Below are 136269 nucleotides of genomic sequence, written 5' to 3'. Positions count from 1 at the left end.
CATAATAGAAAACAGAATTGCTTCTGTTTTGTAGAGGTGCATCTTTCTGCTTAACAAACAGGTTTGGAGAAGGAGGATGGAATTCTTCCTGTGGTCTTCCTGAGCTGGGGATCTTAGACAGAAACATCAAAACAATAGTGAAGCATTAGTGGACCATTGGTTTAGTATCCTAAGTATTATATCATCTACATAGGATATAATATAGTATTACAGCACTGCATTATAGTATTATACAGTCGCTCTGTGCTGCCGACATGCAGGTTTCATGCAAAGACATATGTACCATATGAATTCACAAAGGTTATAGTTTTAGTTCTTTTGTTTACTTAGAGAAATTGAGATAAAGCTGGACAGGGAAAATAGCTGGATGAGGAAACAGGACACTCCAAATCTAGGACCTTTCTGTAGGGCAGCAGCAGGTGCGATGGAAACTCTGGTCAATGAGGACATATGAGGGAGGGAAGATCTGGGCACAGACTTGTTTGGACAAGATTTTTATTGCATATTGTCATAAACATAGTAGATGGAAGGAGGGAAGAAAAATGTATATAGTTCTGGGGAGCCCAAAGAGTTCAGGAAAGAAAGCGAATCACTTCTATGGGCAAGAGAAAATGGATGGAACATATGTGTCAACTGGTCAGCACTCAGATGTTGTTTGGACAAAAACTAAGTAGTCCTTCCCCATACATCCCATCAACAGAGCCACAAAACTAAAGTTGGAAGAATGAACTTTTGAGCATGTTAAATAAAGACAGAAGAAAGAAGGAATTCAAAAGGTGAATGAGGATTAGAAGATGGATAGAGAAATTTAAGAGATTGATGAAGGGAGGGGCTGTGGAACTGCAAAGGTACAAAAAGGAGAAAGGAGGTGATGGAGAGATAAGCTGTATAAATGGAGAGGGTTTCTCAAGGTTTTTGGACTCATAAATAAAGCTTTTACATGTCTTGTGTCCTTAGTCTGCTGACACAGATAAAATTTTATGAGCAGAGTTTATTTGACAGTCAACAGAGAGAGAATATGATTAAATCTCAATAAATAAGAAAGACCTCAAGAGCTGAGAGATCTATAGGTTTGTGTTTGTTGTGGGGTTTTTTTCATTGTTTTTTTTTATTCTGACTGCAGTATTTGGGGAGATCTCAAAGATATTTCAAGAGTTACTAGGTTTATGATAATAAATTTTAAAATAAAGAACTCTCAAGAAAAATAATGACAGGAAGTACTTTTAAAGTTTTCTAATTTGAGCCACATAAATTTAACTCAATAATTTCCTAACCTTTTAATTCATTTTTATTAGCTCCTTTTAATTAGTTTTATTTTCTTTATCATTTATGTAATGTCATAAAATCTCTTTTTCAGCATAATATTAAATTAAATTAGATCTTAGGTAATATAATCTTATGATAACAAGAAAGGTTAGGGGCAAACATTCAGTAAGAGAGTCTTCCCCATACCGAATCTGGAGTCATCATCTATTGTATGCTGATTACAGTGGAAGTTTAGTAGGTTATGTCTATTGTCTTTCCTTTTTTTCTTGTGAACTAGCTTTTGCTTTTGTTTACATTTATTTCCTAGCTTTAGCATCTCCAGTTTAATTGTCACAGAGCTACTCAAGAAAAGCTGTGCGTATTCTCACAGCTAGTTTCTTTGCAAAGTGCCTAAGTCTCCTGTTGCAGTATGAATTGACAGTACAGAGTTGTTTCAGTTTATTCTTCTCTCCTCTCTTCCAAAGGCAGAAGCCATGTTAATCACGTTCTTTTGTTTCCAAGAAAATTTTATTGACTACTGGAAAAATGCTGGAGCTTCTACATATCGTTATTCACCCTCTACCTAACTATATGGGATGTACCAAAGGGCAAGTTTGTGGTACCAGCTGGAATTAGTGGGAATGAGAGTAGTAGCCGACTGCTGTTAGTGTGATTCTTGCATGTCTCCTTTAGGGAAAGGAGAGAGAATAAGGGAGAGAGACTTGCAAGTTGGAAACTAAACTATACAGCTTTGATGCAACAATACTGATTCAAAGAAAAATAATGAAATATATACAAATATTTACAAAAGCAGTATCACACCCCCAATAACATTCATGTCACCACTGAGGCTGCAGGGCAGGTTCTGGAATAGTCCCAGACTCAACTCCTGGAGTCAGCAGCAGACAGAAGCTGGATGCAGGAATGCAATGATTCAGGAGCACATGGGTTGGGATCAATGGTAGATGAACAGATGAAGTCCTCCCAGGATGCTGGCCAAGGACAAAATGAGCTTGACCTATATGATCCCTCAAATTTATACCAAGTATGACACACATGGAGTAGAATATTGGTTTGGTCAATTTTGTTCACCTGTTCTGCTCCTCCCCAAAGGAGAGTCACAGGTGTGACCCCTTTACTTGCTTTTGTTTCTGGATCATAAGTTTTTCAGAACCCAGCAGTGACCTTGATTCTGCATACTATTCTGCAGCAGTAACTATAAACATTAAATGTTATCAGTCCTAGCAGCAAACACAGACTGAAAAATAATGCTGTTAATTTCAGCAAGAGACTTAACTGAAAAGTTAAATTACTAGAAAGAAAATTATTTCTTTCCTGGCTCAAACCAGGACAGGTGCTCAGTACGCATCCATCTACTGACAGTATTACAAATACTGAATTTCTGACCTTCAGATTTTCTCTGATGTCTGGTTAAATGATATATTTGCCAATTTGACATGGCTGACCTTCTATCTTCCCGCTTCAAGATTATTATACCATGATTCCTTGCAATCCCATTGTCATGAGAATGATATATCTCAAATGACAAATATACTTTGAAGCAACATGGGAAATAAACACATTGGCTAAACTTCATTTACAAGACACTTTGTTGAAAACTGCCTTCTCTAGTGCCCTGTATAATTGATTTCTCTTTTGTTGATTTATTTAAGAATACTGCTATTTTATGAGATAATGTAAAGAAAGATGAGCTACCATTCAACTGGATACTGAGAGTCTCAGTTATGGTTTAATTCACATTTTCCCTTGCTCTTTATTTCCCATGCACTGCATTACTGGGCTTGGCAGGACAAACTGAACAGTAGTGGAAATAGAAGATTTCTGTTTTCATTCAGTGGTGAATACTTCTCAAGAAATGTACTCTTCTCTAGAACAGGTGAAAGTTAACTTCCCTTCCCTTCTAGAGAAGTGAACCATAAACCATATTAGGTGAGAAAGAAGTGAACACAAATTTTGCACTCTGCTATAATTTTTTTTCATATGCTTTTTTTATGCTTTTGAGAACACCTCAAAAGCATTGCTACCTTAGAATTCCGTGTCTGTTTTCAGAAGTTGATTGGATGTATGATGTGAATGAGACCTTGATAACGTTACCTACATTCCTCATAAATTGAAGTCTATTTTGATTCAAGTATTTTATGAAAAGTCAATGGGAGCTGTTTATGCATAACCTTCATGTCCTCATTCCTTTGTTATTAAAAAAAAATGAAATGAGATCTTAAACTTAAAAAAAAAATAATTGTTAATAATAAATGTCAGGCTGATAAAAACCTCACGACTGACCTTCAGAACAGTGAGATTTGACTATGATGTGATTATGCACTGAGGTCAGAAGTTACAAATCACATGAAGTAGTGATAACTTTAGTCCTCTGTAACCCACACATTCTGCATAACATTCCATGCCTCATTTGCCACATCTTTTCTGCTGTCCAGAGCAAGATCTATTGCATCTGTTTGCAATTTTTGCGTTTCTCTATTATTGACAGACTACAGCAGACAGTTTAATTCTCTGGGAAGTCTCACCTCTTGGCCAGCTATGCCCCAGTTAATAACCAAAGCACTTCATGTGCTATATATGTGACTGACACACGTGAATGCAAAAGCTATGGAAACATAAGCTGGCACTGATACACTTATATCAGCAAAATGTAATGGGATGGCCCATACCTTATAACTGATTACAGATTATTTAATGTAATTGTAAAATTGCTCTTAACTGTAGTTTGTGCCTACTCCTTCCTGTTGACTTGGGTAGCTGACCTTAGCTTAGTTTGATTTACAGGCACATAAATCAGAGAATCATCCTGGTGGGAAGGGATGACTCTATAATTTAGAAAGAACCCTCTGTCACAGTGTGTGTGGGAGGCATTCTGATCCAATGTCACTATCACATCACTGAGATGATGCCATCAAAGTTACTGCCAGCCAGCTTTTGTAATTTCTACAGACAGTTTGCAAAGTACTTACATTAGCTTCTAGAGCTGTGTTTTTGTTTCTTGTTTTAAAGGAAGCTCAATAACATGTAAGGGAAAATAACTACCAAGCAGTTATGAGATTGTCTGGAAAGCCACACAATCACTTACTCATGAAATATTTTATTTCCTTACTGGGGATCTAACTTTTTTTCCCGATAACTTATCTAGCAGGACTTGATAAATAAATGTAGATCCAAGCAATGCTTAAATTGAGGTATTGGAAGACTTAAGTGCTGAAAATTACTTTGCATCGAGGAATCCGTAGTAGAGGTTCTGCTCTGGTTGGACCGAACTGAGGAAGCTTATGATACTATAAATATTTTTCATTTTCCTTCTCATTCTTACAATAGATTAATTGCAACTCAGCTCTCTTACCTTTTGCTGCCTCTCTCACAACACACAAAACTGTTTGAGTCAACGCTCTCTGTCAGAGCAAGAGAGCAGGAAATGTTGACAGGAATAACCCTCCCTGCTTCAGAAGGTAGCCACCTTCTTTAAGACCTAGTTGTAAAATTTTTACCTAATAGAAGAATTTATTTTGTGTGTATGACTTTGTTTGGAAACAAAACCAAAATCAAACGAGCTCCTTAAATGGAACTGAGCCTCTTCTGTTCAATTTTTGTGCATCCTTTAGTACACTTGTAGAAAATGGATCTTTAGATTCTCTCCTGTGCTCTAAGAGAAGACTAAAATAGTACTGAGTACTATTTATCAAATGTTAGATGGGAATATCAGTATTGAGGCTTAACTTTTGGTGTCACACACTTTGAGTGTTCTAAAAAATGTTGCAAACATTTTTTATTTTTCACTCTCACAAAATACACCATAGAAAATGTTTAATCTGATTATTTTATTTAGATATCTAAACTGCAAATCAGTTACACATAAACCTGCTCATTTTTCATAAACTGAGTAAGCAAAGACAAAATTGCTATCAGAAAGGATGCCTTTTAGCAAGCTGTCTTATCAGATGACCCCAGAACCACTCAATTAAATTTAAGGGAGAGGAACGTAAATCAAATGAAGTGCTGTTTATTCCAGATAGGATTTTAATCCTCAGTGTGCTGTGCTTAAGTTACAGGATCTTCTGGGAGAAATTACTGTTTACCTTTCTTTCAAGTTACCAACTGGATTCTGTAGACTCTAAGAGAGCAGAGCACTTTGCTGGACTGACACAGCAAAAAGATTGTGAAATTTTATCAGTGTTAATGTTTTTCAAGCACGTTTTGAGAAGATGAGTTGGAGCTAAAAAAAAGTGAAGGGGACCGATGAGAAATATGCATTTCATTGTTTGATGAGGATATTGAGGATATCAACATACTTTGCCCCACCCCTCCCACTGAAGCATGATGAGGATGTAGTAGAACAGGGAATGGGCAGTAGCACAAACTGCACTGAGGAATAAGACACGAGAGTTGGTCATAGCAGTGAGATACCTTGTGTGTTTTCAGTCAGCACTAGGGCAAGAATAGGGACAGCAAAAGACTTTTAGAATGGTAAAAAAAATTGTGTTGAATAAATTTGAATCTAATTCAGCTGATCTTATATAATATCTGTCTAGTAAAAATTTCCTCTAAAATAGTGGCACAATGAAGTTGCAAATCCATTATTTGCATTATTAAATGAGTATTTTGAAGTAGACTGCTTGATTCGAAGAAAGAGTAGTGAACTCAGAGATGGAAATTGTTTTCAACAAATACACTCATGCAGCAGAGTGAAGGTGGCAGTGGCTACATACACATACAGGACAGTTCTTTCCACTTCTTCAGTAAAATATATTGAATGCCATTTTAATGTTTCATTTCACTGTGTTATATTTGTTTCTTGCAGGTTTAACAAATGCGATTTCAAATTGCATGATAGCAAATTTCTCAAGAAGAACAAGACCTTAGTCATCCAACACTGATTTAATACATGATTTTTCTATATATTTGTTCTTTATTATGAAATTTAGTAATGGTGATCAAAACCACATTTCAATGCAAAACAATGAATGATCATCTGCAGTTGCAGACAATCGGCAGTTGCAAGTATCTGTTATAACAGATTTATTCAACAGAATAGTTTCTAGGATGAGTTGCACTGCTATAGGCCTAGCTTAGCTTTGGTGGTATTTATACAGTGTGTATATGAGATGCTAGCATTTAATCAAGAGAAATATAAAGCATTATAATGCCATGTTGTAACAGTCCATGAGGGGGAGTACTTAACGACTGTATTAAATCATTATAACTCAGGAACAGAGCAGGAACTTTAATGCAAGGCAGATGCACTTATTTAATGTCTTCACCTCTTGTTCACAGTGAAAATCAGTTTCCGGAAAGAAGACTTTGTCAAACCTTTAGAATAAAAATTTCAGTCACCCTGTGTGTCTATAAAATCAAGTAGTAAATGCCTTACTGAACCAGAGCCATTATAATTGGTTTTCAAAAATGGAATAGTATTTTTGTCACTTGGAAAGGAATGTGATGGTTTCTTCTTGTTTGACTGGATGGTTAATTTATTAAGTGTAAAATTTGGAATATTTACACATACAAACTTACTGTTTCATTTTCCCATATTTATGCACTAAACACAGGTTCTGTCTGCAAGTTTATCAGAGATAGTTGATGCACTTCTTTCATGTTGTTGCTTAGTAGGAGACCTTTTATTGTTACTGCTGCAACTGATAGGAATCTAGCCCACAGTACACATTCATGCAGGAGACATTTGCAACTGTCAGTTGGCACCTCACTGACTTGTTTTGAGATCTGTGGATAAAACAGTGCAGATTAATGATGAGATATAGGATTGTACTTTTTTTGCTAACTGGTACTTTGGTGTCAAGGGGGCTTAACGTGATGGTTAATTGTTAATTTACTCTGCTAGATTCTTTGTGGAAGACAACAGTAGAGTTGCCTACTATTTCAAAAGCCCACGTTTTTGAAAGAAAATGTTATACTTTGCTTTTTTTTTTTTTTTAAAACTTCATCTTCTTAAATGCTAGTCACATTTAAACAAGTCATAGTTACCAAAGTTAGACAGAATTCTTAATGTTCCCCTGTTTGTCAGCAGTGGAAGTACAACAAATACGATGTCAGCTTTGCTACGTGGAGTGTAACAGCCTCTCATTGTACCTTATAAGCAAAATATTGTGTTCATTATAGAAGATACTTTTAAAATCTGCTCTTTACTGCAACCAGCATATGAAAAGGAGAGAAGTGTTTAAGTGCATAGTTTCAACCTTGCATTTGTCTGCCAGGGCTGATACTCCCAATGTGCTACATCACCTTGTAAATAGAAATTGTATTATGATATGCCAACTTCTGGCTTTGATATACTTTCTGATGAATAGATATTTGCTGATGATATCATTTCAGGACCTAATATTTGTTCAGTTTGAAATGAGGGCTTAAATAAGGCTTTATTTGAAGATGTTATATGGCCATTGATTGTAAGCCCTAATGGATTCTCTCTCTGCTTCTGGATTGATTAAACAGTGATTTCTGACTGAGAGAATTGGGAATAAGTGGTATCGAACACTGATATTCCATGTTCATTTTCATGCTTCAGTAAGTCAGATACAAAGAAGTGTGTCAATAGTCTATTGGAAATGATACCTCAATCTCCGTCAAACCATCTTTGAAAACTGCCAAAACCTGGAAAGAAATTTCAGTCTTAACAATGAGCTGAAGACCACTGTTGCATTTTTTGAAAGGATTACTTTTTCTTGTCAGTGAATTTGTCTCTAGAGGAAACAGGGAGTGTTCTCAGAAAGGGGCAGTAGTTCACATTCCTTTCTCAGGTGAACTATTTAAGTATTTGACTTCCCTTCACTTTCCTGCCAAAACCAGTGACCATAAAAATGTGGTAACTTAGCTGAGCTGTTTCTAGCACAGAGTTGTCCTCATGTGGGAACATCATCCCTTTATGTTGAAGTATTTGTGTTGAAGTGACTGATCCAAATAATTCACTGGACAATTCCTCCTCTGTTTCAATTTACTATTTGAATGTTTCCTGACAAATGGCAAATAATTGCTAGATCTAACACTGGAATCTGGCTTAAAAAAAAAAACAACAAACAAAACACTCTTGATTTATTTCCATTTTATGGACAGAATGACTTGAGTAATAAGCTTCAGTTAAAAATGATGGTATTAGTTCCAGAAGAATGTACGTCTAGAACAAATCCCATGAAGAAAGAAATGAAACATATGGGTAGTACCAGGATCTCTGTGATGCACTTAAGGGTCATACGAGTTATCAGACTGGAAGTTCATGAAGTGACATGCCTTTAAAAACTGTGGAACATGTTCAGCCATTATGCAAGATATTATGGTATAATAGTATAATATTCTTGCCTGCGTAGTATAGTAATAGTTTGATAGAAATAAGGGTGCCCTAAATTAGCATACATCCTCAACCTCTGAACACCTCAAGAAAAAGTTGACATCCTGAGTCTTTGGTGATACAGGACTGCTGCCCCCAGTAAAGTAGTACCAACTGAATCATAAATGTTTTCAACTTCAGACATCTGACCCACCCAGTACAAAGTGGTTTTAACATTTGCAGAAGTGAAATATGTGTACATGTGTGTACACACCAGTAGGCAGGTACAAAGCACATTTTTTCTGCAGCAGTTGCAGGGGAACTACTCTAGCTCTTACTTACTACTTACTAGCTCCTCTACTTATTTAGACTTCTGAAAATCTTGAATCAATTTTTGAAATAAGGAGCTTTTTTTGTCATCTCTTTGAATTACAACTATACTAGCTGAAGGAGAAATAATCTAGAAGCTGTTCTTAAACCAGGAGAGAAAAGGGAAACAATTCAGTGTAGAAACCATGGTACTTATTTTAATATTTTATTTAGCAAATTCTTCAAGTATAGATTAATAAATTCATAGTTGTTAAGTTTGAAAATGACTAGTCATTACAGTGAGCTTTTGCTTAACAGAAATTATAATTTATGTAAATAAATTCTTGCTTTATATCCTATCAATATGCTTGTACTAAAACACGTTGTTCATAAAAATATCCAGCTTTGATAAAACAAGTTACCAGTGTTTTAAAATTTGCCACAATCTAGCTGCACAGACATTGATGAAGATGAATGGATCACATCTATCATGTATTTCTGCTAAGAGTTTGAATTTATCAAGATAGCTACGTATTACACAGCATTGTTATAAGTACATTTAAGTGTAAGTATATCTCATTATGGCTAGTCTTGATATGCCAAAATATGACTATTAAAAGTCAAAACCGTAGTTAAAGAAATGGTTGCAACTTCTTAAAACAATAACATATGTTTAAAAACAAACCACAAGCAACCCTCACCCCAAACACTGTTCAGTGCAAAAGCCAGAGATCCAACATATAATATATGGAACTGGTTGTTCTGAAGTTCATGTTGCTTATGCCCATTTAGGACATAGTGTTTGCAAAACTCAGGTGAACTAGTTCAGCAGTAAAATAAGGTGAAATAAAGTGGTGGGGTCATATCCTTATTGGCATTGCATCTAACTCTTCTGCTAGGTCAGCATTGTTACCTCTGAGATGTTTAATTAAGGCAGGGACTTGTACGTTTGCCTATCTTTTAATTGCCTTTTAGAGAATGAAAGCATTTCTTTTTAGTGAATTCTAACTACAAAATAACATCAGCTTCTGCAGATTAGAGCAATTAATGCTCTTTTAGAGAAAAATCTGGAGAAAAGTTGTAGGAGGCGAAAAACTGTAAACAGATTAAATTATTTGTTTTATGATTGCTCTTTGTTCTGTTGTAAAAAATGTATTTTAAAATATAAATATCCCCAATTAAAAAAATAAAATAAAGAATTAGGAAAATGAATATTCTGAAAGTGCTTTATGTTGCCTGGCTTCACATCAAATTGTTCAACGCAGACTGAATGTGGATATTTTTGGATAATCAATTCAAGGCATTTCATTTTTGGTTGAATTAACACTTTCAATTACAGATAAACTCAGTTTCATTTCATGGAAAACATGCTACCTTTTCCAATGGAACACATATTTCTTTCAACAATTGTTCAGCAAATGAAGTGAAAACACTTTATCTGCTTGCATTCCTACACCTTGTGTGTTCCTTTTCATTCAGTGTTAAGCACTTGTCAACATGAATGCACTAATTTGCCCAAGAAAACTTTATTTAATTTGGGGCCTAATAGGGACCAGATGATGAAAAAAGGTTAGAATGAGTTTAAACAGAAGAGCTGCAAAAGCTCATCTGACAGTTCTGTGGAGGGAAATTACTGCTTGTATGACCACAAAACCAAGCCAGGAGTCATCATCTGAGTCAGGTCTGATTCCAGTCTGTCAGACACTGTTAGCACAAATATAGCTGTTACCTTCTCACACCTAACACACTTACACAAATGGGAAAGTTTCTTTCTTTTCACAGGAATTAATTAGCTATAAACCCATTTGGCAATGTGGATAAATGATCCCAGCAATCCTGACCCCTGGTACCCTAGTATTGTCCACATGCCCAGAATTACAAGCCCAATTGTCCTTTTAGACATGACTCATGGGATACTATTGAGTTAAACTCTTTACTGAACTCTGGACTCTAAGGATTTAACCTGTTCATCAATGTTGGAAAAAATACTGCTTTTAGCTAAAATCCAAGCACAGATTTCAGACACTTGCTTGCATCAATATTCAATCAATTTTCTGATTTCTAAACTTAGTCTAAACCACAAGCAAATTAGGTCCGTTTTCCCGAAACCTAGTAATCATCCTAAACTGATTGTTGATATGGATATGTTGCATCATCCATAATAAATGGAGCCTGCTGGCCCAGATGAATTTAGGTTTTATTATCTTAGTTACCCTAAGGTCCAGAGTTATTCTTACTACCCTTGTTTGTAGCCATATTGAACACATCTTCTGGGTAAGTACAACTGAAACTTAAACCCCAACATGTATTTCTGAACCTACCTCAACCTACCTAGCCATAATCTTTATCTAAAACATCATCCTAATCTGTTAACATGCAAATACAATATTTATTATCCAAAATATCATGGCCCAGAAAGTTAAATCATGTTAAGAGCACTACATTTGTCCGAAGTACAGTCCTAACCTTGCCTTATCAGATCCTGTAGAAGCCTTTGCCCTTGATTTCAGATTGACACTTTGTCCATTCCCATATATTTAGAGTGGGAGTAAAAGTGGTTTCTCAGTTTAAGGTTTGTATACAGACAGGCTGAGGTTTATGTTGCAGGCACAGAGTTAAGTGGGTATCTCAAAAGGTTGTGAGCCCAGATACTTTTATCTGGGGGTAATGGGATTGCTGCAACATAGTTAAAAATTTGCAACATAAGCTTTTTTAGATGTTTGGGGTGTAAACTTGCTGAATTTGAGTCCTGGGACTGCACTGGAAAACTACGTGTTCTTACAGCTGAAAAAGATTGAAAAACAGTGATCTAAATGGAAGGTGAAGGAGTTTGAAGCCTCTAGTCACCTGTGAAAATAAAAAAACCTGAATAGCACTCAGTATGCTACTTAAATGTACCTATGTGCCTATTTTGAAATGTGAGGAACGGGGAGAGTATTGGCTACTTTTCAGGCATGTTCAGCATGAATTAGTGTGAAAAGTGGTATATAACTGTACAGGTGCATCTGATTTATTTATAGTACTGGAGCAATCTTAACAAGTTTGAGGGTTCTTGATGTAACCATTTAAATGAAAACCTGCAAAATGTGGCTTCTTAGGAGAGAAGCAAGGGGACAGACCTTCAATCATTGCTGTAATGAGAAAATATTATCAAATTTAACAAAAAAGTCCTAGGCAGGAACTTTTAATGTGTTGCTAAAATCTTACTTGCTTGCTCTGGTGATGATTGAGGAGGCTGTATAGCCTTTTCTAAAGTGGAAGTCAAAGAAGCTGGCTCTACCATCATACTAATTAAGCGCCTTCTCAGCTGGTTCTTCTAACCTTAGATTGTTCTGTCTTTGAAAGAGAAAGGTTTTTCAAGATTTTCTTTGTGGTTTTTGAGTCAGGTGCTGCAGTTGACTCCTTTTGACTCAGATACTTTACAGAGGTAGATGTACAGGTGAACTTATAAGAGAACTTACAACTGACTTGTAAGCTTTTATGTTAAATGTACAGTATTGGGTTGTGAGTGTCGAGGTGGTAACTAATTGTAACTCCATCTGTTATATGTATTATATATTTAAAATAGTTTAATTTTATGAGTGTGAGGCTCTGTTATCGTTCTGAATCTGCTTAATTGCTGTGCCAAGTGATGTAAAATAGCCTCAGGACATCTTATGAATAACAAACACATACAGTAGGACCAAGTATGCCTGAAGAAGTACTATCAGTTAGGTTTTTTTTCTTCCTTAGTCTTTAAAATAGTTATCCTCGATTTCTGTCCCTCATACTCACTCCCCTGGGTTGCAGGGCGGTTTGTTTACGCTGGTGTTTGTGCTGTAGCACACTTGTGGGTAGTGCAGCTGTGGAGGTAGCATGAGGTGATCCTGCAGTGGTTTGCTGCAGAGTGGCAGGGAGGGTGTGCCAGGGCTCTGTATCTCACCACAAAGGCTGCTGGGGCTTGTGTGTTGTTGTCTGTTGGTTTTGGCCAGTGAGTAGTGAAGAGAACGTGTAAATGGTTGCTTAACAGTGTTTGCCCCAGCAGTTATTACATCCAACTTTTAGAACTGTAAGTTTAATACTTTGGCAAAATAATTTTGTGTGGTACTAAAGAGAGAAGAAATTATGTGCAAATATATATGTACTGTATGCGTATACATACATAATTTACAGTTACATGCAAATTATCTAAAAATATTTTTGATACCTTTCAACTTTTATTTGACAACATCTACCAGAGAATAGCTATTTAGGGTATTTGTTAAGGGCTTGTATCATATGCCCTTGATACATGCCTACATAGAATTAGAATATTGTTCTGGTTGAAAAAGACCTTTTAGATCAACAAGTCCAACCAAACTCTACAAAGTCCAGTGCCAAACCACATTCCGAAGCACCACATCTACACATCTTTTAAACATCTGCAAGGATTGTGATTCAACTACCACCCTGGGTAGCCTGTTCCAGCATTTAATAACCCTTTCAGTAAAGAAGTTTCATCTAACTTCTAATCTAAACCTCCCTGGCACAACTTGAGGCCATTTCCTCTTGTCCTGTTGCTTGTTATTAGGGAGAAGAGACTCCTTCCAGGTTTTTGTAGAGAGCAGTAAGGTCTTCCTTCCTTGCCATCAACAGATCCTTTCTACTCAGAAACCATTCTCCTGGCCAAAGCCATCTTTTTCCACTCACTGCAGCGAAGTAATCTTAGTATTGAATTATCTTCCTCTGTAGACCTTTTCTTCTCAAAGTAATTTTGATGTGCATTCACTCACAACTGTCAAAGCTGTAGCCTGTGTATGTTGTTACAGCCATGGCTTCCTCATTCTTTGAAGGCTGTTGTGCAATTGCTGATATTCACAAGTTCTGTACAGCACAGACTGGTGGGTAAGAGAAAAAGCAGTACTTTCCTGATTGCATCATGTAAGTAAATCAGCAGTCTGGCCCAAGTACTGAATCTGCAGGAGACTTTCTCCAGATCCTTCTACTTCTCTTGTTTGCTTGGACAGTGAAAGCTGGATGATAGACTGATATAACTTCTGTGGTGCTTGAATCAAACTTGTAGAGTGGCTTAGAATAGCTGGAAATGAGCTGGCTGAGTTTTGAAAACATACATTTAGTAATATTGTCAAAATAATGTTCAAAATTGCCAATATTGTAAAAATGTATTACAAGTTTGATGTGTACCTGCTCTCCATAACTGTTAGCACAGACTCAGTATTTAGGCCTTTCTCTCCTCTAACTTGGCCAGATTTTGCATGTTTTTAATTCCACACATTTCAACAGTTAAAACAGAGGATAGATTTGTCTGTGGATCTTGCTTGTATTAATGACATGTAGAATTATAGTGTATTGTAAACCTTATAATCTGCCAACAGCAAAAGAAAACTATAATATTGAATTGTGTCCATAATAATATCTCAAAGTGCAAACTAAGTTATAAGTCTTCTCGTTAGTCAATTAACTATTGAATTACTAGCTGCAGTCAGTTATGCAATAGTATGTTGACACTGCCTTTTCAAATCGCAGAAAAATTGCTGTCATTATTTAAAATTCAATTCTCTCTGCAGCTACAAACAGCAAAGGAGGAGTAAAGCTCATAATACAAGTACTTCAATTAGGTGGAATTATACTGTCTCTTTCAATAGTATAAAATGTGTCAAGACTTGTGATGGAATTTCCTAATAAGATATGCATCATAAAATAATGGCATGAGACTTAGATTTGTGATTTAAGGAGTGAGAAAAATAGCTCTAAAGGCTGAATTGTCAAAAATGTCCAGGGACAGTGTTGCTTTCTTAAAAAAGATCAGTCAACATATGTTCACAGTAAATATGCAATGCTACACTGGGGCAGGGATTGTGTGGGTTATTGCAACTTTGAATTGATTTAGTAATATTGAGCTTTTTACAAGACAAAATGAGGGAGCAAATGTTGAGATTCCCTGGAAAAGGAATTGCCAGTGATTTTGAGAACTAAATTTTTATTCCTTTGGAAAAAAAAAATAGATTTTGTTATAGTGAAAGGTAAAGTTATCAAGTGCACACTGCAAAAGAAAAATGTTTATTTTGCAATATACTAGGCAGCTGCTGAATTATAGGTTAAGTCAGGAAGAAATGGAAAGACTGCTTTTGTGGAAACTTTCAAGAGAGGTTTGGGGTTAAAAAAATCCAGCTGAATAAAACAAATTCTTTCCTGCTATGAATTAATTTCCCAGCTAAGTTACTTCTGTTGTAATTAGTTCTGTATTAATGGAGCTCAGAACCTCAATAAATCAAAAAGATGAGAATTCTGCCCTACTCCACCCTGCTTTCTAACTTCTTTCAGCTCAAATTTCTAGAAAAAAAAACAAGGCTTCTAACTGATTTTTCATTCGCCTGCAAAATTCACAACATGTCACTGAGATGAACATCTGTTGTGTTTTCTCTCTGGAAATAACACGAAGATATCTGATCCTCATCAGCAATTCTTTCATCTTCTCTGATGCTGTCTCTGACTTTTTTCTACAGCTTATTTCAGTGGAGTGTGCAGAAAGAGCTCTGTCAGGACTGGCCCTGCTGTTAGCCATTACCTGTTGCTTTTGCTCAATAGCCAGAAAGTGAGATAAACTTCCTTATCTTGGTGTGATTTGTATTAACTTCTGAGAGGACAAAGGGACACAGTGCATAATATTATTCATAAGTTTTCCTTTCTTCTGCAATAACATTGTCTATAATGCTTACTCTCATTTGTATTACCTGGTCTGGTATCTTCAGAGCTGAGATCTTCAGCTTGATGATGTGGGAGCAGCAAGCCAGAGTTTTCCTGTACTACTGAAAATTGAGTGTGTAGTTTGAAGCCTTATGTGAATCATTGCAATAACCTTTTCCCATTTTTCATTGTTTGCTTAAGTACACTTATCTTTATGAAATGCATCATGTTTTACTATCTGTAAGAGTAGAAGGCATGAATTTCACACATCCTGCTCTTTGTATATTCTGTCATGTAAAAAGGTCTAGAACTGCTTTTGCAGTGTTACTGCAAGATGTGTCAATTCTACCATCCAGTAACTATCATATTGTCTAATTGTAAGAAGACACATGGTCAATTTAGTTACTATATTAGCAGTGTCCTACTAGAGAAGTAGGGGAGGAAATAAGACAATTAAGGTGGCAAGATAAGAATTTTTATAGAACATTTTATGTCTAATATTTTTATACAATAAGTTTCTGAAATGTCCACAGGAATGTTATTTGTTCATCACTGGGAGAAATATTCCTTTCAGCTGCCTAAATATAGGCCATGCAAGACCATTTTGTAGCTCCTCATCTTTGAAAGGTTGATATTTGTTAATTAATGGAAATATCCTTAGTATTGGCAATGAGATGAAAGTGAGAATCTAAATAACTGGTACTCAACAACACATGACCTTTACCCTTTACAAACTGTGTTTGGAAGAGATGCATAACTGTCAAAGGACCTGCCTGACCATGTGTATTGATGGGATTATGCAGATATGTTTGCTTGTTGCTGAGAGGTTCATGAGGCTCTCATGAGACTACAGTATAAAGAAAACCTTTGATGCACTAGCACAAAAAAATCAAAGAATAGTTCAATAACAATCACAACAAGGAGCAGCAGCTACCATTAGTGGCACAACTAAAGAGAGCAATTGTAAGGCTTGTAACTGAACAGAGAGACTGAAGAAAGACTGAAAATAATAGTTTCCAAGGGAATACAGGCATATTGATGTTGGTAGGAAGTAGCTCCTGCCAGGATTTGTCACCAATTACTTTTCCCCATGCTGTAAGGGGGAACCCTATTGCTCTATTCAGCACTGTGATATCTCCCCTGATTTCCTCAGAAAGGGCTTAGAAGAACAAGCTCTTTCTGTAATAGCTGTGTATACAATTAGTCAAAGAAGCTGTCAGCTCTGGGCATGATTTCTAGATGGGCATTTTTTTAGAGATGTTGCTAAGTACATTCTTCTTTTTCAGATTTTCATCTCCAGTTTGAGGGGGGGAGGGGAGGAAAGAAAAAGATAAGCATCTATTCTGACCACACACATCAGAAGTGTATGTTTGATCACAGAAACTACATGATTTTGTGTCCTTACTAAGCCTGCTTTATCTTACGTGCGAAACACGTGATACAGCCAAGTTAACATACTTAAAGCATGCTATCAGTGTATCAGTTTTTCAAAAATCTTGGTCATCTGGGTATTTTATGGAGTTTATAATCTTTTATGGGAATAACTCAAACATATACTTCCAAGTTTCCCCCTGAAAATGTTCTTGTAGTTGAAAGAGTGTAAACACCAAAGGGGATGAGTAAGAATTGATTTTTAAATGTATCTGAACATTTCCAGCATATACACTCAACAGTTTCTTATCTTTAATAATAGGGCATTTACTCAAAACACTGGAATAAAATGTAACAGCATGATGTTCTGTTTCTTTATTTTTTAGGCTAGCCAAATAAGTTTACCATGCTAGTTTTGTAAGTATTTATATATTGGGGAAAAAAAAAGTGGGACTAAAGAAATAGATTCATGCAGCATATGTTCAAATCAGGTTTGCTGGTGCAGGTAGCAGTGTCCAGGAATTCCAAGTACTGACCCCTTTTGTCTGATTGAATTGTAAGATATTGCTAAGCTTGTTGTTTTTCTACTAAATAGTAATGAAAACTTCCCTCATAAAGTGGAATTAAGGACAGAAACTCAAGGCCTTCATGAGTCTGTATAACTCCCTGGTGACAAGTGAGGCAGAAGACTGAGGTAAAACAAATAAATAAAAAGATAAAACAAAGCTCACGTGTGTAAGTGATAAAATTCGACAAAAAAGTTGTTAAACATTTTATATATATATATATACATCCTTCAAGTTTGTGCGATGGCTAAGTGTAAGTGGTAGAAATATATAGAAAAGTTCTATGTAATAACGTAATTTCAAAATATAATTTGATTCTATTTTGAAAACTAGGAAAAACACCTGCTATATTATTTTTAGGCATTGAGAGACTGGTAGAACAGGTATCAACAGTTATCAATCCTTAGCAGCCAAGGAAGCCAGAATTTGAAATCTAAGTCATGGCAATATCTGAACAAATATAAAGAGGATTTTAGAATTTCCATGAAATTGTTCATTAGAAAATACTGAATTACACAAGACTTTAAAATGAAAAGCTAAGAAATGTTGATCCTTGTGATATAAAAGAGCATGAAATGCTGTTAAGCCTATGTGAAATAAAAAAGGTATCCAAAGAATCATTTATCTAGTTTTTATTGATGGTGCTCTGAAGGTTGGCATAGTGTAGCTCTGTATTAGAAGCATCCTTGCACCACTCTTCATAGGAAAGCTATATAAAGTGGGCGATTAACTTTTTATAAAATATTTAAAATGCAGTTTGTATGACAGCAGGGCACTAAAGGACTCTGCCAATAATCAGGAAGGCAGTGAAAGAATTTGTGAATGCTGAAAGTCAGAGGAACTGAACTAAGCTATCCAGAAATTGTGTGTTCCTGCACTTTTCCTCATGAAGAAACCCCCTCTGAAGCCAGATCAGTAGAATCACAGAGTCATAGAATTATTAAGGTTGGAAGGGACCTCAAAGATCATCAAGTTCCAACCCCCCTGCCAGGAGCAGAGAACCCTACCACTAGACCAGGTTGCACAAAACCTCGTCCAACCTGGCCTTATAAACCTCCAGGGATGGGGCATCAACAACCTCCCTGGGCAACCCACTCCAGCTCCTCACCACCCTTACAGTGAAGAATTTCTTCCCAATATCTAATCTAAATCTTCCCTCTCTCAGTTTAAAACCATTACCCCTTGTCCTATCACTGTCTTCTCTGATGAAAAGCCCCTCCCCAGCTTTCCTGTAGGCCCCTTTCAAGTACTGGAAGGTGCTATAAGGTCTCTCCAGAGCCTTCTCTTCTCTAGGCTGAACAGCCCCAATCCTCTTAGCCTGTCTTCACAGTAGAGGTGCTCCAGGCCTTTGATCATCTAGTAGTTTGGGCTTAAGGGTGAACTCTGAATTAATGACTGCTTGGGATACTGTTGGCAGAGACATCATAAGTCATGAAAGCCTTTTACGTGAACTCCCATCAACATCCGTGTACATCACTTTCTGAATTCATGCCTTTGATACTGGCAGAACTAATCCACAGCAAGAGCACTAGAACATGGAAATGTGTTCTAGGTTTCCATATGGCAACGTGAACTACCCTGAACTCCAGGAGGCTGTACTGAGATGGAAAAATTTATGCAACATTCTGTGGCTTTAGGCCACTAATCATATGTGGTGGAGAGTAAGGGATTATATGTACTGCCATCGCTCAGGAAGCAAGATACTTTTCCTTTGTTGCTTTTTCTCTGCTGTATTTGCTCTCTCCCTACTGCATATTCTACTTCCTGTGTTACTGGAAAGAATATTATAATGTAATGTTGTAGCATAGCAAGCTTTTCACTCACCTGGGATACGGAAATCTTGTTAATTTTAGAAGGTATGTTTAATAAAATTGCATCTTTGGCAGAGACCTTTTCATGATATTATGCTGTGTTTACTAGACAGAAAAAACCTCTTTGCATTAGGTTCAAAGCCAGAAATTGATTTTCAAGGAATTGGGTGCCTGGACTGCTTAGATATTTTGAAAATCCCACTAGGCCTCTGTTTGCAGCTTTTTTGCACCTAAATACCCTAAAAAATCTGGCTCAAGAGTTATTGCAGTAACATGAAGGAATAATAAATTATGTTTTCCATGCCAGAAGGATTTTCCTGGCACCAAACATCTTGATGTTACACTGGGGGAAATTATATTTACATGTTTGAGAGCACTGAATTATTTCCAACATAAAATAAGATTTTGTTTAACATCTGTAAAGAATCTGTTCTCAAATACATTATTCCTTGTAGAGCTGGAGATAAAGTAAAATGTTTTACCAAGCTTAGGAAGACTGTAAACAGGGAGATGGCCAGTGTTCAATGGTTGATTAGCAGTCTGGAAAACAGACATGGAGCAACCAAAACAGATTGCTCAGCCTTAATGCCAGACCCATCACTATTAGTTATTTTTTTCTTCCTTGCTGTAATTCTTTTGCTTAAGCCTGTTAAAGTCTGCTTGTTCATTTTCCAGTTCATATGAAAATACTTCTTATAATTTCAAAATAACCTTGAAAATGTTTATTTTGACAATTTCAATGTTATGAATCAGAAAGAAAAATAGATATTTTGGCTTCTGGGTTATCCTTAGACAAGGGAAGGTATGAATGGAGTCTAGTCTCTGTACTGAACTATGCATATATTTCCTTCATGGTCTCAAGAACACCCCAGAGTTGAAAGCTCTATATTAATATTTGATGGTTAGTTTCTATTCTGATGAAAAATACTTCTTTGTATCTGTGATAATACAGTTGAAGCAGCAAGAGCTTTAGGGCTGCGACAATGTCAGTAATACTTACATAATTTAATTTTAAACTCATGGCCATAATTGCTGAAAACAGGTTTTGACTCATTTTTCCATAACTCAGGTTGTATATCCATCTGTGATAAAATGACTGAAAATAAAATTGATATAACTGACTTAGGCAGGATTTTCCCACCTTGCTTCCACTCCTAAACATGAGCTATGAGAATTGCAGGATATAACATTTCTGACACATTTTGAAGGACTGGTAATATCCAAATTCTCTGCTACACTAAAAATAAAAATCCAAGTTGACATGGAAATGGGCATATTTAGCTCTGAGGTAGATTTCTGCTGAAATAGATATCCAGTGATACATAACTGGATCCAACACAATGTCTGCAACAAATTTTAGCTGATGACCAATACCTGATCCTCTGGGAAAGATGGTACATAGCATCCATAATCTCTGCAGTTGTTTGTAGGTCACTAGATGCTTAAAAGCAGGAAGGTAGATCCCTTTTCCTTACTGTACCTGCCACAGATTTTGCAGTACGTTCTAGGGCAAATAGTAAAAAGCAATGTTGGCAATGCATGTCATAGGCTTATTTAAACACATTTCTAATGCTTTCTCTTTGTCTTTCATTCCCTAATTATCAAAACAGCAAAGGGATTTTTAATATTCTAAATTTAATTTCAAAAGCTACTATTTTGTTTGCTCAAAAAAGCCTATTCCTTTTAAATAAAATTAATTACATAGAAGTAGCAAGTGTGCAGGCTACAACGTGTTTGTATACCTTCTAAGACATAGCCTCTAGTTAACAGTAGGAAGATTTTTTTAATTAATCAAAAATTAATGTGCCCTGCAATTTGGAAAAGTAAGATTTCAAAAAGATTTGAAAGCAGAAATTGACGTAACTTGTCCATTAAACCAGTTGACGGCATGGTTGGTATTTAGAGATAATTCTGCTATTATAATATTCTTTGGATAAAGCATAGGTGGTGGTTGTTTTAAGGAATGAAAGCATATTTGCACCTGTCTGGAGTGCTTCTGTGCAAGAAGTCCCAGCTGGTAGAAAACAAGTGATGTTACTGCTTGTGTAGCACCTGTTTTTGATTTCAGAGGGGAAACAGAAGAAAATTGCTTCAATGGGTGGTGACATAAAATACAGCTGCTGCCTGGCACAAGGCATGTTATCTCCCTTTGCCCAAGGGAAAACACTTCTACCTTGCATCATGGATAGGATCAGAGCTCCAGCTGTATTTTTCCAAAGGAAGAAGCAGAAAGGGATGAATTCCCCAAGCCTTTCCTGCAATTATGAAGTAAAGTTCAAGACGATTGTAATTTTTATAATGCAGAGGAAGATGGGGATGACCAGAAGGACATTTTTGATGGAGCTGGCAAGAAGAAAAGGTTTCAGGGTAGAAAATGAGCTAAGGTAGGAAAATATGTAGAAATAAAATATAATAATAATGCTTGAAGCATACTAATTTAATAAATGCAGTCATACAAGTGACTGTGGTTGAAATTTCTGTATGTATATGATGGATATGCTTTACTCCTTCAGTAGTTCAGTGGATGTTCCTAAGGTGCCAGTAATTCCCTCTGTATTCTGAACAGAGAGCAGGCAGAACACAAACATTAGCAAAATTTCTGTTTTTTTAATCTCTAAAAATCTGTGGTTCTAATTTATCTTAAGTCTGTAAATTTTAATGTGTCTGTATTTTTTATTGTGTTGCGTCTCACATGGAAACTAAAAATAAATAAGGTGTGAACTCCCAATTGTTTTTCATGGGAGATGTTTCTGTGAATTTGTATGGTCTCACTGGAATCAATGAATCATGTCTTCAGCTGATCTAAATCAGCCTTTTTTCATTTCCCCCTCAAAGATTGATCTAAACTTATTGGCTGCTTCTTGAAATGAAGTTAAATATATGGCAAATGTGATGGGTTGAGGAGGGCATTTCTCTAGAACATCTCTGGTATTCTAATATTTAATCATCTAGCAAGTAATACACTGATTTGAGTCTCAAAGTTACTGGCTTGTCCTTTGGTACAATCTGGAAGTGCACAGGAGAAAAAACCTAGGAATAAAATACTCTAGATGTGGCAGTTGAGGGTGAAAATACACTCCAACTGTAGATTTGTCTGGTGGTTTCAATACATCAACTGATTTTGAAGGAAGCCTTCCTCCAAATAATGCTTTTCGTGAGTGCTCGTTATATCATTATGCAGCTTTCAGAAAGCTGCATTATTATGCAGGTCCTCTGAAAAGCTGGAAGAAAACCAAGTATTGATCATTTATTTGTGTCAGTATGCAGATAGTATACGACTTGGTTCTTCCTATAAAAGCCCATTTCCACAGATTTTTCAATCCCATCGACTTTGAAAACCTGAGGAAAAAGGGAGAATGAAATAATTTGTAAAGCAAGATTCAAGCCGGTATTGAACTGAAGTAGGCAATTAGCATTTGATACAAAACTAATTAAATTCTCAGGGAAAAGGAATATCAACTGGGCTGTTCTGCAATCCATTGAGGACTAAGTAGAGGCTTTATCTGGGCTGCTTTGACACTTGCGTGTTTATTACCAATATTTCAGTTTCTGTAACTTGTTTGCGAGGTAGGTGTTATGTTTAATTTCAGTTTAGCTGTTATTGGGTAAAACAGAACTATTTAACTGTTGATTTTGGTTTTGAAAATGCCAGGGGAAATACTAAATCTTATGTTCTGTGCCAGGAAGAAAGCACAGCTGTACAGGTACCAGAGGAAACTGGTGCACAGCAGCTAAACTGCTGCTGTGAGCATAACAATGGCAAAGTTCCCAGATCTACAGCTTGATACAAATACATTACATGTGAATATTTTATATAAAGTGAAATAAACCACAGGAAACAGAAGTTTTATGTCTCCAACTGAATTATTTTTTTTTTAACTCAAGTAAATATGTGACAGTTTAATTAAAGTAGACTCTAGCAGGGTTAAATAATAATAAAAAGCAATACTATTTTGTGGAGATTCACCTAACCTAGACTTGTAATCTTTTAAATTAAAATTATTTGGCATTTTTATTGCCAATGGACTCTGATCTACAAGCTGCACAATGTGAAGAACAGGAAATTGTGCTATACCATGACAGTTTTCATCTTTCTAAACTATAGTGCATTCAAAGCGTTCTTATATTTTTAAAACATAGCACATTTAATGCATTGGAGAGTTATGTGATAATAGTTTTCTATAGGATAGCTCCAGTATTTAGGACACCATATAATCTATAGAACAATAGTTCAATTTTACATGTTAATCACTAAACTAAGATACCAGTTTTATAAGAGACTGGCCTCTTAGTAGCAAGCAAGTGGTCCTTAGATGGAGTGCACAGTTCTTAAGATTTAAGTCATGAACATTTGACAATGCCATATGTAAAGTGCTTAATGTAAGTACAGAAAAACTAAATTTACTAAAAGATATTACTAGCTCCAAATAATTTCTGTTAACAGACTTTTTAATACTGTAAAGCTTTCATTCATGGATCAGGAATATTGGAAAGCAGCTGTCGCGTATTGTAAATCAGCCTTTTTGTTATGGTGCTGCTTGTACAAGCCAAGTATTTTCAGAGTTGCCAAGAAATGTGTAATAGGTTAGTATCTTATAGAAGGCAAGTGATGCTGAAAGAAAGACAATGCTGTGCTTACAGGAGCTGTCAGGCTGAAGTCTTTTCTCAAAACAGATTCAGTGACTGGAATAGATATATTGTGATGTGAAAACACAACCGCTTCCCACATCCTAATGTAAGATATACACTACAATTTTTAGGAAGTGCATGGTAAGTAGATGTGGAAATAGAAGCTCTGTATCTGTGAACAGTTAGGTTCAGGTAGAAAAAACCCCTTCTTTTTATTTACTTCTTGACAGTGACTCTGTCACTCATATTGTGGCTGAGAACAACTCTTACCTGGAGGTGCTGGACTGGCTGAGAGGACAGGCTGTGAGTGACAGCTCCAGGTTTGAAGTTCTGGATATCTCCTGGTTCACAGCCTGCATGGAAGCAGGAAGACCAGTTGATTCAGAAACGTACCATCTCATGGTAAGGCAGATCTTTCAGTGTGAATACAGTGACATTCAGCATGGATGATGGTGATTTTTAAATTTTTTTTTTAAGTAAACCAAATTATACTTGTGATATAATTTTTGAATTTAAAAACGCTTTCCCCTTAAGTTTACATGAGTAATCCACACAGTTTTAGTAGATTAAAAAGACCTTCCATACCTTTTATGTCAGTGTCTGGTAATGTTAAATTAGTATGCTGGCACATCTTACAAACTGGTAATATACATAATTTATGTAAAATAAAGAAAAAGGTGCAGTTGAAGGGGAAATATCTATCGATGAAGGACTTGCTGTTGTTGTGGTACTTGTGGTATTTCCACAAATACTTCAACATCACAGTGAATTTCCCACTGAGAGCAGTGGGCTGTTATGGGCTCTTGATGGAATGCCTTGCCTGTTCAAAACAACACCAAAAATATTAAAACCTTTGCTGTTTGGAAGCGATTAGCTAACTGCTGGGCCTTTAAAGGACCTGTGAAGTGAAGGCTGAGACAGTCTGTGGACATGCGTTTGCAAACTTGTCACTATAAAATTGTCTTAAGGAAAGAGGGGGTTTTTTATACTGTATTATCTCTCAATGGGAGCTGTAAGTCAGAGAAGATTATGAATGGCAGGCTGATAATTTGGTGAATGATATTTGACCTTGAAGCAATGGATGATGACAGATTTTCCTCTGATCTGTATCTGACAAAATTATGTGCCAATTTCTCAAGTTGGAGTCTGATGTGAAGTGGTGGTGTTCAACACTCCCAGCAAAGATTGCAGAAGCTGAGGGTGTGGTAGGGATGCCTGGGTGTGATGCCAGCACCTGCTGCTGGGCCACGAAACAGACCCTGTGCTGTGGCAGGTGAATCTGTTTACTTGTTCTGCATGCACTTGAGCCTCATGGTGAGGGGTTTAATGTGCACTGGTGAAGATACAAATTCATACATCAAGACAATTACAAGCCTGATCTGAAGTGCTCTGAAGTGAGGGATTCCTGCTGATTTCTGAGGGTCTGGATTAGACTCCTTGTGAACTGTGACCCACCCTGCCAAATGGTAAGTAGAAAACCTGTAAACAGCGGGACCATGACAGAATCCTCAGTGTGTGTCTTCCTGTGGGGCAGAGGATGCCTGAATATTTAACAGCAATATTGTTTGCTGCTTCTTCATCCTGATGTTTAGATTATGAAGAATGATTCATAAATACCACTCTTCCTCAAGAAAAACTGTAGCTTCTTATTAATTTTTTCACTCATCTTTCATTGCCAGAAACTATTTTCCAGGTTTTTACATATATTAGAATTACTGTTTAATAACACTTCTGGGGAGGGGAGAGGAATGAATACACCAGATGGAGCTGTCGCTCTCAGTCAACATAATTATATGACAGAATATGTGTTTATATTTGCAAACATTTCAATAAAGTATTTTTGCACTATATTTGTAATATTTTCAGTGAACCTGCTGGAGGGAGAATAGACCAAAGAAATTAATGCAAAACAGAAAAAACCTGAAAATCTTCTAACTACTGCATTATAATCTCACAGGCAAACAGGTAAAAAAAAATATGTAAATACTGGGAACACACAGTAGTTCCCTAAACAAGAAATCAATCTAAAGCATGAGCAAAATCCCGTGAACTTTGCAGAGAGTTTCACATCAGGATTGAAAGTAAGCCAAATTACTGTTTGTGTACATTCTTAATTTTTAGAATGCATGAAGATCTACAGATGCAGATATGTCTGAAAATATCTTTTCACAGTTATTTTTTTTCTCTTCAAAACAAGGATTTCTTCGTCTTTCTCCAAAATTTTTCCAATGATGCTGAAGCTCACTTAAGAAAAAAACAAACAAACAAACCAAACAGTGAAAAGGCTACTGCAAGTTGAGCTACCTTACTTTTCTTTTGTGCATAAAAGTCCTTTTGGAATACTGCTGGAACAAAAACTTCTGACAAAGCAGCACTGTCAGGAGACTGTTGCTATAGTTAGAGACTGGCTCTGCAAGTAAAAACTTCTCTTTTTATTGAAACAAAGATTTTGTACTAATGTAGAGGGTGATAAGCAAGCCAGTGACAGCTGTAACCTTAACTTTAAAGCTTATAATTAAGACCAGTTTTGTGAAGCAAACATGGAAGGGAGGATTATTGAAGTTCAGCAAATTAAAAAATAATTTTGTTTCAGTGTCACCATGATTATTATTTTTTTTTCATGTCTTAAAAAATGAGGATGGACTGAAGTAAAGGTTCATTTTCTTTTTAAGTACCAGATTGAATTAATATATAATGTAATGTAATTGGAGTTTCATTGAAGACAGATTTGGTCCATTGTATCAGTCTTGAGAAATCAAGGTAAATTAACAAACCTTTAACTCAAGATACATTATGAAGGCTTTGAGGAAAATCAATGGATTGCAGTGGAGGAATGTTTTGGGTGAAATTTTTTCTACATGTAGATTAATGGTAAATTTCCAATTAATATAAATAGCAGTAAGATTTCATATTTCAGATCTTAACTGTAGCTTATTTGAAAGGTTGTCTTCATTCAGGACATTTGTTTTAATACATTACTAAAGAAGTGTCCTTCTCCATGCAAAACAAAGGGAATAAAGGCAGAGTTACAGACTATTAGCTAACATATTAATTACAATTTTCAGTAAAGTACATATTTCTGTGGTTGCGAATTATCTGAGAGACATTAGTGATTTATAAATTATAAAAGCCTGGGTGATGAGATCTAAGATGATCTGAATTCTTGTGGATTCAGTGGTAACAGTTGACTTCTATAGTTAATAGCTATCATTTAGTTTAATAGGCTATGGAAACATGGTAGCCAAACATCTGCTTTAAAGGGATGCTAGAAAGGCAGTGCTGTTTCCTGGGTAATAGGCAAGAAAGGGGCAGAGGGGAAGTGTTCAGGAGTATGAAAAGAAAAGAAGAGAACCATTAATGGGTTGGCATCCTCAGAAGCCTTAGGACCCATGCTGTGTCTGCACCTCTTCTGCCTTTTTCTCAGTCTGAACACAAAATTGTTAGTTATTTTTTTAGAAAGAAGATTTATTTCCTTGAACAAAAGATTTCCCTCCACGTTGGGGAATGGAACTACTGCATCTTTTTAACCTGTGCAATATCATGTGACAGGCAACTAATATTTAACATTTTCTGAGTGTCTCAATGTGTTGCCTCGTGAAAAGAGAGAGGCTCTAGCTAATGGAAGAAATCCTTCATACTGACAGAGTTTCCCAGAAAATAAAATGAAACTTATAAACTGGCTGCCTTCGCTTCATAAAATGCAGGATATCAGCAGACTTGATTATTTTATCAATTCTGTCTGGACTTTACAAAGCTGCTGGCTGTTGAGTAATGTGACCTGACACAGTCTCTAGTATCTGCACACCTTATTCACTGCTGCTCCATTTTCTCTCTCTTGATTATTTCCCTATGTTATTATATTTATTTGTTTTGATTTTTTTAAAAAAATAGTTTGGCAAATAGCAAAGTAGTCCCCTACAAAATTAAATCTGCAACTAAGAAGCTCTGCTGTACAAACTGGTGCTAGTGCTTATGCCATGTGGAAGATGTTCCCATGAAAGAGTGGTAATGACATTCACTGTTGCTGCAGTCTGCATGCAGGGTACAAACTGACTAGCTCTAGTATTTAATTAACCTACACTTTTGGATATTTCTTAGTGGTTGCCTCTATGCAGTGTACCATAATTCCATTTTAATATAGAAGAATTATCTGCAAAAAAAAAAAGAGTTTTAATGCTTATGTTTTCCTCTTATCTGCAGTTGCTTCTTCCCAGTCCTACAAATTATTTTGAGGTAGTGTGAGTTTTCCATTCTACACTGAGATTGCTACTGAATGAAACTTTACATTTGTCCCATAATCTGTAGAAATTATTTTATCCCATCTGGCCTTCCCACCAAAAAGCAGTATAAATCCTGTTCTCATCTTCTGTTGATGATAGGAGATCATCTCTATAGTTCTCGCGCAGACATCATAATATTGCCTATAAATTGGACTATAGTAATTTTTGTTAGATGTGTTTTGCTGTATGTTTCTAGCAGAAGTTTCTTTTGTTATAGTCAAGTGCTGTTAATTAAAATCATAACAATTGCTGATTAAGAAAAGTGTTCAAATATCTTTGCGAAGGCAGGAACAAGATGCTTATGTGCCAGTCTATTGTCCTCTTAAACACATAGATTTTCTGTGTTAATTTTTCTGTCATCCACAATACCAGGTAATGCTACATGTAGGGCTCTTTTTGTGTTTATGTCCTAGTGAAGATAATTGCTTATTTTTTGTTCTATTCAGTAACATTGTTTATTCAGTCTTTGCAGCTGGCACTATCATTTCAAGCAGTGTAGTAGCTGTAATAAATCATAGTTTATATGATTTAAAATCAATTTTGAATTATAATTCATGAATGTGTGCAACAGTGGATGAGTAGTGCTGTTGATCCTGGCTGAAACCTATTTTTGTTATTCCCAAGAATGGTCTTATACATAAAAAAGCTTCCTTCCTTTCAGTGTATACCAGGAAAACTGCTATATGTCACTGCTCCTTCAGCTGTACAAGAACAGTCTTTTTTTTTTTGGTGTGTGAATACTGTTTTTTGACTACTCCATATCAAATACAAAGGCAATTTAGCATGAACTTTTATGTGGGGGTCTGTATGAAGGCACATTCAGATATTTATAGTTTTGCCTAGTACAGATGCTAGTTTTGTGTCTGCGTGGAGGGGACAAATGGCTTATTGTTCCATTATCAGGGTCAAAATTTTCTCTGTGTATCTTTGTGATATTTCTTGTTGAACCACTTCCTTGTGGCTTTTGAGTAGTGCAATGCAATACATTTTTGACAGATCTGCCAAAAGTTTTAGACTAAATGACAAATAGCAAAACAATTCACAGAAATACTGAAAACTCTTTGGATGGTTCCAAAGTATTTCTGATTTGGGCACTTTGAATGAAAACAAAGGAATTAAAGGGCTGGTTGTATAAAATGGCAGAAAAGCTGGTGTTGGGTTGTCTTTTTCCAGTTGTTCACTGGTCAGGACACTCACAGGTTGAGGACTTAGGCTAACGAGGACATGACTTTGCTTGTCCTACCTTTCAGGAGAATTCCGTTTTGACCCTACTACAGAGGCTGCCCACAGACTTTTTCATTGATCCTTATTGATTTTGCATGGAACAAATTTAGACTATGAGCATGTTGGGTGGTTGGGAAACTAGATTTGGCATCTGGCTCCTTTTCTTTGCTCCAGTTAACACCTGAAAATGTCAGAATTGGATCAGCTTGTATGGAAGGGGATCAGTGAAAAACCACTTATAAGGTGAACACTGGGCTGGTGGATGAAGGGCTGGAGATGACCCTTCTATAGCTGTTTCTGCTTGTTTCTTTTGCTTTATGGTGACCCCAAAATAGACATTTAGCTTAATTAATTAACTTTAACTAAAAATTGTTTTTCATTTTACCTGGAAGAGGAGGAAAATTTTATTTTAAATTTAAAGGAATGATTTTTTTCTCCACCACTGACCGAGATATGGATCAAAAAAGCCAGTTATTTGAGCATCTCTGGTTTGGTGTGGTGGTTTGGTGTTTTTTGTTTCTTTTTTTATTTTGTTTTTTACTCTCTACTCTCGGTCTAACATCCCTGACCACCTACTGAGTCATCTAGTGTTTTCTGGGAAAACTCTCTGTTCTTTCAAGCTTGTCCACCCTTAAAGCTTTGTAGTTTTTCAATCTTACCACAATAACAAGAGCGGTAGTAAAGAGACTTGCCATATAGAGACACTTTTTTAAAAAATGTAAGTACCATTGAAAACTCCCTGCAAGAACTTAGTGCAGAAAATTAAAAATCCAAGTAATCACCACATAAACTGGTATTGTCAGTTCAGCCAACGTGAAGTGTTTTTCCTAGGAAGATGGTAAGAACATTATTGTTATTTTACCACATTTAAAGGTACATATTTTGGGGTTATTTGTATTTTAAGCTATTTGATAGGTGTGTCACCAAACCTTCTTGCCTTTTTGATTTTTTAGGAACAAGATCGGTCTGCTCCTTTGAATACACTTGAATCAGAAGTGCCATCATTTATTGCAAGCAATGTATCTCAGTATTCATGTCAAAGAAAGACAACTTTAAATAACCTCAACAAGAAATTCACGGTAATATTTATTCTATCCATGAAATAGAAACTACCATAACTAAAATACTTAATACAGTACTCGTATCAAGATTTCTATGGCATCCTCAGCAAATTAATGAGTTAAACAGGCAGCACAACTGTAAGAATTTTAAAATACAGATCTACCATTTATTTAAATTAAAACTGAGTGCAAGCTTAATTGCATCCTTTCTGTGTTGCTGAAAGCTTAACACAATGGATCTTTAAATAGTCTAGTAGCTTGTAAACACAATTTTTAAAAACAAATGATAGAAAAGCATTCTTAAAATGTGCTTTAGCCTTTCACAACAGTCTTATTTGACAAGTTGGAAGTAATGGTAAGCAAAAGTTTGGTTTAGATCAGGCCAAGGTGCTTCACAATAGCTGTGCTGCCTTCTCGTTTGCCCAGGTGTTCAGTCCTTCAAAGTGTGGTTGTAAGCTTTAGATTTTCATAATTGTTTAGTTATGAAAACAGATGGCATGATCAATGTAATTAGTTTAACATGATGAAAAAGATCCTCAAATTATCTAGCTAAATAGAAATCTTAGAGACTGTCATATATCCTATTTAATATACCCACTGTTCCATGGGTATGAAGAGCCTGACTAATTTGGTCTAAATTCCTCTTAAGTTATTGTGCCTGATGGCACCTCTTGGCTGGCTCTGAATACCCAGTGATAATTATTCGTTTGACTCGGAGACTCTAGAGTAGTATAGTCTGAAAAAATCTGGCATCATTAGTTGCATTTCAACTATAATATGAAACACCTCCTCATCTTCCTAAAGTTTTGTTATATTTTTTTTATTATTTGTGATTTTTATGCTTTTCTTTTGTGAGAACGCCTATAAACACACACAAGTATTCAGTGTAAATATTATTTGTAAGTTCCATATAAATAGAATAGCAATAGATAACAGTAATTTAAGAATAAAAAATATTTACGAGGTAAGTACTAAGACCTCTGGGAATTTAGAACTAAAGATAAACCTAAGAGCAACTAAAAAATGTCTTGATCTAGGTAGCAGTTTAAATGTAAACAACCTAAATTCTGCCTTGTAATGATGTTTTGAAAAAATCAATTATGCCAATCATAGAATAGTGTTTATGGTACTGAAGTAAGTTAAACTATTTGCTTATTAAAAGAAAGAAGAAAAAAAAAAATCCCTCTTTTAAGCAAGTATCTGGGAATTGAGTTTTGACCCTACTTTGAGCCTGAGGTTAAACTAGAGACCTCCTGAGGTCCATTCCAGCCCCAATTATTCCAGCATTCCCAAACCTGCTTCTTTTGAAATGGCTACCTCATCCTGCCTTCTGCTAGGAAAAAAAAGGCTGTGAATGTTATTTAATCTCTTGAAAGCAGTTGTTCTTTTTCACAGTTTACAAATACCAAATGCATGCTGCTGTAGGGGGAGAAGTCAGGCCAATATAGAATGACCTGAATATTCAGTAAAATCCAACCTTTTTGGAGAAATAGGAAGTGCCTGAGTTTTGCACTTCCTAAAAGCAGTGGGATGTGGGGGTCTGGACTTGAATTTTCTGTAGAAGAACACTATGTCAGTCATTCTGAAGGTAAAAAATTAAAAGTAATTATGATGGTTATTGGCAAAATACAATGGCTACTTCTAGAATGCACAAAGTTATTATTTTTTAACTATAATTAACGTTTTGAAGCCCAAAAAAGGTCTAGAGTAAGGTAGTTCCTGTTTTAATGACACCTTTTTAATTACTTTTAATTTTTGAAACACCTATAATATTTTTTTAAAATTTGCACAGTATTTTTCCATTTTCAAAGACTGACTACTATAAGTTTAGTGAATATATAGTTCATCTTCTAGCTGTTGATTTCTTGAATTTAGCCCAAGATTCAGTTCAAATTAAGAATATGAAAGCAGCAACTGTGACAGCAACATAATAATTGAGTGCTTTTTTTATACCTGTGTTGCACAGAGAGGCATTCTCTAAATTACTTCCAGGTTTGTTGTTGCAGCAGTCTTAATGTCAGAGTACAACTTATATTTGATAAATGGATTTAGCTGAACACATTAGAGGCAGGGTGGCTGAATGTCTGAAACACTGAAACTCCCTTCTGTCATCCTATATATCAAACATTTCTGAGCCTGGATAGAAATTAGGCTTTGTAGTGACAAAGGTGACAGTTTTTCATCCTCATACTTTTGAGAATAACTGTTCTAAGTTCATGCTGTATTTTATTTCTGGAGGTGGTACTGGACAAGTTGATAATGTGTATGAGTCTGTCTAGCATCTGCATCTGGCTAGTTACATTATCACTCCTTAGGGTTGTTGCTCTTTTTCCTCACAACCAAAGCCTGTAATGACAGCTGAAGGCTTGTTTTTTTATGGACTGCAAGAGCTGGCCCATTACATGAAGGCCTGCCAGTTAGTCTGCCTGATGTTACAGGAGCCTGATTTTCAGTTTTGCAGTTGTTTTGTTGGTCTTGTGTTAAACCTGTAATTCACGTTCTCAAATAAGTGTTATTCCAGCAGATTTTTCAGTGCAAGCACTTAGTGAAAGCAGAGGCGTTGGTATAATTCACTTGTGCTTGCTGCGGTCAGCCAACAATTACATGACAGATTTTCCCTGGCTCAGTGCTGTACCTCCTGAACATTAGGTCCAAACCATCTTGAATTATGTGTTGATGATAGTGTTTTGTTATAACAATTTTATTCTGAGAGTCAGGGTTCTTCCTTTTTGCTTACAGATTTTCTGTTTCCTTTGGTTAGCTTGAAAACCATGTTTTCTGATCTTCCATAAAGCAGAGGCACAAAGCTATTATTTGCTTATGCATTTTTGGATGAACTTATGGATTCTTCCTTTTACTGGACTGTGCTTTAATACCCTGTATCAAATTCCTCTTTCAAATGAGTAGCAGTTATGTTTGAGAAAGTGTAGTAGTATGACATCTTCCGGTCTCGTAGAACAGTAGAAAACCAGTCACTAACAGGCAGTGACATGCATGAAAGAACGCTTTGAGTGTGCTGATTTCTTGGCAGACACGCTTTTGGAGAACTTCATTTCTGGAGAAACTGGTAATTAATGATCAGTTTTAGTCTTGAGTCTTGTTCTATATATATTTTACCATGTTACTAAAGTCCAATACCAGAGATATTGGATGAGAGCTCATGAGGACAATAATAGCATCATAGAATCATCAAGGTTAGAAAAGACATCCAAGATCACCAAGTCCAACCATCAACCCTACACCTCCAAGACCACTAAACCATCTCCTGAAGCACCATGTCTACCTGTTTTTTTTAACACCCCATTCAATCAAGCCTATCTAGATCCCTCTACAGAGCCTCCCTACCCTCAAGCAGTTTGACACTCCCACCCAGCTTTGTGTCATCTGCAAACTTAATAAGGGTGCACTCTATCCCCTCATGTGGGGATACTACAGTGTGGTGGTTTAACACACTAGATGCAATTCTGAAGTTCAGCTGTTCCATATTTCCTTTCTATTGTAATAACTAGAAAATAACTGACAAAAAGGTGCAACAAACGAGTTTTACATCATGGAAGAAGCTACAGAAGGATTGGCAAAGACTCTGCAGATGTGAAGGTTTCGTGACTATGTTCAGTATGGAGCAAATCCTAGCCAAATAAGTTTTTTATGAGCTCTTGAGTAGTATCCAGTTCTGTTGTGTGAAGAATAGAAAAAGCATGTCAAATTGCATGCCAAGGAGGAGGCAGTGGCATTGTGTGGCAGTTCATGGAGGAGAAATGCAGCCAGTTCAGACTGGTAGGTCCTCATGCAGTCTTTGAGTCACTGTGTCCCGCACTGTATCCTTATATGCATATGTAAGGAATCACCATCACAGGCTTTACTGATTTGGATAATTCAGGAATGCAACTGAACGCATAGTCCAGTCTCCACTGGTGAACTGTAGTATTTCAGATGGGTAAAAATGCAAAAGAAAGGGCATATTGTTTCACCAGAGGCTGTACCTTATCATGTTTCCTTTATATTTGTCTTAAACATTAATGTTATGATGGAATGTAATACAACAATATTGCTCTCTTGCTCATTTGTAGATGGCTAGCCATCCCCCAGTTCCTCCCACTGAAAAGACACACTTGGGGGCTGCATTGTGTTTTATGGGGTAAAATAAATGGAGTAATTCAGCTGTGCCTTAGAGAGGTTGTTGGATTCGAATATTAATACCAGACTGTAATAAAATTCAGAAAAACATTCTTCTGTGAGGAAAATGCAATTTAATTCTTACAGAAGAAACTAATTAAGTCAGAGGCAAATGCTTCTGTGATTCTGAGGCTTATTGCTAATGCTACTGAATGTTACTACTCTGTTTTGGCTGTTACTCATGGTAATGAGAAAGTGGAAGTTTAGCATAGAAAAGATGCCTGGTTTCGTTTCCACTCCGTTAGAGGGGAAAACAAAAACTAAACAAACCCCCTTTTTTATTTTCTCTTCTTTTTTACTAGAGAAACATGTATGAATTATGCCAGAGACTCAAGCATTTATTATTATTCCATTTTAGAACAGACCTCAGGAGAAGCTCAAATTTGATTTTATAATTAATGTGGGGGCTGTATAGGTAGAAAAGCACTAACTGAATATGGATCCTTTACAATATGCACTGTCTTACTGGTGTAGTGTAATTCAGTAAAAATTTTCCAGACAGTACATCAAATTTGCAAATTTTGTAACTGTATGTGAAGTGTATACCTATTCAAACTGAACTGGTGTTTTGGTCTGAGGAGGAAATGTGTCTCCTCATTTTAAGTGGCAGGTGTTCCCTATAATACAGACAGTATATAAGTACACATACACTTTTTGGCAACCCATATTTCTATTATACATCAGGTTTATGTTGCTTTCTTTGACCATATTAATGTGTATTTTACATTTAGCTTTTTGTTTCTTACTGCACTGTGTGTTTTTATCTGGGGCAGTGTTCTGTGATTGGCACTCTAACTGCATTTTTGTGCTCTGTCAGCAAATCTTTTCTAACAATTGTCTTGGTTTCTTTCACATTACATGTAAAAATATGGAAATGTCTCAAGAGTCTCACTCTTTTCTTTTGTAAGAAATGAACCTGTTGTTACTGGTTAATATGAGGAGCAGCTGGAGCTAACAGATATTTATTTCTAATAACAGCATCTGTACACTGTGAGATCATGCACATTTATGCTGTTATTCTCTCAGCTTTTTTTCTCCAGCTGATGTAAGATGATGAGATAAAATCTTTGGACCTGGGCAAGTACTGGGCTTTTCAGTTCAGATACCAAAAAAAAACCAACAAAAAAAAAATCAGGTTGAACAAAATTGGATCATTTTATTTATTTGGAAATCACTTCAGTCAACACTCTAGGTTGGCTCAAAGTGCTTAATTCTCCTTGATGTAGGCATCTGACAGTATTTATTTTCTCTCTCTCTGTATACAAAACATATTCACATGCCCTGTGTCTCTTGACATTGACACACGAAATTAGGATATACACTATCAAAAGTGAGAAGAAAATTATTTGAATGGATGATTTGTTCTAAATCTCTTTAAAATCACTCTGGTCAGTTTTGAATGGACACCAAATACTGACAACAGCAACATGATGAGAACCAGGAACCACCTTTTGGACTTTACACAATAAACCTCAAGTAGAAAACAGTGATTGAGAGGAAAAACAATTTAACTCAAATTGCTATTCTGAGTATAATGGTCCTTCAATCAGGTATCATGTAGGATATTTTTGTTTGTTTGTTTTGCACACTTTGCTATTTAGGTCTTCAGTGGATTAAGTTCACCTGTAAGATTATTTTTTTTTTTATGCTTTTGGGTTTTTTTTAATTTGTGCTGCAGAAGCATTTTCAGGCTCAAGCAAGACCGGGCCTTTTTTGTAACGTGGTGTGTAAACACATTGTAAAAGACTATTGAAGCCCTGGAGAGATCGTAGCCCTAATAGGGAAATAATGACAGGGAGATCTGAAGCAGCAGCTTTCCAAGGTCACACAGCAGAGGAGCAGTGGGTGTGGGCGTGGGAATAGGCCAATGCCTTGTTCATGAAACTGCAATGCTTTCTTTCCAAAAAGAATAGCTTTAAAATATGCTCTTGGTAGTATAATACTGGTGATGTCTGTTCTTGCAGAGTCTTAAACTGAGGTCTGTAAAGACTATTTTGTAAGTAGCAATGGAACTACTCTGAAAATCTTGTTGAAACAGGGCAGGACAGTATGAAGCGTAGTGTGGGACTCTTAGGTTCTTTTGTTTTTCTGAATGTGAGTGGACTCCTGTACTCTGATATTCATGTTGAAAGTTATTGTGTTAGCTGTTCAGCAGCCATAAACCAGCATAGCATTATGGTTTTATTAATTTGTTTTCTGATAAATGTTCTTGTGTATTAGTTGAGAATGGTGCTCTTCGTGTCGATTCCACTGTTGTGATTTTTAGGACTTACAATATTCAGTGTGCGCTTTTACACGTGCAAGATGCTTACTGGTGACTGGTTTGTTAGCCATGTTTTATCTTATTGTCTTAAATATCAGCATTAAATGATCTTAAAAATTTCTGTTGTTCCTTATTTTTAACATAGTTCAACAAAATCTTTGTGTACTTCTGTATCTGACTGCAGGGATCTGGAATACCATTCCATGCCTAGATTTTTCCATAGCCCAGTTCTCACCAACATACATTCCACAATGTCAGACACATGGAAAATTTGCAGTAACTGAAGAATTGAAATGTAGCCCATCTATCTTTAACACTCAGTTAGAGCAGGCCCTGCAGAATATACTGAAGATTATTAAAATCCCACATTTTTAAAATCTCTAGAAATTTAGTTTCCTGTTAAACTAGCATCATTTAAACAGGCCAATCTGATTATTGATTTGATTGATAAGAAGCTGTTGAGTTGTTTAATATAAGAAATACAAAGGTTTAGAATAAATGGTCAGTAAATTTCCTTCTTATATCACCATAGATAGATTTAACCAGAGACCTAACAGATTAAAAACTTTTCTCGGTTTATATAGAAGTTTCATGTGCTTTTCCCCTCTAGAATATGATTCAATACAGACTATAATATTCAACAGGCAGCAACTCCACTCGGAGATCAGTTCTTTCTCTTTTTAAAGAAGAAAGATTTTATCAAAGAGAATGTCAAAAGCAGTTTTATATAAAAAGACAGATCTGTAATTAATTGCAGCACTTGCGAGCAATGTTTTGTACAGGGAATAATGAATATTCAATGCTGTCATTGTTTATTTAAAACAGCTTAATGAGCTTTGCAAAGGCAGGAAAACACTGAAAAATGCAAACTAGAATGATAGAAATGCTTCAATTATATTTTCTCATTGACTGTTAATAGTCTCTTAATAAAATGCTACAAGTGATTGCCTTTTTCACTAATGGTGGTGACACAGCTTTTCTGAAAACTGCCCTCCTGCTGGTAGAAAGAGGCTAATACCTATCTAAAGCAGCAATAGTGCTGGTATATGCAAACACATTTATCGTGATGGCTGATTATTCTATGTAGAATACAGCTATTTAAATGTGCATTTGAGAGGCTGCCTGTTGGGAGTGAGAAAAAACATCCTTAGACTTTCTGAGCTTCCTAATCAAGAAAATGACTTTGTCAGTCTCTGTCATTACTACTTACTGCTGAGCAGGTACTTTTGAGAAGTTTTCTGTCACTGTATTTGTCTGTATAGACTGTCTGTATTTTATCAAGAGGGGAGCAGCTATATGCTTTTGCTTCTGTCCTGCATTAATTTTGCTGGTGTTCAGCTGTTAGAAATTTCTTGCCAAACACTGCTTTCTTGAGTATTCACATACACAGTTTGTAAAGAGAGAAAAAGAAAGCAGAAGTAATCATAATTTTGTGACTGGAAATATAAGCCTCACTTAAAGCAAGAAGCAACCTTTTGTTGCATAGTAAGAAAGAATCTTTGAGCTCACAAAGCATGAAAAGAACAAAAACTTGGGAGAACATAAGAAACCCCAAACCAACTCACAAAAACCCTACAGCAGAACAAATATCTGACTCCTATCACCCCACTTATAAAATACGTATTCCCCATTTGCTTTGCAATACTGTGTATGCTGTATTTGGTATTCCATATACAAATTGGGATGAATCCATGCTGCTTGTGACCTCAGATTGGCAGATTCCTTTTTCTGTATTTGTTTTTCTAAATGGGAACTATAATGTGCACCTGTCTTTAACCCAAAAGTATGTAATTAAATACAACACAGTCTATCAAGCAAATAAAGATTTTAAATGTGGAGAAAAAAAGGCAAATATTTGAATAAATCCAACAATTAGCAGCTAAAAAAGCTTTAAAGACATCTCTAAGGAAGCTAAGGTGGTGTGCACTATTTTTATAATACAATGTCTTTCTGGTGTTTGGGGTTGTTGTTGTTGTTGGTTTTTTGTTTGTTTGTTTTTTCCCCCTCAGAGGAGCATTTTCCCACACCTCCTTCATTCCTTATACCCAAAGGCTAGTTGAATGTAAATACTGGTAGAAACTTTCAGATCAAGCATCTTGTTAAAGTACTCTCTTGTCTCAAGAGGTCTTCCATGAAATGATATGAAAATCAAATTGCACAGCAATTACTAGTCAGGGTAGCTGATAAAGAAAAGTGCAGGAGAATTCTTCTAGTGAGATTCTTACAAGGATCAAGTAGTGAAGCTATACTGGTTACACAAAACAAAGCAAATTCTCTGTAGCAAGCTCTAATTAATGTTTTTTATACGCTTTAACATGGTAGCAGACACACAAAGGCAAGCAAAGTGGTTTTGTTCAGCTAAGGTACCTATTTCTTCTAAAAACATACTGTCAAACCAGAGGAAAGTTTTGCAAATCTTAGAGTCAGTAGAGGCAGTTTTCTTGGAAGTTTAAAACTTTAATTTCACTTCAGTGAGACAATGTTTATAATCTGGACACATGACGTGGTCTATTTTTCTAGAACTGATGAAACACTGAAACATTATGTAATCATTGTGAAGGGTACATTTATTTTAAGAAGTTGTTCCATTTTTATGATCTAAGTGATTATAGCTCAAGTAAAATATTTTGTTGTTTTTAGTGTTTACATCAAGCTGTATTTCTTCAATGTAGGGTGACAGTTGCTGTGCTCAGTTCCACAGGTGTAATACTTGAACGACTTCACTGGGTTTGCTGTCATACCATGAGTGGGCTTAGAACTGATTCCAGTTCACCTGGAGATATTATGCATGGAACATTTTGAATGTGCAAGGCCTGCTGGGTTTTACTTGGTTTTATCTTCCAGTGTAAAACACATTAATGCTAAGATAAAAATAAAATTAAAAAAAAAATTATTTTCTTTAAACTGTATAGCGATACATTTAATTACACATGAAAAGAAATTTAAGCCTAAATGTGAATAGTGATCCCATAAACACAAAGGGCAGGAAAAAGCTGTTTTAATCTTATTCCTTCCTCCTAGCCACTGCAGCCATTGTTGTGGTAAGCAATTTGCTGTCTCTTGGTATTTGCATCACAGAGCGTTACTCATCCTTATTCGGAAACCATTTCTGAACACACATTTGGACTACAGTGAGGTGACAATTGCAGGCAGATGCACACTGACAGCTACTTCTTTGTTATTTTGTAATGCCTCTTTGGTCAAAGAAGAAACAGGAGGAAGTTGGAAAACAGGAAAGATATGGTGCAACTGATATAGTGGGACATTTGGTACTTTCAGGGCTGGGACCTGCTAGCTGCCCTTGAGAGACTGCCTGGAAAGTAAGAAATGGGGTCTGTGGCAGGAGTGCAGGACACTGTGCCATGCAGAGAGATTATTTCTGTGCTGTACCAAGCCTGCCCTGTGCTGTTTGAATGGGGCACAAATGCATCCTGAGCAGCTAGGTGTGGGATGCATTTTAGAGAAATACTTTTAACAGTGGAAGTCTCTTTAAAATCTCGGAAAAAACACTTAAGTTTTCACTCTTGAAAATTTTTGGTGTTTTGTAGCAGGTTTCATTAAAAACACTGATTTCCAGCTGCTAATTAGCTGTGAGCCTTCCTAAATTCTTTTCTTAGTTTATTCACAAACTTTTTTGCAGCATTTTTTCTCTCTCAAACATAGTATTTTACAATGGGAAACTAAAAAAGACCTATTTCTCTTGTCCACCAGTACGTGATAGTTTCTTGCATTTAATTTCTGAAAATTGCTGCTATTAAGAAATATATATCTATCTCCTGGGAGGGAGAATCCAAAGCTGCATAAATGACATACGGGTAGTTAAAAAAAATAAATAATTCTACTGGCAATCTCCAGGTAATTTTGAGTGCAACATCAAGTAAACCAAGACGTGAATAGCTAAAGAACCATAAAGAAAATGTGGTTTTATGTGTGTAGGTCATATATCTGGAAAATGAGGAAAAAGCAAGTTTGTTTCCTAAATTGCTAAATAGAAGTAGGGCTACAAGTTCAGAAAGAACAAGGTGGTTTCCAGTATTGCCAAAGACTCCTATTTTGTTGTGTCTGAAAATGAAGGTGTCACCCAGTGGCCTGCTGGATTACTTATGCTTTGGCACAATTCTAAAAATCATGGTGCTCTTTCACATTGATTTATTAGATCTGCACAGAACATGAAAAGTCTGTCTCACAAAAGATTTTGAAGTTTGGCTTTGTTACAGATCAGAATGTTGTCCTACATTTGCCTTTAAAATACTTTCTTACGATACCTGAAAACTTTCAACGGGTTAGAAAATTATGCTGATTTTTTTTTTTTTTTTTTTTTTTAAATGAGCCATAGCATTAAGAATTGTTCTGGAATTTGCACACAAACTGACCTGTCTAAGGAGTATACTGAACAGTTGAAGCTTTTATTAACCTTGAACTTTTTTCTACCCCTCTCCCCTCCCCAGGATGCCTTTGAGATAATGGCTGAAAATTATGAGTTCAAAGAAAATGAAATATTCTGCCTGGAATTTCTGAGAGCAGCTTCTGTGCTGAAATTTCTTCCATTTCCAGTAACCAGAATGAAAGATATACAAGGGTTGCCCTGCATGGGAGACCGAGTCAGAGATGTCATTGAGGTAACATAGCTCTAAATTATCTGCCAATTGATTCTTTTACAGATCTACTTTTAGAGGTCACAGAGTGTAGCACTGATATCTGTGTGTATTTACACAACCTTTTGTATTTTCTGTAATAACATCATATTAGCCTTGTTGCTAAGAACACAATGATTTCTGGAAACCTTTTGCAGTAACATAAGGTTCTCTCATGGAACACTCGTCCTCAGGAATGAAGGTATCTAATGAAAAAATACAAAGTAATAAATAAAGCAGTATAATTTTCCATGTAATTTTTAAAGGCTCACTCTGATTCAAATGTGACAGGCTAACTGTTAATAGTTTTGTTCATGTTACTTCTACCCTTTGCAACATCACTTTGCTCACCTGAATGCTTTATTAGAAATACTATTTTTGCAAAACTAGTAAATATTTTAGTACTTTAATGTTAAGTCCTACCTTACTATGAGCTCTTGTAGAGCCTTTTATCTAGGTGGTGGATGAACTTTGCATTCCCACTGGAGCTTTGAGTATTCCCTGCATTTTTTTTTTTAATTCTTAGCCTTTTCAGGACTTCATATCTGAGGTGCTGTTATTCCAGCAGGCAGCTGATCTGGGGGTCTCAGCTGTCTGGAGATGTCATTGCCGAGTGTTGTGATGCACCGTGGCACCTCATTTACCTCACTCCACCAGTTAAGAATGTAGCCTCTAAAGTGCTCTTTGCATCTACTACCTGGTGACTGGAAATTCAATTAGGATCCCACAGAAAGTAGGATGATTTGGGGGGGTTTATTGGTGGAGTTGTTTTGTTTGTTAGCTTTTTATCAGAAGGACTGGAGGAGCTGTACACTCAAGAAAACTTGTCTGCTTTTACAATGCTCTTCTAAGAGAAGTAAACTCAACCAAATAATGAAATCTAATTTTCAGGACAACTCATTGATAGCTTACGATAAATAACTGCTTTCTGGCTGTAAATTTATGTGTACTGTGAAATATATTCCATGGCCCCAGCTCCTATTTCATTCTAGAGTAAATTTACAAGTAAATAAGCACTGTGAAATTTATTCTGTGGTTCCAGTTTCTCCTTCATCCTTCAGTAATTTTCTGTCTCAAAAAGGATTGAAGGATTTCATCCTATTTGAATAAAACAATATGCTTGCAAAGAATACTCTTAATTTTTTTACAGCCTAATAAGACTTTAGATTATTTTACTAAATCTTACCATAATCTTGATTTTGTTTTCAAGTAATGTTTTTATTTGTTTAGGAGATTATTGAAGAAGGAGAGAGTTCTAGAGCTAAAGAAGTGTTAAATGATGAACGATATAAATCATTTAAGGTAAATATTTTGAGATTTGTTATGGTTGTTCTAAATTGCATATATTTTCCTCTGTTTAGTAGATTTTTGACATAACCATCAACTTTATTATAAAGAAACATCCAGTATTAAGTATAAGAAAGGTCTTGAATAAAGAGAATGGGAGAGAATCTGTGATGGAGGAAGGAATAATAGCAAAATCAGTCACCTTACTAATTAATGCAATATATATAGAGTTGCTCTGAAGCTTGAACTAAACAAGCTCTTTTCCCTGAAAACTATTGTAACTTTGTGGTAAGTTTAACAGAGTCTTTGGTTTATTTTTTCCTCAGTTGATTACCATTATAACACTACGCCATGTTATTCTGCCATTAAGAAAATAAAAAGTGAAGATGACTACTCAGATTTATTTTAATTCTCTTCTGTGTGAGGCAGAAGGAAGAGAGGCTGGAGATATTTATTTGTTAGGCAGATGGAAGGTTCAGGGTCGTGCTCACACTTCATAATTACAGGGAGTCTAGAACACATAAATACTGCAGTTCCCATTTCTTAAATATTCAGTGAATTCTCCATTAGATAAAATAAATACATACTGGAAAAATATTTTTTCAAGTTTACCTGCAGTTTTAATCTCTATAAATATCCTAAATGTGTCTTCATAAAAATTCAAATCAAAGAGTAAAATGAATGGGACTGTTTAATTCTCCCCTGCGTTATTCAATTTTACTTCAGCTACTGAAAGGCTGCTTCCATTCTCTCTGACCAGCAATGTAAGTGTGAAAGGATGCTCCATGACAGTGGTTGCTGCCATCTGCAGCAACATTCATAGAAGAGGTGTAGATTGACATGTACAGCAGGATTCAGGTACCAACTTGCCTATAATAAAGATTGAGAATCAGCCATTAAATCTTTTGTTTCAAGGTTTAAAAAAAAATATTGGAGATGAGAATAAAACCTATCAGGGGACAGATTGTCTTAAATATGCTTTATGGCTTGTTTTATATGCTAAATTGCAAGAAGACTATGTGGCTCTCTTGTTAGCTGAGCACAGTGTCAAAATTTTGGTTAAATTGGTTGTAGTCGGTTTTTCCGAACAACTTTTTGCATTTCTCAAAAAGCCAGGAAGAATCTCATAATATTAGCGAGCTCCTAAATTTTACTGTTTAGCATGGTTTTAGTATCTGCTGCAAATCAGTCATTATGACTTAAAAGATCACTGCTGGTCCCAGTACCACAGTTATCAAACGACTGCAATAATTTATACAGCCTGTTTTACATGTAGGGTACAAGAATGGTATAGTCAGTTTGCCTCCTGATGGAGGTGGATGCTGCAGAGAATAAGTTCATATAATCCACTTTCAGCAGCTGAAAAAGAGCAATGCTTGCACACACAATTGAATAAATGGGCTACCTGCTGCTCACACTGCACTCTTGACAGTGCCTATAAATTGACATAAATGATTATACTGAATAATAATGGATCTTAGTATGGAAAGAACAAAATGTGGGGGTTTTTTTGCCTAAAAATTTGGACAGCGGCATAGAATCAATTTTCTTTAGTTCTCTATCCCAACATTAATTAAGTCTCTTGGGAGTATTCTAAACCCAGTAATAGATTCTTTTGAAAATCTTTTAGCAATAACAAAAACGTTAAAAGATAACAATCTAAGTATTTTTAAAAATCATGTTCTTTCATAAACACCCATGATTCAGACAAAGAATAGGTAATTTCATCCATTATATTTAAAGTGTAGGATGATTCCTATTTAGTATTATCCCAGGTTTTAGTTCTTCCTTTTCTTTATCTTAATTATTTCCAATTAATTAATCTCATTTAAAACCTCACAAAATAAAGCTAGCATGGTTGGAATTCAGAGGTTGTAGATTCAATAGAAAACAGCAGTTATTCATGTCTGACATAGTTACTCATTGAATTCTATAAAAGTACAAAGAAGCTATTGAGAGCTTCAGTATTGACAAACTGAACATAAAGAATGTGCTTTTGGGCAGGCATGAAAGTTTTCCTTCTTGCTTTCATATCACTGCTCATCTAGGATATTGATCCACAGAATAATGCTTACAACTGTGACATTTTTGCTTTACATTCTTTCTTGGGGAGTAAGCTAGTGTACAAAATTACTTCAGAATAAATGGAAACTTTTTTTTTTTTTTTCAATGGGTGAAACAGTGAAATCTGTACTCCAGTTAGGATATATAGGAATTTAGTTTGGCTCATGTGAAGACTGAAGAATTGTAAGGCTGTTCATAATATGCAAGCAAACAAAATTTACCTTTTGTACCTGTGGTTGAATATCGTTTTGGAAAAGAATATTTGGCATAATCTCCAAACATACACGTTTTAGAATGCAGTATAAGAGTAGATTAGTTGTCCTTACGTACTTACCATTTGTTTCTATGCACCACTGAGACTCATTGCCCTTGGTGCAGGATTTCAGGAGCCACAGGATTCCCACTGATGCCGTCTCTCAGAAGTGCTACAACACCAACATCATGTGTATAGCTGAGAGCTGGTAGTGCATGTAATGCTAAATTACAATGTCAGTCAAATTAGGAAGATGACTTGAGACATCTCTTATTCTATGAAGTCAGTGTAAGGGAATTCAGCTACTTAACTTTGTTGTTTCTATTTCTAGCAAGAAATGCAGTGAAAATAAAAAACCCCTATTATTTCAACCCTTAATTGGAAGTGTACATTAGGTAAATTACATAAAGATACTGGGGCTACTAATGTATTAATGTTTAGATTTCACTTTAATGAGAAAGCCCATGTATAAAATCAACTGTCTGTTCGATGTATCTATGCAGAGAAAGGACTGAATCTGTATGTTTGTATTACACTTTTGTCTCCAATGTAGTATAAACCCTGCCTGGTATTTTTCCTGTGAAACTTTGTTACCTAGTTATTGTTAATTCATTGCTCCTTCACAACACTGAGATGTGTTTTATTCTACTGACTGTAGCAATTTACTTCAGTATTTGGAGTGGGAGTGAAGACCTCTGAGAAATGGTACAGGATGGGCTTAAGAACTCTGGAAGAGATAAAGGCTGACAAGACCCTGAAGCTGTCAAAAATGCAAAAAGCAGGTAAGGTGGAACTCTCATAAAAATCTATGACTCAGTCCTCTAAGTGCTTGTTAACAGAATCAGAGGAAGAGGCAAAGTTCATTTATACATCCATTTTCTTGCTGCAATGTCTTGTGAGTATTAAATTATTAGGTTAAAATTTTGGACTAACAGAGCTCCTAATGTAACATTGTGCCAGTCAAAACATACAAATGTATGTATTTATTTGCTTATGCAGATACCCAATAAAATCTGATCTTATGCACAAAACTATTAATGGTTCATTATTGCACAGCCCATGAAAAAATTACAAGACTGGGGAAGCCCAGAACTACTTTTCTGGGGAAACCCAGAACCCTATCTCATTTGAGGCAGATTGTAATAAAGTACAATTACTTCCCTAATCCTAGCACATCTTAACTTTAAAGTGTTACATTTCTTTGAATGAATAATGTTGCTTCCCCATAAATGGTTTTTCACGGATGTGCCATTTGCCTAAATAAAGGAATTAAAGGAATAATGAAATTAAAATAGTGTAACTTTATTTTTAGATTGTAATAATTTAACTTTGTTTTTGTATTAAATCCATGTGGTTTGCATCTCTTCAAAACCCCTAGAATCAGCTTACCCACACTCATACTGTGTGGTCCTTATTTCTCTTACATATCATATTAAAATACAAAGCAAGCTGCAGGACTGGGCTCTTTTGATACAAGCTCTGTGATCAGACATTCAGAGAGCAGAAATATTTCACATACCTCTGAGCCCTGTACTTGGGCAGAGCTCCACCATTTCTAGAGAAGCGCCTTTCGTAGAATATCCAGAAATGTCATTGATGGGAGCTGGTAGAGAAGTTAGAATAACTTATAAGTATTCAGATTGTCTGTAAGTGGGATATTATCCTGAGTGCTATGTTGTTATAAATTGTAACTACTGTTGCAATTAATAAAAAATTATAATTACAAAAGTACATATAAACTATGTGGACAAGTATGATGGAAGGCAGAGGCTCTCTCTTACCTGCAATCCCCCCACACCTGAGGCAGGAGGCTGACTGCAGGAATGGTGGGGGGAAGGAAGAGGCTAGATCTAAGTGTGTTTTTCCATCAGATGTCCTGAAATAAACCTATCGTTTCAAGTTCAAGATGGAGCATTTCTTAATTTGATATGATTCCCTTGTCCAAGGCATGAGTTGTGTGGCTTAAATCCTTGGTGAGAGATGGCTGTTTCATACGGGGCTTACATAATGCTATGTAGATTTTGAGAATTACACACTTTTTCACCTTTGATTTCCAGGTTTTCTCTACTATGAGGACCTTGTTAGCTGTGTATCTAAGGCAGAAGCGGATGCAGTAACTCTGTTAGTGAAGAATACTGTGTGTACGTTTCTACCAGATGCTTTAGTTACTATAACTGGTGGTTTCAGGAGGTGAGTGAAAACAAATGAGGTCATTTGGCTGTTTTATTCAGATACATAAAATATGATGTTTTTGTCTTAGAAAAAAAAACCTAACACAAATGAAAAAAGAAACTTAATGGGAAAGTATCAGTTTGTTTTCAATGGCTGTTTCATTGTTGTGGTTTTTTTGTTATTGTTCTTCAAATAGGAGAGCAATCCTATGACGTTCTCAGGTTCCTGTGTTTTATTGCTGTAGGTGGCTGGTTTGTCAGAACAAAATCTGTCTAAGAATGGCTCGCTGGAAAAATGATGTCTAGATCACATACCTTACTTGAGTGAATTTTTTTTTTCTTTTTTAATGGATATGAATTCCCAAAGCTGAAACTATACCCAAAGCCATACTTGAAAAAAAGATACAAAAACTTTAAGGCAATCTTGGCATTTGAGATTTTTTTAAAGAGAAATTTGTCACAGGAGAGGAGATTCCCAGTTTCTTCTGGTACAATGCATTCGTGAACTTTGGCAGCATAATTGTTTGCAAAGTTCTCATCTAACACATCAAATTTAAGCCCATTGTTTTGCTTAATATTTCAGGGGGATATGATAGTTAGCCATTATCTTTTTTTTTTTCTTAATAATAAGCTTTCATCTGCTTGAATGGGTATGCCAAACCAGAAGATAAATTAAGTATCTAATATGCCTTCAGTGAGTAATCCCATGTATTAAATATGTCCCTGTGAGGATATAGAGAATATATTTAAAAGCTCAGTTTCAAAATGGTAGTCCTACATAACATTTTACAAGCCCATGGAAAACAAATATAGCAGGGTGGGATTTATAGAAAATGTGATTCAATGGATTGAGGTACCTTCTTTGTGCTTCTATATTTTAATTACTGAGCTGCAATAGAGTTGATTACTTATGCTCTTTTTTGCCTGTCTCGTAAAGTGGTCATATTCATCAGCATGAAGTAAGAGCAAAAAAGCTTGGAGAAAGCATATAGTATATGTATTTTATGCCTTCATTCTGCACTTGTTTGTGTCTCAATATACAGATTCACGAACACCACATTTAACTGGAGAAGTTCAGAAAAGGATCTGGAACAAGAATTAAATAAAATTATAAGAATAAATCATAATGTTCATTAACTGAAGTTTCAGTATGGCTTTCTGTCAGCCTTTCTGTGTGCTTTGTCCATGTGATTCACAAATTACTTACAAATTAGATTTTGGTTTTCTTTTGTTGCATGTAACACCCTCAAATAATTGTGGTTATCTCTGCAGTGGCGGGATTGTACAGCTGTGATATGAGCACATAGGGCTTATTGATGATGTAGGCACTTATACTTTAGAGATTACCTAGACATCTATTGGTATGATGATTTCAGTTCTGACCTTCTTAAATGAGATTGACTTGACACGCTTTTTTTAGCTAGTTTTTGCCTTAAGGTAGAGTGAAGAGGACTAGGAACTGACTTAGTTTTAGACAAGTTTTTATATTGTACTTCTTAACAAAATGTTCAAGTGTCCTGGACAATGCACTAAGCAGAATAACTAGGGCCTATAATATAGTATCTGTAAGAGTGGGAGGCTAATTCCTCCATTCCACATCAGTCTTCAGGGAATTTTTATATCAGACTCTCCTATTATTGAATTGTGTTCTAACATGAGCCTAATTGTAGATCACTATCTCCTTGTTTGAATTTTATATCATCTTTAGAAATCAAATTTGAGGCTCCAACATTTGAAGATGAGTTGCTAATAGAAAAGCAATGAAGAGAGCAAGAGACAGAGACAGTGTGTTTGCCAGGTAGCAGTGCCATGCTCTTATATTTTACAATGCAAAAGTTTCTTTCCTGTGTGCAGTGACATTTCCTACAAGGCAAAGGAATGGATCAAGCAGTGGCATGGCACAGGACTCTGATCTTTCCTGTTGTGTATCAAGAAAATAATGTAAAGATATTCCTCCTTTCAGTCTCAGAAATAAAACAAAATAGATGGGGCAAAGATACTCTTTCAGAGAGAATTTTACAGGCTTGCACACTAATTAATAACAAATGTTATTGTAGCACCTTTGTTTTGGAAGTAAGGCTTCTATAATGCATCTGGAATCACAATTATCTGACTATATTGACATATGCGCATAAATGAGAGAATGTGAGGTAGAATGTATAAAGAGTATTATGCTTCCGAAGATCTTTGTATATACTTGAGATGTTGATTATTTAACTGAGATAGTCATGTAGCCGCTGAGTAAATTTCTTGACCCTTATAAAATGTTCTATTTAACCTTTTTGTAGTAGGTACTCCTGATAAAATATTCCTTAGCAGGCTATAGATGTTCTACAATGAGGCTTGAACACCTGACATGACTCCAAATCTTTGTTAGTAGTTGAGAGATAAATGTGTTTGAAGTTCTATTACCAAATTTCTTTTTTGCTCAGATCTAGGATTAAAATAGTGCCAGACTTCAAACAAATATAATTAATTAAGCAAATGTTGCTTTCACTAAGTTTTTAGGCAAACTTATAAGGAGGGGTTCCTTATTCTCCTCACACCTTGTCATTACAGTTTATCTTTGCATTTATGCTATTTTTAGATATGGTTATTTCTATGCCTTTAATTCCAAAACACAAACTATAATACAGTATAAGCTGTACACAGCTGCTCAAGTCCAAATACTGTAATTTCCATTCACTTTCTTCCACTGATGTTATAAGAATTACAATTTTTATCTGCTGTTGTTTCAGTTTGTCTGGGAGAAATCTGCTATAAAGGAGCTGTGAGGCAGCTGCTCACTGAACGTTTGAGCTGATACGGTTGTTTGCACACACTCTAATTTAGAGCAGTTCCTAGAAGAATCCGGCAATTCTTCCAGAAACACACTGGGTTTGGGTATCATTTATGAGCAAAGCTTTGCCTCTGATAAACTGTAGTCCACTTTGGATGAGGCTTTTAACCCAGAGATGTTCTTATCTAATCTGTTTGGTCTTATATCTTAGTAAACCAGCTTCATGTTACTGACCTCTCAAAGTTTAGATGTGTTTGACATTGAGATATTGGGATACACTAAATAAAAATATATCTGTGGCAGGAGTCAGAGTTGCTACAACTAGGGGAGAATAGAGGTAATCAGTAGTTTCTGCTTCTAATTTTCCATAACCCATCGAAAATAAGTTGCAAAAGGAGAAAATATTGCTTATCCAAATTAATGGCTAGGAAGATAATATATTGGAATAATATTCAGACACTTATTTTTTTCATTAGAGCTTTGATTAGTTTTCCTCTCATTTCATCTATTATTAGCCATGATGAATCATGGAGTAGAAATTGATGAATAAGGTGTTTGGGAGTCATGGACAAGAACAATTCTTTAAGAATCCGTGAGGCTGTTGAGAACTCAGCACAGTGTATTCTTTCAAAGCCTTTCAAAAAATGTGTTCTTGATCCAAGATTTTTCTACATTCACTACTCAAACCTTTACCACTTTCACAGGTTTATCAGCTCATAAGAAGGATGCTGTTTAGTTATATACTTCTCCCTAAAGCTACTTCAGGTGCTGGGTCCAGAGTGGAGGTGGCAATGTCACTGATTTCTGTGAACCTAAAGGTTTTGCTCTGTACATGCAGAGCCAGAAACTCCCTTGAATAGCCTTACAGTTTCCATGATACCCCACCCTCCTGCAATGCACTTGTAACAACCTTAGCAGTGTTAGCACTTTCTGTTTCCTATCATCACTGATGATGACTGGCTAGAGAGTAAACCAGAGCAATGCAAACAATGTGCATGCAGCAAGATAGGAAACTCCAGATATTATTTTAGGGCTATGGAAACAAAACCTTCTGTATTAACTTTTTTTTTTTTCCTGACTTTGAGAAAATTAGAATGACAGTCAAATCTAGGGGTCATGCATTTCCTTGTCAGGCAGTCAATCTGAAATTTTACTTATGAACTGATACATGATCTGATTTGTTACTATTTTGTTCCTAGACAGAGTTTCTATATGCATCTGGCTAAAATCTTCAAAATTACTGCATTGCTAACTGCTTTGTGCTATTTAGAGTATTTGTTGTTATGCATTCTAAAGAATATTGGCGTTGTCAAATTACAAAGGCATTACTTGTTAGAGGTAAAGCAACATATCACAAGTGCACTAATAGGAGTGAAATAAGGTGTTATCTTAAAAAGAGATTATTTCTTTACAGTTCATATAAAAGTAGTGTTTTGTTCATTTGATATACAAATCTGATATTCAATGTAAAGATGAAAACTGAAGCTTGCAATTAGTATAAAAATGCAATAATTTATGTTAAAGATGCAACTATTTTTAGTGCAATAACAAGACTAAAATTCACAAGACACTAAATGGCTTTGACCACTAATTGTAGCTAGGATGTCTTTTTCTATAAGAAGTTATTCTAAAATATATAAAAGTTTCCAGATGAATTTAGGCTGATAACTACATAGATCAATGTGGCCAGTATCAGAGGCAGAAATGTGCTGTTAGAGAGGATCCTGCCAATTGATGTGGTAGGATGGAAAACTCTAAAAGCAGAAACTATAAAATAAAAGTAAGCCAGAGAGAAACTTGCTGTGAACAGATAATTTATATATGTATCTGTGTGTGTAAAGTAGTAAGACACTTATATATGAAGACTTTCAACATATATGAAGAATGAACAGAATGACAGCCAATCATGGTATTAAAAGAATTTATCTCCTTTTGCTTTTTTCTGATTTGCCCTTTAAGGTCACTTTCAATTATTTTTGGTACCTAAGGGTCAGCCATTTGACAATTCAGGGTTTCTGAAATATATGAAAATATTTTTAGAATGCTTGCCACTGCATAAAACCAAAATGTTAATGGCTTCACTAAGTAAAATTAAATTTTAATGGCCATGGTTTAATTTTTTTCTAGCCTGTTCACATCCTTTAAGTAGCATTAAATGTGATTCAGTTTTCTTCTAATATCACAGTTGACCTGAATAGCCTTTTCAATTATCCTATTAGATTAAGCAGATCTGATACATTTTAAATAAATAAAGATATATTTTTATTGGTTAAATGCTGATATTCACAGCTCATTGAATTCATTTATTGAGAGGCAATGTCAAAAGAACAACAGTTATTATACAATCTTAGTGAATAATGTGTAGAGATGAGAAAAATAAATATTACAGCATCTTTATTTAGTAAGTGAATGGAATTTAAGTAAGAGGAACTAAAAAATATCTATTTAAGATTTAAAGAAAGATGCATGGCTGAGAAATGAGGAAAAATCTTTCCAAAGAAGTTAGTAATTGAAAGCATTATAAGAAATGATAAGAAAAACAGTGAGCTAAAAATATAGACTTGCCTCATAAATTCATTCTGACATCTCACAAATAATCTAATGTCTATACAGTAGATGGTTGTCCCATGTTTTTAAAATCAGTTCATTCAATATTAATGTAATATGCTTTTATTTAATCTTTTAATGGATTATTTTAGTATTTACAATGTAATACGCCTACTACTTAGACAAAAAGTAATGGAAATTGTTAGAAATCTGTAGTTTGTTCAAAAGCATCTTTGATGTTTCAATAATTCTGTTTGATATTTGTTCTCGTTTTTGGATGACAGTTTCCCAAAACTTTTGCTATATAACAAAGACAGCCTACTGTGATAAAACCTTCACTGTGTATGGGTGCAGGTGTGGGGAAAGAGGCTTCTGGGTTTACTGCTCAGCATGCGACACAACAAAAGCAATCTGCTGTGTCTGTTGTGTAGAAGAGCTGAGCTGAGGATGGTTTGGACTGTAAATGTATTGTTTTCAGTTGCTTTGCTCATCAAAGTGCAAGAGAATGGTATTGTCATTAGCTAGGGAAGACTTCATCACTGACATCAATTTTGCTGTTTTAGTTGCTCATATGAATGTCAGATGATGAGCTTGCTCACAAGTAACTTGCTTTCTCCTGATGCAAAGTCCTGGCTCTGAAACGAATACCAGCCTATCATGATGGCTGGCTCATTAGCCTCACTGAAGTGGAAGGGAGTGGTGACAGCTGCCAGTACCAGTGACAGTACTTCCAGCTCCAAACTTCTGAAGCTTGTGCAGTGATGCTCTTTAAGATAATATACCATTATAATTCCAAAACATTTAAACAGATTTTGCTTTATTTACACTATTTCCAAAATAAATAATAAAATAAAATATTTTACCAAAATAAATGTTTTGAAAAGTTATAAAGGGAGATTATAAATGCAACTATTTATAGTTCCAATATACTAATGAAATATACTTATGAACCTATATTCTACTGGCCATTCACATTTTAAAACATTTAGAAATAAAAATTGTTGTGATTTTTATTATGTGAGGTTAGTAAAAAACTATTCATTCAGCATTTAGAACAATTGACATATGCAGTACTAGTTACTACTAGCATTATGAAAATGAAACTTCTGCCTTAACTTGTATTGAAATAACTTCTCTGTTTTTCTGGAAGGGGAAATGCTCTGCCATTCCTTGAGCACAATTCAATGATTCTTCCAATATACACATACATAATTTTTCAATGGCTATTAAAAAATCTTTAATAAGTTCGCAAAAGGTCTTTTGCACAGGACACAGGCATTGGTCCTGATATAGTTTGGATAGGATACCATTATATATTAAAAAAAAAAAAAATCACATCAAGTTGGATGGCCTCAGGCATTATGATACAAACTAAGGCTGGAGGGCAGGTTGCAAGATACAGAGTATGTATTAAAATTGATTTATCCCTATAATTTTATAAGCTGGAAAATCCTTTTCCTTCACTAAGGGTGAACTATTGCTCTATGAATGTTTTGCTAATTTGGGAGTAGATTAGTATGATATGTCATGGGAGAATAAAAGCTGTTCTGATTAAAAGGAAGCGTACAAATAATTGGTACCTAACTTTAACATGTACAGAAATGTATTCACAGACTGAGCTTAATTTTCAAAATTTTGAAGCTTAAAGAGGTGAGATTCAGGTTTGATATTAGGAAAAAGTTATTTCTTGTGAGGGTGGTGAGACGCTGGAACAGGTTGCCTAGGGAGGTTGTGGAGGGATGACCCCTCCCTGGAGGTCTTCAAGGCCAGGTTGGATGGGGCCTTGAGCAACCAGATCAAGTGGGAGTTGTCCCTGCCCATGCAAGGAGGTTGGAACTAGGTGATCTTTAAGGTCCCTTCCAACCCAAACCATTCTATGATTCATTCTCTGAAAATCTGTACAATTTGCACACTCATTCATTTTCATGATATTGTTATTGGATAAATTATAATAGGAATATGATAAAGAGACAATTTTGAGATCTAATTTTCAGTGAGTTTTGATTTTATCACATATTTCACTATGTGTAAGTAAGTCTAAATTTGGTGAAGATTTTATTAACTTTTTGCAATTTTTTTGGTGAATTTTCACCAACATTTGATTGTTTTTTTGTGTTTGTTTCTTTTGTTGTGGGTGGTTTTTTTTGTTTTGTTTTTTTATATACTGGGGGACAGGATAATTTGTATATTACTATTCGTGAAGATGTTTGATGAAGGAGGTGCTGACAATGTTAATATTGAAATCCAAAACGTATCATAGAACACCTCTATAGTCAGAGATTAAGATGGTGAATGAAGTTGATATATTAGGGTTTGTTTAGTAGGAAAATATCTCTCAATGTGTTTATAAATGTTGTTTGTGTTCTGTGAAAATTTTCAGTTCTTCATTAAAGAGCTGGACAGAATGACTTTCTATTGTCTGGTAGAGGCTGTTATTCAAACAATTAGTATTCTGTAGATTGAGTTCTTTAATCAGAATTCCTCTTTTGTGATGAGCTTTGGCTATTCATACTATATATTGTGTCATTTCACCTAAAGACAGGGGTGTGCACGTCATGAAAGAGGTAGTCAGTGGCACAGAAACCTCTGCCAGGTGTTATAGTGGAGTTACAAGATCACTGAAATATTTTATTTCAGGTTTTGTCCTGAAAATTTAAATGACAACTTTGATTTAAAAAGATCTTTCTCATTTGTATTTAGCTGTCCACACGCTTTCTGCTTTCTCTCATTTTACTGACCAACTCTACTAAACCTCACTGTAACTAATAGGTGAAGTGATTAGAGAGAGAGAATAAACTATCAACTATAATTTGTAGGAAATGTTTTCCAGCCATTAATGATTTTTTTATGGTTGAGGTTTTTTTGCCTTCAACATGGATATTCCTGGGAGGCATCAGCTTCCTAAGTACTGCTCATGAAAGTCACAATAATCAGAATGTCTCTTATAAACATTTGGCATGAAGACAGCCAATATAATACATTGATTTCTGAAATGCTCAACCACTGAATTTAAACAGACTGATTTTAATACACAGGACAGGAAGTATGTTGAAGTAGGATATTTAAAATATACTACTTGAAAAGTTTTTACTGTAAATGGATGAGCACTAAGGGTTTTACAGGCAGTCTTGTAAATAAATAGCTATATATAGTAAAATATATTCATGATAGTACATAAAACTGGTATAGTAAAAATCTTCTAAAAATTATAGAGCATTAGGTACGAGGAGGACTACTAAGATAGTGGAATATAGTCAGGGAGATATCAAGTAGCAAGACAAGAAGAAAAAGAGGAGATTTCAGATAAGGTGATAAGAAAAAAGCAAAAGAACAAGAGGTCAAATCAAAGATGTACATGGCCCTGATGAGATAGGGACGCACAGTTCATTAGGTAGTTTTATTCCTCAGATTTTATCTACAAAATAGTTTCATTGGGGTTCACCTGCTAAAAAGAGGATGTCTTACAAAATCCAAGCCACTCAAGATGGGAAGGGAATGAGGAGAGACAGATAGTTACAGTCTTTGTAACACTGAGAGACCTGCAGAAGAAAGTGGTATTCTTGTCTAAAAGAAAACAGAATAAAAACTCTGCATAGAGGCAGATTGAAACAAAACCCTGCCAGCAGTCCTAGACTAAGTTCCCAGCAGTAAAGTCAGCTGTAGGGTAGCATTAATGGGCCAAGAATAGAACCTGATTCTGATTAAGAGATCTAATTAATGTTTTAAGAAGGAATAGTGCTAATGACACTTAGCCAGCTTTCCATTGGAATATATATGTGCACTGAGAAAGAAGTACTATTTCTAATTTTCTATCAGATGATTGTACTTAAGCTTCTTTTTACTTAAAGCTCCGGTGCCCAACCCTAAGAAATTCAGTGCAGATGTAGAATTTTGTCTTGTTTGCAGTCTTTATTGAATTTTATTTCTTAATCTGAGAGCTTTCTGATGCCTCAAATATATTTCTTACTATTCATACATTATGGTAATTTTATTTGTTAGGAGCTTTTACTCATGAGTATTTCAGGGCATCTACTCTGGAGATGAATTTGTTTTGAAGATTTTGCTCTCTATTAGTGAGCAGTTATGAAAAGGAACAATATTATTCTCTGGTTCACTGTTTACAAAAGAGATTTATCAGGCTCAGATGCTAGACAGTTCAGGGTTTGAAGGATCAAATACTTATTGATACTAATCAAGAGATTAAAAACTAGTTGTACTTATACTATAACATACTGCATTGCTTTTACCATGTTTCATTCCTAGAAAGCTGGCTTGAAAACAGGATATTCATATCCGAGTTTACTCATTGCTGGTTTACTCCTTAGCAGAAGTCAAAGTTTTTTATAGGTTAGTTAGTTGCTATAAAGATGGTTAAAAGTACAAGCAAAGAACGGTATTTTCCTGGCAGATAATAATGGTAAAACCTCCAAGCACCAGTGACCTTATATTATGCTCAGAGCAACCAGAGGGTACAAAGATTATGGATTGTGTCTTCCGACATGCAAGTTTATAAACTCATATTAGTTCATAAACTAATAAACCTTATACTGTAAGGTTTATTATTATGCTAATGACTGAAGACTGCAGAAAATATGTCTTTTTTCCTGGCTATACCTAGACACAATTCTGTGGGTAAACAAAGAAAAATTTTCTGATCTCGTTGCAGAAGTTACTGTGTTCATTTGCAACTAATTTGTCTGTATTAGTAACAATATCCCCATTGAACAGTGTTGCTTATGAAAGGTCCCAAGGTTGATATTATTGTATACATTTGTATCACTACCATAAATAGTACTATATCCAGACTTGTACATGTAGATCATAGCTCCACCATTCACATATTATAAATGAAATGTGAACAACCTATGGGTACATTTTAGCTAAAATGTCAGTGGGTGCCTTGACATTGATTTCAGCTGAATAATGAAAAAATAGGATGCTTTAATCAGATTGTTTTAGAATGTAAACTGGCAAGAAATGGTGACCTAGGAAATGCATCTTCACATTTCACCTAAAGAAATAAAAATATGTAGCTACAATTAAGATGTCCTTAAAATGCCCTGTTACATCAGGTCACAAAACAGTGCAGGATGAAGGAGTAAAGATTATATTCAGAATGAAGACAGAACAAGTTTAGAGAAATATGACATGGCTGGTTCTTTGAAAGACTTTTTGAAAATATATGGCTAGGGTTTTATAACAACTGGATCAGAAAAAAGGGCACAGAGAGAGCACTTGAAGGTTATATTCTCAGAGTATCTCCTTGCCATGGTTTGGAAACTAATGAAGTTGGTTAACAATAATCAGATAAATTTTCAATTTAGGATTAAATTAACTACACCAACTTCATGAGCTCCTTAGACTGTTGGAGGATCATGTCTTGGAGCAGAGCAAGGCGATTTTGCAAAGGAGTCTAATAAGATTTCACTATGGAGAGATTTGCTTAAGGTAGAAGATGGCTTTAGTGACAGGCTTGTCTACACTTTAAAAGGCTTTTCTGGTATGCTTATACATGTAGAGTATCTTGGAAGCCTTTCTCTGTGTAGATGCAATGTTCCTTTGCCAGTGGAGTTTCAATTATTTTCTTAAATGAAATAACCTATATTGGTCCAAAGACTACAATAGTTTCTGCAGGATAACACTGTGAACTCACACAACCCAGCTGTCTTGGCAAAACAAGTAGGCAAGTTTTGACTTTCAATTTCTGTTTGAAAACTGATCTCTAATCAGGCATAGTGGTTGAATCCCATAATTCTAGTATACAATATGTTCATTTTAATAGTAAATATTATTTTCTCTGTAAAATTCTAGCTTTCTAAGTGTATCCCATAGCTTAAGAGTAAATCCCTCTTCCCTTAGACAAATTAATAGATTATACAAGCCAAATTAGGTCTCAAAAAGAATTTTAAACTGTGCATAATTTTTCGGAAGTGCTTGAGTGAAACTTCAGTGTCTTGGTAGAAAGGCTAGACGCAAACTCACATATATGCTGGTAAAAACTGTTTAATTTCAAGCTAGGAGATATTGTATTAATCTATTCCAGCCAATGGAATATAGTATCTTAATCACAACTAAAGCAGAATTATACATATTGCCACAAAATGCCAGGAGGTTGAGCTTCATAAATCAGCTTCTTAAGTCATTCTAACTAACCCAAAAGCATGAACAATTACTTGCACTCCTCACCCATCGCACCAGGAACTCAGAGAAAACTTAATGTTGTCTTATGTTAGAATTTCATTATTTTTTGGGAGGTGCAGGGGTGTGTGTGTATTCTTTTTAAAATTTGTTTCTTTTTTTTTTTTTACCCAGTGGATGCAAGCAATCTATTTCTCAGTTCAAGGAATATTAATAGAAAAACTGTCATGTTTATGTAACTTCAAATACAGCTGAGCAGAAAGAAAATAGAAACCTTTATATTTATGGTACTTTGGTTGTACAGATTGTCTCATCACTTCCTAGTAAGTGAACCCAGGCTGAATATCTAATACCGTTCAGATATTCTAAAATGCACGTTTTGCGCCTTGCACGAACATTAATATTGTCTTTTAAATTGTTTAAAGTGAATGTTTTGACTTCTGGAAATGTCAAAGTAGACATGCATGAAAAAGAACATTTTGATGGAAGTTGCTGTGACAAAGGAATATGACAAAGGAATAATCCATTTGAAACTCTCAAGAGAATTAGCTAGATAGAATTAAAGGAACTGGGATTGAATGCATGTTTTAAATCAACCACCAGAGAGCTTCAATACAGCAAAAATTGTTGCTATGAAACAATTTGATAATTTTATTATAAGGTCAGTAGAGAAAAATACCATTTTCTTCCTTCTTTCAAAAGAATATGTAATCTTTTAAGTTTTAGCTTATATGTATTAGTGAGATTCTGGGTAAGTAGAATAGAAATATAATTCTGAACCAAAAAATTTGCTCTTGGACAATAAAAATCTAAACAGTAAGTGGAAACTGCCTCAGTTACAAGATTATTTTTTTGTTGTTGTTAAAATAATGTAAGCAAGCCAATAGCTTAATAAAAGCATTTTTAAAAGAATATACAGCTTTCATAATGAATAATGCAGACTGTTGTCTACTTATTTCAGTAAATAATTTGAATGCAGCTGACCTTTCTGTTTTCTTTGCTGCATTATTAATGATGTTGAAGAGATCACTGTTATTGTTCTAGCAATATGTAACTTGCTTAGCTGAGGTTTTGGTTTGCAGCTAATGCTGTTTAAAACGTGGCAGCTGAACAGATTATGTTCCAGCTGAGATGGAAACAGAAAAATTGAAACCTTTCTGGTTTCAAATCTGGAATGTCAATGCATTTTAATGTTCAGTTCCATCTTTAGGCATTGGAGTACATATGTAACCCCTAGATCTTGACTACTCCTCCTAAATACCTCACAATGGCAAACTTCATTCTTCGGCAGCACACCAGCAGAAGGTGGACACAGAACTGGACTTTGTCTTGAATCAGAGCAATGCCTATATATGATGAATATTCCAGATCTACAAGGGTCCAGCTCTCTCCTAGTTTGTGTTAGCCTGTCCTGAAAAGTGCTGGTCACCAGCTATTTCCAAAGAAGTCAGATGAGTCCTAAAATCCTTTAACCTTCTCGTTGCATTGTCTCAAATTGAATTATTGTTGGAGAGAAGGAGAGGTAATTTTATTTACCTTTTTTTCTTTGCTACTTTTTTTATCCCCAAAGTTCACCTGGGAGTTCATAGAAACATCTGGCATTTTTGAGTGTGCTGATCTCTTTGTTGTATTCTTCATAAGTAGAGGTAGCTGAATTTCCTAGTCTGGTTATGCACAATTCTGAAGTCTTTGTTAAGCTTTCAAATTAGACGAAAAGATGTATTTCAAGATGTCTGAGATGCCTGCTTTTATAAATAAGAAAAATGTACCTTCTCTCCAGTCGAGTCTGATTCTTTCATATTGGAATATGTTGGGGTTTTTTCCTGCTGGTTTCAGAATAATTCAAATTTTACAATTCCTGGTAACTAAAGCTACTGTACCACTGTCATGCTAACTGCTTCTTAAGAGTTGCTTCCATGTTATAGAATATGCTGACAGTAGGGTTTACGCATGAGAAACTAGATAGTTGTTTTAAGACTAAAGTATCATCTGCATACTCTTACATTCAGCTGAATATATAAGATCCCAAATCCACATCAGTACTCATTGGAGTGTGTATCTTTTTCAAACAGTGCTGAAGAAGTTTGCTTCACCATTGATTGGCACTCAGCAAAATTTATGTATGCAGGAAGTTTCTGTGATGTCATTTGAAATGCTTGATTGGAATGGAGTGTAATTTAAAGGATTTGCCAAGACAGCAAAAGCAAAACTTCAGCAATTAAATACATTAATGACTTTAAATAAAACTGTGACAGATTGGTATGGTATATTTAATAAGTTTTAAAAGCTTGAAATTATATGGACATATTCCAGGTACAGTTCCATTATTTACATGAAATGGAGACAGTACTCTCAGTGATTCTAAGCTTAAGCATAGTTTTGTTTTGGTTGGTGGAATTAGTAAGCTCACTTCAAATATAGAATTTAGAGAGCTGAGAGCTGTTAGTAGCAGAAAGTCGTCTTGTGTACAAGCCAGAAAGGGATAAATATTCAACATCAGGGTATAATTGGTGACAGCCATATTCAGACATTTGTGTCAAGGAAAGCTGGAAGACAAGAATACAATCTAGGCAGTACAACTATTATAATATATATATAATATATATATAATATATATATATATATATATATAATATATATATATAATATAATATAATAATAATAATAATAATTATAATAGAGATAGAGGTAGTCATACTTCCTAGTTCAGAAGTGACTAAATACCCACCTGGCCATTATTCTATTTTGCTGTCTCAGTAGTAGAAGACTAGTTTTATACAAATAATCAATACAGTGTAAGAAATTTAACTGAAATTTGATTCAGTTTCTGTTAGTCACATAACTTTTTTTGTTTGGTTTGGTTTTATTTGTTTTCTGGTTTTCTTTAGCAGCTCTAAGGGTGAGTTGAGTTTGAAGGGAATAAATTTCAGCATGTGAGTAATGTGTGGTTGTTGTCCTCAAGATGATGACTACAAAAGTAGGTTAATCAGATTTTCTGTAATGCTTTTTTGAATATGCTTTGAAATAACCATTTGGCTGAAAGTCCACAGGAACCAATACATGTGCTGCCATTCACTGTTCATTCCCTTTCTGTGGAAGAGAAGGAAATATTTTCAACATTTTACAATTTAATTTCTTTAACCCATTAAATAATTTTAATGCAGGTAATCGGAGCTTTATAAGATCAGTGGATAAATTACTTTACGTTCTTCAGTCAAATAACCATTTTCTGATTTGTGTTTTCTTATTCCATTAAAGTAACATCAAATATCTCTTAAAGCAAAGCATGAAAAAAGACATTGGCATGTCGTGAAGAGGAGTGCCCAGGTGTCTTGTACTCAGAGAAGCAGTGTCCAGGTTTTTTTCAGGTCACAAATGTAAGAGACACATAGAGTCAAGCATAGCGTGCCATACGCTTGGTCTTTGAAAGTGCCTTTTATGAGACACTAGGTGAACTGCACACATTACTGTACTTTTTTGAGGCAGTGTAGTCACTGAGGGTGAAATTAGATTTTAAGTAAGATTTAAGTAGTGTTGCATGGGTTTTGCACTGATTCTCTCTGCTTTAGTGATTTTTCACCCTCAGAGCATAACTCACAGAAACACCCAGAGATGTGATCCCTTCTGCTGTACCAGGTGACACTTCTTTATCCTGACTTAATACGAGAGAAATCTTTTAAGTAATAAATTCTCTGCATTGCTATTTTTTATCTTAAGTTCTCCTTGAACAGAAGGTGCTGCTGCTTCATAGCAGTGATAGCCTGCTGAATAATTAAGAAAGCAAAACAGCTTGTTTCGTGTATCCACAATAAGCTATATTCCCATATGCCATAGAAGTTCAGTTTCTGCTTCTAAAGGGAAAGGGATTTTTCCATTGCTGCTTCCTTTCAGAGTTGGATTAACTCAAAAAATAAATAACATTCACAGCTATGGAAAATATGTACTGCCCCCAGTGAATTAGAATTAATGCTGCACTGGGCAAGAAAAATAGCATTTTAATGAAGTGTCCACCCTCAAGCACCTCTTCCTGAGAAGATATGTGTGAATCTTTGCCAAATACTTAGGTAGTTCAGATGATTTTCTGTTGAATTACTTGGCTGGGTGAAGAAGCTGCTTTATGGTATCTTTGGCAACTCAAGCCTTTGTAGAAGCCCAATTTATAGCTTCCCAGGAGAACACTGGATCAGTTTTCACTATGTTTTCATATTGGAGACAGTCTAATCTAAACTGAGAAAAGTAGTTCTGCAGACAAAGCTACAACAGCAATTATTTTTTACCCACAAATTGTCTCAAAATGAGTCAGAGTATCTCTCAGAACTGCATAGTAACTTTTCAGTTAAATATATCATGAATTCAGTTTTAATTTGAATTGTCTTTGCTGGTGGCAGAATTTATTTCAGTTAATTTAATTTTATTATTGCTTTCAGACATTAATCAGCATCCTATTAAACCATCTCACAGATATTAATTATGGCCCAAAATAGATGTGATGTACAGTTAGGGATGAATTAATCCTCAAGAGACAGGAATTCCAGATTTTCCTTTGATATGTAATATATAATGTCAGGGAGTTTGGGTTTATTTTTTAAAAAAATATTCAACTCTCAATTTTATGAACTTGTGCAAGCCAAGTCCAATGGGGTGACTTGAAATGCCAGGCACTAATATTAGAAAGTCCAACTACAAAAATGTTTGTGCAAGTATTTGCCAACATTGGCATTTCTCATCTCAACTGGTATCTTGTAGTACATTACCACTTATATGGCATTAGAAAAAACAGGAGAATGAATTTTGACACTGGCTGGGGACCTCTAGTGTCAAATTGCCTTCAAAGGCAGCTAGGATCTGATTCAAATAACAAACGAGGAGAGCAGAAATTAACCCAAGAAGCCAGATGTTCCCATATCCATATTTTTTTCACAGAGCCTTGATCACATCTTACTTTGTTGTTTTCCTCATTACTTGAGACGTTACTTTGGTTTTTAAAAGGCAGGGACTGACTGCGTATGTGGACAGTGTTGGGATTTGTTCAGTCAGGGTGAAGTAACAAATGAGACCTGCCATAGATACTTGCAATGTAAGGCTGGGAGGATCCTCCTTTGCTATTCAATTTTTAATAACCATGAACAAAATTATGATCTAGGATTTGTAATTATCCATTGCAAAAAATAACCTGGTAACCCATACAGCTCTCCCTATTTATCACACAGTTCTGGAATCAGAGCTATCTCTGATTCCAAAAACTACAACCTTTGGGAAGCTTAGTTATATCCTTGTGTGATAAATGGTGTAGATGAGACTCCTGACTATCCAGTTTGATGAACTATAAAAAGGTATCTTGTCTCTGGCATCCTCATCCATCATAAGTCTTTGTCAAGTTTAAGGTTGAGGTACAAAGATCGTGCACCTCGAGAGCAAGTGAAGGTGGTGGTGGAGTCTGGCATGTTTGATTGCCCCTAGTTTGTTCTGGCTGAATGTTCCCTCTTCCACACTCCCTCCGCTCACTAATTGTTGCACAGTGCGAGTCAGTCTTGCAAATAGATACTTTTTGCACTCTGCTGTCTAAGCTTTCTCTGTGTCAGTGGTTTTGGATTGTTAACTTTGGTTGAGCTGCTTTTGCAGTTCAGTGAGTATTTATTTTTCTGCTACCTAGTCTATATGTATGTGAAACACCATTGCGTTGACACTGTTCAATCTAAATATTTTGAAAAAGTGGAGCTGACGTGAATGCTAAGGAAAACTGTTAAGTTAAAGCTGACAGTGATTTGAAGAACAGCTTATGTGTGATGTACAGGTTTTAGCTAGTCATTTATGATAGCAGTGGCTGTTAATACTCTTTACAGTATTGATCAGAATATGTAATTGAGAGTTCCTGAGGAAATAACTTCAAATAAATATTACAGTCTTATATTGTAAATTGGAAGGCCCTTTCTGTCACAAACAAGGGGATTTTCTATCTTTTTCTTTCTAGCTATTACCCAGTTCTTGTTGCAAATGAAATGGGACTATTGCAAACATTATTATTTCTTCCATTCAGCAAAATCCTCCAGCATGAAATCACTGTTGCAGAAACCCTTGCACAGATATGATTCTGTTTGCTTCCTTGGGAAGTGCCTTGTTCTTCCCTGTCAGTCTACTAATCAGATACTTGGCAAAGGTCAGTGTCCTCTTGAGTCAGCAAATCACACCTAGCATAGAGGATACCTTCCTAGCCTAAAATATAACCTTAAATCAGAGAAGTCAGAAATAAATCTTTGAACTATGTATGCACATGTGGGCATGTTTGATTATAGCTGTAATTAGATGTTTGACTATGCATGCACACTGAGGCTACGGGAGTTTTCCCTCAGGAACATGCTTTTTATGGTCTTTTCCAACCTAAATGATTCTATGAAAACCAGACACTGTCAGCATCAATTTGGTGACAGGTTTGTTGTTGTGGTGGTGATTTTGTTTGTTTGTTTGTTTGTTTCCCCAAACAAAGTATTTTTCATTTTTAAGTGGTGGATGCTTAGTTAACATTATTCAGTCTCTAGGTCGTGTTGGTGTCCATCTATAGTCCTGTGTAAGTAACCTACTCTTTTGAGTGTGATGGCATTTGAAAAAGACTGCAGCCTGCAACATTCCTGTTGGAAAGCTTCAGTAATGAATGAGAGATTGAAGTTGAATCTCTAAGGCACTTAATCAGGTGATGAATTCCAGGTTTTCATACCCAGGTTGAAGACTAGGTGCAGCTTTGATGAACTGTTTATGTGCATATAAAATTCATCCTTGGTAAACAAATACATATGTGTATGGACTTCCTGAGCTGAGGAAAGATCACCTTGGTGTTATCCTATCCTGTATGTCCATGGCTGTATGTACACAAAAATATGTAAGTACCTATTTGTGAAAAGTTCTAATCTGCTGAAATCAAGGGCCATGTTCCCTTTAGCTTCAATAGAATGATGGTCTGAATCTATTTGCCCTTCACTGCATCCTTTTGCATGATTTACAAGCCAGGAGCAAGATATATGGTACAGCTTTTTAATTTCCTACATTATTTTTTTTCTATTTTAAGGAAGACAGTACATTTTTTCTAGGCAGGAACATTATTTGGTAAAGAGTACTAGGGGAAATCAGATTAAATTTATGTCAGAAATTAATCCCACGTGAACTAGTTCAAAGAGAAGCAGAATGTAACTCTGACATTAACAATGATTTTATATTGTGTGTTTTCATATCAGATTGAAACACTAACTTCACAAATAAAAAAGCATTCCAATAGGTGCTCTCTGTCTTGGTAAATAGATGGCCAGTGAAACACCTTGTATTTCTTGGGTTTTTATGGCTGGATTGATGCTGGATTTTATGGATGTGGTTGACCTAAAAAATGCATGTGTTGGATACCAGAGGAAGAATTTATCAGCTTCCAATTTCTTCTCTCTCTCTCTCTTTCTTTTTTTTTTTTTTTAATAATAATTTAAGGCAAGTTTTCTTATGCCACTGTCTGCATCTCTAAGATAGGAATAGTAACTTTGCTTTGGAAAAAAAACATTTTGAGACAGGTAAGTAAAAAGTGCTATGTAAGAGCTTTGGATTATTATGGTAATTGAAGAGATAATGAATGTCATCCTGCAAATAATTCAGAAAGTGTTACTTTGAATATGAAATGTTTTTGAACTTCTTGGGTTTGAATTGCAGTTCAGTTTCTAAGCCAACACTGATGCTATATTTGAAACTCCTTTTGAAATAATTTCCACCTGTTAAAGTAGTTTTGACTTTGTTGCAGACATGGCACAATAGTTTTATTATAGTGAGTTAGAGTGCTTGTCAAATGTAAAACCTAGATTTTCATTTCCTTACATCTTGCTGCTAACACTATTCAATGATCCATCACTTAGATGATTTCCTGGCACACAAATGGTAGTTGACGTGTCTGCCGATTAGTTCTGTTCCTACAAATTTTAAAGTTTAAGAAATCAGATTCAGTTTTAGGTACTATTTTAAGGAAATGAACTATTTCGTTAAATACAAAAAAGCAAACCTTTTGGCTTGTATAGTATCAATTTTCACTGCTTGTATTACAATTCACAAGTTCTCTGAACACTGGGCACAGCATTGAACTGAAACAAGCCTGAACTATCACATCATGTACCCTTGTGGACATTAGCAAGAGCGGACTTTCCCTGGAACACAGGAAAAAGGATTTGGAGGTGGGATACACTTGTATCATCACTCCAGATTTCAAGTACTTACTCCACCTTCTGCATACTACACCTCATTGCAGAAATATCTCCTGTGCTCTTTTCTCCTTCAGCTGGCCTGATTACAGCCCATAAATAGGTGTGTATGTAGTCCCTGTTGCAATATTTACACCAACCTTAAAACCTTGTATTTGTTTTGCAGTCCTCTGAAGGGAAATGTTCTGATAGGCTTTTGCCTGTTTTCCGAAGGATAGGTACATCTTAATCTGATTAAGGTTTAGCACAGTTGTTAAGCTGATAAAACGCAAGGATGGATGCTTAAACTTAAATGAAGAAAAACAAAGGTTATGACAAAATTTTTCATTAAGGACATTCACTATTAAACTTTGTGCATATGGGTTTAGTTGAGAAATACTTAGTGGGTGCAGTAAACAAGCTTCAGTCACATTAAGGCTCAACTATTCTTGAAAAAATCAAGCTCAATCTCTGAAAAAATTGGTTATGTTTTTAAAAAATGTAAAATGCTTAGAGATTTTATGTCTGCCATAAAAAGAAACAACAAAACTATTCATAACTACAATTTTGTTCATTAAGGTGTTCATCAAAAGCTAAAGAATATTTAAACTAGCAGTAATCAGACTGGTAAGTTTATCTGCTGTTACCACACTGGGTTTTTAACATTGTATTGTGGTACTTTGGTTACATTATTTTAATCTAAAGATGGCTGAAACCTTATTTTCTGGGACTTAAGGGGAAGAAAGAGGAAGATTTAAGATCACTGAATGAATCTACAGTATCTAGTTGAACAACAGCAAAAATATATCAAAAAGCTTAAATTATTGCTTAACAGAGAATATTGGCAGGCCCAACAAAAGAAATAGAAGATTGTCTTTTGATTGTGTTTCAAGCAACCTTGTTAAGACTTTATGCTGCAAGCTTTATTATAATGCAGCAAAATATCTTTGATAGTGTGAAATCCAACAAGAACCTCATGGTATTTATTGTTTCTAGGGGTAAGACGATTGGACACGATATAGATTTTTTGATCACCAATCCAGGGCCAAGAGAAGATGATGAACTTCTGCATAAAGTTGTCGACTTATGGAAAAAGCAGGTATGAACCAAGTAACATTTGGGCAGAAAGGCATATTCTAATAGCACTGAATAAGGCTATGTAGTGCTTAAAAAATGTTGACTGCTTTTTACCAATGATTGCAATATTTTGAAATTTAATATTGCTCTCCTCACTTATTAATCATGATCATCTTGGTGCATCCTCCTGCTCAGAATGCTGAAGTGGAAGGTTGTATCAGAAGTGCTCTACAAACATTTAATTCCTCCTTCCATCCCATCACACTCCACTTTCATTAATAAGAATAATGACTGTGATCAGAAAAGTCTGGCAACTGCTGAAGCTTTTTAGGTTGCTCTGTTCTGCTTTCATTAAATGGAATTGAAAGGAAATAAATAGAAAATAAGTTGTTCTTGTGTGTTTTTTTTAAGGATAAAATTTGGCAGAAGCGAGTGCTGGGAGAGTAGGGGAGGTCAACGGTGGCAAAGGATTTGGTTAAAATATAAGGATTCCTCTAGGAATCTCAGCCCAAACAAGCCGGGGATTGTTTAAAGCTATGGACAAATATTTTCTGTGTTCTGTTTGTCCTCAAAATTTTTTTTATGGTTTATAATACTGTCTATAGTGCTTCTCTACTGTGAGAGTAGTAATATACAGGCTTTTACTGGCAGTACTAAAAATAAGCTGCCAGCAAAATCAAAATGCAAAAAAGAAAGAGAGGAAATATAATCCTCTTGCTTTTTTATTACCTATGATTTCTGAGGGGGGGGTGGGACACAGAAAACCCTTAAACCTAAAGCACTTTTCTACGTTTTGACAGCACACCTGTTGTTTGCTTCACAGCTTTTCACTCTTGTGTTACTGCTTCTAAGTCCAAGGTCATCAGAGAATACCACTGAGGTCACAATGTTGACTTCCTTTTGGCAGCTCTAAGTGAAGGATTCTACAATGTTTAACTTCGAAACAATGGACCTCAGCCTTATTGAAACAGTCTTTTTCTTGGCTGAAAAGTTCAATGTAAGAAGATCCTTCCATTGAAAGCTGTTGAAAACTAAGTGGTTAAAACAATACCATCATGCTCTTTGATGCAGCATTACCAGGGATAAATGGGCAAAGGAACAGAGAACACAAAATTCCCATAGAGCTTCAAAGTAGAGCAGCAAAACAGGAAAACTGCAATGCAGTACACAGGTTATGGTTTTAATGGTTCAAAACATTTTGCAAAGAAATGAATAAATTACTTCTGTGAGTTAGAGCTTGGAAGTTTGTGGGCAAACAGGCTAAGGCATCTGAGTTAAGCAACTTCGTTCACACTCTGTGTAAAGTAATTTTCATTTTTTGCTAAATATCTATATAGCTATATTTAGCACTCTTCCTGTTGTTACATATATACTTTCAACAAAGAAAGACATACCGTTACTGCAGGCATTCTTGCACTCTTCATTTGTTCCCCTTTGTATCCATGTAAGTATAATGTTGCATTTTTCTTTTGCTCTTAGGAAAATAAGGAATGTAGATGCCTGCCTGTGCTTGCTTATTTTACTGTATTAGTGGTCTGGTTTAGATGGTAATGTTCAACCATGCTGTGGTCAACAGGTCAGGGAGGGGAAGCCTTGATGTGCCATTAAGGTGGATGGTTAGGAGCAAGTAATTGGTCTCACTTTTTCATTGCTGGAAGCAGTTTTTTTTTGTAAATGGAACAGCAGCACATTCATTATTGAGTGACAGCTGGATTTTAGCAGCAGAAAAACCTGTATCTAAGACAAGATTCAGAAATGGTTAAGAAGTCCAAACAAAAAGCTTTTTTCTTCAGATAGATGCTATGCCCCTAAGGGTGCAGGGCTCCTCTGTGAACACGTGTTGTCTCACCTTTTGACTCAATGCATTACAAATTTTTTGTTGCATTCTGGCTCAGATTCAGCAGGAGCTGAGTGATATTCTTACCTAAAATAGGCTATTGCATGGTGGCTAAAGCACTGGACATGAGAGAATTTATCTTAAATCACTTTAGGCAGATGATGGGGCTGAATCTCTTTGTCTCTTGTGAAGTCATTGCATACAGTAGGCAGAGGTATTCCACCTCCTGTCATGTTTTAAGTGATGATTCAGGCAGGGCTAGCATTTCTTATGACATATGATCTTTCCGGTTGTATACCTGCAAGTGTGTAAGTGTGTGTGTGTCTCTCTCTGTCTGTCTTGTTCACCAGTGCAAATGCTCATGGCGGAGAGGGAAACATATTCATTACTGGACTTTGGTGCTGGTCTGTGCATTGCTGTCCAAAGCAGGCTGTTCAGGACACACTCAATTAGATCATTCTGACATATAAGGAACTTCAAGATGAAAAACAGACCAAGGCAGCCACGTGGTTATACAGCAGCATAATTTTGTATTGCTGATCAAGCCCTTGATGTCATTTGCTAATAATTCCTCACCCTAACAGGCCTGACTGCTCCTAGGCATCAGTTCCTTGAGCTGTTCCGCTTTATAGAGTTCTCACCATGAGGGTAGTACGGTTTTGGAATAGGTTGCCCAGGGAGGCTGTGCATGCCCCCTACTGGGAGGTGTTTAAGGCCACATTGGATGAGGCTCTGTGCAACCTGGTCTAGTGGGAGGTGTCTCTGCTCATAGCAGGGAGGTTGGAACCTGATGATCTTTGAGGTCCCTTCCAACCTTAACCCGTCTATGATTCTCTGAATTCTGTCTCACCTAGGTAGAGATTTTTTCTGAACTAAAATGCATACATCCTATATTTGATTAGCCATAGGTATTTCTCTGAGAAAATAAATAATTTCATTTTATTAATCCATCTAAGAAGGAAGTAAAAGCAACAGCATATATACACTTCAGAAGAACACACTGGATTACATTTTCAGCTGATATGAAATGGTCCTACTCAGCTTTAACCGAATTATTCCGGTTACCAACAATTATGAACATACAGCTTGTATCACTAAAAGTAGCCTAGGACTTCATTTAACTAAAAATGTCTAAGAATGCTAATGACCATATTTGGATTCACTTTTTATCTATTTATTACACATTTTCTAAATATTCACACCTATTCTCAGTTTGATCATGGATTTACTCCAATATCAATGCTATTGATGTGCCAGCACTCAATTTGAAAAGATATGCATAATTCTTCTAAAAAAGGAAAAATGTTGTGGATATTCACACAACTGCCATAAAAGATACATTTGGTTTTGATGGTGTTGTAAATTTGAGAAATGAAAATGCACAAATTTTAAAACTTGAGTGTGTAAACAAGTTTTACAGTACTTTATGGTGTAGTGATCAAGCTGAAATTTGCAAAGAATTGCAGATTCCTTGACATAGAGGAAGAAGAAGGCTGCTGTTTTGCAGCTAGCAGAAGCCAGAACTTCACACAGTCTTCATAGCTGACTGTCCCTTCAAGAAATACTTTTAAAAAATGTACAAAAATGCCTTAATCTTTACTTGGGTGATGGTTAATTGGAAACATTATTGCAATGGATATGACCTAGGCTTTGGCTCCTATGTAAAGGTGATATCCTGCCTTTGAGTCAGGTTTCAACAACTGCTTGTTGAACTCAGCACTAGTGTAATTGTTGCCTAACTGTTATTTTTAGTGAAGTAAATATTCACAGTGGTCTACATACTCTCATGCTCTTCCTATTAGCAATAGAAATTGCTCAGCCAACAGACTATGAAAAGACACTACAGAATGATCCAAAGAGAGGTAGTCCTAAAATATCTTTCTAGTCACACTTGCTAAACTCTGGCCAACTGCAAATACTTAAAATGGATTCAAGTAGAAGGCACTGCCCAGTCAGCAAGGGGAAACAGCAGCAGGTAGGCTCCAATAAATCATTACTGTAAATTCTTCGTGATTGCTTGATGTTGCATCTCAGGGACTCCAAGGAGTGTTCCCTTGAAGTTCCTAAATGTCATAATAGGATGAGAAAAAAGAAGGGACCCATTTTTAAATACTGTGGTTTAACAGGGAGAATGTTTACTCTTTAAGCAGCTGAGAGATCTCAAAGGGAGGACCTTTAGTAGGTATCCAAATTACTTTAGGTAACAGATTCATTTTCAATGTGGGCAATACAGCAGACTTACATGTCGAGTTTGCCCTGTTTTCATTTATATTTTTCATTTATAGTGAGTATTAAGCTGGAAAAACTTACTCTGAAAATGAAAGCTGATGCAGAAGAGATTATCTATAAGATACTAACACAGTTAAGTGCTAGACTGAAAACACTGAGGAAGCAGAGGATATGGTGTATGACTGAAAGTTAAAAATGCATGCTTTAAAAGGCCTAAGGATTTCATGTAAAGGCCATTTTATCTATTACAGACACAGAGATATCTCAGCATATCTCCTCAAGATCTTACAGGCTAAAAATCCAAGTATGGGATACTAGTGGCCATGTGTGACTGTCCCCAGATCTCACTGAGACAAAACACTCCATAGGTGCTGGCGTGCTTGCCCATGAAGAGAGAAACCACTGCAGGCTGCAATATTTTGCTGGGTTTCTCAAGTGATCAGAAACACAAATCCTACTAAGGCTTTCCACCTACAGGAGGAAATCCATTCCTTTTTTAGTCCTCCTAAAGATGGGCCTTAATTCCTAATTTCTTGCACCAAAACTGAGGAGATTTCTTCTTCTTTTGAACAAACAGGACACAAGCAATGATACATGCTGTGGCAAATGTACAAAACTGGTGATCTGAGCACTCTGCTTTCAGTACACAGGTACTGGAAATGTAGTTATGTAAAACTATAAAATAAGACTTGACTGAAATTCTTCCTAGATAGGATTCTGCCTAGGGAAATAAATTAATTAAATTCATTCTGGGATATGCTATATAATGCCCCAAATCTCTAAGAACAAAAAGGAAAATGAAACAAAAGATGAGAAAGCACCGATAAAGTAGCTAGATTATTTTTATGGGGAATGGGAAGAATGTCAGTAATTAATAAAAGTTTGAAGTCGTCAACTAATGGTCAGTAATCAATGAGATTAAAAGCACTTTTTAGCATTAAAACAACAAAGCCTGAAGGCAAGCATTATTTCATCAAAAGAGTGAGGTAAGCAGTTATACATTAATGTTCAACAGCTGATTTGAGTATTTATTTGGGAATAGCAAGCACCAGTACCTTGTGACATTGGGATAAAACTAAGGAAAAATTACTGTTTTAAAGATGGTTATGAGAGAGCACCTGGCAAGATTAAGAATTTTCAAATCAGCAGACTTGGTAACTACTAATCCAAAAGAATGAGCTACGTAAGGAGTTTTCTTGTATTAGTTTATAATAAATCCTCAAAATCAGAAAAGAATATCAATGCAAATCAAATAGTTGCCATTTAAAAGGCTGGCCCAGTGACCCATAAAACAGCCTGTGACTGATTCCCAGTAAAATAAAGAGATTGTTAATTTGGAACTATCATCAACAAAAACCTGGAGGCTGAAAATCTAATAATACCTATTAGTGTATTTTCATGGAAAGAATATTTTAAGTGTCTTAGTTGCACTTTTTTTTAATTTTTGGTCAGAATTATTCCTCTGAATGATAAAAATAATTTTATTGCTGTAAAGTATGCTTTAAGGTATTTGATATATTTTCATGTAAAGTTACCACAATTGCACCATATAAAAGGAATTATGAAAACCTGATGTTTAATAAGGAGATATTCTTCAAAAAATCAGCTTGTTGTCACCTGTGGTCATAAGAGGCCTGACCTGGAGACCCACATAGTTAATCATTGACAGCCATCAAGTAAAATCACTTCTATACACTCTCAGTTCAGTATTGCAATTAAAACAAAACAAAATTAATTACAATATGAATATAATTCTTTGCCATTTATTAAGGGGTGTTAACTAAAAGTCAAGCATGAGCATGCTTTTTTATTGTGAGATTAGTGTAAGAACTCCTAGTCCAGAGGAAGGAGAACGTGTAAATATTTTTAGGGACTTCAAAGGTCAGACAAAAAATTGATCCAAGGACCTAAAGAAATCCTGATGATGAAAATTTTAAGAAAATTCATATCTTCATCTCTTCAGTGATTAATCTGAGAAGTAGGTTTGATCAATGTGTTTAAAGAAATGTAAAAGGAGATATGAAAAGACGTGACAGTTGTAGTCTTGTTGCTCTTGAAGGTGAAAACTAATGAGTTCACCTAGTCAGAATATGAAGTTAGGAAGTTCAGCTTAGTGATTTTCTTTCTAGTAATAAGAGTTAAACACCTGGTCGATCATGAAGGGAGTGATTGATGCACTACTGTTGCTAAACTTTATAACCAAATTAAATTTCTTTTTCAAGGCATATCTTGGAAGTTTCTATTTCTTGTGATAGGAGGAGCTCATAGGAGTAAGTCACAGTGGTCTCCTCTCTTTTATTCATCTATAAAAGCCAAGTTAAGGCTAGTGTACCAGGATTTAGGCACATATTTTAGAGTTTTCATTATGTGGAACTACTCTCAGAAGGCAGAATCTTTTTGCAAGCTGCGCCCTCCTGCTAGAAATAGTTTCAGTGTCTCTGAGCATTGTTATATTATTATGCATCAAGCTTCATTTCTATATTGAAGCCTCAAGGATGAATGAAGTGGTGTCATGGACACGATCTGGTTTATTTCTTTGTTACTGTTTATTTGACATTCTGTATTCTTTAAAAAGGATATGCTGGGCATCAGAGAGAGGGATGGTGCTGCTTGTTTTGTCCCAGGTGCTGTGCTTTGTGTGACGAGAGGTTTTCTGGCTAGTGAGAAGAGATTGCACTGTACCTGAGGGCAGCCAAACATGCAGAGCTTTGGGAATGCAGGGTAACTCTGAGATCTCCAGGAAGTCAGTAGCCTTGGAAACTGCCTAGAAATGAAAAGAACAGGCACAAAGACAGGCCTAAGGAATGACAGATGCTTTTCCTGAGAGCCAAGAGGGGATAGTGCAGAGATTGCTGCAGCCCTGGGAGCCAATGAAAGGTTGCTGGCTATAGGGCAAGACTGGAAGAAAACACTACCTCTTTCAACCTAACCCTTCTACAGTGCTGGATTAGAAGGAATTAATTTACAACACTCTAGTACTTTCATTTTCCTCACTCTGAATGTTCTTTGTATTATAAAGAAAATCTTGTTTATGCTTTGATAAAGTCTGGCTCTTGAGGATCAATAGTTTTTTGGTGCACTCCCTTCAAATGAAAGGCATGGACAGGGACATTCCATGTCTCTGGAGACACCAGACCTTGTCACAAGGAAATATCACACAGCACAAACTATCCAAATGCTCTGTTTGGAATCTATCAGCAAGACTGTGCTCAGGACTAATCTTTTCTAGGTTTTCAGGGTTTTTTAGGTTTTTCTAGGTTTTCAGGACTAATGTTTTTCTATTTGTCTGCTGTGTAGGAAAGCATGTATCCCTACTCAGAAATTTCTGTAGACATAACTACAAAAAGCTTAAGAGGAAAGGATGTAGCGGAAGAATTGCAAATATCGTATCCTTAGTACAGGGTAGGACATCACTACTACCAGTTGACTACCAATGCAGATTCCCCTCAAAGGGCCTGGGAATACTTTTCTGACAGTTACAGCTGTTTCTTTTCTCTGCTTAGCCCAGATTAGGCCCTGCACAGTTCTGCATTTACTGAAACTGCATTATACATAAATGTTTTTAAACAACTGTCTAGCAACTCTGGAATTACAGTAGAACCAGTCCAACAATTCAATGTGGGCAATTTCTTTTCTTTAGGGCTTACTCCTATATTGTGATATGATTGAATCAACATTTGTAAAAGAACAGCTACCAAGCAGAAGAGTTGATGCCATGGATAATTTTCAGAAGTGTTTTGCAATTTTAAAATTATATCAGCCAAGAGAAGATGACAGCAGTTACAACACATCAAAAAACTTTGATTTTGCAGAAGTCAAAGACTGGAAGGCAATTCGTGTAGATCTGGTCATAACCCCCTTTGAGCAATATGCATATGCTCTGTTGGGCTGGACAGGCTCTAGGGTAAGTACATACAGCAGTTTCTGTGTTTCTGTTCCGTCTTAGGATTGCTAAGATTTTTTTGCTGTGGCAGGACTATTCAGAGTTCATGAATTTTTAAAAAATCTTCCTTCTCTTCTCATGTCACCTTTCATGCTGTCATCAACCCGTGATCATATGTTGGAGCTGAGGAACTTGCAACTGACATTTATGGATGTCTCTATAGAGGAGTTAACATCTGTTTTCCTCAAAGTTTAGTGTTCAGGTTCATGGACTGAAGACCTTGATTTTTAGTCAGTTACATTGTCTTTTTACGTTACACAACCATTAACATGCCATTTAAATGGTTACTGAGCAGAGAGCTGATTTGGAAAGTGTCCGAATTTTACAGGAAATTTAACATTTGAGGAAGAGATGTTCTGAATCAGAACTTAATTTGGTTTGTAGGCAACTGAAAACAATTTGACATATTTGGATTAGATAAAATGTTTTCTTTCAGTTGTGTTTTAATTGGCCATCTTAAATAGTAAAAAATTGAAAAGTTTATAAATTGACATGTTAGTTTTGAACTACAATAAAAATATTTTTTGATATTTTAATAAGAAAACTTGAAATTACAGCTGCTTGCACAACATACACAGTAGTCAGTGGATATAATATAAAATAATATTGCATTTTCAAAATAAAAAATTCTATCTAAATGCAAACTCAAACCTCAAATGATTAATCTCTTTCCAGACAGAAGTATTTTTTAATCTATTCTGCATGCTTGCCTTCTGATGTTTGTTTTCTTAGGGAGTGATTACATGGTATATTGGAGAGCTCCTGAGCCTGTTCTGAATCATTTTTTTGATGTGCTAGAAGCAGCATAGGTGCATTGCCACTCTGTTCTACTGAGGTTAATTGGAAACAGAATGTTTTAGACCAGGCAAAATGCTGCAACTGATATATTCTCCTGCTGAGCTGATGAGTTAGTTCAGTCATTTGTCTGTTTTGAGATAATGAAATGTATTTATTTGGCTCTTGTATTAAGTCCTGCAGACTTAGGGGTCCTTCTTATCCTCAAACTATTTGGCTACTTAAAAGCCATTCTTTCGCTCTAAGTGGGTGTCTACACTAAAAGTGCTCTTTGTGAGACCATTTGGTTAAGTAGTCAATGACTCCATCTTTGCCTCGCTCGGCACCTACTCCCTGTTGAGATAACTCACCTGTTGACTGTTGAAGCCCATCATAGGCTGGCTGTAAGCTTAATTTCTCTTGTAAGAAGCTTTCTCATGTACATAAGTTTACTATTTGCAGACTAACCAACTGAAATGATACTGTTGCATATCAAAACACTGTCCTTTCAGATGATCCATGGTTCAGCCTGTTGTCTTTTCATAGAGGTAATTTTTACATGTCCATTTTTATTTTGCTTTGTCAGAATTTCTCATATTTCCTGTATCTTTTACAGCAATTCGGTCGTGATTTGCGGAGATACGCTACTCATGAAAAGAAGATGATATTGGATAACCATGCTTTATATGACAGGAGAAAGGTACTGCTTATTCTCAGAAATAAAGCTATTTTGTGTTTCTATTTCTGAGTATGCATTTTCAGTTTATTTGTTATATTCAAGTACATAGAATATTTTAGTTCCATTCTCTATCTATTATGTGGTAAAACAGTTTGCCTTCACAAGATATAGTTTCACTGATAGAGCCTGATTGAATCTGGATAAGTAAATCCAGAAATCTTTTTTTTTGCATGGCTGAGGTAATTTCTGAAATTTAACAAGAAACATACATTAGATAGTAGTGTTTGGAAGGAATTACGTGACCTTCACAAAACTAAGAATAACTCATCTGCAAGTATTGAAAAAAAATTTACTGTCCCATTTCAGAACGGAAGGTCATTTATATGTCACAGGGACAATTTCAATAGGAGTTGTACTGACATTTCAAAGGAAGAAGGGTTATTGAGTGGTACAGGCTCAACTAGAAGGCCTGAGGAAGTTTTTGTAGAGTGTGATACTAAGTGGAGATCGGGGATTATCCTGCTTTGAAAGATCTGTGTTCAGAAGCTGATATGGAGTTTTGTTTAGTGAGACTTAAGTCTTTGCAGTAATCAGTAGTATTTCTGGTGTAAATGACCTTGGCTGAATTTCTACTGAACCCTGCTTTTATCTCGCTTAATGCCTGTATTTGTATTAGGCCATTTTAATAATAAACAAATTCAATATTGAAGATGTCATTATAGGGGAAGGCAAAAGTACCATGTCAAGATTTTACATTAATCTTTCCTGTATATTCCCTATAGAACAGAGACTACTTTTAGCATCTCTACTCACATGAACAATTTTCTTCTTGCTTGTTTGTGAGACACAGCAGCGATCTAAGTCCTTGCCCCATTTCAGCTGTCTCCATGTGTTGTTGTAAAGCTCAGATACTGTAGCATCCTCAGTTCATGAAGAAACCTGGGGAAATGATCAGCTTAATGATCCTGTTAGTCAAATATGTGTCCAACAATTGTCAATACTAGATGCTTCAGAAGAAAATACAAAATTGCATAATGGATAAATATGCTGTCAAATGTCTAACGGGTGATGTTTCTTCCTGAACTCAGGGATTATATCTGTGTTTTCTGCCTTTCTTTTATGTTTTTAAAGCATTCAAATTATAAACTCTTTCCCTCAACATAATGTAGCAAATGCTATCTGCAAGTTAATCTGTGCTCTGTTAAATAGCATTTTTGGGTGTAACAGATAACTGAACTAGGGAAATACAAGGAATTTAAGAAATGCCAGTGCTATTTTTGTGTGCAGCAAAATTTGCCTGCTTGGTGTACAAGTATATATAAATAAATCTGCTTTTTTTATCTGGAACCCTGTTGCATTCACTGATGCAAAATAGACAGTGTTAATTGACGAACTGCACCAATCACTATAATTTATTCATTATTGCATTTAGGCTTTATATCTGATGTACCATTCAAATCCTTCTGGGCAAGTGTTTTCTTGTGAATTTCACTGGACTAGACAGGACATTTCACAGATAAATGATAAGTTTATCTTCACAATGTCCTCTGGGCAGAAAGATGCTCTTGTCTTCCCAAATTTTCAAGTAAAGAACTGAGCTGTAGAAAGATTTAAGGCCCTAAATATCCATTGCAGTTTGACCTGAATTTTCTCCAGTTGAGTATCTGCCCCAGGACTTTGAAAAATACATCAAATTGTATATATCTATGCCATGTTTCCCATTGACTGTAGTTGTAAATAAATTTCCAGACCTTCTACATATCAACTTACCCTTCCTCACTGCACTTCCCAAAAACAAAGAAAAAGGATTAGTGGGAGGACTGAGAAGCAAGATTAAAAATATTTTCCTTATTACTTACTATGATGCAGAAATTCTATTACAAGGGCAAGGGAAAAAGAAGTCCTTAATCTAGGACTTCCATGTATCAAATGAATGACATGAATGTGTCAAATGTCCCTTTCCACTGGGCACTCCACTTGCTTTCAAATATTGCCCCATTTCTCATTTAATCCCAGACACAGCCAGTTTACTTCCAAGTTTTGTTTTCTGCTGCAAAAAAAAGCATAGCACAGATTTCAAACAAGAAGTCACAACAGTATTTTGACTCAGCAGAATACTGTTCTTGTCTCTGCTGCATTCTCATAAATAGCTAAATTACGTTGGCTGAAATTTTCCAGAAAATAAGAAAATTCTAAGGCAGATAGGCAACATGAAAAAATCTCAGCACTAAAGTTATAACCTGTATAAAACGAGGTCTTTTTTCAAATAGTAACATTCTAACACGAAGCAGGGAGACAACCCCACCCCTCTTCTAAGTGTTTTCCTATCTAGAATTTAATGTGTTATATTGAAAAAAAAAAATATCTATGTTAAACTTTGCAATTTCCTATTGTTATTCCCACAAGGGACATTTTGGACAAAAAACCTTTCACACTGCCACCCAGTGTGTAATAAAGTTAAGAATGTGCATAATACAGCAATGGTGTGTGTACCTGGGAAACTTGTGATGATGACTCATGGTGGAAAAGAATTTTGCAGAAAGATGTGTGGCTGCAAAGATTAATTTTTAGGATCATCAGGTTAGTAAGCTTAAAATCAGTGATGAAAATAGTAACTTTTAGTGCTGTTTCAGGGAATGTAAACCAAAATTGTGAAATGTGTAGGGTTTTAATGATGAAGACTAGAGAATATTCTTTATTGTAATTCTAGTGCTTTTATTTAAAAACAAAACAAAACAAAAACAAACAAAAAAAACCCACAAAAAACCCTCAAAACATTTGACTAGGGGGAAAAAATAAACACATAGATGTTTTACCTCCACCCTCTTTTAGACTTCCAAATCTTTTAGACTTCAGTGCAAGCTGCTCAAGATCCATCAACAAAACTTAAATAAGGTTAGTTAGGCACCATAGGTAAAAATGGGATTACATCGTTTCCGTATTTCTCTCCTTGGTTGCTGAAGAGAAGTTACCTGATGTCACTGAATCTGTCCTGGCAGACAAACTTTCCTGCACAACTCTGTAACAGTCACAGGGCTATAATTCAGGATCTGGGCCAAATCCGTTCTGTTTCATTCTTCTTCTTTTATTACTGTCTGTGTGCAAAAAGGATAGAAAGGTCAGGGTAAGTCAAGCTAATTCTTGATCTTGATGAAGACCAAATCCTTTAGCTGAAAACACTTGCCTGTCACAATTTAAAATTTGTCAAGCTGGTATAAGAAGTTAATAAACCATAAAATAGCAAATATACTTTGTTTATTATTATTATTTTTTATGGAACTTAACAGTGCTTGTAAGAGACTCTTTCATTATAAAAGACAACAGTTTCCTGGTTTGCTTTATGTTCCAGGATATAATCTGGTATAGTTTATTCTTCTATATTAATATTAATCAGCCCTTTGGCACTGAAGCTTCCACTGTGGCCCGCTGCCTGAAATGTGATGTGTGTCAGAGAATCCCACAGTCCAGTGTTCCAGGGGTTGAATAAGGAGAGAGTCCTAGTTACTTTAATGTATTTCCAAAGGGATTCTGACTGGAAGAGGGAGCATTAACGCAGCAGTTAGGAATAAATTACATAGCTTTGCAGAAGGGAAAAAAAGGAGCAGATACTTCCCCCAGGGACTCGTTACAAAGTTACACTGTGAAATTATTCCTCAACCTTGATCAGCCCCCCCCCACCCTCCCTCCAGTATGAGTATGAGTCTTTGTCATGTATTTCTGGGTTTAGGAAGACAGTGTGCAACTATTAAACTAATGATTTTTTTTTCTGTAATCAAAAGGGTGTATTGTAGATCATCCTATGGTAGGAAAATTGTGACAGCAAGAATTGAAAATTCCCTACCAGTTATCTGACAGGCTCTTTTTCTAAAAGAAAAAGAGTAGATATCCAAATCTGTGACTCTTCAGAATTGTGTCCTGAGGCTATGGAAATCAGCACTTGTATATACCAACTTGAACCATGCAGTTTTTGTGATTTACATCAGCCAGAGATCAAACCTTACAATGATTCTCACATTTCTGGAATGGAGTTTGTTGAGGAGTCATCAGGAGGAAAGAGAAATCTTATATTCCTGGTGTCTTATAAAAGTTATTATTGCTGAACTGGTTACAAATGGCATGACACATGAACCAGACCAATTAAATCTCACTGTAAAACTTTCCTGATTCATAAATGAAAAATACACTCTTTAAATAAAGTAGAAGTGCTATTGCAAAAAAGAATTTCATTTTTTCTGTGTCAACTCTAAGTTAAGTCAGATGAACAACTGGCTCCCCCTTAAAAAAATTAGTCTTTAAGCTGGAAACAATGGCATCATTGGTTGTTTTTACACGTCTATATTGGATTGAGAGTCAATTATCCCTTAACCCACTATAAAGAGGTTTTTGTTACAATTCGTGTTGCGTCTAGACTTAATCAGGTGCTAATAAGAGTGCAATCACTGACCTCTGTGATGTGTTTGTGCAACGTGGTCATCAACTGTCTGATCTGCAGTTTTTAGTTGATATGTATACATGCAGGTTGCAACATACTGAGATTTTTGCAATGATTAAAAGTTCATGATGTACTAGGACAGTCATTATCAAGTTTTGACAACTTCCTGAAGCTTGTCAGTTGGGTGAAATGGAGAGAGATCTAGTGGATCTAACTAAAGATGATGCAACTTCAAACTCTTTTATTTTTAAACACCTGTCTTTAAGCTGAATATATATCATATGCTTGCATGAGAATGCAATAAATATGTGATTTGCTTTCAATTTAATGTTTTATTAATTTTAATCTTTAAAGTGGCTGACAAACCACAGGCTTTCTATTCTTAAAGGAGTTGCTGTTGAAGTATGAGTGCTTCTCCCCTTTTACAGTGTCAGCAACCTGGAATAAGATGCAGGAACCACAAAGGTTGTTGGTTGCTAGTTTACCAAACTCTGGTACTGTTAGCTGAAGTAGAGTATCCTTGTCATGCAGAGGGGCACTGTGGAGAGTGTCTGAACCTATTTTTCTGCAAAAATTAAAATAGTTAATTGTAGTTTTATAGTTTAAAATATAACTAAGATTCCAATAGGTTCTACTGGTTTGTTGTTGGTTTTTTTTTAGGGCAATATTTTCATAACTGCACCAGTTTTATGGAACACCCAAGTTTAAGTGAGTAGGAAAATTCTAACAAAATAAAACTAATTTTTTTTTAATAGATCTATTCACAAGGCAATGGGATATTATGTTTGTGTGACTACTATTTCTTAGGACTGCATGTTATCTAGGAATCCTAGGAAGTTACATTCCAGTGATTCTCAGCCAGCAACATCCATATAGTGTTTCTCTGCATTGCTTGATGTGAGGATGACCCAGACTTAAGTACAGAAGATGCTTGTGGATGATCTTATACACTATGCAAAGCCCAACCCTACCAATTATACTGTGGATAATTTTGGGTTTTTAAAATGCAGGATTTATCAATCGTTTTTTATTATTACTTCTTAACCAAACTCCCTTATCTGAATTAATTTAAAACTAGTACCATTATTAAATATTTCAGAGCCCATTTTGTCAGAAAATAAGCTCCTTTTAGATTGTTTTTACATTTTGGTAATCTTTTGGAAACTGTTCCTTGTAGCTACAGTAAAGAAGGCTGTTTAAAAAATCCCCACTCCACACAGTTTCAGCTGTGGTGGGATTTCCCTATTGCTTTTTGCTTTCATTCAAGGTGTATTCACTGTCTTGATGCCATTTGCCTGCCGAATACATTCCTATTTAGGAAAAACCTTTAGTTACTGTTCAAGCAGGACTTGCCCTGTCTGTATTTGCATACATCTGTAAATCCAAATCAAGGTGTGATTGCAGCACAGGTAAATGACTATTATAAGACTGTGATGCTCTGATGAGCTATCTCAAGTGTATCTGTAAGTTTGCTGAGTTCTGCTGCTGCCCATCTTTTACCTAAGTAGCTCCTTCACAGACAACCATCCAGTCATGCCTGGCAACATACTTGAACTTTTAGTCTCTCCTGTGACAATCTAATTTTTCTCTGGCTGAGTCTAAACCACTGTTGTTGGCATGACACTTAGCCAGTAAGTTTTATTTTGACATGTCTTACCTGACATTGATCAAGTGGATGGGAAAAATTATGTTCATGTGGTGACTTGGCTTTGAGGACAGAAACAGCTCTGAGGAAGCCAGACTAATTGCAGATGGCTGGGTTCTTACCTGCACTTCCAGGAACTTTGTAAACATATCTCCTAATAAAAAGCCAGCTTTGTTTTCCAAGCATTGATTATTTTCTGTCAATACCCAATATATTATATATATATTATTTCTCAAAAGCTTGTATCAGTGGGAATAAAAGCTGACTATTATTGTATACCCTCATTTTATTACATAAAGAAGTGAAATATTAGCACATTTAACTGTGTTTTCAACAGTTACAGTATCAATATAATTTTTCTTGTATCATCTGAGACTGTTCCACACTACCTTTAACTGAAAAAATATGTCTTCAGAAGTTTACTTGCACAGTTAGAGGGACATTTTTTATGATTCTTTAAAAACTGCATGTAACAGCCTTGTTTTGGCAGATGCTGCTCTAAAATTATGAAATTATAACAGTGAGACAGTCAGCATTGAGAGCATCTTGATGAATTAAAGATGCTGCAGCTGCAGAGTTTGCATTGGATGTCTGCAATAATGACTGGATTAAAGCTGAAGTAAACATAAAGATCCAAAGTTTATAATATTGATTTCCAGTGTGATCAGTTGTTCACACAGTTATTACTACAATTAAACACTGAGTTATTGTAAACAGATGCACATACTTCTATTTGCATTCTTATTCTTCTCACTCTCAAAAAAGTGGAAATTACATCGGTGATTTGGGGGATTTTTTTTTTTTACACCTGGTCTATTTTTAAAAATTAAGAATTAAAATAATTTACTTATCTTTTGGTAGATTTAAAAAATATATTATGCATTTTCTTCCAAAATGTGCTTCTTCCCAGTGTTCTTTTAGCATTTGAAATGCTTCACATATAGCAGATGATTGTTCATCTTTAGGAATTCTGCTTGCAATGTATGTATTTAGCTAACTTTTGTAATTTAGCAACAGAAAACTGTACATCTAACACAAAGATCTAGTGAATTTTTCTTTCCTTTGCTCGGTGCATTTTCTGAACAGTTCAGTGAAACCTGTGTTGCTACTGAAAAGAAAGAGCTCCCAAAATGCGTAAGTAGGTGCAGATCCGGAATATTTTGACTATAATTTTGAATTAATTTTAATTTCTAGAGCAGTACAGAGCCAACTATTTTCAAATGTTTCAATTCAGTTATTCAATCATTTTTCTTGGGTAAGTTATTGAATGTGGGGCAGGCAACATAGTCTCAGATTTTCTGTTAGGAAAAAAAAAAAAAGGAATCTATGGAGAAGTTAGGTAGAGAATGAGCTGGCAAGTGAAAGAGCCAAGGGCCAGAGTGGAAGTGAGAATGTGAAGTCTGTGGTGGATGTACGTATTTGATAAGGAAGTGCAGAGCGGCTGAGAAAAGCAGTGGGGAACGGAAAGAGTATATTTGAGTAGCAGCTGCATTGTGGGAAAGGGAGAGAGAAGAGTGTAAGTTTTGTGGACTAAAAGAAAAATTCAATTCATCAGACTAATGCTCTAAGCTGGCAACAGGAAATGGGTAAACATTCAATTGTTCCAAATATCTGAGTAAACTGTGTTTATCTCACTTTACTCTGAATATGGCATGAGTGGAGCCTGAACTTACATTAGATATCTAAGGGGAGAGATCAAGGCTACAGCTTAGTATAGCGGAGAAGAGAGGGAGCTAGACCAAATAGAGATGGTAAAAGCTCAGTTTGCCAAGACTCATTGATCCCACATTGGGCTGCAACTCTGCTGTCAGTGCTGGCAGCAAATATTTGTTAGCCCTGTGGCTCCATATATTTCCTGCCTAGTGAAAGAAGCCCAGGTGTGTTACAGAAATCGAAGGCATTATTTCTTTGAAGAAAAGAAGTCTCTATGCATGTGCATAGGAAAGCTGAAGGTCTTGCATTTTGCAATCTCAATGTTCTTTTGAAGTGGTTTGTTTATAATAAACCCATAGGAATTACACTCACTGTGTTTCATAAAATCTAGGATTCTGCATTTTTCATTTTATTTAGCATTTTATTTAGCATTAATATGAATGCTAACAAAGAAAAATACAATAAACCAACTTGACAGTATTTGACATGCTGAAGCTAATTTAAGTAACAGACTTAAAGCAAACCAGAAGTATAGCTAAAGAGGAAAAGAAAGCAATTCCTCTTGATTTTTAAGGACTTTGTGATGAGACACTGATTGTCTGAGAGCTACAGGGGCAATAAATTTTTGTTCTCTTTTTGTTTTAAAAAATGTGGAATTTAACATGTTAAATTATTTGCCTGCATTGTCAGCTAGGAAGTTCCGAGTTTCTCTTCACTTTACGCGCCCCAAAACTAACAACATATTCTCGTAGTCTGTATGGTAATGTATTCTACTCTTTATTTATTCTAGAACACCCTAGTATTAGCCTGATTATTCTAGTTTATTCAGGGTATCTACTTTTTATTGTTGAGAAATTTAATATGAATAAACCTAGAAGTAGAATCAGAGAACAGTTGTAAGAGAAACATGTATGGTATTTTTGATTAAAAGCACAGGACATATCCAGTGGTAAAATGAAGTGGGAATTTATTATTTCAGCTTCTAATACCTTCCAAAATTATTAATACCTGGAATTATTAGAAGGAATTCTACTACACTGTTTTGCTTCAGTATCACTACACATAATTTTGCCTGAAGGTATTGAGTCAATGGATAATGCTTGTAATATTGCTTTTCCAATCATGATTTGTTATAATGTTATTTCAAAGAGCCATTTTTTTTTTCTCTCTGATTTATTTATCATGTTATTTGTAGGTGGATTAGGAACAGATTTGTTTTTATTTTAAAACAAGCAGGATGATGTGAATATTACAGTGATGTGAACGGTACAGAAAATATCAGTTAAACATTAATATTACATTTGGAGATAATATAATGTCATAGGCACTTCAGGTTATTCACTATTGAAAACAGTTATGCTGCCATCAAAGAAAAGGAAGGAAAGTACCTGAAAGTTGTTTGTCATACTGTTTAGGAAACTACTAGAAGATAGATGCTCAGATATTATACTAATCTACAATAAATATGAAAATGTGTGTTGACCATACTGAAGATAAATGCTACTGAAATACATTAATGGGTAGCTCCTACACATTTCCTTACGGCTTGATTCTGTCATGTTTTTTCAAGCAGCAGTGTCTGATTCTGGAAATATTGTCTCAGTGACTGGTGATGGAATCAGACGCTGCCCCTCTGAGGCTGGCTAGCAGCATGAATATCAGGATCATGGAGGAGTTCCACGTTTCTCTGTTACTTTCCAACAGCATTAGTACTACACAAGATAATAATTGAATACCATTAATTGAAACCTCATATAATGTCAGATTTGTATGCATTTTTATCTGGAAATTACTTTATTTAGATTATTATTTTTTTCCTCTATTCCCACCCTCTCCATAAAATAATTTATCTTGCTGTGGAAGTTATTGATTACAGTGATTCTTGTTAGCACTTTGTCTACTCTAGTGAATTGACTAATGATTTCAGAGTACCAGCCACTGTTTTACGGATAGATGTTGCACTGTATTCCCTAATTCCATTGTAGACTCCATCTCATATCAGTCAGCTTAATGCAGAAATTTATGTATCTTCTGTAACACTTTCAACTACAGCTGCTTTACACAATCCTGTGTCTGTAAGTGGTCTAAAATTGCAAAGCTACTTGCTACATTGAAGCTCTGAGCAGATTTGTTTCCTACCAAGATGTACAACATGTAAAGTTAACTGTAGGATAAAGAAGGAAAGTATTTGGCATCCTGATCAGTGTTTGCAAAGTATGCTTTTATCTTGGTCATTACAAGTCAATAAAGAGGGAGTACAGCTGATTGCAATGATGAAGGTAAACTGCATAGCTGAACATGACAGACTTGAATTTCAGGTAGAAATCCTAGTGTGGGGGCTGCACCCCTTTATCAAAGACCATAAAATGGATTGAGGAGGCACACATCCAGCTGTTGAAACAAAAATGAATCATAGTCCCTGTGGGTATACACTGATATTGCCAATTTCTACTATTGAAGTAAATAATTTTTAAATGTGGACAGCAGCACTGGGCTGTTATTTTAAAAAAATCTCTGGATACTACCACATTTATTCCTTTTTAACATATAGTGTTATAAATCATACTAATCAAGGATAGTAAATTCAAATATAGACACAAGCACATTGTAATGCCCTCAGCAAAATGCTACCTTTCTTTGAAGTCTGTTGCTTTCTGCTGCTATAGAGACTATTCATGCATTTTTCTAATCAGCTTCTTCAAACCTTGCGGCTTGTACCTTTTAAACATGTTAGCTGGTCCAGTTAATGCACAAGCTCTGTCTGCAAGAAATCACCCCAGAAAGTGATTCCTTTCAATAATGAGCAAGGTGGGACTATCTTTTTAGAGTTTGCATCATCCTTCCTCACCCTCCTTTACAGCTGCTCTTTGCTGAGTCACTTGGCAGGTGCTATCTGCACCTTCCCCTCAGAAACCCACTGTCTCAGAAACCCATTAAGATAAATCAAAACCAGGTTAACTTTTTTTTTTTATTCAATCTGCTACAGCGCTTTATTAAGAACCTGAGAAGTTCATCTAGACTATTGCTTTCCCCCAAACCTTCCCTTTCATTACTTTCTATTCTATGCACATTTTTGATCTTGCTTTTTGGTTGGCTGGTGGTTGAACTAAATTTTTTGTGTGGTCCTGTTAATTTGTTTGAAGTAAAATGTTCTGAGTAATTTTATTAGAGATTTTTAGTCTGAGTTAACATCTGCCTGAAAAAAAACACAACTGTCTGAGATAAAATTCCACTGAAAATTTATGTTACTTTCTTCCTCTTGACCTTTGTGACTTGTTATATATGTTGCACACATTCTCCATATGAAAATGCTGAACTGCAGAGGCTCATCAGCCTCTTCAGTATTGTAAGAAGTGTTAGTACAAGAGGTACCATTAGGAGGTCATGTCAAGTCAATCATTCAGCAACACTTTCCTACGTCCTGTATTTTTGTCTTTTGCTAGTCTGTTACTGACATCCTCCTTTTTGTCCTTCTATTTTCCAGTAATTTTTAGAAAATGTTACTAGTTTCTCCATGCTTATGATTTCAGGATAAACTTAATTAAAGTTGATGGGGATCAAGAATATAATCAAATCAAAGAGTTTGTTTTGGAACTTGCAATAACTTAATTGTCAATAAAGAAAAGGTCCAACTAGTGGCACCATTGAGTGAGTTTGTATAATTTTTCATCAATCAGTCTGTATAATATGATTACATTTCTTCCGAGTGACCTTTCACAGAGAAGATGTAAGTGCATAGCTGCCCGTCCTGTCTTCTTTCGGGCCTTTCTGACTCAATTTCTTTGATGGTGGTCCTTGTACTTGTCACATCCAAGAATTCCTAGATATCTGCATTGAGGGCATTCAGTAGTTGGCCTTGGAACTTGACTTTTTGTTTGAAAATATGCTTTCCTTGCAGAGGTTGCCTTTTCTGTGACCTCAGTGTTTTCAAGTTTTCTTTTGGTTGTGATCTAATGGGGATATTTAGGCTAGTGAGGCAAAGCAGGCTTCTCAGGTGAAAAGCAACAATGAACTTGCATCGTTTCATAAGCCTTGTTTACTAAGGTTCACCAGAATTCCATACAGCACACTGTGGTCAAATGAAAAAGCCTGTAACATTGGACTGTCTTTAATTTTGCACTGAGAACTTATTTTTCTCCTCTTACTGAATTGGATTATTGAATCAGATTACTTCATGTGAAATTGAGCCAGCAAGATGCATGCTTTTCTACTATAATAATTAAAAAAAACCCAACAAAACAGAACAGCTAAGATAACATGTGTTGCTTTCTAGTCTTTCTGTTCCTTCTTTTTTTCCCCCTTCCTTTCAGGCAGATACCATTTTGTTTTTCAATAATTTCCTAGTGAAATCCCCAAAACACTTTTCCTTGCAATTCTGATAATACAATAAATGAAAATGTTGCTAGTTCAAGCTTGCAAATCTGTTTCTTCTCTCTTCAGTCTTTTTCAGGTTAGAAAAAGGCTTGAGGCTATTGACACATATTACATTTAATAATAAGATATCAAGAAACAATTCTATGTGCTACTGCAGCCTTTTATGAAAAATTTCACCAATGATTGTATTAGTATTTACGGAAATTCTTCCATACAAGTGACAGTTGTTTGCAGCTATTCCAAATTTTTTTATTTCTAATTATTATTTCTAACATTTTCATGGAGATATAATTTAATGCTATACCCATTTGTTGTCAGAATCTTACTCTGAACTCAATTAAATATGAACGTTGAGTACAGAAGACGGCTGCTGTCAATGTAAGAACTGCAGAAGACATTACAACAAAAATACTTCAATGTATTGTTTTATAGACACACAATTGCACAGATAATTTTGATGCACTGATCAGACACACTCATTATCTGAATATCTTCAGCACAGTATGCAGGAGTTTAGGTCTATATAACCTGAAAGTCATAAAATAATGAAATATAACATATACCTTACAATACCGGTTTATTAGAGGCTGTTTTATTAAAAGAAGCATCTTCCTAAAAGTTTCTGCAGTACTGGTGTGACCCATGTCCAGTGTTGGTGCTTCATCAATTGTTCTAGCAAAAATATCCCAGTGGCAGAGAACAGATGAGATAATGCTCAGGTCATGTGAACATTCCCACTGTTAATAATGTGCAAATATTTAATATTTGATGATTCCGTTATGTTTCTGCCTTCACAATTCTTTCTGTAAGCTCATTTTGTTCATCCAGTCAACAGCTATTACAGAATCATAGAACCATAAAATGGTTTGGGTTGGAAGGGACCCTAAAGATCATCTAGTTCTGACCCTGCATGGGCAGGGACACTTCTCACTAGACCACGTTGCTCAACTCCCCAACCAGCCCTCCCTTGAACACTTCTAGGGAGGGGGCATTTTTTAAAAAATATGTATTTTTTTAAGAACATAAGTTTTATTTGAACAAATGGAGTCAGAGAAAAAGAGAGTGTGAACAGATTAATAGCTTTGCACTAAGGTATTTCAAGATATTCTTTACTTTTTAGGTCTTTAGTGTTATGGTGCACTGCTTCACAGAATGCAATGGCCTTTCATATCTAGAGGAGTGGTTTCATGTCTTGGAAGCTATTGCAAGCCATGTAAACAGCATAATCTCTGCATTAGTCCAAGTATCTTTAATTAAAAATTGACTTGGCATAAGTGATGACATGTGAAGATGTCACTTAAGTGACAAATACATGTTTAAAACTAATTCAAGGTATTTTTATGGTATCTTTTACTATCATTGATTAAGCAAGTCCTTTTGTTACTGTCATTCATCTAAAATTGACTTTACCCACAAAACTTATTTTTTGAATGGTCTCTGTCAAAGCACAATGAACAGCTACATTCCTTGTTTGCAAATGACAGTCTGTCCTCTTCTTTTTGGTTGTTCATCTATCATTGCCATGCTCACTGCCACTGTAATAATTCCAGACATGCAAAGAGATGGGGGTTTAGACTGCTTGGTATTTATCATTAAGTGTACTGTAAATGCTGCAAAGTTAGATAAGATTGTATTTCCATTTTAGCTCTATTTTAATAATGTTAAAAAGGAAAACAAATATTAAAGTACTTAAATTGATGTGAACAGATGTCATATATAAAAACTGCTGAAAGACCAAAACTAAATTAAAACATCCCTACCTACCTTATGTAAGAGTTTTCTGTTTTAAAGCATGCAACACTATCAGGATACAAACAAAAAGGATGCAGTAAGTGTATAGATCAGTGACATTCCCAGATAATTGTCTAGATGCAGAGCTGTATCAAGCAGTTGTGTAATTTGTTACCAAGATACTATTGGAAATATTCTTTGTCCTCCTCACCCTCTCCAAATTAATTTGATGAAACAGTATCTCAGAAGGAGTCCAGGCAGACCTTAATGAATATGGCCCTTCAGGGTCTTTTACAAAAGGAGGGAGGGTCCCTCCTACACAATGTCATAGTTTTACAAAGGATAATGAAATCCACTGAAGTATGACTGCACTCTTTCTGAATTACAGCTGTAGAGCAAATAAAAGTCAGCACTATGAAAAGAGTAGGGAAAATGTGATATGGAAGGAAATTGTTTGGTTTTTGAAAGGGCACAATTTTGCTATAACTTACTTAAGAATAATTCTCAAATAATGTATAAAGTAGAGTTGGGCCAGTAACCAACTAGGAAACTACATAGTTAGTTCTAGTTTCTCAGCTAATGCCATTATAAGGATTTAAATAATTAATCACATTTCCACTGTGTCTCATCTTCATGACAATGAGTTCTACATGAACATACTGTACACATGTTGTACATACAAACCTGGAGTACTTCTTTCTCCAGAATATTCTCTTGTTTCAGAACCATTAAATCCCGTTTCATCAATTATACTGCCTATGCCTTGTATTTTGAGGTTCTTGTATTCCAACTAACTTCCTAAGTTCATCCTAAGATTAGGAAAATAGTAATGAAATGCCACAGTGACAGGCTGAGAGTCTAATTTTAATAGACCATTCAGTCTTGTGTTTTGCAGCACATTCTTATTATCAAACTATATGGCAATAAACAGTGGGATACTTGGAATCTGATTAAATGTGGGCCTTTCAAGAAGGCTGTGTTAATATTGATGGAGAGCACGAGTAGACTTGATTTCAGGAACTTTGCATACACAAAACAGACAGAGCAGCAGCTTCTCTGTCTCCTGAGTGAGAAACCTCAACAAAGTATTCTTTTGTTCAGTGCAGTGTTAGGAGGTTCCTGTCACTGCAGTACTTTTCCCTCCTGTCCAAATGGTGGAAAGAAAGATGTGTGGCCACAGTAGAGGCAAGTGTGCACTGGGTGTCTAAGCAGTTTAATTTCATTTCAACAGCCTAAAGAATTTATCTAGCCTCACTGGAAGTACAGGTTGCCTAGTAAGCAAACAGTACATATCCAGTGCCCTACATTTTCATATAATATTAAGAACCTCTGTGTTAAAAAAATCAAGAAGTTGTACAAAATAATTTTTAGTAATCTCTGATTTCTTGGAATCTTTTCTTCTACATCTTTACCAGATGGCAAAATTGCTAACCATGTTTTAAGGTTTCCTATCTTGATGCATTGGGTCAATCTACTTATGTTGAACTACTCAAGAAGTAGTTTCAAAAGACAGGTGGAGGTACTCGAAAAATGGAATAGAAAAGGGATTTGTACTTACTTTTCAGTGTGTTCAACTCATTTTTTCCCCCAGAAGAAATATTTGCTGTTGGCCAATCCTGATTTATGTTACTAAAACTAGAATTCTACTTTACTGAGTAATGGTTTTGTTTTGCTGGCTTTGTCATGTTAAAATGTGAGATGAAACCAAGTGACAATAATAGTATAACATCTGTTTGAACTTTAGCAGTGCTAGTTAGGATATCATCAAGCAGTGCTACTTCTGCGCCTTCTCTCTCTGCTTCTCTTTCATCAAAAGTATTAATGATCAATAATGCCAAAATGAAAAATCAGTGGTAGCAGTTAGCATAAGAAAACATTTGGATGGCAGCTGTTCTACATTAGGTGTAGTTAATGGTCATGTTTGTAATCACAATTGTAATATTTACATCCATTGAAATAACAGAATTGATTAAATAGGATAAGAGCAGAGTGATGCCAGCTGCTCCACAGCATTGGGTTTTTTTGAGTTTGATTGATGTTGATTGGACATGTCTTGGATCTGCTGAATGTTAGTAAGAAGCTGAAAAAAAATTCACAACTGGGCAAGCAGTTCATTACTTGTCTTGAGAAAAAAAAAACAAACCAACAAAAAAGAAAAAAACCAGCAGTGAATGCAATAATCAGATTTGCATCACTGTATAAGCTCTGCAAAGACTGACAAAGAAGCAAAATCATAGGTTATGATTAACATTAATAACACATTACTAAAGCAGTTGCCAGATATCAGCTAGAGATTCATTTAGAAACATGGCTTGTAGCTACTGAGAATGCTATTCAGCATCAGATACTTTGTATTAGAAATTTTGCCTGTCAAGCAAATGAAATGAGTTTTGCTTGCAGAAAAACAAAAAGTGACAGAACAAAAAAACATGGGATGCATTTTGGGGTCCCGGAGATATGAAGGGCTTCTATTAAAGAATATGACATCTGTCTACAAGTGTAAGATCTTTTTTTCTTGTTTTACTTTTTGCAGTAGTGTATGTGTATACGTGTATGGATTGACGTCTTGTTCTTAGTAATAATAAATTACTAAATCCTCCCAGGATATACTCTAGGATCAAAATATTCCCAGTATTATTACCTAATGGGCACTTCTCAGTGTCTTCTTTCATGTTATGTTATCTTATCTTACCTTATCTTACTCAATATAATCTTTTTTACCATTTTTTCTAGTCCTATCTATATGAAAAAAGATCAATTTAATTGCTTTATAAACAGTTTTTGCTATCACAGACACAACTTTGACCTGTCAGTTCATTATGGATATATACTTGTTTTCAGCTTTTTGTGCTCCAGCAATATTCCGTAGTTTTCTGGGGCACTGTCCCAGTAAATATTCATAAGCTGAGAACATAATGGCAAAGGATAAAATACCTTAGAAAACTGGAGATTGTTTTTACACTACAGCAAAGAGGAAAAGATGTTTGTCCTTGTTCAATTTTAGAAAAAAACAAAGCACAACAAAGTCCCTGAAGCAATGGGCCAAATTATTCCCTCAAATTTCTGATATGGTGTAATCGAATATCTTATATAAGTAGAATTCATTATGGGAAAGTGAAAACAACTTAATATACCTTATGAAATACTTTTATTTTGCACTCTAGTAATGAATCTCTGATCCATAAGGAATATCACTGCCTGGAATCAATTTATATTAGAGGTTATTTTACAATGTCTACGGACATCAGTGTGAAAGATTGTTTTTGTGGCTTTGGTTTAGATAAAGCACAATTGGTACACAACAGCTATGCAAATGCAAATCTGGTTAACAGAAATGCCAAAGAGTTAATGTGATAAACATGTAGCTTATGAGCATGGCAAGACACTATTTGTGAAGACTGTACATATTGATACAGGGCATTACAGAAGTGGATACAATTTTTAAAGTTACTTTCTGATTTTGTAATATATTTTTTTACCAACACAGAACACACTACTTCTTGTTGCTATAATTACCATTTACGTTAATGATTTGCCTGTTAAGATTGTGTTTGTCTAATTAAAGATTAATGGTCTCCAAACAAAAGAGTGAAAACATTCCATATTACTTCACTGTATGGCAATAATTTGCTAAGAAAGATAAATTGCTTAGTAATTTTGGATGCATTCAACAGGATATCAGTCAGAGGTGTTCATAAATACTTCTTTTGCAGGTTGGGAACTCTAGAAGAGCAGAATCAGAACTTCATATTCTGTCCTTTCTGTCTTCCCAAGCTCAAGGGAACACTGATGGCCTCTGGCTCTATTCACGTAGCATCTAACCTCTACCCCTCAATTCAGTCTTCATAACCTTTCTAACACAGTTCAACCGGCTTTCATTCTTCATTGTGACATTGAAAAACAGCTGTTAGGAAAGCTGCCAGTCTGACTGCTCTGGCTGCTGGAGCCTAACAGTGTCAGTGAAAGATGAGCCTTTGCTGTAGAGTTGGACTTAGAACTTTATTATGCTTTGCCAAAACTGTGGCTCCTGACAGGACTAGCATATGGATCAGGCACTGGAAAGAATGGGACTGTTGGAGGATAACAATAAGCCAGAGGGTACTAACTGATGAGGTGAATTTTACTGATGTTGCCCAAGCACATTTCAGGGGCAGCATAAAGCTGCCCTGGGCTCAGTGGTTTGGCTTATTCTTTCTGGCTTACTATTTTTTCTGCTTTCCTTCCTTTGATGCAGCAGCTTAGACAACACTTTGCAGCCTTCACTTGTTCTGGTGCCATAGAGCTTGGCGAAGCTACATCCCCTAGTCTCCTACCAGTGTTGATCTTCTCTGGTGGCTGATAAGTAATGGGTTTGAAAGGAGAAAGAGTGAAGTGTCAGCAACCAGAAGCAGGATGTACCTTTTCCACTTATGTGCCTGCTACTTTTCAAAGTGCCTTGAGTTATGTGATGGGAGTAAGAGACAGGGGAACCCCATCCAGATTAGGGAGTAAAGGAGAAGAAGAAGGAGAGAACACAGAAGAAAAATAAGGAAAAGTTGTGAATCTTTGGTGCCAGAAGTTGTTCCAACATACCACGGGCCTGCTCTGATCTACTCATGGGCACCTCTTCCTGACTCATTCCCATGGGTGTGCTGGACAGCATAGTCTTCCTGGAGGCAGTGCTTGGCAGCTGAGAAAGCAGAAGTACCAGCACAAATGTTCCTAAACTTTACAGAATTCATCACTGGGTAGTTTTTTAAACGGTATCTCCTTTTTCACAGCAAAAAGTAAATCTAGAGGATTATGAAACTTTAACCCAGAAGTTTTCATTAAACTGGAGTTTGAGATTGTTCAGAGCTGAACACCAATTGAGACTTAACTTCAAATTATTCAAGAATTGCTGAAATATTAAGTTTTGTTTTGTTTTTCAATAGAAATTAGTTCTTTCTCACTTCCAAACTCCTCTAAACAGTGAGGTTTCGCATTAATTAATATTGTAGTACAGTGCTGAAAGGAAAGTATAAGGCTAAGTACTGTATCAGTCATCTTATGGGAGGTAGTCTTGTGGTTGTCCTGTGCAAGAATACTATCCTGGATTATCAGAAGTGTAGATATGAAAATACAAAACTGTTTTTTTTTGTATAACATTCATCAGGAGTGTGCGTGTAAAAGAAAAAAAAACAAAACACAAAAAACCAAACAAAGCAATAAGATTAAAAAGTTGATATTGTTGATCCTTCATTTTTGGCTTGCTTTTCCAGATGGAATATTTTGTCTTTTCAGATAATCCTTCTATAAGCATTAGAAAAATGGAAAACATTGATTTTTTTAATGCTTGGCTATACATAATTAGTGTAGAGATTGAATAAGCTTGAATGCATTTATAGAGAACATTACTATGTTAATTAAAAAAAATAATAAATTGATGATTTTATCAAGGAAGTCAAGTTGTTTGATTTCTAGTCGTAATACTTGTGCATAGAGTCTTGAAAAAATAAATCAAAACAGTTGTCGTAAACTAGTCATTAGAAGTGAAAGCATCAAGCAGCATTAGAATGATTTTTTAACTTGCTTTTGCATTTCAAGGTCAGCACACTGATTAAGAGTTTATTCTGTAGAGGATACAATGGGTAGAACTGTCAAAAATTAACTCCTTTTAAACAGCAAAAAACATCAATTGAAATGTCCTTCTAACACCCTTACTGAGTTGCTGTGTTTCTTTAATTCTTTCACAGAGGATCTTTCTCAAAGCTGGAAGTGAGGAAGAAATCTTTGCACATCTTGGCTTGGATTATGTCGAACCATGGGAAAGGAATGCTTAAAATTATTTGCCAGTGTACATTCAACATTTGACAGCAATTGTCTTCCTGCCTATCTTTCAGTCTGATATAAATACAAAATAAGAATCTCCATGACAACTAAGAAAGTTTAAAAATGTTGGAATGCCATTATACATGCTGATGTTCCTAGGAAAAAAAAAAAGTTCTACCAAATATTTTCTAGTCTTTTCTGTTTTAATCTTTGAAGTTTCTATATGGTAGTGACAAGATAGAGAAATTTTTTTTGTGGGAAAACTTGAAACTGGTGAGACTTTTGCTTGTGTTAGGAATTTAACATTTCTTTGAAAAATGCTTGTTAAAATACTGTAAGCTATGACAATACTTAAATAGTGAAAAATATTTGAGCTGAGACCAAAAATTATTGAAATGCATGCTTAACTTTTACTGGATTTCTGAAGTATTTTGCTGAATCCATATATAAAACTGCTGCTACATTTAAAACTTAACCTAGGCAGTAGTTAGGCAGTCTCACCAAGCTTCCACTGTACTATTTTTCCAGGTGGGCCACCATTCCATCAAAAGTGTAAACAAGCTGAGAATTCAGTGGGGGTTAAAAACATTTCACAGCAAGGCATTTTGGAAAGTAGCAGTGGAGTAACTCAGTAGCAATCTTCAGTTGTGAGGAAAAAATACTATAAATTTGGTTTGGACTAAGGAAGATTCAAATGGTGATATGATGGTCCTCAATCAGGACTTTGAATTATAACCGTCATGAAAACAACTTCCTTAATTATCAGGCTGGTGGCTGCTCTGGGTGGAAAGCTTTTAATTCTCTGTGCTCAATTTAGATGACAGAAAATTATTAGTAGATATATATGCATTGGGATAGAAGTTTACCTGACCTGTTAAGCTATTGAGTGCTCTAGAATGGTATTGCCTCTTTTTGGTCAGAAATTAATGTTAGATTTGTAAGAGTTTCTAATAAAAGTAATCCTATAAGATAACCAAAATGGTTTCAGGAATTTTGCAAGTAGCTCATCTGTGATGATAATTACAAATTTGTAATACTTTTATCCTTTAATGAACAGGGGCATTTAGTGCTTTATAACATGAAATTACTTACTTACCACTCATTTGACATTCGTAGAATAAAGATGATTAAGAACACCAAGACTGGTCAAATAATTTTCTTTCTTAAAAGCCAGAACTTTTTCCTGTTAGGGCTGATATTACATTTTGCCTTGACAGAGAGAGAATGGCACTGACAGGCCTGAGTACAGCAATTATTACTGATAGTAGTGGCTTCCCATATTCAGACAATGGCCATAACCCACAGCAACATAGGCTTGAAGTTTCTACACATGCATAAAATATGCCAAGGTTTAAAAATGTAGTGCTTAGCTATGGGATGAATGACTTAAGGTGCAAGTGCCAAAGCCATTGCTGGTAAGAGAAAATTAAAGAGGAATTTCTGAGAAGCTGCTTCCCCAAAGAGTGATTTTTTTAGTACAGTAGGCAGGTACAATTATATATGCAAACACATCTTTCTGGTTGTTAAAATAGGTAGTAACTGTATATTTGTGAAATGTGTTCATTTATCATTGTGGTTAGACTCAGTACTATAGAAACACTTTGAAAATATCAGTTCATATACATTTTTTTAGGATACAGTTTATGCATCCCACTTTCTATCTCCTTTACTATTTCTATTAATGAAAAATACTCTCATACTGAAAGAAAGGCATGCTATGCTGTGAATCCATTCTGTAATTTGTGATAATTGGAAACTTACAGTATAAGAAATTGAAATTTGTTAATTTAAATGTAATTTGATGCCTTTAGTAGAAACGTAGTCAAGATTTTTTACAGATATACTTGCTTGACACTTGATATGAAGCAAAAGTGTGCGGATTTTGTTTACTCAAGCTGGGAAATGGACTTTTAAGACAACTGCATCACAAACAATTGTAAAACCTCACTAAGAGACAGAGAAAAATGTGATAACAGCATAGAGTTTTATTCTTGCCTGTGCCAATAAACCTGTTATTTTTTAAGTGCAGTTTTGCAAACCAAGCTGAAAATATAACACTGCTTTCTAAATTTCTCTAACTGGAAAACACTGCAGTTGCTTCCAGCTTTACCATGCTAATATATTAAATTCCTTTATGTTTTGCATCAGGATGCTGACACTTAAATAGCAATGACATTTTTCAGTCCTAGTGGAAGAGAACAAAAGCCACAGTACCTTATCTAAATATACTTACTACTTGGCCAACATTTATCTGAAATTATACATTCCAGTTGTGCTGTTTCTGCATACTTCAAGCCATAGAAGAAATATGAAACATTCTGTTTTCCACATAAAGAAATTTTTGAAATTCATAACTCACATTTTACCTGCCTATGCATCACTTATAATTATTCTACCTGTGGGGGAGAAGATACCAAACACAAGCTCTGTCAGCTCCTTCAAGACTGGAAGAAAACAGTGTATTACTTTATTCTTTCCTTTCCTTCAATTTTTCTGAACTTTTTTTTAGAATTAATTATAGAGAGAATTAAAACCAGGATTGCTGACTGTATCAAGTATTTTTAAAAACTGCAGAATTATTAATTGAGTGGACTAGATTAAGCAGAAGGTCAGATTAGATTACCAGAGTGGTTGGATTATGAAGAAGAGACCTGTTCTGAACACCTGCACTGAACAAGCAGGTACCTCAGTCACTATTATAGTTACTGCATGCAGAATAATACCTGACAGCCAAATTCAATGTGCATGCAATGGTAGAGGCAGAAAATCATAAAATCAGTTTTTAGTAAACAAAATCATAATGTGATGCTTCTTGCATCAATTAAATCCAGTCCTGCTATTCTGAACAGTCTCAGCCCTGTAATGATTTCACTTGTTCTTGATAGTGCTAGTCAACTGAAACCATAATTAGAAAAGATAGAAATCATAAAGGAGAACTGGAATGGAACAGGTTACAGGAAAGGAAACCTGTATCACTTGAGCATATGTGGATCCATGAGAGTGTTGAAAACTCCCGTGGTGTGGTGAAACTGTTGGAGTAAATAATTATGATGCTTCTGAACAGGTGAAGGACAGGGTGATACCTGGGGGTCTTGAAAAGGGCAAACACTTGTAACAAGAACATACTGATGTTTATAATAGGAGGAAGGGAAAAAAGTAGTTCAGATCAGTGTACTTAATATCTTCTAAATTGTTACAATGATTAATAGAGTTTCTTTTTAAAGCACCTAGAGGAAAATAAAGTCATAAGCTATTGGTAACTTGTTCATCAGAAACAAATGGTATTGACCTAGTCTATTTGCAAAGTTCCTGAAGGCTGATTTTTAAAATGTCTGTCCCTCCTCCCCTGCTTCTACACCAAGGCACTTTGGCAAGTAGTAAGAGGAGAAAGATTATTTGGTTTATACATATCTACATTCCAGCTCTCTGAAAACTGATTAGTGACTCTCTTTCTGGGAAAAACAGGTAGAAGTTAAAATGAAAACCACTGTATTCTTTCATGGTTTGTGATAATTTCTGATTTTTTGAATACCCTAGATAATGTTTTCTCTTGACATGATCCTATAACATACATTGCATGGGCAACATAATGTAATCATTAAAAACCAACAAACCAAAGAAATCCAAATGCACCAAAGTACAAATGCTTTGCTCAAAATCAATTAAGGCAAAACCAATAAGATATGTTCAGATTGGTGGGTAATAATGTAGTTAATGTCATCAATGAATCTAGGAGTTTATTGTACTTACACAACTCTACAAAAATTGCAAATCTAGGCAACCTAAATATTCATACAGATGGCATTATAAACTTGAAGCTACACAGACCTTCTGGAAATTAATAGAAGTCTAAAAATTGCTGCTATTTTATGTAAATTACTTCAACACATTGAAAAAAACAACCCCCCAAAAAATCCATACTTTACAACCCCCAGATTAAATGTGTTTTCTGTATCTCATGGCCAGAATTGTTCAGATTTCTCAGGTGACACAATCTTTTGCCTTACTATGAAAACTATTCTTCCACTTGTTGAACAGCTATTTCTTTCTCTGATACAGTTTCCTTTAACAACTGCAGTTAAAATAATCAAGTCCTGGGTCTAAAAGGTTAATTGAAGAAATCACATAAACAAATGGAGGAAGTGAGCTCTGAAAACCTGCCATAGAGGTTAAGCTTCTCCTGGCATTGTTGTCAGTCTTGCTAGGAGAGAATGCTGCTGGCTCTACCTTTAAGGACCCAATAGGAGCCATATCCGTGAAAATGTCATAGCTATGGGTGAGTTAGAGCTTCAGAGCTTTCCACTAAACTTAGCTAATTAGCTGATCTCTGCGTATATATACATCAAGCAGCCTTTTTTTTTTTTTTTTTTTTTTTCTTTCTCGTGTTCCATTTTACAAAAAGGATCAAATCATCTTTGACACTGCCGTGTAGGTATACTAAGTGTCTTTTATTTTAATCAGGTTGCATCAGATGTAACTTGTTTTAGTTGATGATGCTTCTTAGGAAAAGAGATCAGTTCACTGCCATGGCTAGTATTCCTCCGTTAGATCTAATTTACTTAGAATGAATTGTCTTGTGCCTGTTTACAGCTTCCTTTGCATGATTTGTGGTATTACACTTTAGGTCTGTCAAGTTCTACCTCTGGATCTGGTCTATTTATTTTTAACTAAAATTGTGGATCATTAAATGTGGAAATGAAGTGCCTCCAGGTGTCATTTATCTTTGCCATAATTCTAGTAGGCATATGTGGCCTCATATCTTGCTCAAGTGGCTGCAATGTTGATTGCTCTAGGAGTGCTTGTAATTGTCGGACATTAAAAACACAAACCTCACAGACAGTATTCATCAGCTTCTATTTGAGCCCATCTTCTCCCTGTTCTTTGCATCTTTCTGTTTGCATGGTCATTTCTTTTTTTGAAGATTGTGTGGAATACAGTGAAAATGTACTTTATGCTAGCCTGGCCTAAGATGCTTTGATGATGATAAGTATTATGTATTTCAGTATCACCTCTTACAAAGTCAAATCATAACTAGGAAAGGCTTTTCTCCATGAATGCTGTTCAACTCCCATAAGAATACTTAATTGAAAATATCTATTAAATGACTTCTTCCATAAATGTGTATTATAGGCAATCCATAAAACACTATTTTTCACCCAATGCCTCCAAACTGTATTCTCAAATACTGCTAGAAATAGAGACAATCCCCATGAGTTGCATTGTAGGGGCTGCTGAACTTCATACCCCAGAATCCAAAATGCCTTGGGTAAATGTTAAATCACCTGGCTGGTCAGGATCACACAGGACTGCAGCTGGTCACTCATTAGGGCGAGAGAGATCATGTGTTGGGTAAGTACGAAAGCTCCCAGTTTTCTGTGTTTTAGTAACTAAACACACTTACTTGTAAAACAAGCATTCTTTCTGTCTTTCTGTCTTTCTGACTTTCTGTCTTTCTGTCTTTCTGTCTGTCTGTCTGTCTGTCTGTCTGTCTTCCTGTCTGTCTGTCTTCCTGTCTGTCTGTCTGTCTGTCTGTCTGTCTGTCTTCCTGTCTTCTTTCCTTTTAATTTTTGCAGGCATTGAATTCTAATTATTTTGTGACTGTGCATCAAAAAATACTGCTAAATGGTAAATTGATTTTTGTGTTGCATTCTCTCCAAAATCAGTGTGTTAAATCAAAGGGATTTTTGGAAATGGTGGAGCTTTGAAATTAATTTTCTTTTATTTTTGAAGGTGTTGGTTTGAATCAACAAGGAAGTATTTCTGTTCAATAAGGAAAACATTTCTAGCACGAGTAGCATTATTTCTTGTATTTGTGGCTCTTTAAACTGTTTTGTGTATGTTGCTATATATATACACACTATATACAAGCTGTCTTAAGTTTTCTGTGAGCTTCAGTGTCTTTTTCTCTTTAGGAAACTATGCATTAAGATATAATAGAAAATAGGTCTCAGTTTTTAGAGACTAGGTGTAGATCAAATTCCAGATATTGGTGGTCCACTAGAATACCTCCAGAATAACTATACTAAAATGTAAATTACAGTGTTGGCAAGAGCTAGGAATTGTTGAAAAGTATTAGGTCTAGGGAGATTCTGGTTAAATTAACAGAGCAAAAAAATTGCAACTTTAGTTGAGAAGACACTGACTCTTTATCAACAAGGAAAAGTGTTCAATAGCTTGTATGCAAGGCCATGTTAAATGTGGTTCAGAGCGGATGAAGAATAGAATTGCATTACCATTTTAATTTGCCCACCCAAGACATCTTTACCTTTCCCCTCCCCCCCCCCCCCAAATAGTTCTCTTTTTTCTTCCAAACCTTTACTTGTGTAAATGGGGAAAAGTACAACTTTTCCCTTTTTATCTCTTCCAAAGGATCATGCAAACAGACATGCAATGTTGAGTATTAGTTGAATTTCGCTGCAGACAGTTTAACTGAAGGCAGACAGAGAGGAGATAACATAATCTCAAAATATTATGCTGATATATTTATTATAGGGTGCCACGCAGTTCTCTAAGGGAACAGAAGTTTAAACATAAAATTCTTAGCCTTCTATGTTTATGATTCATATTCTTGCTGTTGTACAGATTTCTTATTGCAAAATGCAAAAATAATGGTTTTAGATTTTGGCCTTCATACAAGGCTCATCAAGAAAGTAATACTAAGAACTACACATCAGATTAAGTGCTACATCCGACCAGTAACCTTTCTACAGCTGTGTCCTTTCCTTGATCTAGGTTGTTTCAAAATTTCTATAACGCTTCCTGAAATCCTCAGTGCTTAATTAAACGTGCCGGTCCTTTTTGTGCAAAAAACAGCAGCATCGTGTTGGCAACGATTGACTTAAATGTATGAGCTGTTTTCTCTCACTCAGCACAAACCAGACTCCAGGCTTCTGAATAATGAGACCTGCTTCAGCTCCCATTGTGCTGATTTTAAACTGATGAAAGGCCACTGTCTTTTTAAAAGGCTGGATTCATTTATGCCAGCCAAAGAACTGTATTACATTTTCAATGTCTATGTGGAATAAAAGTCATGGAAGAAAAAAACTAAACTGGCAATAGGAAGTTTGTTTGAATTAAGGAAAATCTGCAGTCATTGTCAGGAAGTAAACAAACAGAATTCGTTTCTGTGAAAAGATACCTTGGGTACTGCAAAGACAAAACATTGTTGGGACCTGCATATATTATTTGACCTGTGCCTTTTAGAAAGTTACCTAGCAGGGTATTTTAGACACTTTTTAGTGGCATCCTAGATTCCAGGATCCAAAAATAACAAGAAAAAATATGGTAAATTGAGAATAAAATAAAATCAATTTAGATTTTCAAAATTTTATTTAGCAGGACTATCATAATGCCTGAGAATACTGAAATGACTAACTTTATCTGGCAATATATCATTCAACTTGCAATTATTTTGCTTCATTAAGTCCTCAAAGCGTAAATAAGGGAAGTTGACAAAGATTTATTTCTAAAAATGTATTACTCAGAATTAGCACATAGTTTAGAAAATTAGGAATTTTTACAAAAATAATTCCATCTTTGAATATTTAACAATCACAAGCAGTAAGTGTGCACAGATCAAAAAATAGTAATAACAAAGTGTTATCTCTTATGCCTTTTTTTAATTCTTGGGTTTTTTGATAAATCTTACCTTCCGCTTCAACTGATTATATAATCAACTAGCTGATTTTTACAAAGCTGCTATGGCTATTAAAAATATCTTATTGAAACACAAAACTCAGTTTATGGAATGATTTAACAGTTATGACTGATAATGCAAATGTGAGTTATGTCATGGTACACTCAATATGCCATCTGCTCCAGAAAGAAAAAGCATCTGTTGGTAAATGTAAACTGTGGGACTTATGTGTTATGCAATATGTTAAAACACTGTATTGAATAAATAAAGTGGATATTGACAATCTATTATGTCAGAAGCATTCACCTACTTTCTTATGTTGAAAAGGGGAAGAGCTCAGCTGCAAGTATTTGTGAGATGGTAGAGGAAATTTTTGTTGTGCCATCCAGGTGACTGTTGCTGCAGCCAGTCACTAACAGGCACGTGCAGTTATGAGATGCTTTAACATAGCATGGACATAGAAGTACATGCTCCTCTATAGTAGAAGTTTCTATGCTAAAAGTTTCATGATGGTGATGACACTGCAACTTGTGATATTGTTGGAATTGGCTGTATTTTCTAACTTATAGGATAAAAATAATGATCATGAAACGTATATTCACATATATGAATTACAAAGGACACTGTTTAATCTTTAATAAGGATAAATAGCAGCAACACATGAATATAACTATTTTCAATGTGCTGCACTAATATAAAAATGGAAAATGGCAGCAGTTTTTTTTTTTAATTTTTTGGTTGTTTTATTTTTTGGTTGTTTTACAACTGACTGGGAAAGCTGAGGCAGAGATTGAAGTCTTGGAACAACTTTGCACCCGTATGCTGTCACAGGAAAGGGTAGCACCAGAAACAATAGTTCAGAAATTTCCTTGACAACTTTCCATTCATTCCTTGTCAGCTCATGGAAAGCACAAAGAGTATTTAACACATTTAATAAACTAAGTATGTAGAAATTGCATATTTTAACATATATCTAAAAAGGCACTAAACTTACAAGTGTATCAGAATTTTTGTTTCAATTGAAATGCCTTTTTTTCCATCTCCACATTGTTAGAAGGAATTTATCATAATCCATTGTTAAACAAGTCAAACTAATGTTTGTGCTAGTGATGGTTTGCATGTTCTACTTCTTTAAGAATCTTAAACTGATTATTTTGCCAGAGCCATTCTGTGGTATGCACAATGCTGGTGTTAATCTATTGTAGAGTAATCCAAAAGACTGGGAACCCTTGCTCAAGAACGAGATTCGGGCTTCCATAATTCTTCCCTGAAAAAGCCCTTACGATGTTTTCAAAGTCAGACTCCACATTGCTTTCCAACAACTCTTAAGCCTTTTACTCCAGTGTTGTCCTTGTATGTCACTGTTTCTTTTCCTCTCTTTTCCAGCATGCTCACATTCATTTTCAGGCCACAGTTATCAAAGAAGAATCCTGCAGCCAAAATAGTTTTAAACTTTGTGTTTGGATCAAACTCATGAGCCTGCGGTTCTTTGTGCTACTGCTAATGCCTGTTGTAGTCTTGACTCCATGTATCTGAGAGAGCTTTTTATCCTTAATTATGTCCATTAAAGCAAGTGTCATAAGTATTTTTTTAGGTATTAGCACATTTAGTCCCCTGTGACAAATGACTAGACACCTGATGAAAATCTCTGCAAAAATAAACACTAAGAAGGGTAAATGTAGTGTTTCTTCAAAACTGTAAGTTAAATTGTTTCCAAATATTGCTACATTGAAAGAAGTATATTCTTTGGAGTGGTATTCAAAGTACTAAAACGGATCCATGGGTGGACTAAACTTTGCTACCAATCCTTCTCCCCAGCTGTACTGCCAGTGCTCTAGCAGGAGTACCTGCTTTTATTCCATTATCTGTGACTCAGCTGAGCCACACATCTTCTCTTACTAGACGTAGCTTCAAGTTTTGCTTCTGTCAAGCTTCCCTAGCACTTATGGTTTGCTCTGTATGCCCTTTTAAAAAACTCAGGTAGAGATATGTCTTTCAGTCATCCTCTGTACAGAGATAAACTCTGTTGTTGAACGTAAATGGTTTAGAAAATTCCAGACAAATGGCAGACAACAGTGTTTTTGTTAAGCTGAAATTTGAAAAAAAAGAAAAAAGAAAAGATTTGGAAATATGAACAAGTTCCCAGGTATTTCTCATTAAGAAATACAAGCACAGCCCAGGATATCAATATCCAGGTGACAAAAGAGGAGTCTAATTTTCCTTAGTTGAAATAAAGATAAGTTAATAGAATGGATAAAAGCCTTAAATAGCAATCACCAGACTAGCAGCTCTGTTCTCTTTTTCGTATTTGAACTGAGTGTTAGATACAGGAATGGCTATGTATTAAAGAATAAAATAACAGCTAAACAACCTGTGCCAATAAGAATAACCTTTTTGGTTTTGTTTTTAATATGTTTTTTTTTTTTTTTAACTGCATTTACATGGAAAGTATTACAACACATCCAGTAGTGGAGATCACAAAAATGATGTAAGAAAAATAAAGATGCCTGAGGGACAGAAGGTGTTGAAGAAAGATAGTTGAATACCAGCCTCCATGCAGGGTCATGCAAACATTACCGAAGAATTTGGCCCCTAAGTGCCAGCATATAGATTAGGAAAAGTGCTGGGCTGAGAATGGAATCCTCTGAGGGACATTAGAGCTGAATTCTGTAGGAAATTAAAAATCCCACAACAGCCTAAGGTCAGAAACTGTCCACCAGTCTGCAAATTACAGCAAAACAAGACTAATTTAGGCATTGTAGGAGAAAGATAGTACTTTAAATCTCCTCATAAGAGCCCTATGGTGCAGTGATGACTGAAAAAAACCACAAAGAGCCATATAAACAATACATTATTTTAAAAGTTTTATGTTTGCTCAGTCATATAATTCTGAAGTAATTCATAGCAAGTTTAAAAAAGATACGGCCTTTGGATGCAAAAGACAACTGATTGAAAGCTTCCACAATATAGGAGATTTCTTAGCTGAGTGATTGTCCTAACAGAAAATCAAAGCAAAGTGTCAGTCAAAAACATTTTATAAAAATTCAGAAGCTATAAAAAAATTATCAGCAATAAAATTTATAAATTATTGCTGCAATATTTCAGCTTGAGGAAACAAAAAAAATTGTAGCTATAAAATCAGTTTTTATACTACTTAATCTAAGTACTAAACTTTGTGAATCTGGGGATTCTTAAGCAGGTGTTTACACTGGGCAGGAAACATGGAAGTGTGCATTGAATAGTATTTGTTAGTGACTGGCACGGAGATGCAAAATACAGACTGATCATTGAGAGTCTGCAGAATATGATAGAAATCTTGTTTGGCAGTCTTTAAAATGAAGGAGCAAAATCTGACAAAGTAGACAAGGGAGAGAAATCCAAGAAGCAAAGGTGATGTGGAGAGTGAGGCAATAATATAATTCACAAGAACCTGCTCTCTCCTAGGAGAGAGCAGAGGTACCGGCAGTTGACCGGACAAGATGAAGGGCAGTCTTATATGCCTGTCAAATGGACAGAGAAGAGTTGGAAGAACAAAAGTTTTTAAAAGAATGCTTCAGTAAACAAGGCCTGAAGAGAGCATGTTTCTATAAAGCTAAATAAAAATAAAAGTGTGAAGTGAATTAAAGGCTCATAAAGAATCAAAACAATGGCTGTGATTGTCCAGATCTCAGTTCACCAAGGAGTCAGCCTGTTTTTCTTGCAGGGATGCAAAAGACAGGACAGTGGGGAAGTTCTCTTCCAGTACAGGAGGAGATTTAGGTATGGTGCTCGATTGCCATGTCTGCTCCTATGTGATCATAAAAATGCTTTTCTTTCCTCAATCTGTTTTAAGATAACAATGACACATAAGTCAAAACAGATCTAAGCCTTGTAGGAACTCTCAGTTTCAGTGGTTAAAATGGAATCAAAGAAATTAACAAGCATTATGCAATTTACCTCTAGTTATGGAGGAGGATTTTCTGTAGCTTTCGTGTTAGTTACATTCTGCAATTGAAAATCCTGCATTATTTATTGTATGCATAAAACTTGATTCTCTAAGGTCTGTGAAGAGCTTTTTTATTAAAAAGAAGTGGCAGCATGTTCTGTTTCTTGATATCAGACCAACAGCAAACACTGAAGTCATGAGTGCTGCCACCTCGCTTGATTTGTATGAGGAGTATATTTAAAATTTACCTTTTTTTTTTTTTTTTTTTTTTTAGGATCATGGTTATAATAGATTGTTGGATATTTAAAATGTGAAATATGACAGGTTGATTAATTTGTGTTTGTATAACTTTAAGCTAAGAATGTTGCGTAAATAATCCAGTATGTTATTTTCAGCTGGTGAAGATACAGAACAGCAGTTAATTCAAAATCATAGAATAGTAGAATGGTTTGGGTCCCTCCTGCATTGTCAGGGACATCTCCCACTAGATCAGGTTGCTCAGAGACCCATCAATTCATGTTTACCAAGATATTTTGGAAAAACTGTGCTACTGTGATACAATGGTACATACATATTCAAGCCGCACATCTCTTATACCTAGTAGTTAAATTTAAATTACATGGTATTTGGCATGGAAAATATCATGGCTCCTGGCTTTAAATGCTAAGTGGATTGTGTTTCTAAAAAAGACAGATCTTGTGGTATAGTATGCTACCATTTTCAGTTGGTGTCCATAAGATATGGGTTTAACCATGCTATAACTGAAGATCTCTGCTCTCATTTCCTCCCTGCTTTTGTTCTGCTTCTTTCTACTCATCTATCAATTATAAATATTTTCAGGTCACTCTCATTTTATTTTTTAAACATTGTCACTTTCAAAGGAACACTGAAATATAATATGAATATAAATTGTGTAATATGAAATGTCTTTGGTGTCCTTACTGCTAGAACTCAGAGGAGCTCATGGATTCAATACTTTGGGTCACCAGCATCTCAGAAATCTGCAAACTGCTCTCTGGTTCCATATACCCTGATGGTCCTAGAGTGAGTCTAATGCAGGGAGGAGGATTGGAAGCTGTGATGGGGACACAAAGTAGCTTCCAGTGAGATGAAAGAGCCTGTCTGGAAATAGCTGAAGCATAGGTCTGCAAAGGGGAATGAGAGATTTTAAAATTAAGGGAGATTAAAACAGGAAGCTGAAAGAGAGGTTATATTGCCAAATGTGCTGTGTTTCTCCTGAATCCCGAATAGAATAATGCCATTGTGCGTAAGATGTGATTAGTTTGCCATTGTGCTAATATCTCTCTGCTTCTGTTCAATGTTTACATTATTTTCTAAAACTATTGAAGGAACAATCACCTAAACCACAGGAACAAAACCAGATTTTATTTTCTCCTTTTAAAAATAACCACAGGGTTTCAAGAGCCTATGAATCAAAGAGCTGTGATCCTTGTCCCAGAGGAAATTATCTTTGTTCTTCCTGTGATTGTTCCAGTTGTTTTCTTCTTCTTTCTTCTGTACTTCATATACTTGAAAACTATTCCTGAAAGAAACTTTCCTAGAAACTATATGCCAGCTTTACTCCTTTGGACTCAAAGTGCATTAGTAGGTGGGAGTAGGTGGGAGGTATTAGGTACCTTTCTGGAATGCATCTCCTGTATTCCTTCCCCTCAAAGGGCAGGGGAAAAAAAAAATAAATAAAAATTGCAAGGTCTGCAAAAAAGTCTATTCACTCCTTAAGTTTTTATGGTTGTTCTGTTTGTCTGCCTTTTGTTATGTTAGAAAAAGTGACTCTTGGTCACTGATGATAGAACTGTAAATTAAAATGTAAAGAATTAAGATCCAGTTTCTGCTGGGGTCAGCAGTAGAGAATTTGTTCCCAAGAGCTACCTCTGTTGCACTGTTCAAAATCTGTCATATTTGCTGTTTCAAAGGAATTTTTTATTGGTGCTCCATAACAACTCTTGCAGAAACAAAAAGCTATGGTTAGACGTTCCAAATTCACTGATCTTTTTACTTAAAGATTAAGGGATTTGTTCCCTAACCTTTTTTTTTTTTTTTTTTTTTAAATCCTGTAGTATCTGGTTTTTTTGTTGATGAATGGTCTCCTAAGAGGTAACTAGCCTTCACTTACGAAAGGCATGATAGAACTCCACCTGGGATTTAATGTGATCATCACATGTGGAGAATACTAACAAATTACTCTAGAAGTCAGAGAGGACTCAGAGTTTCATATCTCAGACAAATCAATTACCATGAATTTAAAGTATGAATTAAAATGAAGTATTCTGTGAGACAAATATTCTAGTATTCCCTCTCAAAAATACTTTTGACACCCAGGCAGGAAGCATACTCAAGCAGTGAAGACAACTTCAACCATGCTGTGTGTTCTCAGCTCATTAATCCCCATCTGCTGGGTTGAATACTGATGTACACAAAATCTGAGAAGCTTCAAACAACTGACACAATGTCCTTTAAAACATTCCACTATAATGTTCCTCCCTTATCTCCTCCTGCAGAAAATCCTGCTTGTTCACTGCAGAAACAGTGACTATTCAGACCTGAATTAGTTTTAAGGCTTGACATATTTGAAGGCTAAAAGCTTGTGTATTATCAGAAATGGATGACTGTGAGACTCCTGGGAATCTCCCATTACAACTGGTAACGAGATTTTGTTTCTCCCTCTGATCCATAGCAAGGGTTTGAATAAAACATGAAAATGGTCTCATACAGATTAAAGGATTTTGTGATCTTTAACATATTATTTAACATTTTTATTCATGAGGCCTCTACACTTATACTTAAAGAACAAACAGATCATTTCTCTTGCAGGTGAAGCAATTGGAAAAAAACCATGAAATGAGCCTTTGAACAAGGGTTTAAAAAATACCTTTAAAAAATTCATGTGGCTGTTCTAAGAACAGTTTATTACAAATAAAAGCCCAAGTTTGATTATTCCAAATTTACGATTTTCTGTTTGTGATTCTAGAACTTTTTGCTCAAGAGACATATTTTTAGGCTTATAATTTCTGTCACAAATTCCATCAATGTGAAGTCCCACAAATTTGGAGTTTCCCACATAAATATTGGAAAATGCCATTTTTAGTTGATCTCTTGGCATGTAGATGATCCACTGATCTTTAATTCTTACTTCAATCAAGAATACAAAGGATACAAATAAGTCGATGTATGCAGCAAGTGTAAAAGGAACAAAAAGGATTCTATAAAGTTTGAAGAATTGGTGAATAATTCTGTGATTTCCTGCAGCATTTGTTCATCCTCTGTATACTTGCCCCAGATGGAACTTTATCTCCTCCTGCAATTGCTCTCTGGGCTTCCTAAAGCAAATATTCCTTTTGCTGGAGATAACTTAGTTCAGCAGTTTCAAAGGGTTTTTGTTTATTTGTTTTGTGAAATTATCTAGTGAGATTTCTAGTAATAGGGAATTGTTTTTACCCACGAGTGTACAGCTTTCTTTGCATGATATTTAGATAATACAACATGGAACTGATACCAGCTGCATTATTACACTGAATAAGCAACATGCCCAAGATGACAATAACTGGCAATAAGAATGTTTTACTTAATGATTGTTAGTATTTTAAACCTTTCTAAAAAGAACCTTGTTTTTCAAGAATACCTGGTACATCTGTCATTTCACCATTCCTATGATATGAGAAATGTGACTGTGAGAAACATGTTTGGGTCACGGTATCAAGAAATATGCTGGACTTTGTTGACCTGGCTGGTTGTATAAAGAGGTAAAGGAAAAGTTACAGATGAGAAAGATCTTGGTTTATGATAGGCTATGCAATTTCTGGGCCCTTGATGAACAATCACTGCACTGTAGTTTCAGTGAAATTAATAAGTATTAGGGCTACTTATTTGTTAGCCTTTTCATAGACTGTGTTGGGTATATTGAGGACCATTTAAATTAATGCATCATCAGTATAATCCTAAAAATAACAAAATGACAGAATCAGCATCTGCTGTTCTTTGGTTAGAGTTTTTTGTTTGTTTGTTTGTTTTCTTGTTACAGTACAAAACAGAGCAAAAGGCAAATCACTGCCAACTGTACAAATATATAAGAAGACATATCTTTGTAAATATTTAATTGTTAAAATAACCTTCCTAGTTTTGTACAGTAAGTAGTGCACACTGGCAAGTATGGTTCCAAATGTGCTGTTTTCTCAGTTCTGTAATCAATGCAAAGATATAACGGGCTACATTTTAAAAGAGGATTCACCCAAGTGTATTGTGTTTGTTTTCATGGTTCTGTATGGCATCAGTTGGATCCTTTTGAAAGCATTCAAAAGGAAAAATGTCATTTTTTGCTCATGTGCCACTGGGGTTTAAGTAAACATGCAAAAAATGTTGTATATTTTTTGGCTTGGTAACTAATAATCCTTCTTGAAAATCAACACGTTTCATAGCCCTGTCCCCTGCCACCTTTCTCTTGAACCAGCACATTGGTTAGGTAGTCAGCATCTGCAATGATGGCTGAACTTTCTAAGGGTGTGCTTGCATCTTTGCCAAGGTCACAAACCATTATGCTGACCCAGAAGCAAGCTAATGACTAAATAACTTTTTACTAATTTTTATTTTTCTGCTCCAGCAAGGCATGATGTGTTAATTAATTTTGCACTGCTACAGGAATGTAAAAATTATGCAGAAACTGTGCCTCCTCTGTGATGCGGCTAGACTGTGCCAAGCAGACCGGGGTTGTCCTAGGCATTCTGTATGTGAGGAAATATCCCATAGAGCTATTTTACCTGGGTTCAGTTTTGGACCTGCTTATTCCCCATAAAGAATGTATCTTTCTTTAACCTGCTTTGGAAGTGGATTATACTCAAACACAAAAAGATAAATATACAAAAACACTGGTTTGCTTTCAAATTAAGCCAGAGAGAAAGAGCTGTTATACTTTAAACTACTACCAAACTTGTTTTACAAATGCTTTCCAATATAAACAATTACTCAAACTAAAGCTTTCATGAAGTATGAATGCAATATAATCTAGTGAAGAACAGCTGATTGGGGGAAATTAAATTATTCAATTTGATACTTCAGTTTTATGAAAAATGTATCAAGCAGGAAAAAAAAAGTCCACATAAAGAAGTGCCAGAATATTGTTTTGCTTTAAGAACGTATTTTATATCTTGGGGTTCATGTCTCACAACAGACATAGGATGAGGTGTATAATTACGAGAGAAGTAAGTAAGAGCAGTTATAGTAAAATAGGCTGGCACTATTCTCTGCTCTTAGTTATTCTGATCTCTGATGAACTGGGCATATTTCTCCCTTTTTTAGTACTTCTCTTTTGTTCCATTTTGATAAATGTCCCTTTGTGAGCATGGAATACATCTAAACCATTAATACTTACATATTAGTATATAATTTTCTTTTCTGTGAAAGCAGTGCTGGCTTTTCAGAGATAATCCTCTTGATTATTCAGTGATGATTCCTTAGAGCAGACTTAAATGACAGATGACAGTGTACCTTAGAGCCACCCCCAATCTTCCACTCTGTGTTCATGTTCCATTACAATGAACTCTGGTAGAGTAAGACCCTGGAGAGTAATGTTTTTACAGCCTCATTACTATCTAGTGTATTAGATCATGACAAAAACATAGCTTAATGAAAAATATATCCTGTTTCAGTGAATGATGACTTGGCAGCAATGGCTATTTTAAAACTTTATCTAAGGCCTTTAAGCTAAGCTCTCACCATCTGTTCTACCTTCTAATTATACATGCAAAAAGAACATAAATCACAAGTGTATCATAAAAGTGGATAATGTAATTGATTAAATGATATTGTTCCATGCATGTGTTTGGTTATTCAGTGCCTCCGATTTGCTTTTTAGATCATAAATCACTCTGAATACATTGTGCAGTGAATTTTTCTTGGCAAACAGACAAGAGATGTACTCTCTCACATTTAAGAGGAGGCAATGAACTGATGATAATGATGGATAGAAAGAAAATACCAGAGAGATGCAGTCAAACATCAAGTACGCATACTTCAGTTCTTTGAAGGAGTTGGACCAACTTGCCCACTTAAAGTATTTCTGAACATGAGGACTTACTTGGCAACTGTCTTACATTAAATAAAAAGCAAGGAAGAAATTGCTTGATTAAATGGCACCTCATAGTCTGTATGTAAGCTTTTGTATGATATTCCAGTATCTGTGCATGGCTATGGATGAAAGCCTTGGAGCTTTGTTTTACTAAGTCATTCAGATACTTATACTACTTTCAAAAGTACTACAATGAACTCCATTTCTATTACATGATAAGATTCAGTTACATTGTTCTAGAGCATTAGGGAGGAAATAAAAGCCTGTATCTTAAAAGGACTATGAAAAAAAAGGAAGTGCCACAATAAATTGAATTAAAAATTACTTATATTTTATTACCACAAATAGGAAATTAACTGAGTGCACAGATTTCAAGTAATAGTAAAACCTGAAGAAAAATGTATCCTCTACAATACTTTATTTTCTTAAAGACAGCAGATTTTAGTGATTCCACAGAAAATCCCCTTTGGGAACTCCTACCCCAATTTAAGGACTGTTTTGATGAGAGCCTGCTTAGGTAAGGTGAAGTAGAAATTTGAAGTACCTTCTACAAAGCTCTGGTAAAATTGTAGCTTCCCTTCAGACTCATTTGTTTGAAGATGTATTTAGTAGTAACTGCACTTCCATTTATTTTTCAGTGTTTCTGCAGTAACTTTTTTAAACTAATACACTTTATGTACTTTTTGCTTCACAGTGTGGCCTAAGTGTGGACTTAAAACACATTGCACAAGAATGCATTTGTCTGAACAGATGAAAGAAAGTACTCCTTATGAAATAGGCATTGAAAGATGCTTAAAACTAAGCAGAAGGAAAATTAATTCTTAATTTTTAGCATTATATGCGTTTAGCAGTCTAGCAATTTATGCTGTCTTTTCTGTGATTCCCAATAAGTTGTAGCCAACTTCCTCCTAAACAGTTCTTCTCTATAATTACTTTTGTACCCAGATTTAAACAAATGATAAATGAGAATTCTTTGTGACATTAATGTATATTTAATCTAGATTGTTATTTTGGTAGTTTGGCCTCAGCCTTCTTCCAAAGACTATAGTACACACCCCAGTCATGTCTTGTCACAACTTTTGCTCTTTCTCTAATGTCTCCTTCCCTCATTCTGACAGGTAATTTAGAAAGCCTGCCATGTATCTTCCTTGCATCTGATTCCACTGGATGTGAATGGATTGAAAGATGGAATGTAGTGGAACAAAACATTCTGTAGCATGTTTGAGTATTCTAATAAATATTTTAAAATAATTGTATTGACTTCACAAGAATTTCCTAACTATTAACAATGCAGTGCAGACAGAGCATCACCACAATTTTGCCAGGAAATAATGTGTGGTTTTTTTTCCTGAAGAGATTTGTTTAAATATCAATAAATAATTTTTAGTTTTTGCTCTACTATGTAAAGAAGAAATTTATGCATAACGTATGTTTGTTTGGAAGTAAAATAAATGTATGATGGAGTGTTAAAAAGAAAACATGAAATGTAGGGAGGCTTAAAACCCCTCCTAAATCCCTAGATGGTACGTAACACAGCCATCATCTGCAGTGATATACTGATCAGAAGAGCAGACAAAACAGGCAGGTGTCAAACTCAGCACCCATATAAAACAATAAAACCCATAAATTAAGAACTGATCCTTCATCTTGAAATGCATGAACATATGAAGAGCCTCACTCCACAGAGCTGAGCCTGGGCCTGTACAAGGGGATGGATGGGAGGTTCGAGCACAGAGTGTAAATGGTAGGATTAAAGCCTTAGGACTGGAGCCAAAGCCACTTGAATCAGTGGGACTTTTTATGCTGACTTACAGCAGAGTGTTAATTGACTTATTTTGAAATCTGAACAGATATTTCTTAATCCATTCAATCTGTTGTTCATTAATGTAATTTTTGCAACTAGTCAGTCTGCTGTCATTGGCATACTGGGACATTGTGCCAAAATCAGCTTCACAAAATAAACTACTACCTGGAACCAGAAGAATACCTCATTATACCAAGTTCAGAGCCAGTTGTTATTTTGGGTGGTTATTAAACTAACTCAAGTTGATGAACCCTCGGGTTTTGTTGCTAGAATGGTCATACTCTTCTAAAAGTCAACAGCAAGTGAAGAGTTTTCTAGCAAAAAAAGAAATTATATTATTCCAGATGAAGTGCCTCCAATCTACTGTTATGTGGTCTGTAAGACCACATGTAAGACCTAATTTTACCTTCTTTTTTCTACTTTCCAAACAAGGATTCTTCTTTCCCACACTCTCTATTCTGCTGTTCTACTACGCTTTTAAAAGCAAATATTTTATATTAGATTTTCCTTCCTTTATATTGTCTTTTTGCTCATTTGTTTTTTAAACTTAGTGGAATGTAATTCTTACACTAGAATCAGAGCTTTACACATTTTCCTCTTAAGTTTGAAACTGGGAAAAGGAAAAAAGAAATCCTTATTACCCTCAATCTTTAAGAAAGTCAGCTGAGCCAGAAAACAACTCTCCAAGGGCTCAGAATTTTTAAAAAGAGATTATATTTTTCTCTAAAGCAACAATTTAATATGGCAGATGAGTTTTTCTGCAACCAAAGATCAGTCTGTTTTTTACTTTCCAGTTAGGAACAACCACAGAGATACTAATTCAGCTTGACAATGTTTATAGTAGACATTATTTAAACTATAATATAAACAATTTTGAGATATGAAGTCAGTTGCAAAAAAAGTCTAAGCAGCTTTCTGCTTTGTGATGAGAAATTGTTCACTAGATAACTGCAATTCAAATGGTGATCCGCAGAGCTCTTTTGGCCAGCTGCCCGAATTCACTTCATCACATGCTTAATTTTAATTAGACTTTATAGACTGACAGATTATAAAGCCAAAAGGGGCTATGGGGATCATTCATGCAGACCTCCTTTGCAGCACAGGCCAGAGACCTCGGCTGAATAAATCCCCATTCCAGTCTTTTCAGTCAGATACCCATTTTTCTTGTGAAAACTCTGGTTATGAGTTATTAACACTTTGTACCATTGACCCAGTATTTCCTAACTACCCTTGTTCAAATATCTTTCCTACCCAAAGCTTTATAGCAGCAATAATCAGCCCCTGAGCTCATTCTTCTTCCAGGGGCCTGGAGCAGTCAATGCTCCCAGCCACATGCCTATAGGATGGTCTCCTTGCTCTCCCACTGGTGAGGCTTGGCTGTCTGGGCTGTTTCCAGGCGCAGCTGGAGGCCCTGCACCCCGTGGGCGAGTGGGGTGAGGCCTGCCCTGGCCTCTTGTGCTCTACCTTGTGAGGAAATGTCTCCCTGTGCTCTCGGTGCTGCCTCACAGTCTGCTGCTACATGCCAGGATGGGAGCAGCCTATGCAGAAGGTACTTGGCTTTTTTCCCTACCCTGAGGAAAAAATATTTTAGTATCCACTTTCCTGCCCTGCAGCCCAGGGGAGGACTGGCCCTTTTAAAATGTTTGGCAGTGTGGACCCATGGGTGGGGGCCTTCATTTACCAGCAGCCCTGGCTGACTGGAGAGGTACCAGCAGTTTGGAAATCAGCCAAAGTAACCCCCATATATAAGAAGGGATAGAAGGATGATCTGGGAAATTGCAGGCCTGTTAGTTTTACTTCAGTACTGGGGAAGCTGATGGTGCAAATCATCCTGAGTACCGTTATGTGGTGCATGCAGGGCAACCAGCTAATTAGGCCCTGATCCGTAAAAAGCCAAAACAAAAAAGAAGAAAACTTCTCAGATAAAGTTAAAGAACAGTATTCCTGGTTTGGGTTTTACATTTCTTTTCCTCCTGACATAAGATGTGAGTAATGGGACAGACATTCAGACATACAAGGATCACGGCTACAAAACCTGCACTTGAGCCTAATTAGCATTTATACTCTATGGCTGATGACAACAAACCTCGGCTGTAGTTAAAAGTTCCATGAGGGTCATGCTGACCACCTTCATTTGATAATATATGAATAACCTTCTTAGACTAATACTAATTAACTTTGTACAGTTTCTGCTGTAAATTATTTTCTGAGCCACTTAGGATTGCTCTCAGCCAGTTGCATACATGGCAAAAGGTTAATTGTGAAAGACAAAGAAAAGGGTACCTCTGTGACTCCCAGTAGATATTAAGATAATAATGAAGACTTTCTATGGGAATTCATCTACTACATGCACGATGTACTGACTGCAAAATTTATATGATACTCAAAAATATATTTTCAAGCACGGTGTTTCACAAAAATAGAGGGTAAATTTGTATAAAATAATGGCATGGATTTCTGTTTTGTTCAGAAACCTGGCTAGCAACAGATATGATAATTTAAGCTTGTCTGTTTTAAGAAGAATTATATCATAGATATATATATAAAATGCATACATTTCCTATGCTGATCAAGACATGCTGGGTTGTTCAAATTAGCACACAGAATACAGGAAAATTGTGCTTATATAGATGGCAACCACCATCAAGACAAATAGGGATTGCAAAAATATTGTGGCATGAAATATTTATGTGGCTTATCATTACTAGAAGGGACATGAACTGCCAGTTGCACCCAACAAATGACAAAAGAAACTGTATGTGATACCACACGATGGAGTTTTTTAGAGCTTATTTAGAGCTGATGTATTTAGAGTAGAGTTTATAGAAATATCTCATTTATTTTTGTTTTAAGACATTTGTAATATATTGTCTGTTTTGATTCTTTTTTACTTCCTTTTGAAGAAACTCATCTACAGAGGTGTAACATATGTTGGTTGAAAAATTCTTCAAATAAAATTATTTCAAAAATTGTGTAAAAAATCTTTTACGAGTAAAGAAATAATGTGACCGTGTCAAGAAATTGTTTCTTCATTCCTCCACCAAGTTACTTTCCTTTTGCTCATGGAACACTTCTTTCATGCTACTCTTTGCGTGTATTCTTCCTCCTGTGCTTTGTCTTCTAGAGTTAATTGTGTAAGCAAAGCTGAGATCAGTCAGCTTTGATGAGTCTTATCACACGTGTGGGGAAATACAGCAGGTTTTTGGAATCCAGAATTATAGGACATTGTGGTTTCTTGTTACTTGTGTTTAAAAGCTGTGAATTATAATAAAGAGGAGAAAAATATATTGTGGCAGGGAAAAAACCCCCAGAACTAGAGAGTCAGCATGTGGGAACCCTGATGGTAGAAGCAAAATCATGTGCTTTTGGTTCTAGAAGTTTTGCTAATAACTTCATTTTGCATAGTGGCATTTAAGATGCAGTGTGCATTTATCTTGTATAACTTAACACTACTTTGCTTTCTTGGTCATTAGCTTATAGCCATGTCCTGGATGAAATCTCAGTTTCATTTAACTCAGTGGTATTTTCTCTCAGCTTTATGAAAGGGCCAGACTTCATGCTTCTATGTACTTACTTCTTTACTAATGCTGACCAGCCACGAGAGGAAAACTGTTTATAATGGAAAACTTGCTGTCTTCACAATCATGATTTCCAGCTGCTGCAGGTTTTCTAGATTGGCAGACATGAGATTTCCTTGTAGGATAGGCTAGCAGTTACTCCTCTTACCAGCAGCAGAATCAGCAACAACCCCCAGAACTTCCATTACCTCTGAAGCTTCTTAGTATGTGAGTAACACCCCTGGTGTACAGATAAAGAAAATTAAGTATTGAGTAATGTATTCTATTTTGTAGAAAAGTTTTTTCACAGAGAACTTTTAAACAGCTCTTCCTTGATTAGAAAGGGAGAATGAATCATTGATAGGTTAGAGGCAGCAGAGAGAAGCTGTAAAAACAATGTTTTGTTTTACTGAATATTTGATGAATCATGTTATACTAGTCTGAACTGACAAAGGTATTAATTTCTGGATAAAGTTTCATTTAAAAAACTGATTTAAGATTATTTTGGAGAATAAAAGGGAGAGAAATATTAGCATCTAGAATGGAATGGCTGTAACATAGTCTGAAAGTATTAGACCTTTAGGATACTGACATTTTTTCTTCTCTATGGAGCTTGATAAATTTGGCTTGATAAGTTTGGTTATGAGAGGTTCTGAAACTTGTTTCTGACCCTATAGGAAACTGCAGTCTTTTTAGAAATAAGGAATGATCTGAATGTCACCACCAAACATTTATATTTCTAATGGAAGAAACTAGGAAATACTCGCTTGTTACGGAAATTATATCTACCAATGCACTGAAGATGGGGGTTGTAGTATTTTGCCATTGGGCTCAGTGGAGTCATGCTGTTCAGAGGACAGTGGTTAAGGGTTGGTTTTTCTCCTATATAAATAGAAAGAAAATTAAATAGTTGTTGCAGTGAATAGTGATGATTACAGCACATGTCTTTTGTAATCAAAGTTATATGCAGGAGAGATGGTGACTTTTTTTACGCTTGTGTGACTGGCTCCAAATCTTCCCTTCTGCTGAAGCATTCAGATGATACAAAAACATTGAATTTGGCAAACTGACAATACCTGTATTGTTTCTGGCAAATGGTATCGGTCATACAGTTGTTTTTTCCTGTCTTCTGCAGACAGGACTGTCTGAGGAAGTGCTACATTGGCTCATGTATCACCGTTTGAAATGTGCTGTGTGAACAATACTAAGCTTTATAGTAGAATACAGACTACGATGACACAGCATTTTGATTTTTTTGGTATGCAAATATAAACAGTTTGGCAGTGGCTATAACTGAAGAAAAAGGAGGTTCACATGACCATTCTATGGGAACAGTGTCTATAGAAATCAGTAAACCTGGATATGTGGCAGTTTATAGAGTGAAGATAGTTTCAGCAGAAATCAAGGCATAATAAAAAAGTGAAGATGAGCAATTACAGTATCTAGCTATTACTACTATAAATGGTTACACAAATACATTATTAAGAACATCTGTTTCATTTAGTGTTTTTTAAATATTCTTGCTGAAATGTTGCTGACATAATAAAGCTTTCAGCACTGTGTTTCATATTTAGCTCACAAATCTCCAAATAAATTAGAAATGTGAAGCACAAAAATCTGTTATCATTTAAAAAATGTTTTGGCTTGGGTTGTTAGATTACTCAGAGAAGGCAATTTTTTTTTGCACTTATTTAGATACTGGTTTGTTCTTGACATTTTTATTGTGGTTTTTTTTATGTGATTCTGGTACAATGCATATTCACTGAGTCTAATAGAAATAAGTCTGTAAATTGTCTATCTTTCCACAGTTTTGATAATTTATATCTACTGACAATCAGTTATTCATTCATTATCTAGAAGGATTAACTGTTATACTCCATTGTCATAGAAATACTTCATTCTTTTTCTGCTACTGGGGAATAGAAATAAGAACGCATGAAGTGCCTTCTTTAATACCACTTTTGTGACAATATTTCACAAAACTTTCCTTGTTTTGACTCCATATGCCAGCACATTTTGATTGCCTTCTATACAACCAGCCTTTTTTTCTCATCCAGACATAAAAATGAGCTACTACAATGGTATCAAACCTGTTTGCAGCTGCTAGAAATGACTCTGTATTCTGTCACACCTTTCACATATATATATTTATTTATTTTATTCATTACATCTCTAAAGCTTATTTTTCCAATGTTTTCAATCTTTTCCTAGTAAAGTTTCAACATGCTGAGAGTAAACATTCAGAATTTGGGACCAGACCTTTCCATCTTGTCATTGTTACTTTTTTCAAAGAATCACAGTATCATAGAATGCCAGGTTGGAAAGGACTTCAAGGATCACCTGGTCCAACCTGGTTCTACTTGTCCATCAAATCAGTTTTATTTCACTCCTTTAAAAGCAAGACTTCTTTAAAAGATAATCTAATTCTCTGTGAAAACATTCTGCTCATAGGATTGGGGGCAGGTGTGTGTGAGAAAATAGGTGTTTGTCCATAGCTAATTACTTTTAAGTATATAAAAGGGATTATTTGTATCTGAAGAAAACAGAAGATATCCTAGGCCTGCCTTCGAAACGGAGTAAGTGGTAGAAAGGCAATAAGATAAGCAGGCCTTGATCACTTCAGGATTCTGGAGAGTTTTAGAAGCTTGTAAGTTGTTATCAAAAAGAACTAGGATGGCAACAATCTCAATTTTGTAATTAACGTTCTGTTAGAATTAGGCTTTAGAAAACTACTTACATTTGGAAGAGTTATTAAATGGGTTTTTCATCTTCCAGACAATGAGATGGGCAAGTTTTGAACAAAACATGCCTTTAGTGATACCTTGTTAACTTCTGCTAGAAATGTTCAAATATTTTCTTGAAATGTTGCGTCTGTCTGTCTTGTTTGGAGATTAACAGAGACTGGATCAATTATTTACTCTGGGCATTTCTACAACTTGAATGTATTGGTAAAAAGTACTATTTTATAGAAGAAGAGAAATCCACTGTTGTAGTAAAAACAATATTTAATAGCAATATATGGCATACACAATACATTTTTACCCAATAATGACCAGCTAGGAGAGACTTGTTGCTTGCTGGAAGTTGTATGACATGATTTATACATGCATACATGCATACTTTGGAAAAGCATGGCCAATAACAACTGTGATAAATATTTTCATCTCTGCCTTTGAATACTCAGCCTTAATGCTTGATTCATAAACAGAAATTTGGTTTCAAATGTAAAAGCTCCCCAAAATGGCATGAGCAGGTACTTAAAATATACTTGCACTTATTTCCTCTCTAGATATGTGTAAATATTGTATGTGAAGGTTGGTTAAAAATAATTATCTTCACAGTTAGATGTATGGAAATAGATTGGTTAGGGGCACAGTGGAGGATACTGTTTCTCAGTATAGAACAAGTTCCACATTGTTGGTAAACTGTTCATATTACAAACCTGTAACTACTTCTACTGTTGGATGAAACAGATGAGAGCATTGTTTATCATCCATTTAGACACATTTTATTTTTTAAAATATAAACCCCACTTTACTCAAAACTTCTAAAGATAAAGCCTTCTTACTGGAAATGGCAAACATAATGGTTGAAATCACTTGTACTTGGACAGATATCTGAGTTTACTTATTGTTAATTTTTTAGTATTCTTCCTGTAATACCAAAGATATCAAAGTGTTATTGATACTATTTGTTTCAAAACAGTGCAGTTTGCTATTGAACATGCTGAGAAAATTATAGCTTTGATAATGAAAGCTTGAAAGACAGATTCTGCAGTTTTCAGTAATATATTTTATAGTTTCTATGTGGCTAGAGATTTTAATGTATTACAGTTTTATAGTCCTTCACCTGTGTTTCTGACATAATGTTCTGTATTTTAATCTTACTGTAAAGAGGATAATCCTAAATAGGACTGGTTTTGTGTCTGTGCATATAAGAACATAGCTGCTAATTTAATATTCTGCATATCATTGAATGTTCTGTATATCAGTCTGTATCAGAGGATATTAATTGACATGCAAAATACTGATTTCACCTATTATCTGTATAACATAGAATTAAATCCTTTATGGATAGAAAAGTTTATCCTAATATAGGGCTTAAATTTAATCATGTTTGTTAAATGTTCATTCCTTCCTGCCTTCGAAGCAATTGTAAAATAGGTGGTTGGTTATTGTTGGTTTGTTGTTGGTATTTTGTTTATTTATTATTTTTTTTTACAAATACTAATACATTCACAGAGAATATCAACTATGATTTACAAACAATTTTGATCTTTCAAAGAATTATTCTTATTGCCTCTGTTATAATTTTCCCCATTCAAATAATCAATTTATGCAGGCCACTGAAGAAATATTATTCAGTTCACTCAAGCTAGGAACAGAATCTACTGGTGTGAAACATAATTCAAAAGAATCAGAAACAAAAACAAGTGGGAGATTGTATTTTTGAGTTGAAGATATTTGAAGTAATGGTCTTTTTGCACTCTGTCTGAATCATTTTATGCTGGAGAGCGTATTTTCTCTGTATAAAAGTAGAAACTGCTTATCTCTGTGTTGAGGAAAGTTTGTGCCTCAAATACAAATGAGTAAGTAAACTGACTTCTGAAGAATGCTTTCCTGTGCTTGTAGTGAAGCTGAGTTCTTGGAGGAATACTGTCATTCACTCAGGGTGTAAAGGGAAGTGTTGCAAACCTATTTTTTTCTTTAATTTGCAGTGCAGATGGTGTAAATATTTAATCTAAACAGGATGTATTGTTAAAATAGTTTAGAGAGGCTATGATCAAGAGACCACAAATGGGAACAATTTGGTTTTGAAAATTTTTTATCTGATTACAGGGATAATGACTTGAGAATAAACCTGGCAATTTTGTATGATTACAAAAGAGATATTCATGTTGATTTCTCATCATGTTTCCAAATGGAAACAAATTTCTTCCATGTGTTATATTATTTATCTCATAGATGATTCAATTTGTATCCATTTCAGTCTCTCAACAGTCTCGGCTACTCCATACGTGGAGCTTTTCTGTTGTTCTGATTGGCAGAGACATCAAAATAATGTCTTTGCCAGTCTTCCATGTCACTAATTCTATATGAAGATCTTGGAAAAATGAAGCTAGAGAATTATAGTTAATTTTTAGTTTTTGAATTATGTCAAATCTGATGTTTATGCAAGAACAGACTCCTAAGAGAGCACCTTTGTATCAAAATAAACGCCTATACTTATTTTGCCCAACTGAATGACCATTCAATTTTGAATCCTTCATTTCTGCATAATGCAAGTGTATTTAAACTGATAGTTGTGCTTCAAGCCCTAGACACTGTTTTACTGAGAGGAAATAGGTAGAAACAATTTAGCTGATCTATTTTTATATCTTGAGATTAATTTCTGTGGTATGTTATAAATAAAAACTTCCCCATTTTACTCTCTGCAGTCTTTGTTTGTTATCCCCTTTATGCTATTCTCAACACGTTTGATTAAAGCCTTATACTGTAGAGAAAATAGGGTTTATGTGTATTTACACCAGTTCTGTGCGTGAACTTCAGCCATGGATTTGTCTCTATAACACACTTTTTCATCTTGGTCTCAAGATGTGAAATCAATACAAGGATTTTACCTTTTCCCCTGTATCATATGCTACGTATTAAGATAATTTTAGTGAGGCAGTCTGTGTTTTATGTTGAAAATAAGAATTAAACCATAAGTGAGAATCATTTGATGACAAAGCTAATTGAATTTACAGACACATGGTCACTCTAAAGTGTTTTTTTTTTCTACTCACAAGTTTTAGCTTGAGCATCAGTCAGTATCCATCTGAAAACACACTTGCAGGGTAGAAATTAGTGAAGTATTTTCAATGGAGTTTTTTTTTGAGACTGGAAGCACATCACCAAGAGAGTACTTCAAGAGTTTGTGCTAGGACCAGTGCTCTTCAAAAGTATGCACAAATTACTTTATAAAAAGGCGTGAAAAATAAGGTGAAGAGGTTTTCATGGCTTTATTGGTTTACTGGTTATCTGGAGTGTTAAAGAAAGAGGTGAACTATTATGTAATTCCACGAAGATATAGCAAGGCACAAGACTGAATAGTAAAAGGATTAAATCCAATCCATATAAATGCAAAATCATGCAAGAAAGTGAATGAGTCCTAATACCATATTCAAAATTATTGTCCCTGAGCTGGCCATTACTATGCAGAAGTGAGAACTGGGAATTACAGTAGGTCTATGAATATGTCAGTCCAATATTGACCAAAAAGTGTTGTGAATTACTAGGAGAGAGGTAGGGAGCAAAACAACATAATAATGCTAGATCATACATCCATGCTTTATTTTGATAACTGTGATCTGTTCTGCTCCTATTTGAAAACACACATAGAGTTGGAAAATTTTCTAAGAAAGACAGGCAGGGTGATCAAAATAATGAAAGAGCTTCTATATAACTCAGCTTAGAAAATTTAGAAAAGGGTACACTTAAGTTCGAAACTGGAAAATCCTCTACTCACTGTCGCTTACACTGTGATTTTTCTCCATGATATAAGGCTAATGTATTTCCGATGGCTTTGATCAGTATTACTGCATGAAGTTATAACTTCATCTGGAACGCTTTTTCTCTCACTATTGCACTTCATTGTCAGTTGTGCACACCCTCCAAATGTTTGAGGAAGGATACCATTAATTCTTGCTCTTGTTTAGTTAAGGGTGTATACTTGTTTTACTTTTATTCTGTGTTTCTGCTGCTTATATTTTTCCTCACTGTGTTACTTTGCTGTGTGGAAATGAAAGGAAGGAAATTTGAAGAAGAGAGCTTGGAGCTGCTGGAGTTGGCAAGCACTCCTAACACTGCTTAACAAGAGGTATTATTGGTCTGAAGCTGAAGAATGTTGAAGTGGTGAACAAAAACCCCATAAATGAGGAGGAAAATTGGGTTTAAGCAAGTAGCATTTATCATATGAAGGTGGAAGAGAACTCAGATGAATACAAACAATAGATTGACTCCTTAAGGGTATTTTTTAGCTCTGAGTTTTCCCTGGTAATGAACCCTGCTGCTATTGTGTTCCTTATGCCAATATATTTGCTGATCACTGGTCATTTTGACTCTGGTCTGAACTCATCTTTCACAGGAATCTATAACTCATGTCCTCTTGTTTCACTTACATTCACATCCAATGCTTGTCACTCTCATCTTGATCCTGCTATCCTGATGTTAGGAAACTGTTCAAATTTGACCAGCAGAAGTAGAGAGGTGATTGTCCCCCCCTGTACTCAGCACTGGTGAGACCACACCTGGAGTATTGAGTCCAGTTATACAGCATTCTTAGTCATTCACATTATTTAATATAACCCCTCTGTCTAATCATAATTCACAATATATTTGGATCTAGCTGGCACAATTTTGGACTCTTACAATCATCTTGCTCAGAATTAGTGGTATGAAGGCATAACCTTTTTTATTATTATTATTGTTTACACAAAGTATTCTGGAGCTGAGCAGGTTACTACATTTTTTCCATCAAACTATGATAGAATGTCGATACTTTGCATTCTGTTGGTGAGAATTATCAGATCTAGAATGTGTCAAAAGCTTGTTTTTCATTAGGCAAAAGAGTAAATTGGAAAGGAGGTGTCCAGCATACTTCTTCCACAACTGGAAATTTTATGAATGAAAGGGTGTGGTTTCCAGTTACAGTTCTTGTATCATGAGGTTTTTTCCTGATAGTTCTAATAAAAGGATGTGTGGATTGATGTTAAGAGTGAGGGATAAAGCTTAGGGCAAGACCTAAGAAACCAGAAGAATAGTTTGAGAGGTTGTGATGAGGTAAAAATATTGCTAGCAGAATCGTTTGAAGGTAAAAAGCATCCACTACTCACTGTTTGACATACTCTGATGAAAGAAAGTGAAAGCTGAATGTGATCTCTCAGTAGCCCAGAATGAAGAAATCATCTCTCATAATAATATCTCTAACTATAACTTGAGACTGTTTCAGTATGCAAAGAAATTTCTTTATGATTTCTCAACCATTGCAAACTGGAGCAAATTCTCTGCAATTCCCACGCTGTGAAGAGTGTACCTAGTATGTATTATCTGTCTTTCTACTTAGAAAAACCCTAGTAAAATGACTTGAGTGTGGAGGTAAAACAGAACATCTCTCTGTTTCATATCTTTGCTAATCCTTATGCAAGGACAGTTCTAAACCAACTTGTGTGGCTATACTACTCATATGTGTTTTAAGATTTCCTCCGTATTTTATTCATACTTGTTATTAATTCCAGTTTTTAAGTTTCATACACTCACTTCCTAGATGTAATTTTCTTATAAAGGTTACTTGTCTTGAAACCAAGTTCCCTATTGCATAAGAATTCAACCTTTTATGTCTATACAGGAACAACTGTCAAGTTGTTAGGTTGTTTTTTATTTTGTGAATGGTGACTAAGAAAATGGAACAACTTGTTAACGGCTTCAAATTAGCTCTGTAGAACTCTATTGAAAAAGGAAAAGGGGAAAAAAAGGTGGTGGTAGGGGGTACAGACTGAAAATAGATGAAAAATATTCCTGGGTTTAAATTCACATTATTTCAATAGGAAAAAATTCAGTGTCTGTTTCCTTTAACCTTTTTAAGTCTAGAAATAATTACAGAGCTTTAGGCTGCCTATGTTGAGTTGAGAGTGAAGTGAAAAGCCTGTGTATTCTTTTTCCATCTTCTGAAAAATAATTTTACAGTTGTTAGAATCCATCTTCTTTCAAAGATATAATGACATGTTTTCCTCTTATCTATCCTTAAAACATTAAATCTTTTATATGAATTGGTTGACAGTTTTTGAAGGATAACCTTTTCAACATCATAAAATAAATGGAAGTGGTGAAGGATTTAGATTCAAAATGCTTTACCAGTGCACTAATAATTTGATGAGTACTGCTATCATTTTTCTAAAATGGCATCAAACTAAATCTTATTCATCCAGCAAATTCTTTTGAAGAGTCTCAGCTTTAAAAGTTGGTGACACAAACCAGCTTGAAAATGCGACTGTGGTATTTGAAACACTCTGTCTGTAGAGTGAATTATTTATGAATTATGATTAATATTTTGTATGTTTCTTTACAAGACATATTACCTTAGTATTATTATTTTAAAAACTAAACATATAAGGACATAATATAGTTGCCTCTCTCTAGTAAGATCTTGTCTCTGGTAACTTAGCCCATTTTTCTTCAGGCACTCATGTCAGCAGCACACAACCATGATGTGAAAGGAAATTGCTTCCAATGCCTCTAAAATTGCTTGCTTGGCTTGAATTAATCTTAATCGAATTTCTATCTGAGACGTTTAAAAACCTTACAGAATCTCATCCTTTGAGCACAGCTTTGCTAATGTGATTCTACATTCCAAAGTGACAACAAATTTTGAGGCCTTGCAGGGCTGCTGTTGCTGATAATGTTTCTATGCGGGTGGCATGAACCAAACTGTTCATTAGTGTGACATACCTTTATAATGAATGTCCTCATATAATAGTTAGGGATGCAAGTTCATTGTTTCCCATTTAACTGTGTTGCCTCCTTGTCTAAGAGACCTAATATGTATTCAATCTTGAGAAAGAAAAACTAAGAAAAATATCGTGGATATATCTTCAGGTATTTAAATTGGTAAGAAAGCCAAATTCCTAACCTTATATATGCTTTTTTTTTTTTTTTTGTCAAGGTAGTCCAAACACTAGAGACTTACTACAACAGTGAAAAAACACAAAGTGCAGAAAGTTCTGTATGATATCAAATTACTTAGAAATTGCTTTGAGTTTGTAACACTTCAAGTAAATTTGAGTTACGCGATAAGTTGATTTATTTCTTTCCAAACGACAATCCAGATCTGAGTTTCCATTTAGTGAATTGTGTGTAATTAATCATGTTAGGTATTTCTAAAATTAAAATGTTGTTTAATTGAGCAGCGTTTATTTTAACTTAATATCGAAGACACTCCTGAGAGTATGTTTTAAAAAAAATTAATAGAAAGTTTTTCTTATTGTGGTTGATACCAAGTTGGTAAGAGTGAGCTCCAAACAGTGGATGTTCCTTTTAGCAATAAATATAAAATATGGTTAAAAATAATATTCTGTCTTACTGAAGTTTGAGAAAATTTTCACTTAAACAGTATTGTGTTACTATAATTGCAACATAAGTGTGCTGTCTAGTAATACAGCACATAGAATCATACATAAAGAAGCAGTCCATATACTGAGAAATGAGGTACCAGCTCTCAGTTTGGCTTTTCTCTGTTCTACACTGATTGCTCATTCAGAGAGCAGTGGATATTCTAGTGTTCTTCCTGTAAAACAGATTCTACTTACTATGATATCTAACATGGAACAAAGCTGACAGCACTAAGCATCATATTTTCCTTGACTTTGCCTCACATTTTCTCATCTGTAGCATATACTGTCATAGATTAACATGATGTATTGTAAGAATCCTGATACACGCAGGAAAGTCAGACATGCAGTTGTAGTTAGGAAATAATTTTACTTTTTATTCTAAGTGATACCTAGCTCTTTGGAGTGATGTACTTTGCAGCTTTGGGGGTAGGAATAAACTTTGCCATACCTTTTTTAGCAGGCAAAGTAAGTACTTTTAAGTTATTGGTTTTTTTAAAATCTAAATATCAGACCCATGTGTAATGTAGTATTCCTCAAGGTATTTGTATAAGTTTGATGGGTATGCTTACTATTTGTACTTTCATTCAGATAGTTACAGGGAGAACAGGCTTTAAATAATGCAGCTATCTTGTGCACACATCCATATACAGCAATATATTTCAAAATATCAGAAGAAAAATTGCTTTTTTAAGGCAGAATTACTCTCTAGAGGATATTTTTCCTGAAGTTAACTCTAACAATTAACTCCTCCTGATTTCTCCACTGTGCTGGGTTCTTTTGCGTGAAGCAACCAGGTTTCCACATGTTGTATTATGTTCCACACTGCACATTATTGCAATGAGAATTTTTTTTAATGCAAAGCAACATCCATTCTCTTCTTATTATATGCTCCACAAGGATTTCCTTAATTTTGATAAGCCCTTTATTTTGCTGTTATCTTCATTTGTTCAGTATGCTACTAAGATAGCAGTGCTTCTGAGTTGGTGAGAAAAATGCTGCTTGTGTTTTATGACTTTTATTACTTTTTACACAATCTGTTTTAAACAATTTCTTTTTTAACTTGGTTCCTGTTGACCCTGCAAAAATATATTTGGCACCATGCAGTTTGACTGTAGTACCATTTGGTAGTTTTTCCAGTAAGGTAGTTTATTCTGTAGTCTGCACTGACTTTACAAACTTGCTTCGACCCCAGTATCTGCAGAAAATGAATTTATAAAATTTTGTGAGTAAATCTCCATTTGATTTATCATACTCCTTTCTCAGACCTGGGAAGCTATGTTTTAAGTGCTATGAAGTGATGTCTTGAGAAAAGGTGACCTCTGAGGACCAGAACACAGAAGGTCAGAAAAACAAGTATGGATTTTGTTGTTTTGTTTGTTGGTTTTTGTTTGTTGGTGGTTTTTTTTCAATCTCTGTACCTCATAATACAACAAGGAATTTTAAGAGATACCTGTATTATAGTGGTACTAAGTCCTGAGAGAAACTTTTTTTTATTGTTTAAAACCCTTTTGAAAGAACTGGGAGAAGGCAGCGGTGACTGTCAGATGTGTAGTTTTGCTCTTCCTATGAGTTACAGGACATTTCTTGTGTGGTGAACCTCAGAAGAACTGCACATTCTGCAAGCTGAAGCTGTTAAAATAATTTGTAAAAAATCTTCTTTTCTGTTTTCTTTCACTTTCTTTTGTGGGTTTTGCTGCATTGGGAAAAGTTCTGGGTCTCTCTTCAGCATCTGGAAGAACAGATGTTAACTATGAGAGCAAATTGATATATTGTTTACATAGGTGATCTTGTTATAATTTATTAAATTATCTACTGAGACAGAGTGATCTGAAGTAGAAGAAACTTAAACCTAGAAGAAGTTGGATGTAAATGTCCTTAGATTTCTTAGCAAAATAAACCCATCTGATAAAGGTCATTCTGAAAGACCCAGTTCATCACATGCAACAATATAAAAAAGAACTGTGTATTTATACAGATCCTCACTCACCAAATTTTCTGAGCTGAGTGCAGAGAGGTAAAGCTTGTTTGTGACTGAGTTTGAAACCACTACTAAAACATTCTTGTGAATTTAGCTTTGTGTTTCTTGATACATCAATGAACCAAGTGTATTTCCTTATTTCATAGAATTGTTTTGAGATCAACAAGTCCAGTTGTTATCCTAGCACTGCCAAGTCCACAACTAAACCATATCCCTAAGCACCACATCTACATGTCTTTTAAATACCTACAGAGGTGGTGACTCAACTACTTCCCTGGGCAGCCTGTTCCAGAGCTTAACAACCCTGTCAGTGAAGAATATTTTTCCTACTATCCAATCTCAATCTCCCCTGGCACAATTTGAGGCCATGCCCTCTTGTTCTATTTCGTTACTTGGGTGAAGAGACCAACACCCACCTTGCTCATTTCAGATTGCTGTAGAGAGCAATTAAGGTCTCCCCTCAGCCTTCTTTTCTCCAAACTAAACAACCTCAGTTCCCTCAGCTGCTCCTTAAAACTTGTCTTTTAAATACTTTTATACAATCCTGTAAAGCTGCTGTGGTTTGAAGAATATATTTGAATGAGAATCTTTGACTTATCCAAAACTTGCTAAGGATCACTTCTATACAATGTTAGAGTAGGTCTACAGTATAGTAATTTTAGATTTTCTAGTCCCACAGGCCACAGCATGGCTCCTACCTTTAAGCTTATTCATAAACAGGAAGGACTAAACAGAGGATCACATTATCTGCAGTAGCAGATTAATTTCACTTTTATGAGTTGCTCTGAATGCTGGAATGTGGTGGACAGCTCCAGAAACAAAGCACAAAATAAATCTTGTCTTAGAATCACACTTTCAGTGCTGGTTGTGTTTTGCTCAACGTAATGTGTGTTACACACTGTGTAACTGAAGAGGCTGTCGTTGCCTCTTCTCTGGAGGCCAAGTACCATTTTTAGGAGTGTCTTCTTGTGAAGCATGGAGATTCCCCTTGAGATGTAATGAGATATGCCATCCATTTTTATTCAGCAGTTGTGTTTTATTGCACTTTTGTGTGCATGACCTTGGTTTTCTACTTATGTTATTCACTCTGTAGTGAAATAGTCTGAGAAATTAAGAGTGAAATTTTTTTGTTCCTTCTCCTCCGTGCATATAAGTAGGAGCTGTGATGAGGTGCAAGTACCACTTCTAAGTTAATTTGAAATGCATAAACATTTGAGATATTGAAAATTTGACCAGTGTTGGCTCTAATTTTAAAGAGATGAAAAAGGTATATCTTAAAACCTGTTATTAATCTCTTTGAAGTCGCAGTTTTTGCAGGCAGAAATAGAATATACTACAATGAAAATGTCTTTGGATTGCATGCTGCTGAAGAGTCGGTTCACTAAAGTTCAGCCCAGTTATTGGATTTCTACTGCTTGGCATATAAAATTTGTAAATTAAGAGGCATATATAAGTACAAATTTACATCTGTAGTGCTTAGGATTAAAAGAAAACACAGTCTGAAAAGATATGAACTATTATTCAGTCAGATTTTTCTTTAATTTGCCGAAATTGTAGAGAAGTACTTATATGACTTGTCTGCACCTTGCCGAACTTTTTCACAAATATTTGCAGGAAGACGGTGCCCTCGGTTGATAAATTATTTTACAAACAAGTGCTGTATTAACCCTGCAGCACACTAGCTCACTTCTCTTTGAGAATTGTCTTTATTGCTTGCAAGGATGCAGTGGCTGGTTGGACCATGACAAATGGGTTTGCTTCCTGCTGTTGTGAATGAGTGCTTTGAAGCTCCTTATGTCCTTCTCAAGCTGGCAGACCTGGTTCTTTTCTCATTTTCTTTTAAAGCAAGGTTGGATTTTGTAATATTTTGTACTTAGCTCTAAATATTTTCATCTTGCCCACGTCTCACTCTGCCCTTTCACAAATCTACAACTTCCAACTCTGAAATTCCAAATAATTATTGCCATTTTGATTTATAGTGGCTTCATCTGTGATGTGCATCTCCACTACTTTGTTTTGTGTTGGGTATTTGGTTTTGCGGGTTGTTTGTTTGTTGGGTTTTTTTGTGTATCTTGTTTGGTTTTTTTCTGTTAGTTTGGTTTTTTACATTGTCTGTATATTTGGGCTGCAAGCTCACAGCAATAAGTGCTGTCTTGCATTTACTCTAGAATGTTTTGGAAGCCAGTTGCCCACACCATTTCCCACATTCCTCAGGGGTGTGATGAGCTTGTTTAGATTGCAACAGTAGTACTGTGTGCAAGTGGGAAAGGAGCAGGCTCATAACTTAGTCTTTTAATTTTTCCTCTTCCCCTCTTATCTGGCAGTGATGCTTTTGCTAACTGTATCAAAAATAGAAGAAAGAGAACATAAAAAAAAAGCAGAGCAGAGTAGTGATGGCTAGATTTTTTTTTTTTTTTTTTTTTGTTATAAATGGGGCTGTCATCCACTGATCTGAAGCCTGCAGTGATACAAATATTAAGTGGGAGCAGTCTACACTGTCTCTCAGTAATGGCACAATTGGGAAGATTCCGGAAACCAGTGTCCCTCTTAGGAGACAGCACAACTATAGGGTGCTCCCCATACTAGTCAAGAGATTGCATTTTAAACAGAAACTGTTGCAGTGCCTAAACACGCTGTGATGTGATTTCCACCCCATCCCCTGTCCTGCCGCTTGTAGCCATCTCATATTTCTCTTGATGAATCTTGTAGCTGTTGCCTCCTGTCCTTTCACTGTGTATCTCTGGGAGGAGTCTTACCTGCAACTTGCTTTTATATAGTGGAAGGCAACAATTACATTCTCCTTTAGCTTTTTCTTCTCCAGGCTATAAATATTCAGTCCTCCAAACCTCTCTTCACTAACCCATTTTGATTCCTTCTGCCTGTTCATTTCTGCCAAGTGTCGTGAGAAAAATAAAACCAAACCAGTCTGTGTTTGCTTGATCTAGTATGATAGTTGTGCAACTCTGCTGTATTTTTGTTATTCTTACTTCAAGTGTATGTGAGGTAGAAAGCTACAAAATGAGTCATGACCTACCTGGGGATAAAACCTAGGCTTCTGACTACTGACTGAGGTGTTCTGACAGATGAGCTATGAATCTAGGTTTTGATGTCATGTTAACCATTGTGAGGAATTTTATTTTATTTTATTTTGCAGTAGGCATTTATCGGTAAACTTGAGCAGCTAGAGTGCCATTCTTACTCTGTGATATCTGGGCTGAAAAGCCTCAGAATTGCAAAGCTCCGAACCTGCCATTTCCTTGCCTAGTAGTTGTGGGTAGACAAAGTACTATGTGTTTCTGCCTTTAGGAAAGAAATGGGCATCATCTGTTGATAAGAAAAAGAGAATAGCAGTGGTATTTTCTCAAAGCTACTTTTCAAACTGTAAGCAAGTTCTTTCTTTACTGCTGAGTCAGTCTTATTTTTCAGGGTTCTCCAGTTCTGTCCTGAGGAAGATTTTTAAATATTCACTGGCTGTGCTCCACATGTGATTATGATAGTAGTGCACGATTACTCTCACACAAGATATAAGAATGATGTAGGATCTAGGTAACATTGTATTAGACACTCTATGTTGCCTTGATGGTTTCCTTTTTACTTCCCCCCTCCCCCAAAAAATGTTCTTGCTCATTTTCATGCACTCTGCTTGGTATTAGCTGGGAAATTATCACTTTTTGACTGATATGATGTGTCACCTTTATTAGATCTTAGTCTCAGATAGGTAATGTATAAGAGCTCTTTGATGCTTTATATTGATTTTAACATCTCATAGTAGTTTTGCTATGCAATGACTTGTGCCTTTAAGAATTAACTGTTTACAAGTTAATTATTTTATGTAAGCTTTCACTTTTACTGCTGCACTCAACTAAAAAAACCTGGCCAATTTAATTTTGGTTTTGGAACCTCTGTGTTTGTACTGGTAAAAATTGATTTTTTTCACTTTCCCTTTATCTATTAATAACTAAACATATATAGTACAGAGAGGGTAGAAGGAAAACAAT

General features: G+C 35.5%; 1 protein-coding gene across 1 annotated transcript; it reads left to right on the top strand.

Annotated features, from left to right (window-relative positions):
• Window positions 1–21439: 21439 nt before the first annotated feature.
• Window positions 21440–97376, top strand: DNTT (DNA nucleotidylexotransferase). The gene is made up of 11 exons (XM_051618229.1): window positions 21440–21658; window positions 24134–24305; window positions 30361–30486; window positions 41356–41526; window positions 42772–42843; window positions 45804–45927; window positions 47203–47335; window positions 67978–68080; window positions 75765–76028; window positions 77458–77541; window positions 97070–97376. The coding sequence occupies exons 1-11, from the start codon at window positions 21456–21458 to the stop codon at window positions 97154–97156; spliced, it is 1539 nt and encodes a 512-aa protein (XP_051474189.1). The 5' UTR covers window positions 21440–21455; the 3' UTR covers window positions 97157–97376.
• Window positions 97377–136269: the final 38893 nt, after the last annotated feature.

The sequence above is a fragment of the Apus apus genome, chromosome 4 (assembly GCF_020740795.1).
Source record: "Apus apus isolate bApuApu2 chromosome 4, bApuApu2.pri.cur, whole genome shotgun sequence".
NCBI lineage: Eukaryota > Metazoa > Chordata > Aves > Apodiformes > Apodidae > Apus > Apus apus.
This window is presented reverse-complemented; position numbering and strand designations above follow the sequence as displayed.

Coding starts and splice junctions, on each gene's coding strand:
- DNTT (XM_051618229.1), top strand. CDS start 21,456: ATGGATAGGATCAGAGCTCCAGCTGTATTTTTCCAAAGGAAGAAGCAG. Junction 30,487..41,355: donor ACCTCAACAAGAAATTCACG/GTAATATTTATT, acceptor TCCCCTCCCCAG/GATGCCTTTGAGATAATGGC. Junction 76,029..77,457: donor TGGGCTGGACAGGCTCTAGG/GTAAGTACATAC, acceptor TATCTTTTACAG/CAATTCGGTCGTGATTTGCG.